This window comes from Phyllopteryx taeniolatus, chromosome 14 (genome assembly GCF_024500385.1).
Source record: "Phyllopteryx taeniolatus isolate TA_2022b chromosome 14, UOR_Ptae_1.2, whole genome shotgun sequence".
Lineage (NCBI taxonomy): Eukaryota > Metazoa > Chordata > Actinopteri > Syngnathiformes > Syngnathidae > Phyllopteryx > Phyllopteryx taeniolatus.
The window spans coordinates 26058966-26182031 of NC_084515.1; the positions used below are offsets into that span (position 1 = coordinate 26058966).

General features: G+C 45.0%; 1 protein-coding gene and 1 long non-coding RNA gene across 8 annotated transcripts in view; one reads left to right on the forward strand and one right to left on the reverse strand.

The window, feature by feature from the left end:
• Positions 1-9987, reverse strand: part of LOC133489070 (uncharacterized) — a 15818-nt gene extending 5831 nt beyond the window's left edge. The window contains exon 1 of the long non-coding RNA XR_009791809.1: positions 9853-9987. This is a non-coding gene — a long non-coding RNA (uncharacterized LOC133489070). The remainder of the gene's footprint in view (positions 1-9852) is intronic.
• A 25218-nt stretch (positions 9988-35205) lies between these two features.
• On the forward strand, positions 35206-119336 carry c14h5orf22 (chromosome 14 C5orf22 homolog). Of its 7 annotated transcripts, XM_061797771.1 has the most exons (14): positions 35207-35426; positions 67454-67568; positions 67750-67880; positions 67970-68061; positions 69061-69206; positions 71352-71522; positions 71632-71762; positions 76412-76477; positions 77731-78062; positions 79981-80043; positions 86152-86273; positions 106170-106236; positions 115493-115632; positions 118047-119336. In XM_061797771.1, the coding sequence occupies exons 5-14, from the start codon at positions 69106-69108 to the stop codon at positions 118213-118215; spliced, it is 1362 nt and encodes a 453-aa protein (XP_061653755.1). In that variant the 5' UTR covers positions 35207-35426; positions 67454-67568; positions 67750-67880; positions 67970-68061; positions 69061-69105; the 3' UTR covers positions 118216-119336. The 7 variants fall into 7 exon arrangements, with proteins under 7 accessions (XP_061653756.1, XP_061653755.1, XP_061653754.1 ...); XM_061797770.1 differs by having other exon boundaries at positions 67750-68061; XM_061797772.1 differs by lacking the exons at positions 67454-67568; positions 67750-67880; positions 67970-68061 and having other exon boundaries at positions 35206-35430.
• The last annotated feature ends 3730 nt before the right edge of the window (positions 119337-123066 follow it).

A 123066-nucleotide genomic window follows, 5' to 3' on the forward strand; every position in this document is an offset into this window, starting at 1 on the left:
AATACTAGTCACTGGCAAGTGGTCAGAAGGACGGCGGAGTCCGACAAATTCCGCGAGTACGGCGGGGTCCTGTACGTACTTAAATTCCGTGTTTCTGTGTTTCCGTGTTTCCGTGTTTTTGTGTGTTTATAAAAACGTTACTAATATCGTGTGAATGTGTAAAAGTATGAATGTATAAGACTGGATTGTAAGTGACAACTGGGTTTGGAAGCAGAGGCAAGAATTCTCCGCCCCGACTGGGGTAGAAGCTTGAGAATTACCAAAACTCAGATATTTATTGTCACCCTGTCATTTTTGAATAAAGTCAGTATTTAGGTCACTCTAGGTGCAAATAAACTGACTTCCAAATTCACAAAAATGGGAATAAATAACAGTAAACCGGATCCAAAAATAGACCTAACGTGTAAAGATTGGAAATATGTTCAACTACAAAACCATTCCAAAATAGAACATTTAAACACGTGGATAACCAAATACGGTTTCGCTGGCCAGCTAAATTGGCAAAAAAATAGTTCAACTTCAAAACGAAATAAAGTGTCGACACAAAAATAATATATCACAAATACAAAAAGATGGATTTGACGACTTATTCTTCTGGTTAAACATGGCGTCTAAAAGAGAAAAAGGAAGTAGTAAAATAAAAAACAGGAATACACTGCAGTGTAAAGGTTGGAGGTTCATTAAATTAAATTTAAAAGAAAAAAAAAAAACAGGATCCTGATAAAATTTAATATTTAGAGACACGGATAACCGAACACGGCTTTAATGGTTGGTTAAATACACAAAAAATAGCCGCGTTGCAGGAATCAAATTATATAAAAAATAAAAGACAAACCACCGTTAAACGTGGGAAAGGCCCTATTGTCTGCAGTCTTGCAGCTTATCACAAAAATATAAGATAAAAAAATAGCCCTAAAAAATAGCAGAAAGAAACACGTGGGTTCATTTAACACACTGTAAAAGAGTCATTTCAGCTGAGTACTCAAATAGGGAAGGTGAGCAAAAGTCTGATAACGGAGCGGGAGCAGATGTGTAGATTCTGAAAATGCTTGCTGGTCAGTGAAGAAAAAAGACACCAACCCTTTTAGTGAGAACTCAGCAGAAAGGCACACCCACGTTGGTTATGAGATTCGATAAGTTGTTACGTAGCAACTTTGACTACTATGGTGTTGGTTTTGTTTTTGTGGTACATGGGACGTCCCACCCTCAATGATAAAACCCATTTTTTAGATAGAAAATCACCTACCAACTGGACCAATATGACGAACCCAATAATAAAAAATTTTTGAATCATTAACTCGTATCAAAAGGAGTACAGCTGATGATCAAAATTGTGGGCATGGCCTCCAAATGCGGCAAAACGGTTTAATATTTTGTGCCCCCCAAAATCAAGCTGCTTTAATCATAATTCCATATGCGGCTCTCACCAATGATCCTCAAAAGAATGGGCAGAATTGGGGATTTGGATATGACTGGTATGCAACTATAGGCTTTGGATGGGAACACCTCATTGGTGAAACAGGTTATGATTGGTCCAGTTGGTCAAAAAGAACAGCAAAAGAACATAGAAAGAAGTTTAACCTAAGCAAAACGGCCCATAGTTTAATATTGAAATACAAATCAAGTCACCCAATGTGTTTGATAGTGATCTTGTGGGCCTATTCTGGTGGAAAAGATCCCCACTTCCAAGTAGTATTGTGTTATAGGAACCGTGTTAAACCAGAAATGCCATTGAAAACTTCAAAGAAAGGTGGACAAATTTTAATGATTAACAACATAACTACTGATGATTGGTTCCTTGTTGTCACAGGAGTTTCAGGACAAAATAACAATTGGTTACTATTGATGGAACAAGCAGCAAATGTAGCGAGAAAAGATTGTGTAGTTTGCATGGGTCCCAGGCCTTTGTTGCGCATAGTTCCGGCACAATTATCACAAGATTGTATTATTCCATTACAACAAGCTGGCAATTTTTTGACTTGAGTTCGTTGTCACATTTCTGTGGGGCCAATTATGTATTACTCGTGCACTCGCTGTAGTTGTCCCGCCATGCTGCACTATTTGCATATACTGGCCACTCATGCCAGATTAGCATCTGCTCCATTTGCACACTGATTGAGGAGCATCTGCAACATTTGCACAACCAACATTGTCCCAGATTATCGCACTACTCGTCACTTTAAACCGCATACACTCCTTGAAGTCTCAGCGCCCTTTGCACAACGGTCATTGCACCGGACTATTGCGATATTAGTCATTCAAACTGCTGCTAGAGGACTGCATCTTTTTGCACAATTGTTTTTTGTCAATGTCTTTATGTCTCCAAAGTGTTCTGTAAATTGACTGTCTGTTGTACTAGTGCGGCTCCAACTACCGGAGACAAATTCCTTGTGTGTTTTGGACATACTTGACAAAAAAGAGGCAGAGGCAAAATTATCCAACATAAAACATACATCGACGCCATAGGTGTTCCTCGTGGGGTTCCTAATCAATACAAATTAGCTGACCAAGTTGCAGGAGGATTTGAATACTTCATATGCTGTTGGTGTACGATTAATAAAAATGTTGATGGGATAAACTATATCCACTTCAATGTACAGAGATTAGGAAATTGGATTCAGAGTGGGTTGGAAGCTGTGCACGAGCAGCTCAAGGACGTTCCAAGGCCGCATAGCTGTCGACATGCTCATCGCAAGAGAGGGAGGTCTTTGCGGTATGTTATGAGAACAAACAATACTGCTTCAGATGGCAGCTTGACCAGAGCCATCGATGGTCTACGGACCCTCAATCAACACTCCTTGTGGGACAGCTGAATGGACGTTTTTGGTAAATATAAAACCCTAATTTCACCAATATTGATATCAATTGCTGTTTTTGCAGCCATTCTGACATTGTGTGGATGTTGTTGTATCCCATGCATTCGGGCATTAATCCGTAAATTAATCACCACAGCCATAACCCACATGAAGAACCGTATGGAGCTGATGTATCCATTACTGTATGATGATAATGATGATAATGATGATTTTGCTTCAACTGATTTGTTTCCTGATGCAGATGATTACGATGTTTAAACTACAACATTCATGTATGACAAGTTTACTCTGAGTGTAAATGTATTTGTTTCATAAAAATGATTCTACAGTTAAAAATCGAAATGAAGTGACTGTAAAATGATATGAGAATTTGTGCAAATACATGATAAACAGGAGGGAAATGTTAAATAAATTGTAGAAGTTATCATTTATTTGCTTAGCTTGCATTAGTATAATGGACGATTTTAGATGTCTCGCCTTCAAAAAGAAGACTCAGCATCATCCGATGGAAGGGCGCCTGGACCAAGGACGTGATCGGATGTGGTCGGGTCGTGACAGGTGTTGGTCCAATATTATGTGTTGTGTCTTATTGCTTAGAATACTATGTCTGGGAAAAACCCTCTTATTATCAAATATTTTGTGTTGTCTTATTGCTTAGAACATTCTGATTTGTAAATCCCTCCTATTTCAAATAAATGCAGGAGCGAGGGGGGAGATTGTTTAGAGCGTGTTGAGAGACTGTGATCTGAACAATCTCCCATACGCCCTCCTCATGAGAAAAAGAAACCAGTGTCTTCATTCCTTTTGTGTCTATTTTTTATAATGTTGGGTAAGATAAATCCAACAGTGAGAAAGGAAGCTTCTACCACAAGTGGCGCCTTTCTCCTTGGGGTGTCATGGGTGTGTGTTCCGGTTTTTGTCTTCCCCCTGTTTCACACACACCTGCACCTGAGAGCATCTTCACCACCTGTGCCTCGTTCACCCTAATTACCCCTTGTATTTAACCTCGTGTCTCATTCTCTCTCGTCGCCAGTTCGTTGTACCTTGTTTCCACGTCACAGACTCACAGTAAGACTTGACTCTGTTCCGATTATCGACCTCGCCTTTTTGCCCCATGTTTTTGGATACTGTTGCCTTTCTTGGATTGCCTGCCTGTGTACCGACCTATGCCCATATATTAAACCTCTCTTTTTGGAAACTGTCCATTTGTTTTGGAGTCGTGCATTTTTGGGTCCTATCCTCTGTTCCGTTCATAACATGGGGTTTCCCCACACTTAATACATCTTTTTAATTCACTTCAGAATTCTCCTAACAGTTCTTTCGGCGTGTACTAAAAATGCCTGAAATATTTTTCTTCACATAAATAACACTATATTAGTCTTGTCCTGCAAGACCTTCCCTGGTCTCTTTACCAGGGGGATTCTTCACTTCTACACATAAATAACACTGTGTAGTGGACATGCCACGCAAAAGATGCCAGCCTCGCACAGCCTCGCCGCTCCCCGCCGAGGTAGACTGTAACTCCAGAGTCACATGCAGACTCTAAACGGTTTAACACATTAAACTATCTTCAACAAGACACAGACATTTGCTTTGCCATGAATCACGTCTGCCTGAGACTTCAAAGGGGAGACCCACGAATGCTGGGTTCGCCCCTGAACGCTAAGTTAATTAACTCCACGCCAGTCAAAGGATTGCAGCGCCTCCACCCTCCTGAGAGCTGCCAGTTGTGATTTGGAACAGGCAACAGCGACACCCTCGGGCGACGGAATGACACTACAGACAGGGGTTCATAAGACAGTCAGTGACTCAACTGGGAGTCAATGTTTTAAGAACTTGACATGAACGCCACTAGTGACTGTATTGCTGCAAACTTCAATGTCTAAAGCCAAATATTTTCTTAACTGAACCAGATGGAATGTCTCACCCCACGCCGCAAATGTCACATGAAAATAGTGATGTTCTCCACACCACATAACATTTGAAACTTTCATTACAGGTATGAAAGAGGATGAGCGTGGACCAATGCAGGGTGAGGAAAATGGTATCGTTATCTTAAACCCAATAATTAATATTTTATTCCACTGGTTTTAAACCACAAAATAATCCTAGAATGGAAAAATAACGCCAAAAGGCAGTCCAGCCCCTCGGTGTTCGCGAAGGTGGTAGAAAAGGAGGGGGGAAGGGGGGTTACCCCCCCTCCTGTTTGACCTGCTCTAGGCCATAAAAGGGGCCGGAGCTGGGAGAAGTTTTTGGAGTCTTGGTGCACAAGTCTTTTTGGTCACTTGGACCAACTCGCCGACAACTGCGCCAGGCAGGACGCCCACCTCACCCGAGGTGACAAGGACACATCGGACGATCCCCGGCTGCCGCTTCCTGCAAGCGCTCCGAGCCACCCTGCTTGGGAGCCCAAACTCAGTCTGAGGGAACGGAGGTGGACGCAACGCGCCTGCTCCGAACATCACCCGAGAGACGTCCTGCTTGAGAATTTGTCTGTCTCCTGTTTTTCCTCCCTCCCTTCCGTCGAATCCACCTGCTCAAGGTGCGGACCGGGCCGGCCGAACACTCGGAAGCCTGACTCGCCGGCTTCAAGTATGTTCCAGACACGTAAATCCAACATTGCGCTCTACTAAAAGTATGGATTAGTGCATATTTGGGTTTATATTAACGAGACCAGGAGTCCTCAGCTATATGCATTCACTACATGCCCATTCTGCTCATCTCACGTCACAAATCCCTTCATTTGCCAATTTTCGTAGATACCTTTTTTGTTTTGTGTTTGTCTGTGTTTTATCCTGTAGAAACCATTTTTGATTATTAAAATTTCTTTAAAATTCACCACTTTCATTGATTATATGTGTGTTTGGGTTCGGAACGAAACCTTGAGAAAGTCTAGAACTCAAAGTTCCTAGAATGTAGCCACCTTCGATAAGAGACTGATTATAAAGGTTTGTCGTCATTTCGCCTCAAGTTAAACTTGTAAAAATATGACGTGGTGCCCCTCATATCTCTCAAATATCTTGATTTAGAATGCTGTAATTTAAAATTACGATAACCCGTAAGTGACAGGCGCCGCTTCCAACTCATCGTTTTCTTCTAAATTACGCAAAATTTGATGTCCCCCAATAAACCCTACAACTATATTAGTCTTGTCCTGCAAGACCTTCCCTGGTCTCTTAGCAGAGGGATTCTTCACTTTAAATAACCTTTCCCAACCTTTGTTGGAGGATTTCTCTATCTTGCGAGTCACACAAAATGTATTATTAGAAAAAATTACTTGTCTTGGATTCACAAATAATTTGGTAACTGTCAATGTGCAGAATTTTGTTAAAAGGCCTCTGCTTACCTTAGTTTGTGAGCGCTTTGTTTGTGAATCCAGGCCAATTAGTTGATGACCAAAATTAACGTCTCCTATCGGACAAATCACAACGCGGGGTCACCATCTGTTAGGGACGCAATAAAATTGTCAATGTTCAATAGATCATGGAACCTTCAATCGTCCCTGCGCGTTCGTTTTCTTTGTCCAAGAAGAGATGAAGAAATAAAACACCAGAGGGCTGAGTCTCAGGGTTCATTCAATCAACTGTATAGCAGAGTGCAAGTCCACTGAATGAGACACCTCGTTTATTGAGCTGACTACTTTTATACACATCAGAAGGTTTCGTTATGACTGTTTGGCAGAAGGTATCTCTGGCCTTGGGTGTTATCACAAAATGGGAGAGTCATATTAAAACCACCATTCCTCAGTAATCGATACTCCTACATAATTTCATGGATAACAAAACTTAATCATGTATCACCCTAGTGTTTTGGAAATGGAACTTAATTGTCAGATAATGGAACATAGCTGCATGAGTATGTCCTACCAAGGAAAATAACATTTTAGACCACTGCTATACTACGCTAAACAACCCATACCTCGTGCAGCTCTGGGCTCATCTGATCACTGCTAAATTCACTTCATACCAACATACAGGCAAGAACTTAAATGTGTGAAGCCTACAGTGAAAACAGTGAAAAAGTGGACCAATGAAGAAAAGATAAAACTTCAAAGCTGTTTAGACTGCACAGACTGGAGTGTCTTTGAAAATTCAGCTGGCAGCCTGGATTGCTACACGGACACTGCTACATCCTATATCAGTTTCTGTGAAGAGGTGTGTGTATCAACAAAGTCATTTCGCACATTCAATAACAACAAGCTGTGGTTCACTGCCAAACCTAAGCAACTTCGCCAGGCTAAAGAGGACGCATATCGAAGTGGGGACGGGACCCTGTATAATCGCTCTAGAAATCAGCTGACGAAAGAAATTAACATTGCAAAGAGAAACTATGCAATAAAGTTTGAAAAACAGTTCAGCGCTAACGACTCTACATATGTCTGGTATGCATTACAATCACTAACCAATTACAAGCGACAATCCCCCCAAGCTGAGAAGAATAGGAGACTAGCTGACAACTCGAACACCTTCTACCACAGATTTGAAAAGGACGCTTTCACAACCCACACAGCCGCACCACCGACCACAATCACACCTCTGACTGCTGCGATGACCTGTTTCAAATGCTCCACCATCATCCCAGTCCCCAAGAAACCTGCAATCTCGGGTCTGAATGACTACAGGCCTGTCGCCTTGACATCTGTGGTTATGAAGTCCTTTGAACGCCTCGTGCTGGAATACCCCAAGAGCGTCACAGGTCCCCTGCTGGACCCCCTGCAGTTTGTCTACAGAGCAAACAGGTCCATGGCTGATGCAGTCAACATGGGACTGCACATCCTCGTAGAACACCTCAACGGCACGGGGACCTATGCGAGGATCCTGTTTGTGGACTTTGCGTTCAACACCATCATCGTCTCCTCCAAGCTTCTCCAGCTCAGCGTCTCGCCTTCCATCTGCCAGTGGATTTACAGCTTCCTGATGGGCAGACACAGCAGGTGAGGGTGCGGGACACCACCTAATCTACACCCACCACCAGCACCGGGGCGCTCCAAGGTTGTGTCCTCTCTCTGCTGCTCTTCTCTCTCTACATGAACGACTGCACCTCAACGCAACCGGCTGTCAAACCCCTGAAGTTTGCAGATGACACCACAGTCATCGGTCTCATCAAAGACTGTGACGGGTCTGCGTATTGACAGGAAGTGGAGCGGCTGGAGCTGTGGTGTGGCCGACACAACCTGGATCTGAACACGCTCATGACTCTAGAGATTATTGTGGACTTCAGGAGGCATCCTTCGCCACAGCTGCCCCTCACGTTGTCCAGCTGCTTTGTGTCAACCGTCGAGACCTTCAAGTTCCTGGGAATTACAGTCTCTCAGGACCTGAAGTGGGCGACCAACATCAACTCCGTCCTCAAAAAGGCCCAGCAGAGGATGCACTGCCTGCGGCTTCTGAGAAAGCACGGCCTGCCACCGGAGCTGCTGAGACAGTTCTACACAGCGGTCTTCGAATCAGTCCTGTGTTCTTCCATCACCTTCTGGTTTGGTGCTGCTACAAAAAAGGACAAACTCCGACTGCAATGGACAATCAAAACTGCTGAAAGGATTGTCGGTACCCCCCTACCCACCATTGAGGACTTGCACGCTGCCAGAACTAAGACAAGGGCGTGCAAAATCCTCTCGGACCCTCCGCACCCCGGTCACCAGCTCTTCCAGCTCCTTCCCTCAGGTAGGCGCTACCGATCAATGCAAACTAGAACTAGTAGACATTCCAACAGCTTCTTCCCTCTTGCGATCAACTTCTTAAACACCTAACCTACAATTCCATTACAACATGCTGGCAATTTTTTGACTTGAGTTCGTTGTCACATTTCTGTGGGGCCACTTTTGCATTACTCGTGCACTCACTGTAGTTGTCTCGCCATGCTGCACTATTTGCATATACTGGCCACTCATGCCAGAGTAGCATCTGCTCCATTTGCACACTGATTGAGGAGTATCTGTAACATTTGCACAACCAACATTGTCCCAGATAATTGCACTACTCGTCACTTTAAACCGCATACACTCCTTGAAGTCTCAGCGCCCTTTGCACAATGTTCATTGCACCGGACTATTGCAATATTAGTCATTCGAACTGCTCTAAGTCCTTGAGGACTCTGCATCTTTTTGCACAATTGTCAACAAAAAATAAATAAAAAATGTACCGCCATTACCAGATAACTAGCAACCCTTTACTGCTCAGTGACTGTTTTTTTTTTGTCAATGTTTTTCTGTCTCCAAAGTGTTCTGTCAATTGACTGTCTGTTGCCATACTAGAGTGGCTCCAACTACCGGAGACAAATTCCTTGTGTGTTTTTGGACATACTTGGCAAATAAAGATGATTCTGATTCTGATGATGGTAGCAAGAAAATATGTTTTGCTAGATCGTTAGTTTAGGTGCTAGAAAATACACTGACAGCAGATCAAACTCAGCACACACAGGTCCGAGTGATCACACAGCCGTCGGATTCGCCGAAATTTGAGACTTCCGTTAAAGGCAAAATTGTGGTAAATGTACCGAACAGAGGACTGCCGTCCAATGTCATTTTTTGAGATACAGTATCCCAAATCTAACGAGCCAATGTTGTTGTTGTTGTTAGACGGTCATTACTACAAAATCAAATCAATTACGAGGTTCATTGATCACTACTTCTGTAGACAATATTAGGAGAAAGGACATAAGGACAGAAAAACCCATATCACCATCGTTGTGCATGGCATTGTTTTGTCTGTGCCCAACCTATCTGCATGCAGTAACAATTGACCCCTGTCTTTTGCAACGATTCAAATAAAACATGTCGCAACAAAACCTGTTTTGTCAGGCATAAAGAATGTGAAAACCAGAATTCTATCAGTAAGTGCGCTGTGTACAAAATATATCACGAGTGCGGTCTGACACATTACATCAGCATGAAGAGTCAAAATGACTCTTCTCCCCCCGATGTATACATTGCCTCGCACCAGTGTTACATTGAAAACTCTCAAAACAGAACAAACACGCGATCAAATATTCTACTATGACTTTGAAACATTCGTAGGCCCCGACGGTAAAGACGTACCCTTCCTTGTGTGTACAAAACCATCAAAGGGGGTTGAACAACGCTGGTATGGTCTCGATTGTGTTGAACAATGTCTGAAGAATTTCAGGAATCCTCGTTTCAAACACGCGACTTCATTAGCCCTCTCTTGTTGAGAGCACAGACGTCACTGAGACTGCGCAGCTCCCAATATATGTCTCTGGTGTTGATGATAATTTTGAAGTGCTGGAGGAGTTACTCACAGTAATTCCAATGGATGGCCAGACCATCAGTCAGGAGATATTCCGCCAGCTGTGTGATGATGGGGAAAAAAAATGGACTGGTGGCACTTGTTCAAAAATAACTTTAAGAGTTTGACATTGCTTTGCACTGCATTATCCATCAACAGGCCCTTTGCCGCAAATGCCTGAAGCTTGACAATGTGAAAGTCATCAACCATATCAGATCCAGGGGTTTAAAGCACCGGCAGTTCTGCGCTTTTTTAGAGAAAATAGATCAACATATGAGGATCTGCTCTACTTCACAGAGGTACGTTGGCTTAGCAAGGGGAAGGTTTTGAAGAGGTTTTTTTTGAGTTAAGGGCAGAAGTTAAAGCTTTCATGGAAAGGGATGGGGTGAATGTTCCTGTACTAAGTGATCCCAAATGGCTCATGGACTTAGCTTTTCTTTTTGACATCACACAGGAGCGAAATATAGTGAATAAGAACTCACAAGGCCAGGGCCAACTTGTCAGTGTTGCATATGACAGTGTTAGAGCATTCTCCACAAAACTTGTGTTATGGAAAGTCCAGCTTTCCCAGACAAACCTCTGCCATTTTCCTGCATGCAAGGCACTCATGGATTCTGGCACATTTCATGGTGAGAAGTATGCTGATACCATTGGAAAGCTACAGGAAGAATTTGATCACAGGTTTGCAGACTTCAAGACACACAGAGCCACTTTTCTCCGATGTGGAAGATGCCCCCCCTGTGCTTCAGATGGAGCTAATTTATCTGCAGTGCAATTCTGAACTCAAAGCAAAGTTGAGGGAGGTGTATGAACAACAGACAAGCTTGGACAATTTTTGAAAGCCCCCACCTTCCCTGAGCTTTCCAGGATGTTCAAGTGGATCACGTGCATTTTTGGCAGCACCTATTTGTGTGAAAAGCTCTTCTCCACAATGAACGTTAACAAGTCAAAGTTCAGGTCTAAACTTAAAGATGAGCATCTTAAAGCCATACTGAGGGTTTCAATTGCTTCCTCCCTCAAAGCCCACGTTCTGAAGAACATTTCATGTTCTGACGTATTTATTTTATTTATTATAATTAAAAAGATTTGATCAGTTGTACTTTTTTTTGGGTGGAATTCTTGATGCAGCCCAGCCTCACCCAGACACTAGCTCTAGCGGCCCTCATGTAAGTTGAGTTTGTGACCCCTGCTGTAGAAGGTTATGCCGTGAGAGACAGCAAAATTTGGTTTTGGGAGTACCTTGGTTTTTACCACGGAGGGACCAAATGCTCACTAAAGAGTGTTGTATGACTAGAAGCCCCTTTCAGGAGAAGTGTGATGATATCCAAAAGAACATCGAGGGATTAAAACAATACAGTGTACATCTTGTCCTGATGTGGGAACACGAATGGCATGAGATGAAGAAGTCACACCAGGGGGTAATTGATTTCATGCCACGCTGTTTTCGGAGGAGAATGAGTTAGTTCCCGTTACGATACACAGCCGCACCTGATGAGTGTGTATTGTATGTAGACGTCACCTCGTTGTATCAGGATCAGAATCAAAATCAGAATCCTCTATATTTGAATTTGTCTCCGGTAGTTGGAGCATCGCTGGTACGAAAACAAAATAAAAAATATACTTTTGAGACATAAAAACATAAAAACACACTACGGAGAGTCACTGAGCAATAAAAGGTTACCGGTAATGTGGTAATGCTGAGACAATTTTTTTGTTTGTTTGTTTGTTGTTTTTTTGAGAGTCCACCAGAAATTTTGAGCAGTTTGAAATGACTAACACCAATAATCTGGTACAGTGACAATTATGCATGGTGCAGAGTCTTCAAGAAATGTAAGCAGTTTAAAGGTCAAAGGACAAAGATGTTAAAAATTTTCATAGCTCTAGAACCCCTTCACAGACCACACCTGACATTTCGAAGTGATTATATAGCAGATATACAGCAGTTACAGCAATAAATATGATTCAGAATGCGCCTTCTACTTTTTGCATCCAGCGCCTTCCGGTCTTTGGGTCTATCGCTGTGATTTAACACAAGTCAAACAGCCTGTTCATTCGGTGTTGTGTGCTATTGTTCCATGCTGTTGTTACCGTCCTGCGGCGAAGCGTCGCGTTTCCTTGTATATACCTACGAATCTATTGTGGTTATTATGCACAGGGCAGTAGGAAAAAAAGACCCACGCAGTACTCTTCAGTACTGTCGTCTGTACTTTTGCCTATATGACAAGGCAACATACACGGCAAAGACTTTCTGTGTGGCGTGTTATAAAGCTACTTGAGCACACATCCAACCATCCATTTTCTGAGCCGCTTCTCCTCACTAGGGTTGCGGGCGTGCTGGAGCCTATCCCAGCTCTCATCGGGCAGGAGGCGGGGTACACCCTGAACTGGTTGCCAGCCAATCGCAGGGCACATACAAACAAACAGCCATTCGCACTCACAGTCACACCGACGGGCAATTTTAGAGTCTCCAATTAATGCATGTTTTTTGGATGTGGGAGGAAACCGGAGTGCCCAGAGAAAACCCAAGCAGGCACGGGGAGAACATGCAAACTCCACACAGGCGAACCCGGGTCCTCAGAACTGTGAGGCTGACGCTCTAACCAGTCGTCCACCGTGCCGCACTTGAGCACACAATATACAGGAATACTAAATACTATGTAAAAGCTTGTGCCATGTCACTGAAACATCCATTTCCATTTTTTCCATCCATCCATTTTCAACACCGCTTATCCTGGTTAGGGTCACGGGGCGCTGGAGCCTATCCCAGCTGACTTCGGGCGAAAGGCGGACTACACCCTGAACTGGTCGCCAGTCAGTCACAAGGCACATATAGACACGGACAACCATTCACACTCACATTCACACCGTCACTGAGTGGGTACTGATCCCACGCTGCCCCCACCAAAGTCAGGCGAGTGCACCACTACACCACCATCAGTGACTGTCACTGAAACATATGAACATATAATACATATATCCATCCATCCATTTTCTGAGCCGCTTCTCCTCACTAGGGTCGCGGGCGTGCTGGAGCCAGCTATCATCGGGCAGGAGGCGGGGTACACCCTGAACTGGTTGCCAGCCAATCGCAGGGCACATACAAACAAACAACCATTCGCACTCACATTCACACCTACGGGCAATTTAAAGTCTTCAATTCATGCATGTTTTTGGGATGTGGGAGGAAACCGGAGTGCCCGGAGAAAACCCACACAGGCACGGGGAGAACATGCAAACTCCACACAGGCGGAGCCGGGGATTGAACCCCGGTCCTCAGAACTGTGAGGCTGATGCTCTAACCACCGTGCCGCCATAATACATATAGTCGTGCTAAAAAATATTGGCACCCCTGGGGTGCCATTCTTTCTAGCCATGACTGTATAAAAAGAGCGGTATAAAAAAAGCTTTTTTTTTTTCCTCAACTGACTTCATGTGGCACGGTTGCCGACTGGTTAGCAGATCTGCCTCCCAGTTCTGAGGTCCTGGGTTCAAATCCGGCCTCGCCTGTGTGGCGTTTGCATGTTCTCCCCGTGCTTGCATGGGTTTTCTCCGGGTACTCTGGTTTCCTACCACATCCCAAAAAACATGGATATGGTAGGTTGCTTGAAGACTTTAAATTGCCCGAAGGGGTGAATGTTAGTGTGAATGGTTGTTCGTTTCTATGTGCCCTGCGATTGGCTGGCGAACAGTTAAGGGTGTACCCCACCTCTCACCCAGAGTCAGCTGGGATAGGCTCCAGCACGCCCGTGACCCTAGTGAGGATAAGTGGTACGGGAAATGGATGGATGGATGTCTGACCTCATGAGCATGCCTGTTATATTTTATTGTAACAAAAGAAGGACCTTTGTCACTGGTTTGACGTTTGGCATGTCACGAAAGGTAATCTTATTTCCACTTTTATGTCACTTTTATGATTCTCTATGCACTGCTACTTGGCTGCTCATCGTCATCGTCACTGTCAGGTTCCGACCTCCTGATTGGCTCAAACATGTATGGTTTGACGATGCCAAGTTCAGTTGGTTGCTCCTGTACGTCAAAATCCTCCTCCTCCTCATATTCCAACACATTGCTCGCCATTGCGTATAGAGTGTAGCGCGCTGTGTTTGACAATTGCAATGTCACTTCTGGTAGACCTTGCGTTGGAGAGAGTAACTACAGCCCGGCAAATGGTCCAGATAGTTCTCAAGCACATGAGTGATCAGTATGGGTCAACAATAGAAATAAAAATAGTGCAGAATGACAAGACAACTAGTCATACATGCAAATTTGTTGCCTTTTGGCGAAATTTGCCGTTTTGAACTCAAAATATGCCATTTACGTGAATCGTATGGATCCAGTGAGTTTTTCCTGGAGAGGGGGGTTGCCGTCGCTGTCATAGGCTGTTTGGTACTCCTTGAACGCTGGCAGGTAGATCCATTACACACATCCACCATCCACACACAGATGTAATTGTGAATATTACTCCGCGCCGGACTAATATGCGGCCTGAGGTCCCGCCTATGCGCGCGGGACCTGGTTTGGATAAGTCACAGGAGTTGACGAGACCAGAAAAAAACTGCTGTAAAGAAGTAACAGTACTTTTACTCCGTTACAATGATCTAAATGTCGTCCGCTAATTTTATTTATTAATTATTGAGTATTTATCAACTATTTTTTGCATGAGACTACGACTTCGACTTCTGCATTGGGCGCTGTTTGCGTCAATCCAATTTAAGCGCTAGTGACGTTTAAGTCTTGTTCACCAATCAAACGACACAACAAAGTCACATGACCGCACACAACGTCTTCATTGGGCTTCCCGGACATAGGTATTCACACTAGATAAGCCAGCCCGACTGATCGTCGTGCGTATGTGGCGGCCATATTGGGAAGGTCGTCGTTACCATGAAAGCAACGGCGCGCGACTCGTGTTTACATTTAGACGAACAAAAACAACCGCTTTCATGTATTGTAGTATTTGTCTGGCACTGTCTGCCCAAACGTGGATATTTCAGCCCACTTATAACTTCAGAAAACACCGTGCAGTAAATTGCAGATGTTTTTTTTTTGGGTAGTTTTGACTGTGCATACACATATACACACACACACACACACACACAGCGACATCAGAATGTGAACATTCACATTTAGTAATTTAAAATTTTTTTTTTTATTGATGTTCTTAATGTGGTAAAAAAAAAAAAAAAGAGAAGTTACTCACTATTTACTCAGTACTTGAGTAATAATTTCCCTGTGTACTTTTTACTCTTACTCAAGTAATTTGGAGGGGTACTTTTTACTTTCGCTTGAGTCACATTATTCTCAAGTAACATTACTCTTACTTGAGGACGATGTTTGGCTACTCTACCTACCTCTGGAGTGGACATCCTCTATTGCTACTCTTACATTGAAGCAACATTTTTGCTCATCAGATCAGCCAGTGTTGTATTTGTTGCACTGGTCTTTTGTATTTTCGCTTTGAGGTGCTGCGGGTTGTGGTCCCAGCAGAACCGCAAAGCACACGTAACATCGGCAACAAGAGTTGATCTGCTTGTACAGCTTGTATTAATTATGAAACACGGCTACAATTATCTAATTAGCTAACGGATGTTAATTTTAAATGTATTAAGTGCCAGAGCGATGTTAGGGATTATGTCACAATACAGAATGAACTAACTTCAAATTCAGAAATGGTCAATATAAACAGAAAAATATTGTACTTAATATTTTCCTGGAGGATGCATTTGGGATTCACCTTTGAAGTTGGTAATAGTGAAAAATGAAATGAGACAGACAATGATTTTAGTTAATTCTTTTCCAGAATGAGTGCTTAAAGAGGAAGATGCTATTCATGTAGCACAGCTTGAAGCAGGCATCAGGTGCAGGTGGAGATGGGCGTGGCTCAAGTTGGAGGCCAAAACAAAAAAGCAAAGAAATGAGGCAAATATAATTATAATCTTAAATTTGGACATCAACATTTACAACCCCAATTCCAATGAAGTTGGGACGTTGTGTTAAACATAAATAAAAACAGAATACAATGATTTGTAAATCATGTTCAACCTATATTTAATTGAATACACTACAAAGACAAGATATTTAATGTTCAAACTGATCAACTTTATTGTTTTTAGCAATTAATCATTAACTTAGAATTTTATCGCTGCAACATGTTCCAAAAAAGCTGGGACAGGTGGCAAAAAAGACTGAAAAAGTTGAGGAATGCTCATCAAACACCTGTTTGGAACATCCCACAGGTGAACAGGCTAATTGGGAACAGGTGGGTACCATGATTGGGTATAAAAGGAGCTTCCCTGAATTGCTCAGTCATTCACAAGCAAAGATGGGGCGAGGTTCACCTCTTTGTGAACAAGTGCGTGAGAAAATAGTCAGTTTAAGGACAATGTTCCTCAACGTACAACTGCAAGGAATTTAGTGATTCCATCATCTACGGTCCATAATATCATCAAAAGGTTCAGAGAATCTGGAGAAATCACTGCATGTAAGCGGCAAGGCCGAAAACCAACAATGAATGCCCGTGACCTTCGATCCCTCAGGCGGCACTGCATCAAAAACCAACATCAATGTGTAAAGGATATCACCACATGGGCTCAGGAACACTTGAGAAAACCAATTTCAGTAAATACAGTTTGGCGCTACATCCGTAAGCGCAACTTGAAACTCTACTATGCAAAGCAGAAAGCCATTTATCAACAACACCCAGAAATGGCGCTGGCTTCTCTGGGCCCGAGCTCATCTAAGATGGACTGATGCAAAGTGGAAAAGTGTTCTGTGGTCCGACGAGTCCACATTTCAAATTGTTTTTGGAAATTGTGGACGTCGTGTCAAAGAGGGAAAAGAACCATCCGGACTGTTATGGACGCAAAGTTCAAAAGCCAGCATCTGTGATGGTATGGGGCTGTGTTAGTGCCAATGGTATGGGTAACCAATAGGCACCAATAATGCTGAACGGTACATACAGGTTTTGGAGAAACATATGCTGCCATCCAAGCAACGTCTTTTTCATGGACGCCCCTGCTTATTTCAGCAGGACAATGCCAAACCACATTCTGCATGTGTTACAAAAGCGTGGCTTCATAGCAAAAGAGTGCGGGTATTCGACTGGCCTGCAGTCCAGACCTGTCTCCAATTGAAAATGTGTGGCGCATTATGAAGCGTAAAATACCACAACGGAGACCCCGGAGTGTTGAACAGCTGAAGCTGTACATCAAGCAAGAATGGGTAAGAATTCCACCTACAAAGCTTCAACAATTAGTATCCTCAGTTCCCAAACGTTGATTGAATGTTGTTAAAAGAAAAGGTGATGTAACACAGTAGTAAACATGACCCTGACCCAGCTTTTTTGGAATGTGTTGCAGCCATAAAAGTCAAAGTTAATGATTATTTGCTAAAAACAATAAAGTTTATCAGTTTGAACATTAAATATCTTGTCTTTGTAGTGTCCATCCATCCATTTTCTGAGCCGCTTCTCCTCACTAGGGTCGCGGGATTGCTGGAGCCTATCCCAGCTGTCATCGGGCAGGAGGCGGGGTACACCCTGAACTGGTTGCCAGCCAATCGCAGGGCACATACAAACAAACAACCATTCGCACTCACAGTCATGCCTACGGGCAATTTAGAGTCTCCAATTAACGCATGTTTTTGGGATGTGGGAGGAAACCGGAGTGCCTGGAGAAAACCCACGCAGGCACGGGGAGAACATGCAAACTCCACACAGGCGGGGCCAGGGATTGAACCCGGGTCCTCAGAACTGTGAGGCTGACGCTCTAACCAGTCGTCCACCGTGCCGCTGTCTTTGTAGTGTATTCAATTAAATATAGGTTGAACATGATCTGCAAATCATTGCATTCTGTTTTTATTTATGTTTTACAACGTCCTAACTTCATTGGAATTGGGGTTGTACTTGAGAAGTGTAAATAAATGTTTTTCTGCGTGAAGAAAATTTATTTTGGTTTATTGTACCCTTCAGAGTCTTCCAGATTGCTTAATTTATGTTAAAATCCAAAACATTATCTGTGGGGGACCAGGAGATCCCCCCAAAGCCCTCCTACAATGTTTTTTTTTGTCACCTTTTTCATGCCTTTGGTGTTTGCATGTTTGCTATTGAAAGACCCAGACTTCGATTCTTTTGTGAGGAAAGAATGGCACTATTTTTTTAAATTCAATGACTCCCCAACCATATCCCCATCTCTGCTGTGGAAAACCGGGAAATCTGTAATGAGAGGTTGAATCATATCATACTCTTCGGTAAAGAAAAAAACAAGAACTAAAATTAGAAAATGACATTGAGGAAAAAATTTAACATCTCACAGAAGAATATGCAATTAATCTTAGAGATATGATGAGAAACCAACTTCAAAAGGCAAAACATCAATTAGACGTCGTCTTATCAAAAAGAACAGATTTTCTACAACAACAGTTAAGATACACTAACTTTCAGTCCAATAATAAATCGGGCAAATTTCTTGCAAACCAACTTCAGTGCAATAAAGAAAAATCATTAATTACAGCCATTCAAGATTTAAACGGCAGCTGTACACAGTCACTGCTAGAAATACTTTAGAAATATTTTACAATTATTACAGCAGCTTATATGCATCTTCGGGCAATGAAGCCCTATGGGGGGCACAAGCCAGTGCAAACTGAAGGCCGGTCCCAAGCCCGGATAAATGCAGAGGGTTGCGTCAGGAAGGGCATCCGGCTTTAAACTTTGCCAAACAAATATGAGCGTTCATCCAAAGAATTCCATACCGGATCGGTCATGGCCTGGGTTAACAACGTCCGCCACCGGCGCCGTCAACCTGCAAGGCGCCGGTGGAAATTCAGCTACTGTGGGTCGAAGTCAAAGAGGAAGAAGAGGTGAAAGCGGGTTCTTTGGCAGAAAGAGAAGAGGAAAGCACAGAGCCTAGAACTGAATCTGGGGACTTTGAATGTTGGGACTATGACAGGAAAATCTCGGGAGTTGGTTGACATGATGATTAGGAGAAAGGTTGATATATTATGTGTCCAGGAGACCAGGTGGAAAGTCAGTAAGGCTAGAAGTTTAGGGGCAGGGTTTAAATTATTTCATCATGGTGTCGATGGGAAGAGAAATGGAGTCGGGGTTATTTTAAAAGAAGAGTTGGCTAAGAATGTCTTGGAGGTAAAAAGAGTATCATATCGAGTGATGAGGCTGAAACTTGAAATTGGGTGTTATGATAATGTGATCTGTGTCATGGTCTGTGTTTTGGTTTGGGTTGTGTTTAGTTTTGTTCCATGTTTTCCTGTGTTCCATGTTTGTCGTGCGCTCATTTGGTTGTTGTGTCCACCTGTTCTCATCAACCTTTGACCTTGTGCCGACCAATCAGCTCATCAGAGCGACAGCCAAGGTTCGATGTTTTGGAGACAAAGTTAGAGAGAGCAGACTTCGAGGTTTGCACACGTCCAGAGGAGAAATAGTGAGTATATTGGTAGAAGTATGATGATGATGGAGCTGCCAGGAAAAAGCACTAAAGGAAGACCAAAGAGAAGGTTGATGGATGACATGAGGGCAGTTGGTGTTCGAGAGGAGGATGCAGGAGATAGGCTTACATGGAAAAGGATGACGCGCTGTGGCGACCCCTAAAGGGACAAGCCGAAAGGAAAAGAAGATGCGCATCTTCGAGCAACCCAGACCCAAAAGAAATTTAAACTTTTATTAAAGATCTAACCATTCCTCAATTAAATACAGAAATTAAAGGCAGTCTTGATGCTCATTTTACCCTCACAGAATTACATAATGCATTAAAAAATGCACAATCGGGACGACCGCCTGGCCCGGACCGAATCTTGAATTTGTGAAATATTTCTGGTCAACACTTGCGCCTCTATTTTTCAAAACAGTCAAGGAGATAAACGATAATGGTCAAATAAGTAGCCATATGAACACAGCTTCAATTAAATTACTACTAAAGTCAGGCAAAGACCCCACTCTCCCGGCTAATTATCGGCCCTTATCACTGATTGATGGAGAGATCAAGATTATCTCGAAAGCCCTTGAGGTGAGACTTGAAAAGGTACTCCCCTTTATAATCCACTATGACCAGACAGGTTTCATTAAAGGTAGAAGTTCCACAGATAATGTCAGATGTCTATTAAATTTAATAAGCATGTCACAGCATAAAAATCTAAAAGCATCATGTCACTTGACGCAGACAAAGCTTTCGATAAAGTTAACTCGGCTTTCCTGTTTGCATTACTTTGCAGATTGGCCTTTGGAGACTCATTTATACATTGGATAGCAACTTTATACAACTCGCCGAAAACGACAGTCACCACGAATAAGAGCATATCACAAAGTTTTACTCTAAAAAGAGGAACCAGACAAGGGTGTCCACATTCACCAACGCGATAAAATTCATCAATCCTTTTGCTGCCCCTATACGTCAGAATGCTAATATTAAAGGAATCTTTTCGCCAGTGACAGAACACAAAACCAATTTGTATGCTGATGATATTCTTTATTTACAGGAACCCAAGTAATCTCTTCAGGCAGTCTTCAATCTCATTAAAACATTTTCCCTAATATCAGTTTATCAACTGGACAAAGCGCATATATGGACACCCTTGTGCTTGAAAATGGTGTTCGTTATGGAGAGTCCGTGACGAGCACAGACGGCCAATAACAGAACACCGCTCGGGTTCTGATCAAGGAGGCCGTTCCTATATATATATATATATATATATATATATATATATATATATATATATATATATATATATATATATATATATATATATATATTTCTATATATATATATATTTCTATATATATATATATATAGTAACACACAAATACAGGGTGGCATGGTGGACGACTGGTTAGCAATGGAAACAAAAGAAGGGGGAGGGGGTTGGCCGGAGGCCACCCCGGCCGGCGTGCTGCCAGCAAGACGAGGCAAGAGGTAAAAAAAAAATTCACAAGAGCAAGAGAGCAAGAAGGTGTGGGTTAAGCGTTAAATACCCCAGAGATGGGGCGTGGGCAAGAGAGATTGCTCACTTGGAGAAGACCACATCCATCACTTTGAATCTTGTCAACAAATTTGATAAATTGGTTTAAAATCATATATTAATATAAAATAACCTCAACTTGGTCCTCTCTTTACTCAGAGATCAAGCATATCAGACTGACTGTTTATACTTAAGTAACCAACTGCTTATGATTCAAATCACATTTCATGCTGTTTGGAGTCTAATCAAGACAAACAATTCTCAAAATCTTGCAGAGGACCTGTAAAACTGACAATAGTGACACAGACACCAAGGCATACATTTGGAATATTTCTACAGAGTTCGTAAGATATCAAAACTGACATTTTATCTTCAATTAACAAACATCAAAGGCGATGCCACGGGTTCAACCTTGCAGTTCCTCTCAACGCCATTTGGTGGGGCCTTAACGTGCATGTTTGAATAGTAACCAAATAGTCTTCTTGGAGGTAGGGTCCCTCAACCTTTTGGTCTGGGAAGGTGTCTTTTGAAGCCAGGAATCAAGATTTGATGGGAAGCTGCTAATTAGGTTAAGGTCCACTTGACGTACACCAGGCATTCTCCTAGTGGCTGTCTCACACCAGGGAAGCGTGGAGGAATGGGGTTATCAAGTGGTTGGGAGTCCCTGGGGCACCACCAATTGCGGGAGCATATCCACTACACCCGCCTCTTGCCCAAAGATAACTGGGATAGGCTCCAGCACGTATAGTAAACCTCTCTTTTTTTGAAACTGTCCATTTGTTTTGGAGTTGTGCATTTTTGGGTCCTATCCTCTGTTCTGTTCATGACAGAATGAACTGGCCATAACATGGACCCAGCAGACTCAGACCCGGTGCGCAAAGCCCTTCAAGCGCAGGGTCAACACCTCTCGAAGCAGGATGAGCAGCTTGCTGCCCTCCACCTTCATCCAGAGGGACTATCAGGACAATATGATGAGACAGGTGGCCTCACAGTTTGAAGTTCTTATGAAAATGATTCAGAAGAAGGAACCAGTTGACACAACATCGAATACCGCCACGTTACCAACGTTTTCATGTGAAGCAGTTACCATGCAACCACCTGCCACCTCCGCTGCTGTCTTCCCACAGCTCTCTCGACCAGAGAGGTTCTCTGGAGATTCTGGGAATATTAAGCCGTTCATCACTCAGTGCGAACTCCACTTTGAGCTGGAGGCACCTGCCTTCCCCACTGAGCGGGCAAAAATCGCTTTCATCATTTCCCACCTGACTGGTCGTGCGCAGGCGTGGGCTACTGCTGAATGGAGCCGCAATTCCGCCGCGTGTCATTCGTAGGCTTTTTTCGTAAAGACTATGGAGCAAATTTTTCAGTTTTCCACACCAGATTGTGAGGCAGCTCGCTCCCTTGTCACCTTACAACAAGGCAAGGGCAGGGTTTCAGATTACGAGAGCTTTGCATTCTAGCACCTGAGAGTCAGTGGAATAATAGGGCACTGCTCAATGCATTTTTTCAAGGACTATCCCCCGCCGTCAAGGATCATTTGGTCCCACTAGACCTGCCGACCGACTTGGACACTCTCATCGCTCTCGCCGTAAAGATTGACAAGAGGCTTTTGGATCGCGAGCTGGATGGAGTTCGGTGGAGGGCTGCGTCACCGCGCACTTGGAGGACGAGCCTCGGTGACCAGCCAAACCAAGGCAGATCCCCTGTTTCCGGTCTCAATCCACTGGCTAGCATCACCACGGATGAACCCATGCAACTGGGCAGGTCCTGTCTCTCCCCTGAGGAACGTCAACGCCGGCTGAGGGAAGGGCAGTGCTTCTACTGCGGGCAGTTGGGTCATTCTGTGAGCAACTGTTACGTAAAGGTTGCCGGTGCCAGTAGCAAGGGCACGGGAGCGGTGAGTCTCAATTTCATGAAGGAAGACCCTACCCGGGTTCTTCCTAAAGTGAAACTATGCTCTCCTGATCAAGAAATTCATACACGTGTATTAATTGACTCTGGTTCTGACGCAAACGTACTCAACTCCCTCCTCGTTAGACGGATGCACCTTAGAACCTTTCAAATAAAACACCATTGCAACACCTATGCTGCAGATGGCAATTTTATGGGCAAGATCACTCACCGCACCCAAGCGCTCACATTGACATTTCCTGATTCTCACTTGGAAGGCATTATTTTTCATGTTTTTGACGCCATGAATCATTACCTTATTTTAGGGAACCCATGGCTGAAATTACATAACCCCCACATTGACTAGTCCTCTGGGCAGGTTATGTCATGGTGCAGCAATTGCGCCCAGAACTGTTTCAATCCTCCATGTGATGTTCAGGGCTATGTTTCAAATGGCAAGCCACAGACCCCATCTGGGGATCCTGATTTATCTCAAGTGCCCACCTGTTACCAGGACATTAAAGACGTTTTTTCCAAGTCCAAGGCCAAATCCCTTCCATCCCATAGACCTTATGACTGTGCTGTGCATAACTGTGAAAAACAAGTACCCTCTTCCTCTCATCTCCACCGCCTTTGAGTTCCTGGAGGGAGCCAAGGTTTTCACCAAACTATACTTAAGAAATGCATGTCATCTAGTCAGGATAAGGGAGGCGGATGAATGGAAAACAGCATTCAACACACAACGGGACATTATGAGTATTTCTTAGTACCTTTTGGACTAACTAACGCTCTAGCTATTTTCCAGAACTTTGTCAATGATGTCTTGCGTGACATGTTGAATGTGTACGTTTTTGTATATTTGGACAATATTTTGATATTCTCCCTGGATGAGTAGACTCACATCATTCATGTCCACTCTATGTTGCAGCAGTTACTGCAAAATGAACTATATGTCAAGGCTGAGAAATGTGAGTTCCACAAGGCGTCCGTTTCTTTTCTGGGGTTTGTGTTGGCTCCAGGTGAAATCTAAATGGACCCTTGCAAAGTTGATGCCGTGACTAATTGGCCCACTCCCACGTCACGCAAAGACGTACAAAGGTTCTTAGGGTTTACTAATTTCTACAGTAAGTTCATTTGAAATTTCAGTTCTATAGCCACGCCTTTGCATGATCTTACCTCGCCACACAGACCTTTCGTATGGAACCCACTTCGTCAGGGAGCTTTTAGAAAACTTAAATCGAGCTTTACCTGCGCTCCCATCCTCATTTTGCCAGATCTCAAGCAGTTTGTTGTAGAGGTTGATGCGTATGATTCCGGTATAGGAGCAGTGCTCTCCCAGAAATGTCTGAAGGATGGTAAATTACATCCTTGTGCTTATCTCTCCAAAAAACTGACCCCAGCCGAGAGAAATTATGACATTGGTGACCGTGAACTGTTGGCAGTCAAGGTGGCTTTGGTGGAGTGGAGGCACTGGCTAAAGGGGGCACATACTTCGTTTTTAGTATGGACAAATCACAAGAACCTGGAATGTCTTAAAACTGCCAAGAGATTAAATGCGAGGCAGGCTAGATGGGCTCTGTTCTTCACTAGATTCAATTTCATGTTATCCTACCGACCTGGTTAAAAAAATGGCAAGTCAGATGCCTTATTGCGCATTTTCTGCGCAGATAATTCTTTGTCCAACCCTAAAACCATTTTGCCCAAGTCATGTTTCGTTTCTGCTTTTGTTTGAGACATTGAGATTGCGGTAAAGGAGGCTCTGAAGAACAATCTTAGCCCTGAAAATTGCCCCGAAAAAAAGGCTTTATGTGGTTCCGACCTTAAGGGGAAGAGTCATCTACTGGGCTCACACTAACCGGACTGTATGTCACCCAGGCATTGCCAAGACTCAATCTGTGGTTGAACAGCGCTTTTGGTGGCCCAATGTTAGAAGGGATGTTACCAATTATGCCAATGCTTGCCAGGAATGTGCTGCTAACAAGTCCTCTCGTAAACGTCCTTCTGGGGAGTTGCGACCCCTGCCAATACCACAACGTCCTTGGTCAGACATTTCCGTAGACTTTGTGACAGGATTACCGGCCTCTAAAGGCAATACCACCATTATCACAGTTGTGGACAGGTTCTCTAAGATGGGACACTTCATTGCACTCCCGAAACTCCCCTCAGCGAAAGACACTGCCGAGTTAATGATACACCAGGTATTCAAGTTCCATGGTTTCCCCAAGAATGTGGTATCTGATAGGGGTCCCCAATTCATTTCGCAATTTTGGAAGGAGTTTTGCAATCTCATAGGTGCTACCGTCAGTCTGTAATCTGGGTTTCACCTTGAAACCAACGGCCAAACCGAGAGGCTGAACCAGAACCTGGAGACTGGGCTCCGATGTCTCGCTTCACAGGAGCCGCGATCCTGGTCTCAGAAACTGGTTTGGGTCGAATTCTCTCACAATTCCCTCCCCTCTGCATCCACTGGTCAATCACCTTTTCACGTTGTGCGTGGTTACCAACCATCTCTATTTCCTCCCGTAGCCCCAGAGTCCACAGTTACAGCGGCATTGACCTTTGTGAGACGCTGCAGGAGGACCTGGGAGCGAGCGCGCCAGATGCTGCTGTGCTAGGGATGGTCCTACAAGACCGCAGCTGACCGTAGGAGGACACCAGCCCCGAACTAAAAAGTTGATCAGCGAGTTTGGCTCTCCACCAAGCATATTCTACTCCGGGTGGAGTCCCGGAAGCTCGCTCCCAGGTTCGTTGGGCCCTTCCCCATCACAAAGTTTATGAACCCTGTCACCATGAAGCTTAGGCTCCCAAGGTCGATACGGGTCCACCCAGCTTTTCACGTCAGCCTGCTCAAGCCCGCCCGGGATTCCCCTCTGGTCCCGCATTCCAGGCCCCCTCCTCCCCCCCGGTTTGTGGATGGGGGCCCTGTCTTCACTGTGAGGCGGCTGTTGTCGTCTCATCAGAGGGCGAAGGGGTTTCAATATCTGGTGGACTGGGAGGGCTGCGGGCCTGAGGAACGTTCATGGGTGCCGTCTGTGTTTATCGTGGATGACTCGCTCATTCGGGACTTCCACGTTGCGCACCCAGGGGCTCCGGAGCCGTCTGCGGCCGGCCGTTAAGAGGGGGGGGGGTGGTAGTACTGTAATGGGTGTGTGTTCCGGTTGTTGTCTTCCCCCTATCTCGTACACACCTGCTCCTGAGAGCATCTTCACCACATGTGCCTCGTTAACCCTAATTACCCCTTGCATTTAACCTCATGTCTTATTCTTTCTCGTCGCAAGTTCGTTGTACCTTCTCGTCATGTTCCAGCATTCCTTGTTTCCACGTCACAGACTCACAGTAAGACTAGACCCTGTTCCGATTATCGACCTCGCCTTTTTGCCTCCCGTTTTTGGATACTGTTGCCTTTTTTGAATTGCCTGCCTGTGTACAGACCTCTGCCCGTATATTAAACCTCTCTTTTTTGAAACTGTCCATTTGTTTTGGAGTCGTGCATTTTTGGGTCCTTTCCTCTGTTCCGTTCATGACAATTGCATGGGCATCAAACCAGGTTTTGGTGCTTCTGGCGGTATGGGCAGCGGCTAGGTCCCGCTGGAAGATGAAATCTGCGTCTCCATACAGCTCCTCAGCAGAAGGAATCATGAAGGTCTTCTGGCCAATGGTCAAGTCTGCAGTCTTCTCCATATTGAACCCAACTGAGATAATTGAACCATTCATCCATCCATTTTCTACCGCTTATCCGGGTCGGGTCGCGGGGGCAGTAGCTTTAGACTTCCAGACTTCCCTCTCCCCAGCCACGTCATCCCTCTCTTCCGGGGGGATCCTGAGGCGTTCCCAGGCCATCCGAAGGATGTAATCTCTCCAGCATGTCCTGGGTCGTCCCCTGGGTCTCCTCCCGGTGGGACGTCATGAACTCCTCACCAGGGAGGTGTTCGGGAGGCATCCGAATAAGATGCTCCAGCCACCTCATCTGGTTCCTCTCGATGTGAAGGAGCAGCGGCTCTACTCTGAGATCCTCCCGGATGACCGAGCTTCTCACCCGATCTCTAAGGGAGAGCCCGGACACCCTGCGGAGGAAACTCATTTCGGCCGCTTGTATCCAGGATCTTGTTCTTTCGACCCACAGCTCGTGACCATAGATGAGGGTAGGAACGTAGATCGACCGGTAAATCGAGAGTTTCGCCTTTCGGCTTAGCTCCTTCTTTACCACAACAGATCGATACAAAGTCCGCATCACTGTAGACGCTGCACCGATCCGCCTGTTGATCTCCCGTTCCATTCTTCCCTCACTCGTGAACAAGACCCCAAGATACTTAAACTCCTCCACTTGGGGCAGGATCTCATTCCCGACCTGGAGAGGGCACGCCGCCCTTTTCCGACTGAGGACCATGGTCTCAGATTTGGAGGTGCTGATTCTCATCCCAGCCGCTTCACACTCGGCTGCGAACTGCTCCAGTGAGAGTTGGAGGTCACGGCTTTATGAAGCCAACAGAACTACATCGTCTGCAAAAAGCAGAGATGCAATACTGAGGCCACCAAACCGGACCCCCTCTACGCCTCGGCTGTGCCTCGAAATTCTGTCCATAAAAGTTATGAACAGAATCGGTGACAAAGGGCAGCCTTGGCGGAGTCCAACCCTCACTGGAAACGAGTCCGACTTACTGCCGGATATGCGGACCAAACTCTGATTCCGGTCGTACAGGGACCGAACAGCCTGTATCAGGGGGTTCGGTACCTCATACTCCCGAAGCACCCCCCACAGGACACCCCGAGGGACACGGTCGAACGCCTTCTCCAAGTCCACAAAACACATGTAGACTGGTTGGGCGAACTCCCATGCACTCTCGAGGACCCTGCCAAGGATTTAGAGCTGGTCCACTGTTCCACGGCCAGGAAAAAAACCACACTGCTCCTCCTGAATCTGAGATTCAACTTCCCGACGGACCCTCCTCTCCAGCACCCCTGAATAGACATTACCATGGAGGCTGAGGAGTGTGATCCCCCTGTAGTTGGAACACACCGTCCGGTCCCCCTTCTTAAAAAGGGGGACCACCACCCCAGTCTGCCAATCCAGAGGCACTGTCCCTGATGTCCTAGCGATGTTGCAGAGGCGTGTCAACAAGGACAGCCCTACAACATCCAGAGCCTTGAGGAACTCCGGGCGAATCTCATCCACCCACGGGGCCTTGCCACCGAGGAGCTTTTTAACCACCTCGCTGACCTCAACCCCAGAGATAGGAGAGCCCGCCTCAGAGAACCCAGACTCTGCTCCCTTATGGGAAGGCGTGTCGGAGGAATTGAGGAGGTCTTCGAAGTATTCTCCCCACTTGGCTCACAACGTCGAGCCGAGTCGACGTCACCAGCGCCCCATCCCCACTATACATAGTGTTGATGGTGCACTGCTTCCCCTTCCTGAGACGCCGGAAGGTGGACCAGAATTTCCTCGAAGCCGTCCGGAAGTCTTTCTCCATGGCCTCACCGAACTCCTCCCATGCCAGAGTTTTTACTTCAGCGACCACTAAAGCTGAATTCAGCTTGGCCAGCCGGTACCCATCAGCTGCCTCAGGAGTCCCACAGGCCAAAAAGGCCCGATAGGACTCCTTCTTCAGCTTGACAGCATCCCTCACCGTTGGTGTCCACCAACGGGTTCAGGGATTGCCACCACGACAGGCACCAACCACCTTATGGCCACAGCTCCGGTCGGCCGCCTCAGCAATGGAGGCGCGGAACATGGTCCACTTGGACTCGATGTCCCCCGCCTCCCCCGGAACATGAGCAAAGTTCTGTCGGAGGTGGGAGTTGAAACTCCTTCTGACAAGGAATTCCGCCAGACGTTCCCAGCAGACCCTCACAATATGTTTGGGCCTACCACGTCGGACCGGCATCTTCCCCCACCATCGGAGCCAACTCACCACCAGGTGGTGATCAGTTGACAGCTCCACCACTCTCTTTACCCAAGTGTCCAAGACATGCGGCCGCATGTGCGATGACACGACCACAAAGTCGATCATTGAACTGCGACCAAGGGTGTCCTGGTGCCAAGTGCACGTGTGGCCGTTCCTACCAATCATGCCCTTCCAGGTCTCACTGTCATTGCCCACGTGAGCATTGAAGTCCCCCAGCAGAACAATGGAGTCCCCAGCTGGAGCGCTCTCCAGCACCCCCTCCAAGGACTCCAAAAAGGGTGGGTACTCTGAACTGCTGTTTGGTGCATAGTCACAAACAACAGTCAAGACCCGTCCCCCCCACCCGAAGGCGGAGGGAGGCTACCCTCTCGTCCACCGGGGTGAACCCCAACGTACAGGCGCCGAGCCGGTGAGCAATAAGTATACCCACACCTGCTCGGCGCCTCTCACCGTGGGCAACTCCAGAGTGGAAGAGAGTCCAACCCCTCTCGAGAGGACTGGTACCAGAGCCCAAGCTGTGTGTGGAGGCGAGTCCGACTATATCTAGTCGGAACTTCTCGACCTCACACACCAGCTCGGGCTCCTTCCCTTCGGCCACCGCCCAGCTCACACTGCACCCGACCCCTATGGCTCCTCTCACAGGTGGTGAGCCCATGGGAAGGGGACTCACGTTACCCTTTCAGGCTGTGCCCGGCCGGGCCCCATGGGTGCAGGCCCGGCCACCAGTGGCTTGCCTTCGAGCCCCACCTCCGGGCCTGACTCCAGAGGGGGGCCCAAGTGACCCACGTCCGGGCAAGGGAAACCTGAATCCATTAGTTGTATTCGACATAGGGTTTTTTGGAGCCGTGCTTTGTCTGGTCCCACACCTAGGACCTGTTTGCCATGGGTGACCCTGCCAGGGGCATAAAGCCCCAGACAACTTAGCTCCTAGGATCATTGGGACACACAAACCCCTCCACCACGATAAGGTGACGGCTCAAGGACGGTAGAAAATGGATGGATGGATGGAAGCAGTGATCAACGAGCCCAGAGCTGCACGAGGTATGGTACGGTATGCGTTATTTACCATAGTATAGCAGTGGTCTAAAATGTTATTTTCCTTTGTAGGACAGTCGATGTGCTGCTTGTATTTAGGGAGTTCATGGTTGAGTTTAGCTTTGTTAAAGTCCTCAAGAATAATGAGGGGTGAGTCTGTTTTTTTTTTTTTTTCAATTTTGTTTACTTGTTCAGTGAGCGTTAGTGGTGCAGCTTTCGTGTTAGCTTGAGGATGTAAACACCGGCGAGAATGAAAGATGCAAATTCATGAGGCGAGTAGAATGCCTAACAGTTCAAAAATAGCAACTCTAAATGCGGGCTGCAGTGTGTGCTGAGCTCCGTGACGTCAGTACACCATTTTGTCGTTGATATTGAAGCATATCCCGCCGCATTTTGTCTTCCCAGATAACTCCATGACGCGGTCTGCCCGATGAAGATCGAAGCCCGGAAGCATTATGGCGCCGTCGAAGACAGCCTCACAAAGCCAAGTCGACACAGGGCGGCAGAAAGTCCGAAGTCTTTACTGGTCTTTGTCAAAAGATGAAGCTCGTCTATTTTGTTGGGTAGTTGTGTATACACGATACCGCGATATCACAAAATTAAAAGTGCCTCGATGTCGTCGTGGTCTTGTCTCAGTATAAAATAATGGGATGTTGCGTGTAAAATTATGTTTTGAGCCGGCTATACGCACACCGCCAGTCTGCTACAGCCAGACTACAGCGCTCAACTTCCTCATTAAGAGTATAAATGCACCAAACTGGACACATAACCCAAGTGACTATGTTGGTACATCACAAAAAATACTCTGATTGGCTGACTGGCCCATGTGACCAAAAGGCTGCATTGGGAGGGATGCATAAACAACTCAGTGCCCCGAGTCCCTCCCAAGGCTACAGCGTAGTCGCAATGCCGCTCTGACCATCCCGTCGAAATTGATTGAGTGAGAGGCGCCTTGTTGTTCACGCCAGCCTCCGTCCCAGCATATGCTGACCCACGGGATGGCATCGGCTGCGAGTGGACCTCCACTTTGGGAAGCTTCACATTAGCCGGTCCTCCGCGGGCCGCCACCACCGCTCCCCCTCGAATAGATGATCTGCCAAATTATTTAAGCATATTGTAACATCAGCACTCTTTAGTGGTATACGAGTGAGCATTTATCTCAAGTCGAAGGTTGTGGGTGAAAGAACATCACTCACAGAGAGAATAATGATTCCGACTCCCCATTACATCATATCCCTCTGCCAATACATTACAGTTGTTCCAAAAATGAAATAATGAAATAGGTCCACTCCATACAAATACAGACATCAATGCAAAAATAAATCTGACTGACTTCCCTCTCTTGAAATTAAATGTCCCCATTTCATGATAGAGGCTGCTCAGAAAAATCATCCGACAATATCACAAAGCGAAGAAAAGAAACTAAGGATTCTTATGCCTTTAAGAGTCCTCCTGCGTTTTTGACTTGAATTTTTGGACTCAAGTAAAGAAATCACTGTTAGTAGGCAATATCCAATTTTTAATGTTCATTCATTCATATTTATTAATTTTGCGGGAATTTCTAATGTTATTAATAAAATAAATATGACAATACAGTAAATACTGTTAAATTATTGAACAGACAATTTTTCAATGGACGGTTTTGTTATTGTGACCATATATTGCTGCAGCAATAATACTGTTCTGGAAGTAAAGGATATGAATGTAAACATTCGATAAACGGGGATAGAGGTGCACGGTAATTTATGAATTGAAGCTGTCTTTTTCACAAAAACCTGTGGAAAAATGAAACAGAAACTATTAAAACCTATTGAGAAGGACTCAGCAAGAGTAAAGAAGAAGAGAGAAAAAGAGAGGTTTTTCGGTTCTCCTTCTTTCCCCGCTTTGCTCCACCTGTATCATGAACCTTTCTGCAATACCCTGAGTCTTCTTGCAATATTATCAATAATCAAGCAGCAATCCAGCCCCTTGTGCAAATGAATATCAGTTGGTTCAGTCCTAATTGATGGTGCTGAACAACGTTTGCAAAAGCCAGTTAAATTCTGGGAGATTATAGTCTGGTCGGATGAGAGCAAAATGTAACTGTTTGGATGCCATAATGCACACCATGTTTGGAGGAGAAATGGCACTGCACATCACCCTAAAAATACCATACCAACAGTTAAGTTCGGAGGTAGGAACATGATGGTGTGGGGCTGCTTTTCAGCAAATGGTACTGGCAAACTTCACATTATTGAAGGAAGGATGAATGGGCAAATGTACCGAGACATTCATACATACAAAAATATGCTGAAATCTACGAGGATGATGAAAACGAAACGAGGGTGGACATTTCAGCAAGATAAATATCCAAAAAATACTGCCAAGGAAACTCTCAAATGGTTTCAAAGAAAAAAATAGAGCTTCTAGAATGGTCCAGGCAATCACCTGGCTTGAATCCAATCGAAAATATATGAAAATAACTCAAAACTCAAGGTCCAGAACAGAAGCCCATGGAATCTTCAAGATTTGAAGACTGCTTGTGTGGAGGAATGAGCCAAAATCACACCAGAGCAATGCGACTAGTTTCTCCATACAGGAGGCGCCTTGAAGCTGTCATTTCAAACAAAGGCTTTTGTACAAAGTATTAAATAAATACCAGTTGGCGTGTTGAATACTTTTGCCTTGTGTCATTTCACATTATTACACACAACTTAATTTCCGAGTTTATTTGTTCTACTTTCTTTGTATGTTTGGATTTTTGGTTGTTCGAAATATCTGGTGAAATTTTCATGTCAATAGCACCTTTGGAAATACATTTAATGAGAAAAATTATGACGTGTTAAATATTTATTTCAGTCGCTGTAGATAGATAGATAGATAGATAGATAGATAGATAGATAGATAGATAGATAGATAGATAGATAGATAGATAGATAGATAGATAGATAGATAGATAGATAGATAGATAGATAGATTTTTTTGCATCGTAGCCACATATCTGACATTTCTAACAAAACAAACCACAAGAAAATCACTTAAAAATTTGGTGAGTTATTTTTTGGTGTGCTTATGCTCATAGTCTCAATAGAAATTAATGGAGTGGAGGGGAGCGTCATGGTGTGCGACTGGTTGGCGCATCTGCCTCACATTTCTGAGGACCCGGGTTCAAATCCGGCCTCGCCCTTGTGGAGTTTGTATGTTATCACCGTGCCTGTGTGGGTTTCCTCCGGGTACTCTGGTTTCCTCAAAAACGTGCATGGTACGTAGGTTAATTGAAGACTCTAAATTGTGAATGTGAGTGCAAATGGTTGTTTGTTTATACAGTATGTGCCCTGCGCGGTTGGCTAGTGACCAGTTCAGGGTGTACCCCGCCTCTCGCCCGAAGATAGCTGGGATCGGCTCCAGCACGCCCGTGACCCTGGTCAGGATAAGCGGTACAGAAAATCGATGGAGATATATACAAGTTGTGTATATATATATTCATTCATTCATTCATCTTCCGTTCAGCTTATCCTCACTAGGGTAGCGGGCGTGCTGGAGCCTATCCCAGCTATCTTCGGGCAAGAGGCGAGGTACACCCTGAACTGGTCGCCAGCCAATCGCAGGGCACATATAAACAAACAACCATTCACATTCACACCTACGGACAGTTTAACCTACCTCAATTAACCTACCATGCATGTTTTTGGGATGTGGGAGGAAACCGGAGTGCCGGAGAAAACCCACGCAAACACCAATCCTCAGAACTGTGAAGCAGATGTGCTGACCAGTCACCCACCGTGCCGCCTATATATATATATATATATATATATATATATATATATATATATATATATATATATATATATATATATATATATATATATATGTATATACACAGTGGGTACGTAAAGTTTTCAGATCCCCTTAAATTGTTCACTCTTTGTTATATTGCCGCCATTTGTTAAAATCATTTAAGTTCATTTTTTCCTCATTAATGTACACACAGCACCCCATATTGGCAGAAAAAAACGAAATTGTTGAAATTTTTGCCGATTTATTCAAAAACAAAAACTGAAATATCACACAGCCATAAGTATTCAGACCCTTCGCTGTGACACACATATATTTAACTCGGGTGCTGTCCATTTCTTCTGATCACCAACAAGACAATGACCCTAACCACACAGCTAAAATAACGAAGGAGTGGCTTCAGAACAATTCAGTGAATGTTTTTTAATGGTCCAGCCAGAGCCCTGACTTAAACCCAATTGAGCATCTCTGGAAAGACCTGAAAATGGCTGCCCACCAGCGTTCACCATCCAACCTGACAGAACTGGAGAGGATCTGCAAGGAATGGCAAATGATCCCCAAATCCAGGTGTGAAAAACTCATTCTCAAAAAGACTCATGGCTGTATTAGCTCAAAAGGGTGCTTCTACTAAATACTGAGCAAAGGCTCTGAATACTTATGGCTGTATGATATTTCAGTTTTGCTTTTTAAATAAATTTCAACAATTCCGTTTTTTTTCTGTCAATATGGGGTGCTTTGTGTACATTAATGTAGAACAAAAATGAACTTAAATGATTTTAGCAAATGGCTGCAATATAAAAAAAGAGTGGAACAATTTAAGGGGGCTGAATACTTTCAGTACCCACAGTATATATATATATATATATATATACGTGTGTGTGAGAGTGTGAGAGTGTGTATGTGTGTGTTTTCTAAATTATTAACATCGATAAACGACTTTGCCTGGAAACCGATGCAGTGATCATAAAAGATAAATGGGTGGCGGTAATGCGCTATTGGGGTTTTCACACCGCCGTTAAATAACTAAGGAGAAGAAGAAGAAGACGATGTAGAAGAAGAAGATGAAGAAGACGATGAAGAAGAGGAGAAAGAAGAAGAAGAGGAGAAAGAAGAAGAAGAAGAAGAAGAAGAAGAAGAGGAGGAGGAAGAAGAAGAAGAGGAGAAAGAAGAAGAAGTGGAAAAAGAAGAAGAAGAATGTACTTTCTTCAATATAGATATAAAGATTGATTAAATACGACACGCCCTTTTAAGCTGCGTGCCTACGCTGACTCTAACCTAGTAGGGTCAAAGTCTTCGGCTCATTCCGTGTGTGGACGGCTAGAAAACAGAAATAACAATGGTGCATTGTCCAGCATATGGTTGCAGACAACACCGTACAATCACAAAAGGGGCGAGCAATAACCTTTCACCTGAAAACTATTTGGATTTTTGTCCAAATGTTCTGTATTGACAGCACGCGCTTTGGCTTTGCCAAAAAAGTAAACCCCATGAAAATCGGTTGAGAAATGAGCAAGTTATGACTTGTTTTAAATGTACATGTATTGCCTTTGATATGAACGATGCCCCTCCAAACATGGCCGTTACGTAGGTTGGTTATCAGGGCTGTTCTTGCGTATCTGGACTTCACATCATATCTGTGTTTAACACTTGAACTCTTAATTTTGTGTCTTGCTGGTGCGTTTGATGAGAGTATATTTCCCGTTTATTTTGCATGGTTTAGTTTTATAATGAGTTCTGTTCAGCCACTGCGGGTCTATACATGCCTTCCCGTGTGCATCGTGGAGGACCACCACGATGTAAGTATGTGCTTTATAAATTTGTTGTGCTTTTCGAGACTGACCCGCAAGTCATTTATGTCCACAATTACAACATGAAAATAAAAATGTGCCTTCATATCGCAGACGTTTTTCCGCAGATCCTTTTAAACACATTACAGAACGCTCCTTAAGACCATGGCGAATTATTTTCTCTGTTGTCATTCAGTTCTGTGAAATTCTATAACTGTCCCAAGATTGCACCTAGGATGCTTTAAGAAGAACTTCTATATTTCAAAATAACCCTTTCACTACTGTCATTAGCCTTTGAGTTCAGAGGAATATAAAAAAATAATACCACTATTATTTGGGGGTGTGCAGACATCTTTGGAGATACAGTTGAACAATGTTAAAAGAGGGGCACATGGAACAAGAGTTTAAAACGCCGAACACAGTTGTTCACTGCCAGCCCTCCCAATTAACATGAATATTTGGATTCTAAGTCCATCAATGGATTGGACCTCCATAGAGTGACTTTCTAACATGGCGTTAGTATAAAAGCTTAAATTTCATAAAAAAACACTATGGTTTTGGCATATTAGTGTCCAGCTACTCCTGTTTGACCCAGTTTTGTATCCGCTTTGTTCATATTTGGCTAAGACCAGGGCCTGGCAGCCCTGCTCTCCCAACCCCCCATCCTCACGGTCACTCCAGGTTTGAATGTATCACACCACTCAGGGGCCACTTATACACAGGGTAGGGCCAATGGCTGCCAGTCAGGGACCTGGCAGTCATTGTAACGGGGGAGAGGTGGGTTCTCACTCTGGTCATGGCGGTGCTCCTGGGGCCAGACCCCTCTAGCTTGATGGCTGCTTGGTGTGGGGGGCTCTCCTCTCCTGCCCCGTGGCTGCTCTCCGGGTTGCCCTCCCCCCTTATCGGTCCCTCGTTGGGTCCCTGCGGCCTCCTGCGTGTGGCCAGTTTTCAGGGCGCCTCGGTGGAGCCGCTGGACCACCCTGGATCCCTCAGTGTGGGAGCTGTCCCCGTCCACCGGGCCGCTCTTGGGTGGACTCCTGGGCCCTATTCCGCCTCTCGATTGGGTGGGGTGGGGTCCTCAGACCCCGCGGTGCAGCACAGCAATTACAGGATACTTCTGACAGTTATTGTGCATGCAAAACAGTGTCACTTCAATTGCATGTGTCTGCAGACACACAACCCTGGGATTTATTCGCTAGGTGTGGGGCCACTCACTCATTGCGACAACTATCTTAAAACTATGCAAATTTATTGGGTATTCCCTCACTTACACTCTGGTCTTACAGATGTTTATAATTTATATAGCCATTCCCACCACACTTAACTTGTACAACGACCCCTGTCCTGCATGCTTCCCCTCCTGTCCCTGTCCAGTCCTGTACTATATTGTCCTGTCCTTCACTCACAGGGTGTAGCACTACTGACCCATACAACACTCAAATCCAATCTGTCATTGTACTAGTTATACAATGCTTTACTTTCCTCATCTTGTTTGCAGCTCGTGCTTTGTCTTTTATTGTCTTCCTTTCCTATATTATTTAGCTACCTTTTCACTCTCTTTTTTTTCTGTCACTCCCTTTAAAAACTTTGTTCTGACGGACGGAACGACTGTAATTCTCAATAAATATCCATCAGAATACAAAGAAAGCACAGTGGCAGCTTAAAAAGTCGACTGTGACAGTAAAACTGTTTCCATATAAAAGGGATACAGATCTTCCTTTCTTACAGATCAGCTGAACAGGACAAGAAAAATTAAATAAATGGCTGTCTGTTGTCGTACTACAAGCCGCTCCAACTCCCAGAGACAAATTCCTTGTGTGTTTTGACATACTTAGCAAATAAAAATGAACATTGGTTGGTAAAAGTCCCATTCACTTCCATATAATATTGGCTAAGAAACCAAATTTCTGTGGCTTTTTATTGCAGTATGCAAGTTTGGGCCTGCTGATGCCAAGCAAAGCTGTGCAGCAAAGCTTCTGTACAACACCGGCAACCAGAATTTGCCTTAAATACAAAGTTACGGAGAAATGTGTCCCAAATCTGTCCATAGGCCTGACCAGAGTGGATATTTTTGATTGACAACTTTTAATTTCGGCCTACACAAAAGGTTTAAAGTATACAAGTCTCTTGACGCATATAATTGTGTTAATCATTGAATTGTTGATAGCACAATGTTCAGACCGTGAAAAGTCTCCATACCTGTCGTATATTTGCATATTATAAGACTCATATCCATTTGTAATTTAATATCTAATGTCGTGTTAAGTGTCTTACCATTACTATGTATAGTGTATTACACTTGCGTCATGTAATGTGGCTGCACATAAGCTTTCAATGAGCTTTGTTTGTCTTTGAGATTCCGTAAAACCTCTAAGAATCCTTCGTTGACAATCTGTATGTACGGCCCATAATGCAACATGACACTACCATTTATTAATTAACGGAAATAAGCGTGAATAACCCGATAACACGTGCCTGATGCTATGATGACAAACAATTCAAGAAGACGTTTTCCTTTGCCCGGAGGCGTTTCACCGGGGCCCCCCTCTGGAGCCAGGCCTGGAGGTGGGGCTCGAAGGCGAGCGCCTGGTTGCCGGGCACAGCCAGAAAGGGTAACGTGGGTCCCCCTTCCTTTTGGCTCAGCACCTGTGGGAGGGGTCATCAGGGTCGGATGCAGTGTGAGTTGGGCGGTGGCCGAAGGCAGGGACCTTGGCGATCTGATCCCCGGCTACAGAAGCTGGTTGTAGGTGCGTGGAATGTCACCTCTCTGGCAGCGAAGGAGCCCGAGCTGGTGTGTGAGGTCGAGAAGTTCCGACTAGATATAGTCGGCCTCACCTCCACACACGGCTTGGGCTCTGGTACCAGTCCTCTCAAGAGGGGTTGGACTCTCTTCCACTCTGGAGTTGCCCACGGTGAGAGGCGCCGAGCAGGTGTGGGTATACTTATTGCCCTCCGGCTCGGCACCTGTACGTTGGGGTTCACCCCGGTGGATGAGAGGGTAGCCTCCCTCCACCTTCGGGTGGGGGGTTGGGTCCTGACTGTTGTTTGTGCCTATGCACCAAACAGCAGTTCAGAGTACCCACCCTTTTTGGAGTCCTTGGAAGGGGTGCTGGAGAGCGCTCCCGCTGGGGACTCCATCGTTCTGCTGGGGGACTTCAATGCTCACGTGGGCAATGACAGTGAGACCTGGAAGGGGGTGATTGGGAGGAACAGCCCCCACGATCAGAAACTGAGCGGTGTTCTGTTATTGGACTTCTGTGCCCATCACGGATTGTCCATAACGAACACCATGTTCAAACATAAGGGTGTCCACACGTGCACTTGGCACCAGGACACCCGAGGTCACAGTTCGATGATCGACTTTGTGGTCGTGTCATCGAACTTGCGGCCGCATGTCTTGGACATTCGGGTGAAGAGAGGGGTGGAGCTGTCAACTGATCACCACCTGGTGGTGAGTTGGCTCCGATGGTGGGGGAAGATGCTGGTCCGATGTGGCAGGTACAAACGTATTGTGAGGGTCTGCTGGGAACGTCTGGCGGAATCCCATGTCAGAAGGCGTTTCAACTCCCACCTTCGACAGAACTTTGGTCATTTTCCGGGGGAAGGGGGGGACATAGAGTCCGAGTGGACCATGTTCCGTGCCTCCATTGCTGAGGTGGCTGACCGCAGCTGTGGCCGTAAGGTGGTCAATGCCTGTTGTGGCGGAAATCCCTAAACCCGTTGGTGGACATGGGAGGAGTTTGGTGAGCCTATGGAGAAAGACTTCCGGACGGCTTCGGGGAAATTCTGGTCCACCATCCGGCGTCTCAGGAGGGGGAAGCAGTGCAGCATCAACACTGTGTATAGTGGGGATAGGGCACTGGTGACCTCAACTCGGGACGTTGTGAGTCGGTAGGGAGAATACTTAGACCTCCTCAACTCCACCAACACGCCTTTCCATGAGGAAGCAGACTCTGGGTTCTCTGATGCGAGCTCTCCTATCTCTGGGGTTGAGGTCATCAAGATGGTTAATAAGCTCCTTGGTGGCAAGGTCCCGGGGGTGGATGAGATTCGCCCGGACTTCCTAAAGCCTCTGGATGTTGTGGGGCTGTCCTGGTTGACATGCCTCTGCAACATCGCGTGGATTGACAGACTGGGATGGGTGTCCCCCTTTTTCAGAAAGGGGACCCGATGGTGTGTTCCAACTTAAGGGGGATCACACTCCTCAGCCTCCCTGGTAAGGTCTATTCAGGGGTGCTGGAGAGGAGGGTCCATCTGGAAGTCGACTCTCAGATTCCGGAGGAGCAGTGTGGTTTTCGTCCTGGTCGTGGAACAGTGGACCAGCTCTACACCCTCGGCAGGGTCCTCGAGGGTGCATGGGAGTTCGCCCAACCAGTCTACATGTGGTTTGTGGACTTGAAGAAGGCGTTTGAATGTGTCCCTCGGGGGAGTCCTGTGGGGGGGCTTCGGGAGTATGGGGTATCAAACCCCCTGATATGGGCTGTTCGGTCCCTGTACGACCGGTGTCAGAGTTTGGTCCGCATTGCCGGCAGTAAGTCGGACTCGTTTCCGGTGAGGGTTTGACCCCACCAAGACTGCCCTTTGTCACTGATTACTTTTATGGACAGAATTTCTAGATGCAGCCGAGGCGTAGAGGGGGTCTGGTTTGGTGGCCTCAGAATTGCTGCTTTTTGCAGATGTGGTTCTGTTGGCTTCATCAAGCCGTAATCTCCATTTCTCACTGGAGCGGTTCTCACTGGAGTGTGAAGCGGCTGGGATGAGAATCAGCACCTCCAAATCTGAGACCATGGTCCTCAGTCGGAAAAGAGTGGCGTGCCCAGTTCGGGGATGAGATCCTATCCCAAGTGGAGGAGTTCAAGTATCTTCGGGTCTTGTTCACGAGTGAGGGAAGAATGGAACGGGAGATCGACAGATCGGTGCAGCGTCTGTAGTGATGCAGACTTTGTATCGTCCATTGTGGTAAAGAAGGAGCTAAGCCGAAAGGCTAAGCTCTCAATTTACCGGTCGATCTATGTTCCTACCCTCACCTATGGTCACGAGCTGTGGGTCGTGACGGAAAGAACGCGATCTCGAAAACAAGCAGCCGAAATGAGTTTCTTCCGCAGGGTATCTGGGCTCTCCCTTAGAAATAGGGTGAGAAGCTCGGTCATCCGGGAGGGGCTCAGAGTAGAGCCGCTGCTCCTCCACATTGAGAGGGGCCAAATGAGGTGGCTGGGGCATCTGATTCGGATGCCTCCCGGACGCCTCCTTGGTGAGGTGTTCCGGGCATGTCCCACCGGAAGGAGACCCCGGGGACAACTTAGGACACGCTGGAGAGTATACGTCTCTCGACTGGCCTGGTAACGCCTCTGGATCACACCGGAAGAGCTGAAGTGGCGGGGGAGAGGGAAGTCTGGGCGTCCCTTCTACAGCGACTGCCCCCGCGACCTGACCTCGGATAAGCGGTATAAAATGGATGGATGGACGTGCTTGGCTATTGACTTCCATAGGATTTCTGCCAACGGAGATACCACGTGACCATTTGGTGACAATACAGCAAATGTCCCATATGGCGACGGTAAGCTTGTCGGGGCAAAGTCCCAGCACATTCCAAGTTTGCGGATGGCACGAAAACCAAAATAACAAGATGCCTGCACAGTTTGATACATATGATTACTCACAATGCCATACAATTACAAGTAAACCAGGAATAACCTTTAATTGGTAAGAATATATTTTTTCTTATTTTAAATAAAATGTTCTGTATGAATGTACGGTGGCCGACTGGTTAGCACATCTGCCTCACAGTTCTGAGGACAGGGGTTCAAATCCCGGCCCCGCCTGTGTGGAGTTTGCATGTTTTCAACGTGCCTGCGTGGGTTTTCTCCCGGTAATCCGTTTTCCTCCCACATCCCAAAAACATCCGTGGTAGGTTGATTGAAGACTCTTAAGTGCCCGTAGGTCTGAATGTCAGTGCCTGTAGGTCTGAATTTTTTTTGTGCCCTGCGATTGGCTGGCGACCAGTTTAGGTTGTACCCTGCCTCTCGCCCGAAGATAGCTGGGATAGGCTCCAGCACGCCCGTGACCCTCGTGAGGGTAAGCGGTACAGAAAATGGATGGATGTTATGTATTAATACAGGGCTCGAAGTGAACGAAGGGCAAGTGCCCTAAAATCTTTGCTTGCCCGTGGCAAACTTGAGCTTGCTCTGTTCAAATGTTTGCTATATGTTACGGTTCGGTTTTATTACGGTATTAATCTCATGGTACGGTAATTATTGTGGTAAAGCTCTCGTTATTGCAGGAAGGTTGAAGTACAGGTGGGGCGAAGAGAGGAAAGCAAGAATCCTGTCCTATCAACGCTGTGGTCACGCGGGCCAGTCACTCAATCAGTGTATTTGTTTAGATTTACACACATGATCACATGGATTACACGTCCAATCGGGTGCGTTTACACTCAAATAAGGTAGTGAAGCGCTCTACAGCCTGGCTAAGTGGCTTGGCTTCATATAGACGGCACAAAACTACATTTTAACCACAACGGTTCTTTATTTGTATTTAAAGTCATGGCTACAACATTAATGAATTACAAAATGGCAATGTAATCAACACTAGTCATACATGATGAAACTTGTCTGGAATGCTAATTACCTCATGCCAATTGCAAAATATGTTTTATTTTGACATTTGTGTATGAACTGTAGTTTAATAAACAACATATATATTATGTAAACTGTACATGAAATTCACATTTTAAATAATATACATAGTGATATTAAGATTTCCATAGTGCATGCAGCATAAAGTTTTTACATCTGAAAAAACGCTGTAATAATTTTTTTCCCCCTGAACAATACAACAGGCACAGCTAACTACATATCTTTAAGAACCTTAGCCACTAGCCGCACGCTGTAAAAATGTAGGTGTTGGTTCAAAGTTTCACAAGATGTAACTACTTCCACTGATATTTGGAAGGTATTCCAATTCAGCTAGTGTTGAATACATGCCACAAGACTTATCTAGCTAAGTAGAGTAATGTTAGAAATATCTGAGTGCAGTGTAAATTGTTACTTTGTTTTAAGTTGAGCAAACACCATGTTTTACAGTGTGCGTAGTGAGACATGACGTGATGCGCTGATGGTGTGTCCAATTTCCACTGTGAATTGGAATTTATAAAGCTCGTAACACATAAGGCCAGAGTTGTGTGCTCTCAGCGCTTCTCAGCCTTACAAACGTACAACAAAACATGGAATTATACAGGTAGTGTTTTATGTGACAAGCAGATAGCATGAGTTCCATGTAAGATTCGTGATAAAAAAGTAGAGGGGACGGATATATGTCATTATGAATCTGAGTGGGTACCAATACTATCTGCGCCCTTGTCGGCGGCACCTCCTCACCAGACAATGGAGGGGACCGCTCCGCGAGCACTAACTTTCTCCATCTTGCGACCACTCCGACACGCGAGGGTCACTCTCGCCGTGGCAAGGGGGCCGAATGCACACGTGTGTGCGCGCCCGTAGGCCGTTCATAATAACAAGATGGCACTCTATTTTCGGAAAGGAGACCATGCATGAGGAGGAGATTGACTAAAAGAGTGAAAAAGTAAGTGAAAAGACTTTCAACCACCATGTCTTATGTAGTGAGCGGGAGCATTAAAATATCCACTCGCGAAAGTGCGACCAAATTAATTTTTTATTCATGCACACTGAAAAAAAGCGTCACATATGCAACCATTTTGGTTGCAATCTCGAGCCCTGACATGGATTTGACTCACCATAACATAAAAACAACGTGTGCACAAAGGGCAATATTCTCCCGTGTGTATGGGTCTGAAAAGTCATCCAGCTGCGCGCTTTTCCGCCTGTGTTTGCTCTCCCATGCACTGAAAGCTATCATTTACGCACCCCCAAGCCAGGTACGCACCCTGGGTGGCCCAACCCTAAAGTGTGGGTATTCCCTGTCAAATCTCCCTCCATGCGCCTTCTGCTGTGGACTGAAGCACTATTCCCGTTCTGCTCTCCAGAGGCTTTAGTACAAAGTATTGCGCCCCATGAAGAAAAAACATCATATTGCACATTTTGATTCAGTTAACTGCTCACCGACGGCCTGGCCAATGGTTGGCTCGTGCTGACGGTGTGGGACACATCTGGCCCATAACGCTCATCTACGCTTACAGATTGCCCGACGGCGGTAATCTTTTCCTAGAGCTGTGCGATATAATAAATATAGTGCGATATATGAACGTCCATCGTAAGTTATAATCATCTATCATTTATATCAGGGGTGTCAAACTCATTTTTGTCATGGGCCACATCTTAGTTATGATTTCCCTCGGAGGGCCGCTGCGACTTAACCCATATAAATGAAAGATTACCTCATATGCTGTTATACAGTATACACAACACATTGATGAATAACCAGTTTTGAAATCAGAAGCCGACAAAAATATGTTTTTCAACTATTACATTTATTTTCAAAGGGGGTAATTGCAAATATCTCAATGGTATTACACCAGAACAGAATGAGCAATTTTGATTTGCTTTCGCGGGCCACATAAAATTATGTGGCGGGCCGGATTTGGCCCCCAGGCCACCAGTTTGACACCTGTGATTTATATCGTGACAAATCCCTCGCAGCTACTGAGGGAAACCTGTAATTTATTTTCCTCCCCTTAGTCATATGTTTGCGCCGAGTGGGGCCCTCAGTGCCGGAGGTGCCTCCAAAGTGTCAATGATAAATGTGACCTGCAATGGACCACTGTACATGGAACACAACAATGTACAGTCCACTCCAAAAGTATTGGAACGGAAAGGTCAATTCCTTTGTTTTTGTTGTACACTGCAGACATTTGGGTTTGAGATCAAAAGATGAATATGAGACAAAAGTTCAGAATTCCAGCTTTTATTTTATGGTATTTACATCTAGCGGTGTTAAACAACTCAGGACAGAGCACCTTTTGTTTGAAGCCACCCACTTTTCAAGTGAGCATAAGTATTGGAACATCCATCCATCCATCCATTTTCTTTACCGCTTATCCTCACGAGGGTCGCGGGCGTGCTGGAGCCTATCCCAGCTATCTTTGGGCGAGAGGCGGGTCACACCCTGAACTGGTCGCCAGCCAATCGCAGGGCACATATAAACAAACAACCATTCGCACTCACATTCACACCTACGGACAGTTTAGATTCTTCAATCAACCTACCACGCATGTTTTTGGGATGTGGGAGGAAACCGGACTGCCCGGAGAAAACCCGCGCAGGCACAGGGAGAACATGCAAACGCCACGCAGGCGGGGCCAGGGATTGAACCAGAACTGTGAGGCAGATGTGCTAACCAGTCGCCCACCGTGCCTCAGGATTGGAACAGACACTATTAAATTAACTTAGTCCATCGACTGCGATCTATGGCGCATGGAGACGCAGGTGACGCCACAGAGGGAAGCGAGCCGGCATCCAAGTGAAGCTCTGCAAGAGAGGATACAGATTGGCGTTTCTATCGATTCAGCTCGCGAATCTACGCTCCCTACCCAACAAAATGGACAAGCTTCACCTTCTGACAAAGACTTCGGACGTTCCGCCGGCCTGTGCTTTACGGAGACTTGGCTTTGTGAGGCTGTCCCGGATGGCGGCGTTATGCTTCCGGGCTTCCAACTTCACCGGGCAGACCGCTTCATGGAGTTATCGGGGAAAACAAAAGGCGGCGGGATATGCTTCTATATCAACGATAAATGGTGTACGGATGTTACGGAGCTCAGCACAAACTGCAGCCCGCATTTAGAGTCGCTGTTTTTGAAATGTAAGCCATTCTACTCTCCTCGTGATTTTGCATCTTTAATTCTCGCCGGTGTTTACATTCTGCCTCAAGCTAACACGAATGCCGCACTGCTAATGCTCGCTGAACAAGTAAACGAAATTGAAAAAAAACCCCACCCAGACTCACCCCTCATTATTCTTGGGGACTTTAACAAAGCTAAACTCAACCACGAACTCCCTAAATATAAGCAGCACATCGACTGTCCTACCAGGGAAAATAAGATTTTAGACCACTACCATACTACGCTAAATAACACATACCGTGCTATCCCCCGTGCAGCCCTGGGCTCGTCTGATCACTGCTTAATTCACTTAATACCAACATACAGGCAAGAACTTAAATGCGCGAAGCCCAAAGTGAAAAAGTGGACCAACGAAGCAAAGATAGAACTTCAAACTGTCTAGACTGCACAGACTGGAGTGTCTTTAAAAATTCTGCTGGCAGCCTGGATGAATATAAGGACACTGTCACATCCTATATCAGTTTCTGTGAAGAGGTGTGTGTGTGTGTACCAACAAAGTCATTTTGCACATTCAATAACAACAAACCGCGGTTCACTGCCAAACTTGAGCAACTTCGCCAAGCTAAAGAGGATGCATATCGAAGTGGGGACAGGGCCCTTTATCATCGCGTGAGAAATCAGCTAACTAAAGAAATTAACATTACAAAGAGAAACGATGCAGTAAAGTTCGAAAACAGTTTAGCGCTAACGACTCTAAATCAGTCTGGCATGCATTACAATCGCTAACCAATTACAAGCGACCAACCCCCCAAGCTAAGAACAACAGACGACTAGCCGACGACTTGAACACCTTCTACTGCAGATTTGAAAAGGACACTTACACACCCCACACCCACCCAGCCACACCACCGACCACCATCACACCATTTCTGCGTTGACCATCCACCAACAGGATGTGAGACGCATCTTCGATCAACAAAGCGGCAGGCCCAGACCTTGTGTCCCCATCCTGCCTCAAAGTCTGCGCGGACCAGCTCGCTCCAGTCTTCACACAGATCTTCAATAGATCTCTGGAACTCTGCGAAGTACCATCCTGTTTCAAACGGTCCACCATCATCGTAGTCCCCAAGAAACCTGAAATCTCGGGTCTTAATTACTACAGCCCTGTCGCCTTGACATCTGTGGTCATGAAGTCCTTTGAACACCTCGTGCTTGACCACTTCAAGAGCGCCCCTGCAGTTTGCCTACCGAGCAAACAGGTCGGCGGATGATGCAGTCAACATGGGACCGTAATTCTTCCTAGAACACCTTGACGGCGCGGGGACCTACGCGAGGATCACTGCTCCAGTGAGAGTTGGAGGTCACGGCTTGATAAAGCCAACAGAACCACATCATCTGCAAAAAGCAGAGATGCAATACTGAGCCCACCAAACCGGACCCCCTCTACGCCTCGGCTGCGCCTTGAAATTCTGTCCATAAAAGTTATGAACAGAATCGGTGACAAAGGAGTCCAACCCTCACCGGGAACGAGTCCGACTTTCTGCCGGATATGCGGACCAAACTCTTGACTCCAGCCCGTATCAGGGGGTTCGGTACCTCCTGAATCTGTGATTCGACTTCGCAACGGACCCTCCTCTCCAGCACCCCTGAATAGACCTTACCAGGGAGGCTGAGGAGTGTGATCCCCCTGTAGTTGGAACACACCCTCCGGTCCCCCTTCTTAAAAAGGGGGACACCACCCTAGTCTGCCAATCCAGAGGCACTGTTCCCGATGTCCATGCGATGTTGCAGAGGTGTGTCAACCAGGACAGCCCCACAACATCCAGAGCCTTTAGGAACTCCGGGCGAATCTCATCCACCCCTTGGGCTTGGCCACAAGGAGCTTTTTAACTACCTCGGTGACCTCAAACCCAGAGATAGGAGAGCCCGCCTCAGAGAACACACACTCTGCTTCCTCATGGTAAGGTGTGTCGGTGGAATTGAGGAGGTCTTTGAACTATTCTCCCCACCGACTCACAACATCCCGAGTTGAGGTCAGCAGCGCCCCACCCCCACTATACACAGTTTTGGTGGTGCACTGCTTTCCTCTCCTGAGACGAAGGATGGTGGACCAGAATTTACTCGAAGCCGTCTGGAAGTCTTTCTCCGTGGCCTCCCCCGAACTCCTTTTTGCTTCAGCGACCACCAACGCTGCATTCCGCTTGGCCAGCCGGTACTCATCAGCTGCCTCAGGAGTCCCACCGGCCAAAAAAGCCCGATAGGACTTCAGCTTGACGGCATCCCTCACCGTTGGTGTCCACCAACGGGTTCGGGGATTGCCGCCACGACAGGCACCGACCACCTTACGTCCACAGCTCCGGTCGGCCGCCTCAGCAATGGAGGGGCGGAACATGGCCCACTCGGACTCTATGTCCCCCGCCTCCCCCGGAACATGATCAAAGTTCTGTCGGAGGTGGGAGTTGAAACTCCTTCTGACAGGGGATTCCGACAGACGTTCCCAGCAGACCCTCACAATACGTTTGGGCTTGCCACGTCGGACCGGCATCTTCCCCCACCATCGGAGCCAACTCCCCACCAGGTGGTGATCAGTTGACAGCTCCGCCCCTCTCTTCAGCCGAGTGTCCAAGACATGCGGCCGCAAGTCCGATGACATGACCACACAGTCGATCATCGAACTGCGACCTAGGGTGTCCTGGTGCGAAGTGCACGTGTGGACACCCTTATGCTTGAACATGGTGTTCGTTATGGACAATCCGTGATGAGCACAGAAGTCCAATAACAGAACACCGCTCGGGTTCTGATCGGGGAGGCCGTTGCTCCCAATCACGCCCTTCCAGGTCTCACTGCCATTGCCCACGTGAGCATTGAAGTCCCCCAGCAGAACGATGGAGTCCCTAGCGGGAGCGCTCTCCAGCACCCCCTCCAAGGACTCCAAAAAGGGTGGGTACTCCGAACTGCTGTTTGGTGCATAGACACAAATAACAGTCAGGACCCGTCCCCCCACCCGAAGGCAGAGGGAGGCTACCCTCTCGTGCACCAGGGTGAACCCCAACGTGCAGGCGCCGAGGCGGGGGAGCAATAAGTATACCCACACCTGCTCTGCGCCTCTCACCGTGGGCAACTCCAGAGTGGAAGAGAGTCCAACCCCTCTCGAGAGGACTGATACCAGAGCCCAAGCTGTGTGTGGAGGCGAGTCCGACTATATCTTGTCGGAACTTCTCGACCTCACACACCAACTCGGGCTCCTTCCCTGCCAGAGAGGTAACATTCCACGTCTCTAGAGCCAGCTTCTGTAGCCGGGGTTCGGATCGCCAAGGTCCCCGCCTTCGGCCACCGCCCAGCTCACACTGCACCCGACCTCTATGGCCCCTCCCACAGGTGGTGAGCCCATGGGAAGCGGGACCCACGTTACCCTTTCGGGCTGTGCCCGGCCCGAGCCCCATGGGTGCAGGCCCGGCCACCAGGCGCTCGCCTTCAAGCCCCACCACCAGGCCTGGCTCCAGAGGGTGGCCCCGGTGACCCGCGTCCAGGCAAGGAAAAACCAAGTCCATTGTTTGTCATCGTCATAAGGGTTCTTTGAGCCGTGCTTTGTCTGGTCCCTCACCTAGGACCTGTTTGTCATGGGTGATCCTGCCAGGGGCATAAAGCCCCAGACAACTTAGCTCTTAGGATCATTGGGACACACAAACCCCTCCACCACGATAAGGTGACGGCTCAAGGAGCAGACATTTGAAACCCAAATGTCTTCACTATACAACAAAAACTAATTGACCTTGCATTTCCAATACCTTTGGAGGGGACTGTAAATGGTATTGTTCGTGTTGCTTTTGGAAAAATTATGTTTTTTCATTTTCATACTCTGCTGTTTTTTTTCTGCGTGGCTACGAATACACAACTGTCATATTTGTTAGGCCCTTATGGCATTACATGCAAAGAACTGACTGTCGCTGTCTGGGCCACCTGTTTCGGATGCTCTGCTTTGGTTGGTGTGTATTCCAAAGAAGCTTTCCTGTATTTCTTTTTTATTCACTTACTTAATTTAAAGCTCAGCACACATCCATCTATCCACTTGTTAACAGTATCCATCCACCACTATATTTTTCCTTGTCTCTTTCTACATCTATTACCGGTATCTACATACTTCTTTTACATGCTGCGCCTAATGTTCAGACTGGGACATTGCAGCCAGGCCTTCAGAAGAAGCTGAAACACCAGTGTTCCTCAAACATAACCTTTGAAACAGTTCATATAAGAAGCTTAACTTTTTCCAACTCATTTTTGGACTAGCAGTACATGGTGTTTCAGTATGGGATATTTAATTGTTGCGTTTATTTTATTTTCTATTCTTTACTTGTGTCCTGCATGTTTGAAATAAACTACAATCAATCAATCAATTTATTAGCAGTTTTACTGTATAAACATCGGCATACTTGAATGTTATTTGAAGCTGATGATGTTGTAGGGCTGCACAATATATCGTTTGAGCAGCGTCATTACAATGTACGTGTCCACAATAGTCAATCTTTGTGTATTGATATGCAGTCAATCAACTATAAAGCTAATTAGTGACCAGCAGAGGGAACAAGTTGAACATGCTAATAAGATTAGCACCGATGTTACGGTAAATTATAACCCATCTAACAACACATACAGAGCAGCCCAAAGTGTTATCCACTTTTTTTGTACGATAACTAGTAACTCATTTAGTGCCAAAGCTGTATTAATACATTTTCATAAACCCATATGTTTTGTGCCAAAGACATAGTAATCCGTTTTCAGTTTTTTCAGGAGATTGACAGGGCTAAAGGCATTGGACAGGGAAACAGTAGGAAGATTGAATTCCATCTCTAGGCTGGAGTTAAGCTACAAAGACATTCTTAAAAACTTGGCATTGCAGGCTAATGATGAGAACACAATAAAAGGCATTTGCTTCTTGGACATGGACTTCATATAAGTGTCAATTTCATTTCAAAAAACACCTTGGTCTTGTTATACAAATGTCCAGAAAAGGCCAGTCTCACAGCTACTATAATTGGCTACTATATATAATTAAAACTCAGTTTGTATTTGTATATTGTATTTGACCACTGTAAATGTGTAATGGGAGAAGGAAGTGAAACCTAATCCTAAATGCAGAGGATTGGGAGCACAAGTGGGATACAATGGAAAACTTCAAAGACTTTGGGGAGCATTCTGCTAGAAAAGCCTTCTCACATTCTTTGACGCCAGCTCAAAAAAGACACTTACTCGTCTGTATTTTGGAGACCAGCGGCGATACCTGATACCTGACCGAATACTGTGAGTGTTTTTTTAAAAACTAAAAATACACTGCAAAAACTCAAAATCTTAAAAAAAAGATTACCTTGGCTTTAGTCACTTGTTTCAAGCTCTTTTTGATTGAAATAAGTAGATAAAAAGTTTTCCAGGGGAGTAAGTTTTTCTTTTTTTTAATACTCTCCTGGGAATTAATTAATTAATTAATAAAAAAAAATTTTTTACATGATGCATGTAATTTTAATGTTTCGACTAGAAATACAATATTCTTGGTAAGATTGAGTTATTGCAGGCCATATAAAAAATTTTCTGGCCCATACTCTTAAAAAAACACAAAACAAAATGGAACACGTATGAACAGGCCCTATCTTGGGATAACATACTTCGCAGAGACATTTCATATTGTATCAGATACACTGGGCAAAAACTATTTGCTATTCAATTAGCTAGCGATAGCGCTAATTGTCTAATTAGCTTATTAGCTAATAGCTACGCAGTACGCACATTACAAGCACCTGCCGAGCCAGTGCCGACACATAACATACAGCAATTCAAGAGGCGGCACTGAAGCATCTCCGTGTGGTCAGCTGCCATTTCGTTGATTGTGTCAGGGTTGTAAATCAAGCATTATTTGGTGATTAGCGTTAACACAGCTAGAAATGTGTGTAGCGGTTCTGACAATAGCTATGAAGACTATACGCCAGCATGCTGTAGCAGCCCGGCTAGCCGAGGTGTCTAGTTGGCGGCCACGTTGGGAAGGTCGATATGCCCTTCAAATGCATGGACATTGAAATTAAGTCATTACTTGCTCATTTCTCAACCGATTTGAACGAGGGTTAGTTTTTTTGTCATTGCCAAGGGATGTGCTGTGTTATCACCACAGAACATTTTTTTCTTAAAAAAACAAACAAACAAAAAACATATATATATATATATATATATATATATATATATATATATATATATATATATATATATATATATATATATATATATCTGTTATAACTGTGGGTGGCATATAATTTGGTTTAATGGTTAAGATCATCGCCTGCCACCGTGGGGGACCTAGGTTCAAAACCCCGACTGGACCATCCGCCAACATCCCCCGGACTCACGGCTGTGGTGTCCTTGAGCAAGACACTGATACCCCAAAATGCTCCCCGGGCACTTCAGCTGCCCCCTGCTCCAGTGTGTTCCACTAACATGTGTATGTGTTCACTGTGATGGGTTAAATGCATAGAACAAATTTCATGTGCATGCATGCATGTTCATGACAATTAAAGATGATTCTTCTTAAGACATTTATGCAAAATTTGGGCTGATTTCTTCACAGTATTCTAATTTTTTTAGTTCCTGATTATGTGGGTTTTATGAGCTGGAAGCCCAAATTATGTAAAAATAAACAAATAGATACTTTAAATTGTTTAAATTGTGGGCCCTGAATCTATAATCTATGAACGTTTAACTTTTTGAATGGAATTTTGGAAATAAATAAACTTTTCCATCATATTCAAATTTTTTGGAAAGAGTCTATATGTACAGTTGTGCTCATAAGTTTATATACCCAGGCAGAATTTGTGAAATTTTATATATATATATATATATATATATATATATATATATTTCAAATACGAATGATTATTGAACAACAACCATCATTAATTTCTTTATGGTTATGGTTTATTTTTTTATGATAATGCTTTTCTGAAATGCTTGGCAGTTTAATTTGACTTCTATTAAAATAAAATGAAAGCTTTCGCCTGGCCCTTCATTTTCTTTAAAGAATTGTACCCATTTTACAAATTCTGCCTGAGTAATCAAACATGAGCAAAACTGTGTTTTCTCATTTACTCAATAAAAGTAGGGCTGTGAATGTCAAAATAAGAGCAAGTAAGTAAAAAAGATAGTATTACGTGTTCAAATAAAGTGCTTCAGAATAATTATTTTGAAAAAAATAAAAACAAAATACAGAATCATATTTTGATCATATGGGTATAAGCAAAAGCATGCATTAAAAAAATGCAAACATAGGTAGAAGGGTTTTCCAGAATTTTGAGGTCAACTTTGGGGGTGCGTATTATACATGGGTGCACATTTTACACGAGAAATTACGGTAATAGATTATCTTAAGTAATTAGCCAAGTAATACAAAACCCCATTTCCAATGAAGTTGGGACGTTGTGTGAAAAGTCAGTAAAAACCAAATACAATGATTTTTATGGGGGATTTCCGGGTGTCTGTATTTCGCAGTTCTTCCAGATGATCGGTGCTCCTGTTGAGCAGGAACAAATGAATACCGTATGTTCACGACCATAAGGCGCACTTAAAAGTCTTACATTTTCTCCAAAATGGACGTGGCGCCTTATAAAGCGGCGCGCCTTGTGTGTTCCAAAATCTGTAAATGTTGTTGTGTGACTTTAATGAGCGCTCCGCTTGACTGACTGGGAGCATTTCCTGCCTACACGCTGCTTATATAGAGGAAGGCGGACGTGACTGAGGACAGCATGCGGGCATAAAGGGGGAAGGGTGCGCGTGACAGAGGACGCTAAAGACACGCACCCAGTAGGTATATAGTTCCTGTAGTGCATCGGTTTGGCTAAGGACCCCCGAAATGGCACCTACGAAGAGACACGCTTACGAAGCACAGTTTAAAGTGCAAGCTATTAGTTACGCGGAGGAACATGGGAATCGAGCAGCCGCGAGAGAATTCAAGATCAACGAATCCATGGTTTGCAAATGGAGTAAGCAGGAAAATGAGCTTCGCAAAGTCAAGAAGACGAAGCTGAGTTTCCGCGGAAACAAGGCGAGGTGGCCCGAGTTGGAAGACCAACTCGAGCAATGGATTAATGACCAAAGAACAGCCAGGAGAAGTGTCTTTACAGCTTTTGTCTTATGAAACGGCACCATCTATCCATCCGTGCAAGTACTACCTTGGTGCAGCAATTTACGCCGGATTACAAGGAAAAGCTGGCCATCTTCCGCTCCTACTGCAGTAAAAAGATTGCTGACAAACACATCCAGCCCAACCACATCACCAACATGGACATATCTGCAACATTAGCACAATCAACATTGTCCCAGATTATCGCACTACTCGCTTGAAGTCTCGGCGCCCTTTGCACAATGGTCATTGCACCGGACTATTGCAATATTAGTCTTTCGATCTGCTCTAAGTGCTCGAGGACTCTTTTTTTTTTTTTTATTAATTGTACCGGCATTACCAGATAACTAGCAACCCTTTATTGCTCAGTGACTGTTTTTTGTCAATGTCTTTATGTCTCAAAAGTGTTTTCTGTCAATTGACTGTTGTCGTACTTGAGCGGCTCCAACTACCGGAGACAAATTCCTTGTGTTTTTTGTACATACTTGGCAAATAATGATGATTATGATTCTGACGAGGTGCCGCTCACTTTCGACATCCCGGTGAACCACACTGTAGAGAAGAAGGGAACCACCACGGTAGCGATACGCACAACGGGGCACAAGGGGTTGGCTTTTACTGTTGTGCTTGGTTGCCATGGTAATGGACAGAAACTGCCACCTATGGTGATTTTTAAGAGGAAGACGCTGCCGAAAGAAATGTTTCCAGCCGAAGTCATCGTTAAGGCCAATCAAAAGGGCTGGATGGAAGAGGAGAAAATGAGAGAGTGGCTGAGTGAGGTGTACGTAAAGAGACCGGATGTTTTTTTTCCCATGCGTCACCGTCCCTGTTGATCTGTGACTCCTTGTGCGCCCATCTCACAGCCGTTGTGAAAAACCAAGTGCAACTAAGACTGGGAGGCAACGCCGGGCAAGTTACGCCACCATATGTGAATGGATTGTGGATGCTTGGGCTAAGGTATCTGCTTTGACTGTTGTCCGAGCTTACGCGAAAGCCTGCATCATTGCTGAACAGCCCCCCGGCAACGAGACTGACTCTGACAATGACGAGAGGTAACCTGGCGTGTTTGATTGAGAACTTGTCCAGCTGTTCATTTCGGATACAGAAGATGAGGACTTTGATGGATTTGTGGAGGAGGATTGATTAAAAAAAAATAACATGAGTACATTGTTAAATACTTCAATAAAGTACAATCGAACTCAGTTTTGCTCCCGCTGCCTTTTTAAAATCATTGTTTTAGCGTGCATGCATGCTACCGTATGTTTTAAGCTAGCGTATGTTTTACCATGCCTGCGCCCAATAATGTGGTGTGCCTTATGTATGTGTTAAATACAGAAATAGACCCCGTAACTGAGACTGCACATTTTAATACGCTGCGCCCTATGGTCATGAAAATACGGTAGTCACAATAAATTCATGATTTAACAAGGGGGGGAGTTACTTTTTCACACAGGGCCAGGTAACTTTGAATAGTTTTTTTTTTTCAACATAAATGAAAATCACCATTTAAAAACAGCATTTTAAACACTTGCATTACGCTCGATCACAATGCTAATCCATCATCCGCACCCATTACTCAGTTGTTCCAAGCCCAGGCCAACCTTCGGTCACTGTCCACGCTTGGACAGTACGTGCTGAGTCCATTATTCACACACAAGGGTTCCAGACAGCTCCCTACACCATCCTGTAAGAATGAGAACTTATGCTAGTGTTTTGCAAAAACAACAGATATAATGCAAACCAACACTCAACCACGTCATAACACAATGCATGATGAGGACAGTCATAAAAAGTCTGGTATCAAAATCAAAAGCAACGTAGTTCACCAAATGTTCATGTACCACATATGGTTCCCAACAGTCAATTAACAACTTACTGTAGCATTCCAATTGTCTCTATTTTAATGCTATTCCTTTTCTTTTATCCCTAAGTTATCCTTTAATTGAAACCATTAAAATACTCATCTTTCCCCTCCCTTTAATCCAGTTTGACTTCTGGATTTGGACATGACTGCACCATCTGTGTAATGAAACCCCAGACTAAGATAACACATCAAACCATAATCACTTATTTTTTTTTAAATTGTCCCCACCAACATTTTTATCTCTTGAATAAGTCACTGAGGAATGTTAATAAATTCTGTAACTGCGTTAAATAGATGTTTTTGGTTATTACCCCTTAATTATAGTGTTCCCATAGTTGTTGAGCCTCCTTCCCACCATATTGTTTTAAATTCCAAGGAGTTATTGAGTTTTAAAGTATTACCATACTTGTCGTGAATTGTCGTGAATTGCACCCCACTTAACATAACCTAGTTGTTGTCCATCCACTGTCCACTCGAAGAGACTGCTTCTGTCCTTCTTCATCCAATTACCTGTGTTGATCCTGCTTGGATGAGGAAAAACTCCAACAAATTATGTAAATATGAAATTGAAAATACCGATACCCCCACCCCCACACCCCCCTTTGACACATAATCCTGCAATTTGGCATTTTCACACGTGGTGGACTTCAACAAGTTGTCCCTGTTCCAACCAATGAATGTTTTACACTTTTGGGAGTAGGTATGCTAAAATCCCTGCAGACTAATGATGCATAGAATACACAACACCAGGAATACAAAACACAAACAATCATTCACACTGGTCATAGTGGAAGGAGCAGCAGGACTGACAAGTGTTGCAAATAGCCACAGTGATACTGTATGTCCATTACACACCGACAAATGACACTCATACCAGGGGAGTAGACAAATCGTTCCATTACATTCCAAGATATCCAAGATGGCGCCTACCAGTGTGGTCGCCTCGGTAACGCGCTCTAGTATTGTCTTTGTTTTTGTGTTTTTTGTGTTTTTCGTCCGTCTTTGGAGACCTTACACGACTCACTTACACAAGGGGAGACCTGCTAACCATCAAGGAGTCTACTCCGGACTTTCTGTCACCAACTTTCGAATATCCGCTCAGTTTTTTCCCCGAGTTACTCACCGGAGCGGCGTCCGCGGTTTTCGGCGCATGGAGACGGAAGCGGCGCCACAGAGGGAAGCGAGCCGGCATTCAGGTGAAACTCCGCAAGAGAGGACACAGATTGGCGTTCCCGTCGATCCACCTCGCGAATGTACGCTCCCTACCCAACAAAATGGACGAGCTTCATCTTCTGTTAAAGACCAGTAAAGACTTCGGACGTTCCGCGGCCATGTGCTTCACGGAGACCTGGCTTTGCGACGCTGTACCCGATGGCGCTGTTATGCTTCCCGGTTTCCACATTCATCGAGCGGACCGCGACATGGAATCATCGGGGAAAACAAAGGGTGGCGGGATATGCCTCTATATCAACGAAAAATGGTGTACGGACGTCACGGTGCTCAGCACACACTGCAGCCCGCATTTGGAGTCGCTATTCTTAAACTGTAAACCATTCTACTCCCCACGTGAGTTCGCATCATTCATTCTCGCAGGCGTCTATATTCCGCCTCAAGCTAACACGAACGCCGCATTGCTAACGCTCGCCGATCAAGTCAACGAAATTGAAAAAAAAACCACCCCGACTCACCCCTCATTATTCTCGGGGACTTTAACAAAGCTAAACTCAACCACGAACTCCCTAAATACAAGCAGCACATCGACTGTCCTACCAGGGAAAATAATACTTTAGACCACTGCTACACCACGGTAAAAAACGCATACCGTGCTATACCTCGTGCAGCCTTGGGCTCGTCTGATCACTGCTTAATTCACTTAATACCGACGTACAGGCAAGAACTTAAATGTGCGAAGCCTACAGTGAAAACAGTCAAAAAGTGGACAAATGAAGCCAAGATGGAACTTCAAAGCTGCTTAGACTGCACAGACTGGAGTGTCTTTGAAAATTCAGCTGGCAGCCTGGATGAATATACGGACACCGTCACATCCTATATCAGTTTCTGTGAAGAGGTCTGTGTACCAACAAAATCATTTCGCACATTCAACAACAATAAGCCGTGGTTCACTGCTAAACTTAAGCAGCTTCGCCAAGCTAAGGAGGACGCATATCAGAGCGGGGACAGGGCCCTGTATAATCGAGCTAGAAACCAGCTGACCAAAGAAATTAACATTGCAAAGAGGATCTATACAGCAAAGTTGGAAAAACAGTTTAGCGCAAACGACTCTAAATCAGTCTGGCATGCATTCCAGTCGCTGACTAATTACAAGCGACGATCCCCCCAAGCTGAGAACAATAGCACACTAGCCAACGACTTGAATACCTTCTACTGCAGATTTGAAAAGGACAGTTTCACGCCACACACCAACCCGGCCGCACCCGCGACCACAATCACACCTCTGACCTCTGCGTTAACCATCCATGAACAGGATGTGAGACGCATCTTCAAACAACAAAAGATTAACAAAGCGGCAGGCCCGGACCACGTGTCCCCATCCTGCCTCAAAGTCTGCGCGGACCAGCTCGCGCCAGTCTTCACTCAGATCTTCAACAGATCACTGGAAACGTGCGAAGTTCCATCCTGTTTCAAACGCTCCACCATCATCCCAGTCCCCAAGAAACCTGCAATCTCGGGTCTGAATGACTACAGGCCTGTCGCTTTGACATCTGTGGTCATGAAGTCCTTTGAACGTCTTGTGCTGGACCACCTCAAGAGTGTCACAGGTCCCCTGCTGGGCCCCCTGCAGTTTGCCTACCAAGCGAACAGATCTGCGGATGATGCAGTCAACATGGGACTGCACTTCATCCTAGAACACCTCGACAGTGCAGGGACCTACGCGAGGATCCTGTTCGTGGACTTCAGCTCAGCGTTCAACACCATCATCCCTGAACTCCTTTCATCCAAGCTTCTCCAGCTCAGCGTCTCACCTGCCATCTGCCAGTGGATTTACAGCTTTCTGACGGGCAGGACACAGCAGGTCAGGCTGGGGGAGGCCACCTCATCCACACGCAGCATCAGCACTGGGGCGCCCCAAGGTTGTGTCCTCTCTCCGCTGCTCTTCTCTCTCTACACGAACGACTGCACCTCAGCGAACCCGACTGTCAAACTCCTGAAGTTTGCAGATGACACCACTGTCATCGGCCTCATCAAGGACGGTGATGAGTCTGCATATCGACAGGAAGCGGAGCGGCTGGAGCTGTGGTGCGGCCGACACAACCTGGAGCTGAACACGCTCAAGACTGTAGAGATGATCGTGGACTTCAGGAGGCATCCTTCGCCACAGCTGCCCCTCACGTTGTCCAGCTGCCTTGTGTCAACCGTCGAGACCTTCAAGTTCCTGGGAATTACAATCTCCCAGGACCTGAAGTGGGCAACCAACATCAACTCCGTCCTCAAAAAGGCCCAGCAGAGGATGTACTTCCTGCGGCTTCTGAGAAAGCATGGCCTGCCACCGGAGCTGCTGAGACAGTTCTACACAGCGGTCATCGAATCAGTCCTGTGTTCTTCCATCACAGTCTGGTTTGGTGCTGCTACAAAAAAGGACAAACTCCGACTGCAACGGACAATCAAAACTGCTGAAAGGATTGTCGGTACCCCCCTACCCACCCTTGAGAACTTGCACGGTGCCAGAACTAAGACAAGGGCGTGCAAAATCCTCTCGGACCCTCCCCACCCCAGTCACCAGCTCTTCCAGCTCCTTCCCTCAGGTAGGCGCTACCGATCAATGCAAACTAGAACTAGTAGACATTCCAACAGCTTCTTCCCTCTTGCAATCAACTTCTTAAACAGCTAACTTACAATTATGTATTACTCGTGCACTCACTGTAGTTGTCTCGCCATGCTGCACTATTTGCATATAGTGGCCACTCATGCCAGAGTAGCATCTGCTCCATTTGCACACTGATTGAGGAGTATCTGTAACATTTGCACAACCATTGTCCCAGATTATCGCACTGCTCGTCACTTTAAACCGCATACACTCCTTGAAGTCTCAGTGCCCTTTGCACAATGGTCATTGCACCGGACTATTGCGATATTAGCCATTCGAAATGAGGACTCTGCATCTTTTTGCACAATTGTTGTTTGTTGTTGTTTTTTGTCAATGTCTTTATGTCTCCAAAGTGTTCTGTAAATTGACTGTCTGTTGTACTAGAGCGGCTCCAACTACCGGAGACAAATTCCTTGTGTGTTTTGGACATACTTGGCAAATAAAGATGATTCTGATTCTGATTCTGATTCATTCCAAATGAGGGAACAACAATCAACCCACGCATACCAATACACAAGATACCACAGACAGAGTACAGAAGTGTTAAACATTGTCAATGAAACGAAAATCGCATTGATCAAAATACTAAAAAAATAAGTACTTAATGTAATTTTTCACTGCACAAAGTGCAAATTGGCGCCGTGGTGTCATACGATCCCCATAATCACACTCTTCTTACCTCTTACCTCTCTTTCCTTTGCCTCGTCCTGTCATTCTGCCATTGGCCACTATAGAAAGAAAGTTTCTGTTAACTGACAAGGTTTTCTGATGTATTATACTTTGAAATGTGGGCGAAACAGGAAACAGTATTAGCTCAACACTCCAACTTAATAAAATTGCCCAAGTCTCGCTTTCCGTTTGACTAAACTTATCTAATAACCTGTTTCGACTTATGTCATCTAGTTGTTTTTTAAAAAAAACATTTTGCCGCAATCAGGAAATAGACACAAGATAATGATTGAATCGCTCCATATCCCAAATTTTGGTATAACACGGACAGATATTCATCCAAATTAGTCTGCTCCTTTACATTTTGTATACACTTCTTCAAATCATTACTCAACATAATACACTTTATAAAAATTCTTCCAATACTCACTCATGTGCTGCTTCGTGAACACAAACAAAACATCAGACGCACAAGTTAGTACTTACTACACTATTTTACAATGCAGGTCAGAGCCCTTCTCCTGGGGAAAAAGCAGAAACACAGCAACACATTATCACTTACCGTAATTTCACGTCTATAATGGGCAGCCATGTATAATACGCACCCCCAAAGTTGACCTAAAAATTCTGGAAAACCCTTCTACCTATGCTTAATGCATTTTTACAACGCATTATTTTGCTTCTACCCATATAGTCACAACGTGAAGTATTATCTGTATTTTGTTCGTTTTTTTCCCAAAGAATTATTCTGAAGTTAAGCACTTGGTTTGAACACGTAATCCTTTTTTTTTTTTTTTTATTTACTTCCTCTTATTTAGAAATTCACAGCTCTACTTTTATTTAGTAAATGAGAAAGCATACAGTTGTGCTCATATGTTTGATTACCCAGGCAGAAGTTGTAAGATGGGTACAATTCTTTAAAGGAAACATGAAGGACCAGGCAAAACACATTGAATTTTATTTTAATGTGTTTCAAATTAAAAGGTCAAGCATTTCAGAAAAGCATTATCATTAAACAAAACATAACCAAAAAGAAATTAATGATGGTTGTTCTTCAGTCATCAGTCATATTATTGTTATTATTTTTATTAATATAACACAATGTTTCACAAATTCTGCCAGGGTATGTAAACTTATGAGCACAACAGTACATATATGCAGTCATACGTATCCCTGTCATATTGGAATGAAAGTGTAGGCTACACCTTTTTTATAACCACCAGGTGGCGGTGGCATTTTGGAATGAAAGAATACGGCTTTTTCATAGCCAGTAGAATGGCGGCATACATTTATAAAATGTGAAAGTTTTTTCCATTTGCCCCTATACCTATGTATAATGCGAACTATTGACTTTTGACAAAAAAAAAATGCGCATTACACACGAGAAATTACTGTAATTTATTCCTCAGTCATCTGGCTCGACTATTCTGTTATCAATTAATTTCAAAACCAAATCAAATCACATTAGGGCTCTTTAAACAAGAGGTAAAATATCCTCATGTTTCTCTCTATTTTCTTTTCCTTTTTCTCCATATGCCTCACTATTTCTAACTATTAATCCTCCTTAAACACCTGAAATGTTTTCACCTTTCAAAATGTTGAGGTGTATGTTAAATAATATCCATTTGGCCCCCTGCAGGATGACCCTCTGCCATCAAATTGTGATTATCACCCAACAAGGGAGGGCATCAATAAATACATCTGTCCTTTGTTTCACCCGGGGGGCATGGGCTCCTGTTAGTGTGAGATAGCACAAAAAGAAAAATGTTTAAATTGGACATTTTTTTCAACATGCACGACAATTTTAAGTAGGAAATCATACTATTTATCACATACTGACTTTTTCCTAAGCTTACACATCGTTAATATTTTCCATCTGATCAAAACAATTCTCCATTTATTATTTCTACTTTTATTCATTTTTTCCTCAGTTTTCCACTTCATCCTGTGGGCTAAATAATAATAATAACTAGAGCTGCGCGCAGCTATAATCGGGCCCTCGCACCCCGGCCCCGTTGGGGTACTTGCAGTTTGAAGTCCTGGCAGGTTGGGGAATTGGCACGATGAAGGGCCGCAAATTGCCCCTGGGCGGTACGTTGGACACCACGCTTTAGGACATATGCAAATTTATGGCCCATATTGAGTAAATGTGGGCCACACAAAAACTGTACGACATATGCAAAGTTATGGCCCATATTGAGTAAATGTGGGCCACACAAATATGGAGGCTGACCCGCAAATGGCCCCTAGGCCATAGGTTGAACACCACTGCTGTCAGAAGCGCAAAGCTGTGTAACAAGTTATAATGTGAAAATGCGGGCCATACAAAAATGGGGGATGGCCCCCTGGCCATAGGTAGGACACCACTGCTGTTGGATGAGTGCAAAGAAAGCCTTCTCAAAGGTTACATTGAGATAATGCAGGTCACACAATAATGGGGGATGGACCCCAAATGGCCCCCAGGCCACAGGTTGATACCACTGCTGCAGGGCAAGTGCAAAGCCTTTTCAAAAGTTACGAATTCTAGGTCACATTAATGGTGGAAAATGTTTTAAAATGATTTATATTGGTCAAAAATCACAAAAACTTGGCATTTGAACAGGGGTGTGTATACTTTTTATATCCACAGCAGCCTTGTTCCTCTTTTTGTAATCTGCCTGATGAACCTACAGTCTTGTGCTGCTTAACAGGTGGAAACATATATTTCTTGTAGCTGAATTTTGTTATTTTACAAATATTTTATTTATGATGTTTGACGAAGTGATATTGACGGCACGGTGGGCGACTGGTTAGAGCGTCTGGCTCACAGTTCTGAGGTCTAGGGTTCAATCGCCGACCCCGCCTGTGTGGAGTTTGCATGTTCTCCCCGTGCCTGCGTTTTTTTTCTCCGGGCACTCCGGTTTCCTCCGACATCCCAAAAACATGCATGGTAGGTTAATTGAAGACTCTAAATTGCCCGTAGGTGTGAAGGGGAGTGCGAATGGTTGTCTGTTTATATGTGCCCTGCGATTGGCTGGCAACCAGTTCAGGGTGTACCCTGCCTCCTGCCCGATGATAGCTGGGATTGGCTCCAGCACTCCCGCGACCCTTGTGAGGAGAAGCGGCTCAGGAAATGCATGGATGACTGGATGGACTAAGTGATATTGTTCACTTGAACTTGCACATATTTTATTGAGTTTTTTTTAATTTTAGTTGACGTTCATGCTCAGATTTAAATAAATCAGAAGTTAGCAAAGAAATTACTCAGTACTTGAGTAGTTATTTCACTGAATACATTGTTACTTTTACTCACATAATTGTTAGGAGGACTACTTTTTACTTTAATTTGAGTCAAATTACCTCCAAAGGTCTTGCACAAATATTTCCAACCAAGTCATGTATGTTGAGTAAAACTATTAAACTTTAATAATGCATCATTGCCCAACAACCCTTTGAGATTTTCGGAAATATAGGTCACAGTCTTAGATGTTTAAATTGTTAAATTGAATCTAACATCACACAGTGCCTGTAAATTAACACAGTAATACTGTTCAAAATGGAGATTATTTCCGAAACAATTTAGAGAGAAGTGAACCAACCAGCCCTGGGTAGCATGATGAGAGGCTGTAAAATGAAAACAGCACACAGTTCTTGCTTCCCATGGGCTCACCACCTGTGAGAGGGGCCATAGGGGTCGGGTGCAGTGCGAGCTGGGCGGTGGCCGAAGGCGGGGACCTTGGCGATCCGATCCCCGGCTACAGAAGCTGGCTCTAGGGACGTGGAATGTCACCACTCTGGCAGGGAAGGAGCCCGAGCTGGTGTGTGAGGTCAAGAAGTTCCGACTAGATATAGTCGGACTCTCCTCCACGCACAGCTTGGGCTCTGGTACCAGTCCTCTCGAGAGGGGTTGGACTCTCTTCCACTCTGGAGTTGTCCACGGTGAGAGGCGCCGAGCAGGTGTGGGTAAACTTATTGCTCCCCGGCTCGGCGCCTGTACGTTGGGGTTCATCCCGGTGGACGAGAGGGTAGCCTCCCTCCGCCTTTGGGTGGGGGGACGGGTCCTGACTGTTGTTTGTGCCTATGCACCAAACACCAGTTCAGAGTACCCACCCTTTTTGGAGTCCTTGGAGGGGGTGCTGGAGAGCGCTCCTGGTGGGGACTCCATCGTTCTGCTGGGGAACTTCAATGCTCACGTGGGCAATGGCAGTGAGACCTGGAAGGGCGTGATTGGGAGGAACGGCCCCCCCGATCAGAACCCGAGCGGTGTTCTGTTATTGGACTTCTGTGCTCGTCACGGATTGTCCATAACGAACACCATGTTCAAGCATAAGGGTGTCCACACGTGCACTTGGCACCAGGACACACTCGGTCGCAGTTCGATGATTGACTTTGTGGTCGTGTCATCGGACTTGCGGCCGCATGTCTTGGACACTCGGGTAAAGAGAGGGGTGGAGCTGTCAACTGATCACCACCTGGTGGTGAGTTGGCTCCGATGGTGGGGGAAGATGCCGGTCCGACGTGGCAGGCCCAAACGTATTGTGAGGGTCTGCTGGGAACGTCTGGCGGAATCCCCTGTCAGAAGGAGTTTCAACTCCCACCTCCGACAGAACTTTGCTCATGCTCCGGGGGAGGCGGGGGACATTGAGTCCGAGTGGACCATGTTCCCCGCCTCCATTGCTGAGGCGGCCGACCGGAGCTGTGGCCGTAAGGTGGTCGGTGCCTGTCGTGGTGGCAATCCCCGAACCTGTTAATGGACACCAATGGTGAGGGATGCCGTTAAGCTGAAGAAGGAGTCCTATCGGGTCTTTTTGGCCTGTGGTACTCCTGAGGCAGCTGATGGGTACCGGCTGGCCAAGCGGAATGCAGCTTTGGTGGTCGCTGAAGCAAAAACTCGGACATGGGAGGAGTTCGGTGAGGCCATGGAGAAAGACTTCCGGACGGCTTCGAGGAAATTATGGTCCACCATCCGACGTCTCAGGAGGGGAAAGCAGTGCACCAACAACACTGTGTATAGTGGGGATGGGGCACTGCTGACCTCGACTCGGGACGTTGTGAGCCGGTGGGGAGAATACTTCGAAAACCTCCTCAATTCCACCGACACGCCTTCCCATGAGGGAGCAGAGTCTGGGTTCGCTGAGGCGGGCTCTCCTATGTCTGGGGTTGAGGTCACCGAGGTGGTTAAAAAGCTCCTCGGTGGCAAGGCCCCAGGGGTGGATGAGATTTGCCCGGAGTTCCTCAAGGCTCTGCATGTTGTAGGGCTGTCCTGGTTGACGCGCCTCTGCAACATCACGTGGACATCGGGGACAGTGCCTCTGGATTGGCAGACTGGGGTGGTGGTCCCTCTTTTTAAGAAGGGGGACCGGAGGGTGTGTTCCAACTACAGGGGGATCACACTCCTCAGCCTCCCTGGTAAGGTCTATTCAGGGGTGCTGGAGAGGAGGGTCAGTCGGGAAGTTGAATCCCAGATTCAGGAGGAGCAGTGTGGTTTCCGTCCTGGCCGTGGAACAGTGGACCAGCTCTACACCCTTGGCAGGGTCCTCGAGGCTGCATGGTAGTTCGCCCAACCAGTCTACATGTGTTTTGTGGACTTGGAGAAGGCGTTCGACCGTGTCCCTCGGGTGGTCCTGTGGGGGGTGCTTCGTGAGTATGGGGTACCGAACCCCCTGATACGGGCTATTCAGTCCCTGTACGACCAGAGTCAGAGTTTGGTCCGCATATCCGGCAGTAAGTCGGACTTTTTTTCCGGTGAGGTTGGACTCCGCCAAGGCTGCCCTTTGTCACCGATTCTGTTCATAACTTTTATGGACAGAATTTCTAGGCGTAGCCGAGGCGTAGAGGGGGTCCGGTTTGGTGGCCTCAAAATTGCATCTCTGCTTTTTGCAGATGATGTGGTTCTGTTGGCTTCATCAAACTGTGACCTCCAACTCTCATTGGAGCAGTTCGCAGCCGAGTGTGAAGCGGCTGGGATGAGAATCAGCACCTCCAAATCTGAGACCATGGTCCTCAGTCAGAAAAGGGTGGCGTGCCCTCTCCAGCTCGGGGATTAGATCCTGCCCCAAGTGGAGGAGTTCAAGTATATTGGGGTCTTGTTCACGAGTGAGGGAAGAATGGAAAGAGAGATCGACAGGCGGATCGGTGTAGCGTCTGTAGTGATGCGGACTTTGTATCGATCCGTTGTGGTAAAGAAGGAGCTAAGCCGAAAGGCGAAGCTCTCGATTTACCGGTCGATCTACGTTCCTACCCTCACCTATGGTCACGAGCTGTGGGTCGTGACCGAAAGAACGAGATCCCGGATACAAGCGGCCGAAATGAGTTTCCTCCGCAGGGTGTCCGGGCTCTCCCTTAGAGATAGGGTGAGAATCTCGGTCATCCGGGAGGATCTCAGAGTAGAGCCATTGCTCCTTCACATCGAGAGGAACCAGATAAGGTGGCTGGGGCATCTGATTCGGATGCCTCCCGGACGGCTCCCTGGTGAGGTGTTCCGGGCACGTCCCACCGGGAGGAGACCCCGGGGACGACCTAGGACACGCTGGAGAGATTACATCCTTCGGCTGGCCTGGGAACGCCTCGGGATCCCCCCCGGAAGAGATGGATGAAGTGGCTGGGGATAGGGAAGTTTGGGCGTCCCTGCTGAAGCTACTGCCCCCGCGACCCAACCTCGGATAAGCGGTTGATCACTGCTTAATTCACTTAATACCAACATACAGGCAAGAACTTAAATGTGCGAACCCTACAGTGAACACAGTGAAAAAGTGGACCAACGCGGCAAAGACTGCACAGACTGTAGTGTCTTTGATAATTCAGCTGGCAGCCTGGATGAATACACGGACACTGCTACATCCTATATCAGTTTCTGTGAAGAGTTGTGTGTACCAACAAAGTAAAGCTACTACCCCGCGACCCGACCTTCGATAAGCGGTAGAAGATGGATGGATGGATGGATGGACACAGTTCTTGACGTTGTGGCTTGTTCTCCTCTTTTTGTCCACAAAGTTCGTCTTTGTACTCTGCTACCCTTTTCACAACACTTTCCACGGAAACAGAATACACATTCATTCAAGAGCTGCTATCGACTACAACTCACGGCCAGGCACTCCACACACAGACTTCCTGATTTGAGCTTACATTCAAGCTTAAATGTTCCTTTGCACTGTCGTCTGAAATGCTCCTTTGTCCTCTCCTCTCATATCACCAGGCAAGAGCAACTCAACATCAAAGGACATCCAAAATCTCAACGCTGCAATAATGGTTGGGCAACGACCTTTAAAAGGTCGTAGGTCAGTTTCTGTTTAGTTTAGTGTATCGGTTGTAATTACTATTTTGTAATACACATACCTGCCAAGTTTGGTAGGTGTAGGTATGACGTACTATGAACAGCTCTTTGAACTGCATCAGCTTCTTCTTTTCCTTTCGGTTTGTCCTTTTAGGGGTCGCCACAGCACGTCATCCTTTTCCATGTAAGCCTATCTTCCTCTCGCTCTCTTGCCTGGCAGCTCCATCCTCCTCATCCTTCTACCAATATACTCACTATTTCTCTTCTGGACGTGTCCAAACCATCAAAGTCTGCTCTCTCTTACTTTGTCTCCAAAACATTGAACCTTGGCTGACCCTCTGATGAGCTCATTTCTAATTTTGTCCAACCTGATCACTCCAAGATCGAACCTCAACATCTTAATTTCCGCCACCTCCAGCTCTGCTTCCTGTTGTCTCTTCAGTGCCACTGTTTCTAATCCGCACATCATGGCTGGCCTCACCACTGTTTTATAAACTTTGTCCTTCATCCCAGCAGAGACTCTTCTGTCACATAAGACACCTGACACCTTCCTCCACCCGTTCCAACCTGGCTGGACCCGTTTCTTCACCTCCTGACCACACTCACCATTGCTCTGGACGGTTGACCCCAAGTATTTAAAGTCCTCCACCCTTGCTATCTCTTCTCCCTGTAGCCTTACTCCTACCCCACCACCCCTCTCATTCATGCACATATATTCTGTTTTACTTCAGCTAATCTTCATTCCTCTGCTTTCCAGTGCATGCCTCAGTCTTTCTAACCGTTCCTCCACCCGCTCCCTGCTTTCACTGCAGATCACAATGTCATCTGCAAACATCATGGTCCACGGGGATTCCAGTCTTACCTCATCTGTCAGCCTATCCATCACCACAGCAAACAGGAAGGGGCTCAGGACTGATCCCTGACACAGTCCCACCTTAAATTTGTCTGTCACACCTACAGCACACCTCACCACTGTTCTGCTGCCCTCGTACATGTCCTGTATTATTCTAACTTACTTCTCTGCCACTCCAGACCTCCGCATGCAGTACCACAGTTCTCATCAAAGTCCTCATCTTCTGTATCCGAAATGAACAGCTGGGCAAGTTCTCAATCAAACACGCCAGGTTCGAGTCAGTCTCCTTGCCGTGGGGCTCCTCAGAGATGATGGCGGCTTTTACGAAAGCTTGAACAACAGTGCCAGCAGACACTTAGCCCAAGCATCCACAATCCATTCACAAATTGTGGCGTAACTCGCCCCCGCCGCTGCCTCCTAGTCTTAGTAAAGCAGTGTTCGCAGTCTGTCATCCATGGCTCCCACGCCGCTCACTTCACTTTGAATGCCGTTTACACGATGTCCAGCAGTTCGTCAAGCCTCCCGGAATGACGGCAAGCCCAGAGTTATTGTACTCAGCCGAATGGTGACTTGAGACGCTTCTCCCGGTTGTTCTTTGCTCATTAATCCATTGCTCGAGTTGGTCTTCCAACTTGGGCCACCTCGCCTTGTTTCTGCGTTTTGTTTTTCTTTGTTTTCCGCGGAAACTCAGCTTCTTGACTTGGCGAAGCTCGTTTTTCTGCTTCCTCCACTTGCGAACCATGGATTCGTTGATCTTGAATTCTCTCGCGGCTGCTCGATTCCCCTGTTCCTCCGCGTAACTGATGGCTTGCAGTTTAAACTGTGCTTCGTAAGCGTGTCTCTTCGTAGGTGACATTTTCCGGGGTCCATAGCCAAACCAACGTTTTTTGCACAATGCACACCCCAGAAATGCTCCCAGTCAGAATAGCGGTTAAAAAAAAATTTTTAAATTAAAAAAACATCCGGCGCTATATACCTACTGGGGGCGTGGCTTTAGCATCCTACTTCACGCACCCTTACCCTGTCCTCAGCCACGTCCGCTTTTCCTCTGTGTAAGCAGCGTGTCTGCAGGAAATGCTAATAAAAAAAAAAAAAAAAACTCAATCGGAGCGCTTATCAATAGACAACATTTATAGATGTTGGAACTCGGTGCACACATAAGGCGCGCCACATTATAAGGCGCACCGTCCGTTTTGGAGAAAATTTAAGACTTTTTAGTGCACCTTATGGTTGTGAAAATACGCTAAGCTGTATCCTTTGTTTCCACTAGGTGGTGTGCCATATATATCGTGCCATTGCATCAAGACATCTACCCATGAAGAACATCAAGCTTGTTCATTTAGACTCCCATCCAGACCTGCTAATTCCTGTCAACTTGTGTGCTGACACAGTTTTTGAAAAGGAAAAGTTGTTTAGGTATGTTTTACCAAGAATTATTATTATTATTATTTTTAAATTTAGTATGATCCAAGATCATATGGGAATGTTTGGCTATTGTTCCAGGAGCATATTTGTGAGGTCACATACTGATGATGTTAGACGTGTATGCCTGGCATTTTAATTCATCCCAAAGGTGTTCTATCAGGTTGGTTCCAGGAATCCGTGCATGCCAGTCCAGTTCACCCACACCAAACTCTCTCATCCATGTTTTTATGGACCTTGCTTTATGCATTGGTGCATAGTCATGTTGGAACAGGAATGGCCCTCCCTAAATTGATCCCACAAAGTTGGGAGCAATGAATTGTCCAAAAGCTCTTAGTATGCTTAATCTGTCAGCGTTCCTTTCACTGGAACTAAGAAACCAATATTTTGGACAAATACATGCTCCCAACTCTGTGGGAACACTATTTCTAACATGGCTATACATCAGTGCAGAAAGCAAGGTCCACAAAGACATGGATGAATTTGGTGTGGATGAACTTGACTGATCATCCTTGAGATGCTTCTACAACTTGAATGTAGTCCACCTGTGGTAAATTCAGTTGATTGAACATCATTTGGAATGGCACACACTTGTCTTATATAAGGTCTCATAGTTGGCAGTGCATGTCAGAGCAGAAACCAAGCAATGAAGTCTAAGGAATTGTCTGCAGACCTCTGAAACCGGATTGTGTCAGGATACAAAAAATTTCAGCAGCATTGAAGGTCCCGAAAAGCTCTCTGCTCTTGATTATTCGGAAATGGAAGAGGTTTGGAACCACCAAGAGCGTTCCTAGATCTGGGCGTCCGACCAAGCAGCGTAACCAGGGAAGAAGAGCCTTGGTCAGAGAGGTGAACAAGAAACCTATGGTGACTAAAGCGGAGCTTCAGTGTTTCCCTTGCAGAGATGGGAGAACCATCCAGAACGTTAAACATTCCTAAAGAAACTTCACCAATCAGGCCTTTATGGTAAAGTGGCCAGACGGAAGCCACTTCTCACTAAAAGGCACATAGCAGCCCGCTTGCAGTTACCCAAAAGGCACCTTAAGGATTCTCAGACCTGCAGAAACAAAATTCTCTGGTCTGATGAAACCAAAATAGAACTTTTTCACCTGCATTGCAAGCGTCATATCTGGATAAGAAGTGGCACGGCTCATCATCTGGCTAACACCATCCCTACTGTTAAGCATTGTGGTGGCAGCGTCATGATGTGGGGCTGTTTTTCTGCTGCAGGAACTGGGCGACTAGTCCACATAGAGGGTAAGATGACAGCTACCAAAACAGAGAAATTCTTCAAGAGAACTTACTCCTAAGTGCTCTGGAACTCAGACTAGGGCGTAGATTCACCTTCCAACACGACAATAACCCAAAGCACACAGCCAAGATAACAAAGGAATGGATTCAGGAGCAGCCTGTGAATGTCCTTGAGTGGCCCAGCTAGAGCCCGGACTTGAATCCAATCGAACATCTCTGGAAAGACCTAAAGATGGCTGTCCACCGAGCAAAGTTTGGGCTTTCTTTGCCAACAATGACAATACTTATCTACCTATTATGTTTAAATGTTTACATTTTTAATACATTTGCACAACTATCTGAAATTGTTTTACTTTGTCATTATGGGATATTTTATGTAGATTTTTTTTTTATTTATTTTTTATTTTTATTTTTTGTCCTGTTCGGCTGTTAGGTTTAGTAGAATGGAAAATCTGTATCCCTTTCATGCCAGAACAGTTTTACTGTGTCACAGTGGAGTTTTTAAGCTTCTGCTGTGGTTTCTTAGTATTATAATTGAGGTTTATTGAGACTCAGACTTGATCAGTCAAACAGAACAAAGTTTCTAGAAGGGAGAGAGAAACAAAGACTAAAGACAAAGCACAAATTGTAAACAGGATGAGAGAAGTAAATCATTACATTATACAATGAAACATTAAATATGAGTGTTGCATGGGGCTGTAGTGCTACAACCTGTGAGGGAAGGACAGGACAGGCCAAGCCATTTTTTTTTTCAAAACTATACTCAAATCAGCTTTAAAATAAGTCTGTAACATAGCAAAATGTGGAAAAGTGAAGGGGTGTGAATACCTTCTAGTGGCATTGTAGATAGTTAGACTGACATATTGTGCTTTACCCCATTAATGACAGACTGCAGTCATCTTTTTACAGTGAGTTGAGTATAGAAAACTGGATCATGCCCATGGTTTATGCTGGCCACGTCTCTTGTGTGGCATGGTTGCATCCCTACTGGGCGCAGCAAATCATAGAAGGGGAGCACAGGATGACTGTAGGCAAAGACTCATCCACCACCACCATCAGGTATTATGTACACGATAGTTCAGTCAAAATAGATGTTGCTTAACATAATTTGTTTGTCTTGGTTTGTCATCAACTTTGTCTTTCAATCTTTCATTTCCTTTTTTGGCAGGGTGACAAGTAAAGATCATTATTTCCTCAGTGATGGCTTGTATGTTTCAGAGGAACATCTTGAAAACCCAAAACCTCTTATATTAAATGTGATCAAAGTCAACCCTGTCAATCGTCAGCAGTCTTTTACAGGTATGTATTTAGTAGAGGTGGTTCGTAACATGCTACGTTTCCTCTATTCCATTGACTTGAGTAACTTTTCAGAAATATTTTACTTGTCAGAGTAGTTTTAATGCAATATATGGTACTTTTTAAGTATAGCTACTCCGTGACATAGAGCTAGATTGCACTTGCTACTTCTGATTGCATCGTGGCAATGTTGACTCGCACAAGGTTTGGGAAGCAAAGCAAACCAAAGCAAATTTATTTATATAGCGCATTTCATACACAAGGTAACTCAATGTGAATGAGACTCAATGAAAGTACCATATTTTGATTGATTTAATGTGACCCTAATTTCTTTCTTTTTTATTTATTTATTTATTTTTTACAAAAACTGAGAAGTAAATGGTGATTTCTTCACGGTATTAAAATTTTTTGAATTCCTGATTTTGTGGATTTTATGAGCTGGAAGCCCAAATTATGTAAAAAATGAACAAACAAATGCTTGAAATTGGTTAAATTCTGGGCTCTGCATCAATAATCTATGAAAGTTTTACTTTTTGAATGGAATTATGGAAAAAAATAAACTTTTCCATTATATTCTAATTTTATGGAAAGAGTCTGTACGCTCTGACTTCTTTGTTCTGGGTAGAACCCGAGGTGCAGCATTCTGAATGAGCTGCAGCTGTTTAATGCTCTTTTGGGGGAGTCCAGTCAGAAGAGCATTACAGTAGTCAAGTCTACTTGAGGGCGGCACAATGACCGACTGGTTAGGACATCTGGTTTTCTGTTCTTAAGACCGGGCTCCAAATCCCGGCCCCGCCTGTGTGGAGATTTCATGTTCTCCCTGTGCCTGCGTGGGTTTTCTCCGGGCACTCCTGTTTCCTCCCACATACCAAAAACATGCATGGTAGGTTGATTGAAGACTCTACATTGCCCTTAGGTGTGCGCGAATGTTGTTTGTTTATATGTGCCCTGCGATTGGCTGGTGACCAGTTCAGGGCGTACCTCGCCTCTCGCCCGAAGATGGCTGGGATAGGCTGCAGCACGCCCCTAGTGAGGATAAAGCGGTATGGAAAATCGATGGATGTAAGTCTACTTGAGATAAAAGTATGGATGAGCTTCTCCTGGTCTGCTTGGCACATGCCAGCCTTCACTCTTGATCTGTTCTTCAGATGATAGAAGGTAGTTTTAGTAATTGATTTGATATGATATGATATGTTGAAAGTCAGGTCGCAATCTATCAGTACACCAAGGTTTCGGACTTGGTCTTTGGTTTTTAAAGAGACTGACTCAAGGTGTTTACTAACAGCAATCCTCTTTTCTTTATTGCCAAAAACAATTATCTCAGTTTTGTTGTGGTTTAATTGAAGAAAATATTGGCTCATTCAGTTATTTATCTGTTTTAGACAGTGACAGACCACCTCAATTGGACTTTCATCATCTGTAGACACTGCTAGATATAACTGTGTGTCATCTGCATAGCCATGATCGTCAAAATTAAAGTTCTGAAGAATTTGACCCAAGGGTAGCATATACAGGCTGAACAGGAGGGGTCCAAGAACTGACCCTGTAGGGACCCCATAGGTCATTGCCATTTGATGAGATTGAAAACTTCCAATGGTTACAAAATAACTCCTTTCCTCCAGGTAGGACCTGAACCATTTAAGGACTGTTCCATTTAGTCCTACCCACGTTTCCAACCTGTTCAGCAGTATATTATGATCTACCGTAACAAAAGCCGCACTGAGATCCAACAAGACCAGAATTAACACCTTTCCCGAGTCAGTATTCAAACTTATATTATTTAGCACGTTGATAAGATTCTTTACTGTGATGAGTTCGGAAACCTGATTGAACTTTGTCAAAAAGTCAATTTAAGTTCAAGAAATTGCTGAGTTGATTAAAAATGACTGTCTCAGCAACCTTTGCTATGAAAGGGAGATTTGAGATGGGTCTATAGTTTGCTAACATGGAAGCGTCCAGTGTTCTATTTTTTAGAAGAGGCTTAATGGCAGCTACTTTAAGAGCTTTAGGAAACTCGCCTGACTGAAGTGAGCAATTGATTATTTGCTGCAAATCAGCTGGCACAGACTTCGCAATAGCTTTGAAAAAAAATCAGGTGGTAATGAGTCAAGACAGTTCAGTGATGGATTTAGCTGCTGAACCGTTTTCTCAAGTTTTTTGGTCAACTGTATCAAATTCTGACATGGTAATAGAGTTTTTCCTGAGTGGCTTCAGATGTAGTATCATCATATCGGGAGGTCCTCTGGGGGGTGCTTCGGGAGTACGGGGTACCGAACCCCCTGATACGGGCTGTTCGGTCCCTGTACGACCGGAGTCAAGAGTTTGGTCCGCATATCCGGCAGTAAGTCGGACTCTTTTTCCGGTGAGGTTGGACTCCGCCAAGGCTGCCCTTTGTCACCGATTCTGTTCATAACTTTTATGGACAGAATTTCTAGGCGCAGCCGAGGCGTAGAGGGGGTCTGGTTTGGTGGCCTCAGTATTGCATCTCTCCTTTTTGCAGCTTATGTGGTTCTGTTGGCTTTGTCAAGCCGTGACCTCCACCTCTCACTGGAGCAGTTCGCAGTTGATTGTGAAGCGGCTGGGATGAGAATCCGCACCTCCAAATCTGAGACTATGGTCCTCAGTCGGAAAAGGGTGGCGTGCCCTGTCCAGGTCGGGGATGAGATCCTGCCCCAAGTGGTGGAGTTCAAGTATCTTGGGGTCTTGTTCACGGGTGAGGGAAGAAAGGAACGGGAGATCGACAAGCGGATCGGTGCAGCATCTGCAGTGATGCGGACTTTGTATCGATCCGTTGTGGTAAAGAAGGAGCTAAGCCGAAAGGCGAAGCTCTCGATTTACCAGTCGATCTACATTCCTACCCTCACCTATGGTCACGAGCTGTGGGTCGTGACCGAAAGAACAAGATCCCGGATACAAGCGGCCGAAATGAGTTTCCTCCGCAGGCTGTCCGGGCTCTCCCTTAGAGATCGGGTGAGAAGCTCGGTCATCCGGGAGGATCTCAGAGTAGAGCTGCTGCTCCTTCACATCGAGAGGAGCCAGATGAGATGGCCGGGGCATCTGATTCAGATGCCTCCCGGACGCCTCCCTGGTGAGGTGTTCCGGGCACGAAACACCAAGAGGAGACCCCGGGGACGACCCAGGACACGCTGGAGAGACTATATCCTTCGGCTGGCCTGGGAACGCCTCGGGATCCCCCCCGGAACAACTGGATGAAGTGGCTGGGGAGAGGGAAGTCTGGGCATCCCTGCTAAAGCTACTGCCCCCGCGACCCGACCTCAGATATGCGGTGGAAAATGGATGGATGGATGGATGGACTGTCTGCCCAAACGTAGATATTTCAGCCCACTTAAAACTGCTGAACAGGTTGGAAACGTGGGTAGGACTAAGTGGAACAGTCCTGAAATTGTTCAGGTCCTACCTGGGGGAAAGGAGTTATTTTGTAACCATTGGAAGTGTTTAATCTCATTAGATGGCAATGACCTATGGGGTCCCTCAAGGGTTAGTTCTTGGACCCCGCCTGTTCAGCCTGTATATGCTACCCTTGGGTCAAATTCTTCAGAACTTTAATTTTGAATATCATAGCTATGCAGATGACACACAATTATATCTAGCGGTGTCTCCAGATGACTACAGTTCAGTTGAGAAGTTGTGTCTAAAACAGATAAATAACTGGGTGAGGCAACATTTTAGTCAATTAAACCACAACAAAACTGAGATAATTGTTTTCGGCAATAAAGAAAAGAGGATTGCTGTGAGTAAATACCTGGAGATACTCTCTTTAAAAACCAAAGACCAAGTCCGAAACCTTGGTTTACTGATAGATTCTGACGTGACTTTCAACAGTCATATCAAATCAATTACTAAAACGGCCTTCTACCATCTGAAGAACATATCCAGATTGAAGGCTTGCATTTGCCAAGCAGACCAGGAGAAGCTCATCCATGATTTTATCTCAAGTAGACTTGACGATTGTAATGGTCTTCTGACTTGACTCCCAAATTATATACTCCCTATAATTATATATATTTTTGGTCACCTTTTTAATGATGATGAGATAAACAACTTGCTCATAAGGAATGGGGCCAAAATACCTGCGGAGAGGTGCAGAAGTCTCATTGAAAGTTACAAACGTCATTTGATTGTCTCAAAAGGTTGTGGAACAAAATATTAAGTTCAGGGTACCATCATTTTTGTCCCGGCCTGTTTCGTGAGTTTGTTTTTTAAAATAATTCTCTTGAACCACAAGTAAAAAGCAGTGTCTGATTTTTAATGGTTAAATTTCATTACATTTTAATTTATTGTTACTCAGGGATCTCGTTTGATATGCGTCCCCCATCTGAGATGTGCCAAAATTACCAAGAGCACATAAAGTATAATCATTCTGTGTCCATGGTCGCACAGCATGGCTTAAAGTATCCCAGCATGTTGCTGGAAATCTGAATGCATTTTTTTTTTTTTTTTGAGACAAGACCTGCCCTGCTATGTGTGTGTTGGTGAGCGAATCAAAGGAGTAATTCACCAAAGTCCAACCAACAGGTGCTAGCCAATTAGAGGCAGAGAAGTGCGGGTTATCATTCAATCAATAAAATGGACAAAACCTTTTTTTCCGGACTCAATACATTTTCATTCTTGTGGTAACACCCGACGCGCAGCTTACGATGCAGCGAGGAACGGCGTTGGCTCCGTAGATGGACACAACAGGGACACTTTCGGGAAAGGTAATTGTGTTTGCTAGCCCGCGAGCTAAGGAGCTAAACAGCTCAGTATGGCTCGCTCTACTGCAGTGATATTGTTTACACATGCAGGGAAAAGTTAACTACAGGAAGTCCTCGATTTACGAACGAGTTCCGTTCCTACACTGGCGACAATTTTCCGCATAAGTCGGATTTCACCGTTAAAGTCGAAATTTACGGCGAAATACTTCTGATACGGGTATTGTCCCATGTGATTGTGACAGCAAGCTCAGTGTGTGTGGGCGTGTGCGTCGATGTGTGAGTGAGACGGGACTGCGAAGGAGGAAGGAGTGCGCGCAGGTGCGAGTGTGTATAGTGGTAAGTGTAGTGACGGTGACCGGGGAAGAGTAGCGATTAGCGGAGGACCCGTTGACGTTGAATGTGCAGAGGAGCTAATAAAGCCATTAAGGCAGCAAATCGGTACTTCGTGCCTTTATTGTTGCCGCCACCCAGCTCAGCTGTGCAACGAGAGAAGGGAGTTAACCCCGAGGAGGACAACCTCGGCCCTGGAGAAGGCATCTCCCCTGCGTCTCCCGACCACGGTCAGGTGACCGTAGCAGGAAAGGTTAACACGTCGTATAAAGAAACTAAAATAGATTAAAATAAAAAAATAAGATGCTGTACTTACCATTACTGCTGAGAGTGTGAAAAAAGGAGGGCGAAAAAGGCAAAGATACTCCCGCCGCACAAACACAGACAAGCACTATGCACTAGCTAAGCAGAAACACTATGGTGCTGGGACAAAATGGCGGAGGAGGCACGGGCGTCGTAAAGTCGAAACGTCGTAGGTCGAGTGCGTCGTAACTCGAGGACTTCCTGTATTACATAAACATAAAAGCCAGTGGCACACGTTATCAATATTCAGCCAATAGCGAGCGAGCGAACGTATTTGATTGACAAAGTCTCACAGTCCTGTAGCCCAGGGGCGGACCTTATTTTACATACGTTTTTTTTAAATTTTTTAATATAAATCATTCAACATTTCTCTGTAGTGTGTCAAATTTACAAGACAATTTTTTGGGCCTCTTTAGCGGGTTAATGACTTTATACTTCTGTGCCAAATGTATAATATTTGCTCAAATTTCGGCCGCCAAAATGTTTCCAAATTCTTGGAATAAGCTTTCACATGACGTGAATGCATTATTTTTGAATAATTGATGTAGGTAATGGTATTATACGTACAGGGATTGCCAAAATGCTTTTCTTTGTTTTTTCCCCCCCAAAATAAAATATTACAGAAATGAAAACTGGGGAGGACTCTGAGACATGGCTTGCCAAGAAACCCAGAAGAGAATGTTCACAAGCTGGGGAGCCCAGTTGCTCTCAGCCTCTTTCAAGAACAACTGATGTGCTACAGCTGGCAGAGGCCAGATCTGTTATTAAAGATTCCAGACAAGATGAACAGAGCTCCAGTGTAAAACGGGATTACAGTGGTGAAGATGAAGAAGGATCCACAAGTTATGTTGTTCAGAGGATATCAACTTTTCTGAGTCAGACAGAGCCATACATCCTGGATATTGATTTGGATTTCTTTTCCTGTAAGAATCCGTTCAAGGAGTTATATACTGAGGTAATTTGGGCTTTTTTAAATTTTTATTTTGTATTTGTGGTTGTGTGGTTAGAAACAGTTTCGTTATCATAATATACTGTATTGTAGGGTGTGATTGTATTCTGAGAGTTTTGATGATAACCATTTTTCTACACTTAAATATGTAGACCAAAATATTTTGTGGGCTTGTTTTAAATTGCATTTTAAATCAGTCAGATCTGTAAGATAAACTAAACTGTCACAAATAAAAATGGCACTGTATAATAATTCAAACTTGCCTTCCAGGATGCAGTAGCATTTTAGTTGGGTTTATGCTGAAAGACATTGAAATCTAATACAAAATTTAGGAGTGGGGGCAATGTAGGACAACTGTAATTCATGTTACTCCTGTTTAGCTAAATTCTGCTTCACCATGTTTCCTTTAGGCTCTGTGCTTAACTATTTGACCTGAGTCTGTCGATCTGAGAGCCCTTCTGGGTTTATATTCTATTAGCATTTCTTTCATGTATTCAGGACCTAAACCATTTTGTGATTTATAGACCAATAGCAGAACTTTAAAATATATTCTAAAGCTGACTGGAAGCCAGTGTAAAGACTTTAGAATTGGAGTAATATACTCTTGACTTCTTTGTTCTGGTCAGAACACGAGCTGCAGCATTCTGAATGAGGTGCAGCTGTTTAATGCTCTTTTGGGGGAGTCCAGTCAGAAGAGCATTCAAATAGTCAAGTCTACTTGAGATAAAAGCATGGATGAGCTTCTCCTGGTCTGCTTGGCACATGCAAGCCTTCACTCTGGATATGTTCTTCAGATGGTACAAGGCCGTTTTAGTAATTGATTTGATATGACTGTTGAAAGTACACCAAGGTTTCGGACTTGGTCTTTGGTTTTTAAAGAGAGTGACTCCAGGTATTTACTAACAGCAATCCTCTTTTCTTTGTTGCCAAAAACAATTATCTCTGTTTTGTTGTGGTTTAATTGAAGAAGATTTTGGCTCATCCAGTTATTTATGTTTTAGACAGTGAACACAACACCTCAATTGGACGAAAGTCATCTGGAGACACTGCTAGATATAACTGTGTGTCATCTGCATAGCCATGATCGTCAAAATTAAAGTTCTGAAGAATTTGACCCAAGGGTAGCATATACAGGCTGAACAGGAGGGGTCCAAGAACTGAAGAACTAATGAAATCCAGCATCTGGTGATGTCTGTGCGTTCTAGGCTTCTGGCTGTAATTGACTACAAAGAATCTGCAACCAAGTATTAAAGTAAAAGTAAAGCGGGAATTTAATATATGATTATGTCCCATTACCTTTGGTCCCTTAATATGTGGAAGGCATCTGTACAAACTGATAATTTTTATACCAGTCACCTGATTTGCATGTAAGTACCCTCAAATTAAATCTTAAAGTCTGCAGTTAAAGCACATATTGTTTGTTTCATTTTAAATCCATTGTGTTGGTGTTTAGAGCCAATAGCCAAAGCAAATCAAAATTACTCGTTGTGTTCTGGTGTAATACCATTGAGATATTTGCAAGCATTTTTTTGTTACCAATCCCCCTATGAAAGGAAATGTAATAGTTGAAAAACAGGTTTTTATAGGCTTCTGATTTCAAAACTGGTTATTCATCAATGTGTTCCGTATACTCTCTATGTAATTACAGTGTATGAGGTAATAGTTCATTTATATGGGTTGTGTTGGAAAATTTATGTCAGAAAAAGATTTGCCACAACAGGTTCACAGTCGTAGCGGCCCTCCAAGGGAAGTCATAACTACGATGTGGCCCGTGACAAAAATGAGTTTAACACCCCTGGCCTAATGGAACTGGGATTTACTTGTAAATTATTATTAGAACTTGTGTTATTGTACATCATAATCGTGTAAACTTTCATTTTTATTTACCATGCAAGATAATTCAGATTTATGTCTCTCTGTCAAGGAGGAATATGCCATCCTTCAGGAACTCTACTGCTTCAGAGGACCTGTTCCTAATGCTAACGAGGTAAGACGTGTGTATATAAAATGCCCTTTAATACAAGTATTGTGGAGATGATGTTGACGAGCCAAGACGAGTTGAATTGGTCACCAGATCCGCCAAAATGGCTCCGCTTCACCGTAGGGACGTCCAGGGTGGAGGCAGAGTCCGGGAAAACCACTGGGGTCGGGGTCTGAGGCTGAGCTAGGAGGACTGATGCTCAGGGGGTTAGGCCAGCTGAGCTGGTACCCAAATAGCCACATGAGCAGGCTCCAGGTTGCCCCCGACAACCACAACAAATTCTGAGACCCAGCCTCCAACGCACAAACGCGCCCATCGTAGCAGTGGGGTTAGAAGCCTATTGTGAAAACGTACTTGCTGATGTCAGATCCTTTGGAATGTCAGACTTGGGAAAGTAGTGTTGTGATGTCTAAATGGGAACGAAATTGCCCACGATGTCCCAGAACACAGTTCATTGAGAGACTGCTGACCCGGGAGCTCCAGTGGTTGGAATAAACTCCCCATGGACACGTAGAGGCTGGCCGTACACAAGCTCAGCAAACAAGGCCAGGAGATTCTCTTTGTGTGCAGAAACAAGGCCGAGCATCACCCATAATAAGCGGTCAGCTCAGTCGCTGCCAGTGAGCCTTGCCCTCATGTCCTGATGAAACCACTCACTGTCCGATGAGAGGTCAGAGGGTGTGCAGAAACGAGCTGCCGAGGCAAGGCAAATGTATTTATATAGCGCAGTTCGTACACAATGTGTGTGTATGAACCCAGTGTGTTTTACCTGACTAAAAGCATTTTAAAAACAAGAGCAAAAAACAAAGTAAAAGAGAGCTTATAAGGAAACAGACTAAAATTACAAAAATATTACAGTGCAAGAAAGGTCATTTAAAAATGGGAAATGCTCAATCTTAAGCATGAGAAAAAAATAATAGTTTTCAAACTGGGCTTAAAAACATTGACACGTGGAGCTGACTTGACTTCTATTGGCAACTTATTCCATTTGAGTGCAGTATAACAGCTAAATGCTACCTCACCATGTTGGCTTTGGACTCTGCTCCAATATTTTGACCTGAGTCTGTAGATCTCCATGAGGATTTCTTTCATGTATTCAGGACCTACACCATTTAGTGATTTATTGACCAGTAGTATTTAGTAATTTATAGACCAGTAGCAGAACTTTCAAGTCAGTTCTATAGCTGACTGGGAGCCAGTGTAGAGACTTTAAAATTTCAGTAATTTGCTCTGATCCCTTTGTTCTGGTCAGACCCCGAGCTGCAGCGTACTGAATGAGCTACAGCTGTTTAATGCTCTTTTGGGGGAGTCCAGCCAGAAGAGCATTAAAATAGTCAAGTCTACTTGAGATAAAAGCATGGATGAGCTTCTACTGGTCTGCTTGGAACATGCAACCTTTCACTCTGTATGTTCTTCAGCTCCTAGATGGCTGTTTTAGTGATTGATTTGATATGACATCTGAAAGTCAGATTGTAATCTATCAGCACACCAAGGTTTCAGACTTGGTCTTTGGTTTTTAAAGAAAGTGACTCTTCCTTTCCTTTCGGCTTGTCCCGATAGGGGTCGCCACAGCGTGTCATCCTTTTCCATGTAAGCCTATCTCTACATCCTCCTCTCTCACACCAACTGCCCCCATGTCTTCTCTCACGACATCCATCAACCTTCTCTTTGTTCTTCCTCAAGCTCTCTTGCCTGGCAGCTCAATCCTCGTCATCCTTCTACCAATATACTCACTCTCTCTCCTCTGGACGTGTCCAAACCATCAAAGTCTGCTCTCTAACTTTGTTTCCAAAACATCTAACCTTGGATGTTCCTCTGATGAGCTCATTTCTAATCCTATCCAACCTATTCACTCCTAGAGAGAACTGCAACATCTTCATTTCCGCCACCTCCAGCTCTGCTTCCTGTTGTCTCTTCAGTGCCACTGTCTCTAATCCGTACATCATGGCTGGCCTCACCTCTGTCTAATAAACCTTGCCGTTCATCCTAGCAGAGACTCTTCTGTCACATAACACACCCGAGGTAACTTCCTCCACCCGTTCCAACCTGCTTGGACCCGTTTCTTCACTTACTTACCACACTCCTCACCATTGCTCTGGGCTGTTGACCCAAAGTATTTGAAGTCCTCCACCCGAGCTATTTCTTCTTCCTGTAGCCTCACTCTTCCCCCTCCACCCCTCTCATTCATGCACATATATTCTGTCTTACCTTGACTAATCTTCATTCCTCTCATTTCCAGTGCATGCCTCCACCTTTCTAACTGTTCCTCCACCTGCTCACTGCTTTCACTGCAGATCACAATGTCATTTGCAGACATCATGGTCCACGGGGATTCCTGTTCTGCTGACCTCATACATGTCCTGTACTATTCTAACATACTTCTCTGCCACTCCAGACATCCGCATGCAGTACCAAAGTTCCTCTCTGGGTCCTCTGTCATAGGCTTTCTCTAGATCCACAAAGACACAATGTAGCTCCTTCTGACCTTCTCTGTACTTTTCCATCAACATCCTCGAGGCAAATAATGTGTGTGGTACTCTTTCTAGGCATGAAACCATACTGTTGCTTGCAAATGCATCTGTCCTGAGTCTAGCTTCCACTACTCTTTCCCATCACGTCATTGTGTGGCTCATCAACTTTATTCCTCTATAGTTCCGACAGCTCCACATATCACCCTTGTTCTGAAAAATGGGCACCAGCAACATTTCCTCCATTCCTCAGGCATCTCACCCGCTATAAGTCTGTTGAACAAGCTGGTCTAAAACTCCACAGCACCCTCTCCTAGATGGTTCAATACCGCCACAGGTATGTCATTATGACCAACTGCCTTTCCATTTATCATCCTCTTTGATGACTTTCTAACTTCCCCCTTACTAATCATTGCCACTTCCTGGTCCACCACACCTCTTCTACTCTTCCTTCTCTCTCATTTTCATCTTTCATCAACTCCTCAAAGTATTTTTTCACTATCCAGCACACTACAGGCACCAATCAACACATTTCCATCTGTATCCTGAATCACCCTAACCTGCTGCACATCCTTCCCATCTCTATCCCTCTGTCTGGCCAGCCTGAAGAGATCCTTTTCTCCTTCTTTAGTGTCCAACCTGGCGTACATGGCTCTTGTGTGGTCTTTGCCACCTCTACCTTTGCCCTACGTCGCATGTCAATGTATTCCTTGTCCCACTTCTTAGCTAACCTCTTTCCTTGTATGATTTCCTGTACTTTGAGGTTCCACCACCAAGTCTCCTTCTCCCCTTTCCTGCCTGAAGATACACGAAGTACTCTCCTGCCTGTCTCTGTGATCACCTTGGCTGTAGTGGTCCAGTCTTCTGGAAGGTCCTCCTGTCCACCGAGAGCCTGTCTCACCTCTTCCCGAAAAGCTGCACAACACTCTTCCTTTCTCAGCTTCCAGCACATGGTTCTCTGCTCTGCCTTTGTCTTCTTAATCTTCCTCCCCACCACCATAGTCATCTTACACACCACCATCCTATGCTTACTAGCCACACTCTCCCCTACCACTACCTTACAGTCAGTAACCTTCACATTACATTGTCTGTACAAGATGTAATCCACCTATGTGCTTGTACCTCCACTCTTGTAGGTTAGTTTATGTTCCTGCCTCTTCTGGGGGGAAAAAAAAGTGTTCACTACAGCCATTTCCATCCTTTTTGCTTCCCACCAAATTTCTTTCCTGGATGCTGTACTTACCCATTACTTCTTCATCTCCCCTGTTTCCTTCACCAACATGTCCTTTACAATCTGCACCAATCACACCTCACTCTCTGTCTGGGATGCTCAGAACCGCTTCATCGAGCTCCTTCCACAATTCCAGGTCTGCACTGTAGGCAGGTCAGTCTAGTACCCGTACTTATTTACTACGAAGCCATGCTCTTGTAACATGTGCAGAATGTGGTTTGGCATTGTCTTTCTGAAATAAGCAGGGGCGTCCATGAAAAAGACATTGCTTCGATGGCAGTATATGTTTCTCCAAAACCTGTATGTACCTTTCAGCATGAATGGTGCCTTCACAGATGTGTGTGTTACCCATGCCATTGGCACTAACAAAGCCCCATACCATCACAGATCCTGGCTTGTAAACTTTGCGTCCATAACAGTCCGGATGGTTCTTTTCCTCGTTGGCCCGGACACGACTTCCACAATTTCCAAAAACAATTTAAAATGTGGACTCGTCGGACCACAGAACACTTTTCCACTTTGCATCAGTTCATCTTAGATGAGCTCGGGCCCAGAGAAGCCGCCGGCATTTCTGGGTGTTTTTGATAAATGGCTTTTGTTTTGCATAGTAGAGTTTCAAGTTGCATTTATGGATGTAGCGCTGAACTGTTTTTACTGACATTGGTTTTCTGGAGTGTTCCTGAGCTCATGTGGTGAGATCATTTACCCATTGATGTTGGTTTTTGATGCAGTGCTGCCTGAGGGATCGAAGGTCACGGGCATTCAATGTTGGTTTTCGGCCTTGCCGATTACATGGAGTGATTTCTCCAGTTTCTGTGAACCTTTTGATGATGATATAGACCGTAGATGATGAAATCCCTAAATTCCTTCAATTGTATGTTGAGGAACATTGTTCTTAAACTGTTCGACTATTTTCTCACGCAGTTGTTCACGAAGAGGTGAACCTCGACCCATTTTTGCTTGTGAATGACTGAGCAATTCACGGAAGCTCCTTTTACACCCAATCATGGCACCCACCTGTTCCCAATTAGCCTGTTCACCTGTGGTATGTTCCAAAAAGGTGTTTGATGAGCATTTCTCAACTTTTTTTCTTTTGAGCATTTCTCAACTTTCTTTTTTTTTTTTCACCTGTCCCAGCTTTTTTGGAATGTTTTGGAGCCATCAAATTTTAAGTTAATGATTATTTGCTAAAAACAATAAAGTTTAACAGTTTTAACATTAAATATCTTGTCTTGGTAGTGTATTCAATTAAATATAGGTTGAACATGATTTGCAAATCATTGTATTCTGTTTTAATTTGTTTAACACAACGTCCCAACTTCATTGGAATTGGGGTTGTACATAACACCCTGAATTTCAAGTTTCAGCCTCATCACTCGGTCTGATACTCTTTTTACTCAAAGACATTCTTCGCTAACTCTTCCTTTAGAATAACCACTCCTCCATTTCTCTTCCCAGCTACACCATGGTAAAGTAATTTAAACCCTGCCCCTAAACTTCTAGCCTTACTGCCTTTCCACCTGCTCGCCTGTACTCACAATATATCAACTTTTCTCCTAAACATCATGTCAACCAACTCCCAAGATTTTCCTGATATAGTCCCAACATTCAAAGTCCCCAAATTCAATTCTAGGGTCTGTGCTTGCCTCTTCTCTTTCTGTCTAAGAACCCGGTTTCCACCTCCGTCTTCAACCCACAGTAGCTGAATTTCCACGGGCGCCCTGTAGGTTAACGGCGCTGGGGACGGACATTGTTAACACGGGCCACGACCGATCCGGTATGGAATTCTTTAGATGAACACTCATACAGTATTTGTTTGGCAAAGTTTTTAGCTGGATGCCCTTCCTGACGCAACCCTCTGCATTTATCTGGGTTTGGGACCGGCCTACAGTTTGCACTGGCTTGTGCCCCCCATAGGGCTGCATTTTTAAAGAAAGTGACTCCAGGTATTTATTAAGGACTGTTCCATATCATCCTACCCAAGTTTCCAACATCAGGACATAATGAATGCCTGTGCCACCTCTGTTGAGGTAGGAGAGGGCAAGGGAATAGAATGCACATCGTTGTGAGGAATGAAAGGAAGGAAACCGGAGTACCCTGAGAAAACCCACGCAGACACGGGGAGAACAGGCAAACTACACACAGGCAAGGCCGGATTCGAACCCAGGTCCTCAGAACTGTGATAACCAGTCATCCACCTTGCCGCCCGAAGCCCATATCCTCTTTTCTCATTTTGATCCCCACATTTTATAGAAGCAAGCTAGAATTGTTCCAATGAATAGGACGTGTGAATTATTATACCATTTGTGGCTGATACCCAAAGCTCAATCATTACGCTGCTAAAAGATTAAATGCATTTAAATGTTCTTACTGTTAAAATTGTTAACACGATTATGTTTGTGTCCACATGTCCAGGACGAGCTTGATGAGTGTGTGGATCGTCGTATACGTCAGTTAGAGGACTTAGAAGCAGCATTCGCTGATCTGCTAGAAGATGATCGAGAAGAGATTGTTACACATTGGGTCAGGAAACTTGGGTGAGCTTACTGTTTTTCTCAACATTTCCAACATGTTATCTCTTTCTTGAGTTTTGATAATTTCGACATTTTCCTCAGATTTAGTGGCAGTCAAAAGTCAGTTAAGTTGTTAAGCTCAGGAGTGTCGTACATGTTTTCATTGTGGACCACATGGCAGTTTCAACATTGTTAATTATGCTATAAAAACACTAATACAGGGATCAAGCCTGACAGTGAATGGCGAAAAGCCACAGATAATTGTAGCCCATTATAACTGCATTGGGGGAAAAAAAAGCAGTTTAAAACCAAAACATTTTTGAATAAGCGGGAATATACCGCCAATAAGCCTTTCCGGGGTTGGTTCCCCCCAAAATGAAAAAAAAAGTAGTTATTTATTTATTTTTATTTTTTTAAATCCACAAATAAGTGAATCCGCCGGTGCCAAACTGCGAGTATCTAAATTGTATCGGCATTACCACATTACCGGTAACTAGGCTTTACACAATCTGGATTTTTGGGGCCGATCAGCAAGTTTTAAAAAACAATCACCGATCCGACCACAAGATTGAGCAATGTGTCTATTTACATCACTTGTTCATTTATTGTATATACTTGTGTACTGTATACTGAGTACTGTATCTTCAAATGTATTCTCTAGCATTTTAGATAAAAGCTAAAACATCAATGACCTCTGGGGGGTATTCAAGGATTTGCCACTGACATAACTTTAGTTCAAATCAACATTACAACATGACAGAAATAATGGGTGCTAACTTACTGTAATTAAATTACTTTGTTGCAATTAAATTAATAAATACTGTTAATGACATGATTACTCTAACTTTCTCACTGTTTGGACAGGTGTTGTTCAGAGAATGCTTAAGTTTTTGTTTTTTTTTGTTTTTTTTTCACACTGCATTGCTTGAACCCGGCATCCTCCTCCTCGTGTATATTCTTCAGGTGCCTGATCAAATTTGTGTTGAAGCATTTAGATGACGTTCCCCACAACATACTTCAGTTGTGCACAGACTGCAAATAACTTACGTGTTGTTTGTCTGAGACACTGCAAAATTGTCCCACACCGATGTTTTTAACACTGTGTTTTTAACGGACAAGATTGAAAAACACTTTATTGGCCATCGGATAGTTACAGTACTACGCCACAAGACACGTGACAAGGCTAAAAATAAACTAGCTTTTGGATTCATATGCGACGCGGAGTTAAATGTCTTGTCCGGAGCCGATCAATGACGTCATGGAGCAATGTGTACCATTTACATGACTTGTTCATTTATTGTATATACTTGTGTACTGTATACTGAGTACTGTATCCATCCTTCCATCCATCCATCCATTTTCTGTACTGCTTATCCTCACTCGGGTCGCGAGCGTGCTGGAGCCCATCCCAGCTCAAAATTATTCTCTAGCATTTTAGACAAAAGTTAAAACATCAATGACCTCAAGGAGGCATTCAAGGATTGGCCACTGACATATGTTTAGGTCAGGTCAACATTACAACATGACAGAAATAATGGGTGCTAACTTACTGTAATTAAATTACTTTGTTGCAATTAAATTACTTTAATAAATACTGTTATTGACACGCTTACTCTAACTTTCTCACTGTCCCGGGCTATATGGACGGGGGTTCTCCAGATTTTGCGTCGGTTTGGCTTTTCCTTTTTTATTTCCACCACGCTGCGTTGCTTGAACGCGGCATGCTCCTCCTTGTGTACATTCTTCAGGTGCCCGATCAAATTTGTTGTGTTGAAGCATTTAGATGACGTTCCCCACAACGTACTTCAGTTGTGCACAGACTGCAAATAACTTACGTGTGGTTTGTCTGAGACACCGCAAGTCCCACACCGATGACGTGTTTTTTCACCAACAAGATTGAAAAAACTTTATTGGGCATCACATAGTTACAGTACTGCGCCACAAGACACGTGACGAGGCTAAAAAGAAATTAGCTTTTGGATTCATACGCGACAAAGACGTGGAGTTAAATGTCTTGTGCGGAGCCGATCAATGACGTAATTGATCGGATCGGCGAATTATGACATGAAAGCTGATCAGCATAAAATGCTAATTATCGGCCGATACTGATCAGATCGGCGTAAAGTCTACCGGTAACCTTTCATTGACCAGTGACTCTCCGTGCTGTGTTTTTGTTTTTATGTCTCAAAATTATTTTCTGTCAAATGGCTATCTGTTGTCGTACTAGAGTGGACCAACTACCGGAGATAAATTCCATGTGCGTTGATGACATACTGTACTTGGCAAATAAAGATGATTCTGATTCTGATGCGGGGGTCCACTGTAATGTTGACTAAAAAAGGAATTTCTTACCAGCACCGACTCCTCTTTACCTCAATTTAGGAAGGTCCTTACAGATTTGCAGGAGCATTTTGGGGGTCGTCAAATGCCGTCAGGGGCCCCTCGCTGTCGGGTCGCAATCAGCCTCAAACCAGGCAGGAGGATGTCCGAGAAAGCAGATTCACGGTCAACTTTAATGTCTGAAATTGGTGATAACCTTAAACCTGCAGAGCCTTCTCTGAGAGGAATTCTTGACACCCTACAGAATTTCAGAAGAAGAAAGAAAACCTACTTGGAGCAGTGGATAGTCTGATCACAATTAGTTTATTAATAAAAAGCAAAGAGGTTACAAAAGTGCAGCAAGTCTGTATCCCTGGGGGACGGATAGAACAAAACTGACAGGAACAGGAAAGAGAAGACACCCTTGAGCTTAATCTTTTAGTATTTCCAAAACTCCTCCTCCTCATGTAAAAGTGTGGCATTTCTCTTCACAATATTCAGTAACAGTTTGGCCTTCCTATACACAAAATCCCGTAAACATCCAAGTATTTCTAGAGGAAAATGTTTCCAAAATAAATACGAAATTCTGCACATTGGGGGTCATTGTATCAAATAATGTGACAGACATTCCCTGACTTTCCCCAGCAGTGTCTCAGAATAACAGCAAACATTCACAAATTGTGATAGTAAAGGCAATTTTTATTGTATGTTTTCAAGCCGTAAGGAGAAGAAGAGGGATAAAAAGTAAAAAACAACAGCAACTTTAGTCACAGGAACCTTGAGCTGCTTCGGGATGGTCTTATAGCCTTTACCTTTAACATGGTTCTCTAATTTTCTTTCTAATCTAAACTCTCCGCTTCCTCAGGTCATTGTTGAGTATGGTACACACCATGTCACCAAACTGCACAGTGATTATGTGTCACCCTTTAAATAGGCAGACTGACTGATTATAAGTTGGAAGACACCTGTGATACTAATTAGAGGACACATGTCCCTATGCTCAAAATATTTTCAATCTTTTCTATGGGGTACCATCATTTTTGTCCAAGCTTGTTTCATGCGTTGATTTTTGTAAAAATAATTCTGCTGAACCACAGTTCAAAAGCAATGTCTGATTTTCAGTGGTTAATTTTCATTAATTTTTTATTCATTATTACTTTTGTCAGATTCAAGTATTTTCTGTAACCACTGTGGGTTTTTCTTTCATTAACAAAGGGGTACCAATAATTTTGTCCACGTGTGTATGTTATTTATTGACATTTACATTAGCAGCCATTTACATTAACTCAGTTGAATTTTTCTCCTTTATTTATACTTTTCACCCTTATTTGCCATTTAGTTTTCTTTTTGCATCATACTAAACCATTTGCACTATTGCAGCATTTTGACAGAGGTTTTTATAGGAGATAATTGATTATTTTGCTGTTTGTTCACGATGCTGGCTACGGTATGCATGATGTTTGCCTACACATGCGATGAGCTAATAGGCTTCCAATACGGGGTTGGCGTCTCTACGGTATGCATCCAGGACGAAATATGGAAAAAGTTTTTATTGAGGAAAGCGATCTGGCAAAGTTACAGAGAGAATTGAGAGGGCCAGGAGATTTTACCCATTCTTTCCAACTGCCAACAGAACGACAAGCTATTGGCTTAGCTAACAGCCAGCAGGCTAACACGGAGTGCAGCGTCTTGTTTTCTAAAACCGAAACATTCCTGAGAGGGAATACAGTATTTCACCTCATCATGCCCTAGCCATTCCTAAATCTCATCAAAGCCTGCCCGGTACCAGTTACCAGATCGTCTGAGTAACTTCAGCCCCGCTGCAACTAACCTCCTCAGGTTTGTCAGGCCAAGGCGAATCTACAGCTGTTGAGAAAAATACCTCTCACCCAGGCGTGGCCCAGCTGACAGGACACCCACCAATAGGGATGCATGAGAACTATTTTTTTCACCAAGACTATCGTTTTTTTCATGGTTTATATCAGGAGTCTTGAACAATTTCCAGGCCAAGGCCCCCCAACTGATGGAAAGCTGGAGCAAGGATGCCCTACCTATGTATATTGTATATAAATGTGTTTGTATCAAACTGGATTTATAACAAAATGCCATTTATTCATATAAAATATAATTAAAATAGTATTATACGAACATATCATTTATTATATATCACGTCTTCAACATGTAATGTAATATAAGAATAAAAGAATGCCTTTTTATTGTCACTATACACAACTACAATATGATTGAGATTAGATACAATGTATAAATGTAATTTGTTATTGTGGAATCCATCCAAGAAATCACATTTCATAAGGTTGTGTTTGCCAATAAAAATGTTGCTTTTGTAGTGCAAACTGTTAAAACGTACATCCATCCATTTTCTGTTCTGCTTTATCCTCACAAGGGTCGCGGGCGTGCTGGAGCCTATCCTAGCTATCTTCGGGCGAGAGGCGGGGTACACCCTGAACTGGTCGCCAGGCAATCGCAGGGCACATATAAATAAACAACCGTTCGCGCACACATTCACACCTAAGGGCAATTTAGAGTTTCCAATCAACCTACCATGCATGTTTTTGGGATGTGGGAGGAAACAGGAGTGCCCGGAGAAAACCCACACAGGCACGGGGAGAACATGCAAACTCCACACAGGCGGGGCCGGGATTTGAACCCCGGTCCTCAGAAACGTTAGGCAGATGTCCTAACCAGTTGTCCACTGTGCAGCCCTGTTAAAAAAAAAATTGTCAGTGTGAAACATCTTCTCTTTCAGGATCGTTTGGTATGCCAATGTAAAGGCCTCTTTGTACTCCCGCGGTCGTGCGGCCGCAGACGCCTGCATTGCGTCACGTGACCGACGAATTGCCCCGCGCGGCCCCTCTGCGTAGCTTGCCGCGCACACGGCAAAAATAGTTGCTGCGCGTCGAACGCCGCGGAGATCATCTCTCGTAATTGGTCCGTTTTAGTCACATGCTGTGATGACGTACTCAGCGTGCCGCTTGGTTCTACATACCATCTACGCCGCTGCCTTCTCGATCGCTTTTGCAGCATAATTACACGTATCATCTGGTCATCTAGGTCAATTTGTTCTAGCAGACACTTCCACGGTTGCCATTGTTGTTGCTTTGTTCGTTGTTACTGAAAGGAAAGTAAAAACGGCTACCAGAAATGGCCAAAAAAATGCAGAGGAAATGCCCCCCTGTAGTGTCCTAGCTAATACCAGCCGTAGCAACACCCCCGACTTGGAGGTGAACTGCAGTACATTTTCAAAACTGGATAGCCGCAGTGACATCAGCGCCGTCCGCGCGAGTATGAAGAAGCCTTAAGAGCCTCTTCCCACTCATAGGCGATCTTTGACGTATTCTCTCGGTAGAAGTCAAGCTAGTCATCATCTCGTCACAATAAAAGTGAATTCTGAAAACGGCTTATACCACGTTGAATTGTGCTGTAACCGTTTACATATTTTACTAGATCTATCTGATATTTGTATCAACACCAGAGACCTCCATAAAAGCAAGAACGAACCCCACGTGTATGGCGATTTCTTTATTAGTTTGCCGGCTGTCTCTCGTCACATACTTAGGTGAATGAACTTCTCTCATTTGTTTCTGCTCAAAACTTGAATAATACACAATTTGTTTTTAAACAGTATAAGAACGGGTGATTGTTAATGTTTATTTTGAAACATTTGAATTTGTGGCTGAGCGAAGAGTGCCGGGGACTGGGCGGTATTGCTCCTGAGCAAGTCGGCAGAAGCGCGTCATTTGTAGATACGGACGCGCGCTGGCCCCGTCAAATGAATGACGGCCATTGTGTGTTTTGATGTGAATTCCATTTGTAGGTGAACCAATTTATTATCCAGTGAGCGAACGTTGCAAAGGAAAATGTCTAGGAGCGGTGTTCTGCAGGGGTTAGCGTTTACCTTAGCTGTTAGTCCACCGTGACAACTGTGCTTCTGCATGCAGCCAAACCTCCCGCGCTTGCTCCTGTGTTGGCTTGGGCTGCTATGCGAGTCCACTACTTCGGGTCTTGCGGAGAGCTGCTCTCCAAAGGACGCGAGCGTCGTAGTTACGAGCTCAAAGTCACTGGATGCTCGTAATTTCAGCAAGTGCTGGCGATTATATGCTAATTTACTGCGGATATTGACTGTTTTTGGTGTTGTAGGTGAATGTTGGGACTATGACAGGAAAATCCCGGGAGTTGGTTGACATGATGATTAGGAGAAAGGTTGATATATTGTGTGTCCAGGAGACCAGGTGGAAAGGCAGTAAGGCTAGAGGTTTAGGGGCAGGGTTTAAATTATTTTACCATGGTGTAGATGGGAAGAGAAATGGAGTCGGGGTTATTTTAAAAGAAGAGTTGGCTAAGAATGTCTTGGAGGTGAAAAGAGTATCAGATCGAGTGATGAGGCTGAAATTTGAAATTGAGGGTGTTATGTGTAATGTGATTAGTGGCTATGCCCCACAGGTAGGATGTGACCTAGAGGTGAAAGCGAAATTCTGGAAGGACCTAGATGATGTAGTTCTGAGCATCCCAGACAGAGAGAGAGTCGTAATTGGTGCAGATTGTAATGGACATGTTGGTGAAGGTAATAAGGGTGATGAAGAAGTGATGGGTAAGTACGGTATCCAGGAAAGGAACTTGGAGGGACAGATGGTGGTAGACTTTGCAACAAGGATGCAAATGGCTGTAGTGAACACTTTTTTCCAGAAGAGGCACGAACATAGGGTGACCTACAAGAGCGGAGGTAGAAGCACACAGGTGGATTACATCTTGTGCAGACGATGTAATCTGAATTAGGTTACCAACTGTAAGGTAGTGGTAGGGGAGAGTGTGGCTAGACAGCATAGGATGGTGGTGTGTAAGATGACTCTGGTGGTGGGGAGGAAAATTAGGAAGACAAAGGCAGAGAAGAGAACCATGTGGTGGAAGCTGAGACAGGACGAGTGTTGTGCAGCTTTTCGGGAAGAGGTGATACAGGCTCTCGGTGGACGGGAAGAGCTTCCAGAAGACTGGACCACTGCAGCCAAGGTGATCAGAGAAGCAGGCAGGAGAGTACTTGGTGTATCTTCTGGCAGGAAAGGAGAGAAGGAGACTTGGTGGTGGAACCTCACAGTACAGGAAATCATACAAGGAAAACGGTTAGCTAAGAAGAAGTGGGACACTGAGAGGACCGAGGAGAGGCGAAAGGAATACATTGAGATGCGACACAGGGCAAAGGTAGAGGTGGCAAAGGCAAAACAAGAGGCATATGATGACATGTATGGCAGGTTGGACACTAAAGAAGGAGAAAAGGATCTATACAGGCTGGCCAGACAGAGGGATAGAGATGGGAAGGATGTGCAGCAGGTTAGGGTGATTAAGGATAGAGATGGAAATATGTTGACTGGTGCCAGCAGTGTGCTAGGTAGATGGAAAGAATACTTCGAGGAGTTGATGAATGAGGAAAATGATAGAGAAGGGAGAGTAGAAGAGGCAAGTGTGGTGGACCAGGAAGTGGCAATGATTAGTAAGGGGGAAGTTAGAAAGGCATTAAAGAGAATGAAAAATGGAAAGGCAGTTGGTCCTGATGACATTCCTGTGGAGGTATGGAAGCATCTAGGAGAGGTGGCTGTGGAGTTTTTGACCAGCTTGTTCAATAGAATTCTAGTGCGTGAGAAGATGCCTGAGGAATGGAGGAAAAGTGTACTGGTGCCCATTTTTAAGAACAAAGGTGATGTGCAGAGCTGTGGCAACTATAGAGGAATAAAGTTGATGAGCCACACAATGAAGTTATGGGAAAGAGTAGTGGAGGCTAGACTCAGGACAGAAGTGAGTATTTGCGAGCAACAGTATGGTTTCATGCCTAGAAAGAGTACCACAGATGCATTATTTGCCTTGAGGATGTTGATGGAAAAGTACAGAGAAGGTCAGAAGGAGCTACATTGTGTCTTTGTAGATCTAGAGAAAGCCTATGACAGAGTACCCAGAGAGGAACTGTGGTACTGCATGCGGAAGTCTGGAGTGGCAGAGAAGTATGTTAGAATAATACAGGACATGTACGAGGGCAGCAGAACAGCGGTGAGGTGTGCTGTCGGTGTGACAGAAGAATTTAAGGTGGACGTGGGACTGCATCAGGGATCAGCCCTGAGCCCCTTCCTTTTTGCAGTGGTGATGGATAGGCTGACAGATGAGGTTAGACTGGAATCCCCGTGGACCATGATGTTTGCAGATGACATTGTGATCTGCAGTGAATCAGGGAGCAGCTGGAGGAACAGTTAGAAAGATGGAGGCATGCACTGGAAAGAAGAGGAATGAAGATTAGCCGAAGTAAAACAGAATATATGTGCATGAATGAGAGGGGTGGTGGGGGAAGAATGAGGCTACAGGGAGAAGAGATGGCAAAGGTAGAGGACTTTAAATACTTGGGGTCAACCGTCCAGAGCAATGGTGAGTGTGGTCAGGAAGTGAAGAAACGGGTCCAAGCAGGTTGGAACGGGTGGAGGAAGGTGTCAGGTGTGTTATGTGACAGAAGAGTCTCTGCTAGGATGAAGGGCAAAGTTTATAAAACAGTGGTGAGGCCAGCCATGATGTATGGATTAGAGACAGTGGCACTGAAGAGAAAACAGGAAGCAGAGCTGGAGGTGGCGTAAATGAAGATGTTGAGGTTCGCTCTCGGAGTGACCAGGTTGGATAAAATTAGAAATGAGCTCATCAGAGGGACAGCCAAGGTTCGATGTTTTGGAGACAAAGTTAGAGAGAGCAGACTTCAATGGTTTGGACACGTCCAGAGGAGAGAGAGTGAGTATATTGGTAGAAGGATGATGAGGATGGAGCTGCCAGGCAAGAGAGCTAGAGGAAGACCAAAGAGAAGGTTGATGGATGTCGTGAGGGAAGACATGATGGCAGTTGGTGTTCGAGAGGAGGATGCAGGAGATAGGCTCTCATGGGAAAGGATGACGCGCTGTGGCGACCCCTAACGGGACAAGCCGAAAGGAAAAGAAGAAGAGGTGAGGTGGATTTTTTTTTGCCTCTGGTTCTGTGCCGCTGGTCCCCCGGGAGAACACCAGCTTCCATTGGGCTGGAATGAATGAAGACTTTTGGGCTAATTAAATTTATTGAACAAGCCTTAGTGTCATAGCAGCTCCTTACAAAGCCAGAACAAGGAAAAAAGCCCCTGAAACTCTTGGACGCCAGTTTATAAAGGTTTAATTATCTGGGCATGGAATTAACCCAGCCCCTGTGTTTAACCGGACTGATGGTCCCTGTGACCATATTTGGAGGGTTCTGCTGGCCACAAGGTGGCACTCTGTGTCCATGAAATACCCACCCGCCTGCTGGCATCCAAAAGACGGACCAGCGGAACAGATGGTACACTTATCACGTAAGATGCAAAACAGACCTCTTTGAAGACTCGAACCCCTGTTGTAAACCAAAGACAGGTTATTGTTTGAAAAGAGAAGGATAGCCCTAATAAACGCACAAATGGCCGTAGGAATTCCTTTGAAGTAGAAAACAAAGAAAATATGGTTGGCTTGATTACTGTGCTCAAAATACTTGGTCCTCTCAAAACAATTCTGACTTCAGTATACAACAAATATACAACATATTCCTCCCTTTAATGAGATCCCCGAACTCATTACAAAACATAGAAGCAGCAACTGACACCTGGCAAGAAACAACAAACCAGCGTTAGCCCAAAAAAGTTAAACTATTACCATAATTTCTCGTGTATAATGCGCAAAATTCTGGAAAACCCTTCTACCTATGTATAATGCATTTTTACAATGCATGATTTTGCTTCTACCCATATGATCAAAACATGAAGTACTATCTGTATTTTGTTAGTTTTTTTCAAATAATTTTTCTGGTTAAGCACTTTATTTGAACACAATCTTTTTTTTAATTTAGTTGCTCTTATTTTGAAATTCACAGCCCTACTTTTATTTAGTAAATAAAACACACAATTGTGCTCCTATGTTTGATTTGCCAGGCTGAATTTGTAAGACGGGTACAATTCTTTAAAGAAAACATGAACCAGGCCAAACATTTAATTTTATTTTAATGGGATTAAAATTAAACGGTTAAGGATTCCAAAAAAGCATGATCATTGAACAAAACATAACCATAAAGAAATTAATGATGGTTGTTGTTCAGTCATCAGTCATATTAAAAAATAAATAAATAAATAAATTTAAAAAAATTTAATTCACAAATTCTGCCAGGGTATGTAAACTTATGGGCACAACTGTACATATATTCGTACCCCTGCCATATTGGAATGAAAGTGTAGGCTACACTTTTTTTTATAACAACTCGGTGGTGGTGGAATTTTGGAATGAAAGTGTACAGCTTTTTCATAACCACTCGGTGGCGGCATACATTTATAAAATGTTTTTTTTTAAAAAATATTATTATTTTTTTTTAATTTTCTCCTATACCTATGTATAATGCGCACTATTGACTTTTGACAATTTTTTTGGGGAAAAAAATGCACATTATACACGAGAAATTACGGTATCTACAATTTGGAAGAATCTACTTGATCAAGAAAGCCTATACTGCTCCAGGGCATCTACTTAAGGTTAACTATTAAATAGGAAAAGCAACTACCATATTAAGGTCGAATTGCTCCCTGCGCCCCCTCGTCATCCCGAGGCCTCACGTGAGTGAGTACCAAACAGCCAAATGAACCAAATTTCCTACACGCGAACAATAACAACATGAAGCTAGGCAACCCTAAATTTATGCATTTGTATGTGCAGCCTCGTGGGCGCGGTTTCGCGGCTTCCTGTCGAAAAACTCTTAAGAGAAGAGTAAAAGAGAGAGTGCCATGATAAGTCTCCTTCAGAGCCGCCGTCCAGCCAAATGCCCAAGGGGACCCTTACACGGACGACAAAGCATAAATAAAAGAATAATAAAAACATCGAAATGAAGGAAATAAAAACAGTTGATACACCAAAAATACAACTGTGGAAGCCAACATATCAAAATACACAAACATAAATCAGAATCAAAATTCCTAATGGTGGTCTCCCTCCATATAGTGTACAGTTTGTGACATTGATGGAGAATGTCTCATCCAAATTCTGGACCGTCCTGTCCAGGGACCGCTGTCCGTAATCACAGTCCATGAACAAGTCCCAGAGTCCAGGTTTGTACAAGCGGGACCCCGAACAGCTCCAGAACACTTCTGTAAAAACAAAAACATCTGCCAGTATTTTACGACAAAATCAAACATAATGCAACAAATTGTCAAATGGATATCCAACAATACATCATATGGAGGGAAGTCACGTCCACAGGGCTCATGGGGAGTCATTTGGTCCTTCTCATCAAGTTGCCAACCCCCAGCTATCAATACAATTACCCATTTGTAGGTCGGAGGAGCTTGTAATTTTATACACATTATCAATCATAACCCACATAAAACACCGAGGTATTACCAATGTCAAAGCATTTTTCCACATGGATATGCCGAATTGGGCGGCACGGTGGCCGACTGGTTAGAGCGTCAGCCTCACAGTTCTGAGGACCCGGGTTCAATCCCCGGCCCCGCCTGTGTGGAGTTTGCATGTTCTCCCCGTGCCTGCGTGGGTTTTCTCCGGGTACTCCGGTTTCCTCCCACATCCCAAAAACATGCATGAATTGGAGACTCTAAATTGCCCGTAGGCATGACTGTGAGTGCGAATGGTTGTTTGTTCCTATGTGCCCTGCGATTGGCTGGCAACCAGTTCAGGGTGTACCCCGCCTCCTGCCCGATGACAGCTGGGATAGGCTCCAGCACGCCCGCGACCCTAGTGAGGAGAAGCGGCTCAGAAAATGGATGGATGGATGGAGGGAAGTCACGTCCACAGGGCTCATGGGGAGTCATTTGGTCCTTCTCATCAAGTTGCCAACCCCCAGCTATCAATACAATTACCCATTTGTAGGTCGGAGGAGCTTGTAATTTTATACACATTATCAATCATAACCCACATAAAACACCGAGGTATTACCAATATCAAAGCATTTTTCCACAAGGATATGCCGAATTGCTCAATACCGCCCTTGCATTGTCCTCAGCCTCCAAACCAATGTGGACATGACTCCTTTGTGTACCACCGCTGAACATTACTCTTATGAAAACAAACTAGTAAAAAGGCATGGTTGTACAAAAGGACTCGACTTCCAATCTAAACAATTCACAATAGTTACCACTGGATAGGCATCTTGTACAGTGGACCCCACCTCTACCGGTTCACCATGAGATTCAATCTCTTTTAATAACGGCAATTGTGCTTTGTCTCCCGGCATTAGAACGCCAACCGACCTAAGGATCATAGCCTTCACAAACGTGAGTAGCAATGTGCAGAAGCAAAACATCACACACAAAGCCAAAACGAGCGCTGCTAAAATTTGAACACTGCACCCATAGGCCCAAACCTGTCCTATAACCAGAATTGGCTGACCAGCCTGCTTCAGCCGAAGGGCCAAAAGCATCTCTAATAACCTTTAACGCTTCACTATACTGGTCATATTATCTGTGTTATCTGGTATCAAAGTGTAACATAACAAGCATCTCCTGTCAAATTCAGAAAAACACACAAACCTCCCTGCTTAGCCAAAATGTAGTTGTGCCATATCATGTTTAAGCAAAGTTAGTCTATGGCTAGTCAAATTTCTTAATCCTTTCATTAGCAAATCCCTGCTAAGTGTACGTTATATTATCAATATGATCAGCCAAAAATGTAACTCCATACCATGGAAAAAATCCAATGCCCCATTTCTCTCCTAGACTAATTCCAATGATATGCCTCTAATTTATGGAACTGCGCCAATTCTCTCTTAGTCCTGGTACCTTTAACTCCAACAACTTTAACTCAAACGTTAAATATGAGTGTTGCATGGGGCTGTAGTGCTACACCCTGTGAGGGAAGGACAGGACAAGATAGAACAGGACAAGGACAGGAAAAGAAGCATGCAGGACAAGGGTCGTGAAACCTTGGTGGCATTAATTATGTGAATTATAAAAGTCTACAGGATGAGAGTATAAGTGAGGGGATACACACGCGATTTGCATATTCATGAGTTATTTGTCGCAGTAAGTGCGTGACACCGCACCCAGTGAAAGAGTTCAAGGTTCTGGCCACGAACCTTGAAGTTTGGACGCGCACACCGCAATGTACACCTCAGGAGGAAACAGTCTTGTCCTGATGTCCTTCAGGAAGCATAACTGATCACTCTCGATTTTCCTTCAAGGACTTTCAGCCAAGAAAGGAGCAATATAAGTTAGAACAAAGGACAATTTAAACCTACATAAAGTAAGTACAGTAAACTAAACCCCTAAACTGAAAATAAATTGCGAGTATATTTAATTCAATTTCTTTCCCATAGATAACAGAAATTGTAAGGTATATTCAAGTATATACACTATACCTATTCAATACTCTTACAGAATTTCCGTTCCAAGTTCTCAAATTATCCACTTGGGAAAGCAGTAGAGCAGTAAACAATCTTACAGTTGTTCCCCCTCTTGCTGCGCACACTTTGACCCCCACCTTTCACTTCCACCAGCGGTCGTGAAAGGTGACAGCACTAATAGACACACATTTACAGCCACGTAGATGTCGTTCTCACATAATGACACAAACAACACATCTCCATGACCATGATCAAACTACTCTGCACTTACCCTCAGACCACTGTTTATACTTAGGGCCGAGGTAAGCCAGCTCCCCCGTACCCAAACCCAGGCATGCAAGCTATCGCGGAGCGATGACCCCCTCGAGACACTGTTCTCCTCAGGGAGAGGCGGATACCAAAAGGCATAGCAAGTTGGCCACTCTGACATGCACAATTGTCTCCTGCCCGTTTATCCCTACCGGGTAACAGCCATGGCCACATCACGGAGTCAACCGCCCTCACACGGACAGCACGCATGACTCTGAGGCAACCAACGGTCACACTGGACTCAGCCCCCGCCTCACCTGTCACATCTTGCAGCCAACATCCTAAACTTTCAATGCCGTAGCAATCCCTGGCACAACTGTATCACATACATTGAACAAGTCAGTCCATCCCGCTCAGTTATTCTTTATTCATCACTAAGGCTGTTTTCAAGGGATAAGCCAGCTTTTGTACCCCATTATACTTAAGCTCGGCCCTTCTCTGCTCATGGTGTCACGCTAGGGGCTTGAGATAAGTTTCCTCAAACCCCCGCAGCACCCCTTTAATTGTACTCCGCAAGCAGTCTTTGTTTGTTTTCTTACCAATTTAAGCCTGCATTACCACATTGAAATCCCTGCATTCCGAGTAAGTCAAAATGCATAACCCAATGCATCCACAATCTCCTCTGCGCGCACACAAAGTCGCGCACACACCTCACGCGATTTACTCATACCAGGTAAAGGATAGTTGTTCCCTTATTATAAACTTCCCATCACTCTTACGCTGTGCAAACAATGCATCGTTCAGACATTAACTTTCACTCCACTCACTCAACTTAGTGTGCGCAGCCGCGCGTGGAACCCAAGTTACGTTGCCGCTCCCTTCCGACCGGGCTCTAGTTGTGTCATAGCCCCTGCGCAGGTCTGCTAAAATACCCTAGCAATGTCAACAGCCTCCTAATGCAATCCCGAGGCCATTTCCAATGTACATCCCCAATTCCAATGAAGTTGGGACGTTGTGTTAAACATAAATAAAAACAGAATACAATGATTTGCAAATCATGTTCAACCTATATTTAATTGAATACACTACAAATACAAGCTATTTAATGTTCAAACTGATAAACTATTGTTTTTAGCTAATAATCATTAACTTAGAATTTGATGGCCCGCTCCGTTGACCCGGAAGGAGAAACTGCGATGCAACCCCGGCGTTGCCACCTCCGCCTGGCACACATTAATCGTCGAGTATATTGTGTGCATACCTATGTATACACACAATATATATGCATTATTCATTTATATAATAAATATAATGGGTACACTTTAAAGTGCTTTATAGATATTTACATATATATTAATTTATATTTATTGTAGTTCTAGGTTTTTCTTTATATTGTGTACACAGTTAAGTCGTATCACACAGAATACTCGTATCTTTCACACTTAGTCCATGTTTTTTTTTTTCCACATCTCCTGCAAGCCCTTTTTCCCCCCCCTTTTAGAGCTCCCATGATTTGTAACTTAATTTCCTCACAACTTTGACGCTCTGCTTCGCATTAGTGCAAATTAATAAGCGACTGGGAGTTGAACACTCGTTCATAAACGCAACAACGATTGCACCTCGGCCCCGCCTTAAATATGTATGCCGCTGTCTCTACCCTCTCACAAAGCATCGTTGTGATTACGTAATCCCAATAACCGTGCGAGCTAGCTCCTGAGGCCTCACATGGACCTCTGACGTCACTTCTCTCACAGACCACGCTTTCACACTCATTCTGCTATTTTGCAATCCGGCCGGGTTGTTGGAGGGCCAATCGGTAACTAATGACTATGGGCTATCTACTCACAGAGTGGCGCCGCCTCGCTAATGTATGGTCTGACTAACATCAAGCAAGAATGTGAGCTCAAATCATCTGAATGAATGCATCCGTTCTGAAGCCAAGTGTACGCCCCCTGTCGAGCATTCTAGCAATAACACTTTGTTTCCTTCCTCGGAAACTCTCATTTCACTTCATTGCGTGTCTTCACATGCATCCAAGAGGGCCATCCCCTCCTTATATTCTTAAACTAAGGGGCCATCCCCCCTTTTATTCGTAAAACCAAAATAACAAAGTTAGACGAAGCATTCAAACACCCCCACCAACAAAGAAACACAGGCACCCCAGCAACAGCCGTTTCAGTGCCACACGCAAGTCACTCACACTGAGAGGGCAGCGGGATGGGGAGGACGCTAGGCTAGGTGTTCCGCCACTCCAGCTTGTTCCCTGGTCCTCCATGCCTTTCCCTGGCTGATTTTTAATGCACCACATACATTCACACATCCTTGATGATTTAGTTGGTGTGGGTGGGGGTGACTGGATGCGGCTCATAACTGCACCGTGTCCGTCTTGCCTCATCCCCACTAGTCTCCCCAGTTTTAATGAACGACACCCCACCACACATGATCACGGTTCAGGGACAATGGTTGCCTGATAACCATAGTAATAGGGTGGGTGGTGGGTATTCACATGTCCTGTCTGGACTCCATCAAACCAAATGAAATGGATAACTTGCGGGTGGTGGAGGCCAGGCCCACCCCTCCTCGATGTGCCGGCACAGCAACTCCGTACACCAGTTAAATAAAATGCATGTGTCACTAATAAGTTCGATAGACACGCTTAAAGGCATTAATGGCTTGTGCTGGGACCACGAACAATAAGATATCAACTCACAGGTTCTTACAGGTGTTTAGACATTTTAAAAACATCCCACTGCACCACTCGTTAGTAGAATTGCCTTGTTCATTTCCCACATCCTGTCCTGCCCTTTTCTGTTCTCTTTCATCTTATCCTATTGGTTAGTTGTTACTGTAAACTTCTTTAAGGCCATACCTATGAATGCACACTTATTTTGTGTGCTCTGCGATGAGATGGGCAGTGACCATGTCCTACTCTTGCTTAATACTGAATTAAGGTGGTTTACAAAATGAAAGGTACTTTCAAGGCTTTTCGAATTACACAAAGAGGTCCAGATGTTCTTGCAGGACACAGATTTCCCCTTGTCAGAGATTTTCGAGGGTGCTGTGTGGCTCAGTCAGCTTGCATACCTGTCTGACCTTTTTTCACGTTTAAATGAACATAATTGAGGACTGCAGGAACTCTCCAATATTTTTGACGTGCAGGACAAAATCAATGCACTACTGAAAAAATTGGAGTTGTGTGAAATAAAAGTCACGACAGGTGATGTTTCAGTTTTCCTTGCTTTGAATAGTTTTCTGACGCTTGATGAATGGAGTCAGGGAAAAGCTACTGTTTTAATGTTGGTCATGATGGTGGTACTTGGGGATAAAAAAATGTTTGGGGTGGTAATTGGTTTAAAAAGTTGGAGAACCACTGGTTTAGGGTTTAGATCTTATTTACCAGACAGAACTATGTGTTTAAGCCTTGGTAGTTCTAAGTCCCTTTTTCCCTTTTGGGGTTCCACAAGGTTCAATTTTTTATAGCTTTCTCTTTGTATTTGCTGCCCCAAGGTTCCATTTTAAGAAAGCACGGTGTAGCAGACATGCACTCCGCAAATTGAGGTGCCACAGAGACTCGGAATCACTTGAGAACCCCACTCGTCCACGCTGCCCTGCTGTTAGACTGCGACTAGGACAATGCCTTGTCAAGTGGACCTTAACGTAATTAGCAGCTTCCTGTCAAATCTTGATTCCTGTCTTCAAAAGACGCCTTCCTGGACCAAATGGTTGGGGGAGACTATGTGGTTAACATTCAAGCCTGCACGTGAGGTGCCACCAACTGCCGTTGAGAGGAACTGCAAGCGCCAGAACTTGTGGACGTGCCTTTGATGTTTGCTAACGGAAGATAAAATTTCCTTTTTTATATCTTGCAATCGCTGTAGAAATATTCCAAATGTATGCCTTGGTGTCTGTGTCCCCATTCTCACTTTGACAGGTCCTCTGCGAGATTTTGAAACCTGTTCATGATTTGAAATCAAACAGTACGAAATGTTGTATTGAACAATAAGCAACCGATCTGCCACGACCAAAGTTTAAACAATTATCCTATGCGTGAGAGTACAATGTTGGGAGTCTTTTAGATTAATGTGATTTTAAACCCATTTACTCAAATTTGTAGACAAGATTCAGGCTGATGTGTGTGGTCTCTTCCAAGTCGGCACTCCCTCTTCCTACGCCCCACCCCTGGGGTATTTAACTCTAAACTCACACCTTCCCCTGTGAGTTGAGGCTAGTCTTGTTTTACTTCTCCTCGTACCTTGCTGGCAGCTCGCCAGCTGGGTGGCCTCCTGTTATTCCTATACTGATGACGGTCAGATTTATATGCCAAAAAGACGCCTTCTCCTTTCAACGATTTTGTTATGTCTTGAAGACATTAAAGCTTGAATGGCCTTGAATTTCTTAAACTTTGATGAGAAATCCCGCGTTGTTGAGTTGAGCGCTTTGGCACACTTTGTGAAGCTAACGGTCTCAAACTTGGGTTTTAAGTTAGTGATTTTAAATTGGATTGGATAATCATCGTTGTAGTTAAGTGTAGCTTTTTTCACCTCTGGATTTTCTCCAAATATGATATACCAATGCATTTCAAACCCGCCAACACCCTTACATTAAAGCTTGTTTACCCCAAGGACAAAATCCTGGTGGCAAACTCAGGAATGTTGTTTACGTTGTTCAATGCAGTGTGGAGTACAACGACCTCTACATGGGCGAGACGAAACAACTGCTTCACAAACGCATGGCACAATATCGAAAGCCAGTTTCTTTGGGTCCAGAATCAGTGGTTCATTAGCATCTCAAGAAGAATGGACATTACTTCGAGGACAAAGTCTAAATTCTGGATAGGGAGGACCGCTGGTTTGAAAGAGGTGTAAGAGAAGCCATCTATGTCAAACTAGAAAAGCCATCTCAAAATAGAGGTTTGAGACCATCTATCTTTTGCAAATAATGTCCTGACATGTCCAAAGGTCACCTCATTCACACGGGTAGAGTGATCCCAACGAGCTGTTTTGCAACGTGTGAGCGATGGGTTATTTTGCAGGACGGTCAGTTTACCAACCACCCGGGGCAACAATAACAATCTATTGTTGACCACACCTAAGGAACACACCCACGAGGCATAAATACGGAGACTCAACACCTAAAACGTTTGAACTGAAGAAGTCTTTCGGACTAAAGGCGAAGCATCTTCAACAAACGAACAGTTGTCTTGAATCAATCTTTCTGGACTGGTAAAGGTGAGGCCTTTTCTTATACAGCAGCAATTTGAAATAGTAACACATGCCTTCATCATATCTCAGCTGAATTACTGTAATGCATTTCACTTGGAGTCAGCCAGTCCTCCCTCTCCAGTTTGTCCAAAATGCTGCTACTCGCCTCTTAACTGAAACACATAAGAGGGAGTACATAACCCCTGTCATGGCCCCCTCCATTGGCTGCCTGTGCACTTAAGAGTCCATTTTAAGATTTTGCTATTTGTCTTCAAATCTTGAAATGGTCTCGCCCCACCTTATCTCGCTGAGCGACTCCATGCCTAACCTTCCCGGTAACTCAGGTCAGCTGACTAACTGCTTCTGGAGGTATCAAAGTCTAAGCGGAAGCTTAGAGGGGATAGAGCCTGTTCCATTGCTGGTCCGAAACTGGGTTAGGACAACAGACAAGCACCCTAACTGCCTATTTTTAAAACCTGCCAAAAAAAACATTTCCTTCCGTTTTTACCCTGCCCTTGTTTTGGTGTTTAATTTTTATTCATTTTTATTGTTTTAACTTTGTTTTGTTGTCACTAAATTTTGTATTGATGTACAGCACTTTGTTTCAGCTGTGGTTGTTCTTAAAGTGCTATATACGTAAATAAAATTGAGTTGAGAATTTTATTATGAAGTCCAAGCTTTCACTGGTCACATAAAAGGATGTGGATGCCTTGACTTTGACTTTATTTGAAACTTATTTCCAGAGTGCATAATTTTCCTTTTTGTCTATCTTCAGAAAGGCGTGTTTTGTTCACCTGGTTTCCAGTTTGAAGTCAAGAAATCCTCACCCAGATTATGAAATGGTAAGAATGATCAATGTTTGTACACAATGTACACAATAATAATTTAACTGCTACAGAAGCATATAATAATGACTATTTTTGTAAATTCATTGAAATTCTGTGCCCATAATGTACAATCACAAGGATGATTTCCTCCTCCAAACACGGCGGGTTGATGCCAAATAGCTCAACTTTGGTTGCATCTGACGACAGCAATTTCTACCAAGCCTTCCTTGAGTTTTAGTATATATAGTAGGTGTTCACTGGCAAATGTGAAGTGGGCCTGTACATATTTTAGGTTGACCTTGCGGTCAACCCCAAGATAGTGGTCAAGATTTCTTGCAGTGTGTTAACTCTTTTCCTGGTGACTGAGGTCAATTGCCCTCAGATCATCCTACTGTGTACTTTGACGCTGCTCCCTTATATTTCTCATCATCATTCTCACTCCACAAGGCAAGATCTTGCATGGAGCTTCTAACTGACAGCAATTGATTGATTCATATTTCATGCCTTCCACTTTTGAATAATGCCACCAAGAGTTGTCACTTTCTTACCAAGCCTTTTGGTGATGGTTTTGTAACCCATTTCAGCCTTTTGCAAGTCTGCAATCGTGTTCTTTACATTTTTGACAGCTCTTCGGTCTTGTCTGTTGTGGTACTGAGCAGTGGTTCTCAAACTTTTGACTACTACAATACACATGCTGTGCACTGACTACTACATTGTAGTAAAGTGTGATTTCTAGAGTTGCCCCGATCCGAACACGCCAGATTGTTGTTGCTGCACTTATTTCTGGGAACCTCAACTGTCTACCAAGGTCAACTGGTAACTGCCAGCCCCTTTCTGGAGGAAGCAGCCCCCCTGGGTCTTCTTTGGGGGCTGGGGCTCCTCGCCTCCTCCAACAAAGGAGATTGTACACTTGCTGTTGTTCATGCCAGTTCAGATGGAGTCTGCTAATGCCTCTTCAAGTCAACTTTAATGTCCCTTGAAGGAAATTTGTTTTGCAGGCAAGTAGAAAAACATAAAGACACAAGAAATAAGATTACATACAATCAACAAAACCCTGGAGAGGGATGAATACACGATAAAACCATAAAACCGTAAGGGACAACTGGTGGCAGGAACATCATTATATTTCTGTATTGTCAAAAAGTGTCACTTTTTAAAATTAAAAATTAACTTTCTGATGGTTGAGTTACAAAAATGTTTTTTCACCATGTTTGATTTTGCCTTTGGCACTCTGAATCTCCTGCCTTGAGAATAGGAGCTGGAACTCGGCATGTAGAGGATGATCAAGACACGGTATAATGCCCTGAACCTTACCTATGAACTAAAAGGCATTATGTGTGCAACTAACCCAACTGACTTAATATTCATTCATTAATGTTTCAACGAAAAGTTAAATATAGCATTGTTAAAATAATTACTCGGGACTGTTTATCACGCCCCTCCTGGAACCGTCACCTTATCGTGGTGGAGGGATTTGTGTGTCCCAATGATCCCAGGAGTTGTCTGAGGGATTCACGCCCCTGGTAGGGTCACCCATGAACGGGTCCAAGGTGAGGGACCAGACAAAGCACCCTCAAAGACCCCTTATAATGATTACAAATATTGGACCTCGATTTCCCTCACCCGGATGCGGGTCACCGGGGCCCCCCTCTGGAGCCACGCCTGGAGGTGGGGCTCGAAGGTGAGCGCCTTGTGGCCGGGCCTGCACCCACGGGGCCCCGGCGGGGACAGCCCGAAAGGGTAACATGGGTGTATTTAACGTGGAATAACTTATATGAAGATCCATCCAGCCATCCATTTTCTTCCATTTATCTGGGGACAGGCTGTGGGGGCAGCAGCTTAAGCAGAGAAGCCGAGAGTTCCCTTTCCACAGCTACTTCGTCCAGCTCTTCCGTAGGGATCCCAAGAAATTCCTAGGCCAGCTGGGCGGGGGCCGAAGGCGGGTACAGTCTCTCCAGTGTGTGCCACAGCCCGAAAGGGTAACATGGGTCCCCCTACACCGCCTATGGTAGGGGCCATAGGGGTCAGGTGCAGTGTGAGCTGGGCGGTGGCTGAAGGAAGGAACCTTGGCGATCCGATTCCTGGTTACAGAAGCTGTCTCTAGCGACGTGGAATGTCACCTCTCTGGTAGAGAAGGAGCTCGAGCTGGTATGTGAGGTCGACAAGTTCCGACTAGATATAGTCGGGCTCGCCTCCACACACGGCTTGGGCTCTGGTACCAGTCCTCCTGAGAGAAGTTGGACTCTCTTCCACTCTGGAGTTGCCCACGGTGAGAGGCGCCGAGCAGGTGTGGGTATACCTATTGCCCCCCGGCTCGGCGCCTGTACATTGGGGTTCACTCCGGTGGGCGAGAGGGTAGCCTCCCTCCACCTTCGGGTGGGGGGACGGGTCCTGACTGTTGTTTGTGCCTATGCACCAAACAGCAGTTCAGAGTACCCACCCTTTTTGGAGTCCTTAGAGGGGAGCTGGAGAGCACTCCCACTGGGGACTCCATCGTTCTGCTGGGGGACTTCAATGCTCACGTGGGAAATGACAGTGAGACCTGGAAGGGCGTGATTGGGAGGAATGGCCACCCGATCAGAACCCGAGCGGTGTTCTGTTATTGGACTTCTGTGCTCATCACGGATTGTCCATAACGAACACCATGTTCAAGCATAAGGGTGTCCACACGTGCACTTGCATTCAGGTGGGGGGATGGGTCTTGACTGTTGTTTGTGCCTATGCACCAAGTAGCAGTTCAGCGTACCCCCCTTCCCCTTTTTGGAGTCCTTGGAGGGGGTGCTGGAGAGCGCTCCGGCTGGGGACTCCATCGTTCTGCTGGGGGACGTCAATGCTCACGTGGGCAATGACAGTAAGACCTGGAAGGGCGTGATTGGGAAGAACGCCACCCCCCACCCCCACCCCCCAATCGGAACCCGAGTGGTGTCCTGTTATTGGACTTCAGTGCTCATCACGGATTGTCCATAACAAACACCATCCATCCATCCATCCATCCATCCATTTTCTACCGCTTATCCGGGTCAGGTCGCGGGGGCAGTAGCTTTAGCAGGGACGCCCTGACTTCCCTCTCCTTAGCCACTTCATCCAGCTCTTCCGGGGGGATCCCGAGGCGTTCCCAGGCCAGCCGAAGGACGTAGTCTCTCCAGCGTGTCCTGGGTCGTCCCCGGGGTCTCCTCCCGGTGGGACGTGCCCGGAACACCTCACCAGGGAGGCGTCACCATGTTCAAGCGTAAGGGTGTCCGCATGTGCACTTGGCACCAGAACACCCTAGGTCGCAGTCCGATGATCGACTTTGTGGTCGTGTCATCGGACTTGCGGCCGCATGTCTTGGACACTCGGGTGAAGAGAGGGGCGGAGCTGTCAACTGATCACCACCTGGTGGTGAGTTGGCTCCGATGGTGGGGGAAGATGCCGGTAGGCCCAAAGGTATCGTGAGGGTCTGCTGGGAACGTCTGGCAGAATCCCCTGTCAGAAGGAGTTGCACCTCCCACCTCCGATAGAACTTCACCCACGTCCCGGGGGAGGCGGGGGACATTGAGTCCGAGTGGACCATGTTCCGCGCCTCCATTGCTGAGGCGGCCAACCGGAGCTGTGGGCGTAAGGTAGGCGATGCCTGTCATTGCGGCAATCCCCGAACCCGTTGGTGGAGACCAGCGGTGAGGGATGCTGTCAAGCTGAAGAAGGAGTCCTTTCGGGCCATTTGGCCTGTGGAACTCTTGAGGAAGCTGATGTGTACCGGCTGGCCAAGCGCAATGCAGCTTTGGTGGTCGCTGTAGCAAAAACTCAGGTGTGGGAGGAGATCGGAGAGGCCAGGAGTGGGGTTGGGGCGCTGCTGACCTCAACTCTGGACGTTGTGAATCGGTGGGGAAAATACTTCGAAGAACTCCTCAATTTCACCGACACGCCTTCCCATGAGGAAGCAGAGTCTGGCTTCTCTGAGGTGGGCTCTCCTATCTCTGGGATTGAGGTCACCGAGGTGGTTAAAAAGCTCCTCGGTGGCAAGTCCCCGGAGGTGGATGAGATTTGCCTGGAGTTCCTAAAGGCTCTGGATGTTGTGGGGCTGTCCTGTTTGACACGCCTCTGCAACATCGCATGGACATCGGGGACAGACTGGGGTGGTGGTCCCACTTCTTAAGAAGGGGGACCGGAGGATGTGTTCCAACTACAGATGGATCACACTCCTCAGACTCCCTTTTAAGGTCTATTCAGGGGTGCTGGAGAGAAGGGTCCGTCGGGAAGTCGAATCTCAGATTCAGGAGGAGCAGTGTGGTTTTCGTCTTAGCCGTGGAACAGTGGACCAGCTCTACACCTTCGGCAGGGTCCTCGAGTGTGCATGGGAGTTCGCCCAACCAGTGTACATGTGTTTTGTGGACTTGGAGAAGGCATTCGACCATGTCCCCCTTTTTAAGAAGGGGAACCGGAGGATGTGTTCCAACTACAGAGGGATCACACTCCTCAGCCTCCCTGTTAAGGTCTATTCAGGGGTGCTTTAGAGAAGGGTCCGTCGGGAAGTCGAATCTCAGATTTAGGAGGGCCAGTGTGGTTTTCGTCCTGGCCGTGGAACAGTGGACCAGCTCTACACCCTCGGCAGGGTCCTTGAGTCTGATCGGCAGGGTCCTCGAGTCTGATCGACCGGTAAATTGAGAGCTTCGCCTTTCGGCCGAGCTCCTTCTTTACCACAACGGACCGATACAATGTCCGCATCACTGCAGACACTGCACCGATCCGCCTGTCGATCTCCCATTCCATTCTTCCCTCACTCGTGAACAAGACCCCAAGATACTTGAACTCCTCCACTTGGGGCAGGATCACATCCCTGACCTGGAGAGGGCATGCCCCCCTTTTCCAACTGAGGACCATGGTCCCAGATTTGAAGTTGCTGATTCTCATCCCAGCCGCTTCACACTCTGCTGCGAACTGCTCCAGTGAGAGTTGGAGGTCACTGCTTGATGAAGCCAACAGAACCACATCATCTGCAAAAAGCAGAGATGCAATACTGAGGCCACCAAACCGGACCCCCTCTATGCCTCGGCTGCGCCTAGAAATTCTGTCCATAAAAGTTAGGAACAGAATCGGTGACAAAGGGCAGCCTTGGCGGAGTCCAACCTTCACCGGGAACGAGTCCGACTTACTGCCGGATATGCGGACCAAACTCTGACTCCGGTCGTACAGGGAACGAACAGCCCATATCAGGGGGTTTGGTACCCCAAACTCCCGAAGCACCCTCCACAAGACTCCCCGAGGGACACAGTCGAACGCCTTCTCCAAGTCCACAAAACACATGTAGACTGGTTGTGCGAACTCCCATGCACCCTCGAGGACCCTGCCAAGGGTGTAGAGCTGGTCCACGGCCAGGACGAAAAGCACAGTGGTCCTCCTGAATCTGAGATTCGACTTCCCGACAGACCCTCATCTCCAGCACCCCTGAATAAACCTTACCAGGGAGGCTGAGCAGTGTGATCCCCCTGTAGTTGGAACACACCCTCCGGCGCCCCTTCTTAAAAAGGGGGACCACTACCCCAGTCTGCCAATCCAGAGGCACTGTGCCCGATATCCACACGATGTTGCAGAGGCGTGTCAACCAGGACAGCCCTACAACATCCAGAGCCTTTAGGAACTCCGGGCGAATCTCATCTACCCCCGCGGCCCTGCCACCGAGGAGCTTTTTAACTACCTCGGTGACCTCAAACCCAGAGATGGGAGAGCCCCCCTCAGAGAACCCACACTTTGCTTCCTCATGGGAAGGCGTGTCGGTGGAATTGAGGAGGTCTTCGAAGTATTCTCCCCACCGACTCACAACGTCCCGAGTCGAGGTCAGCAGCGCCCCATCCCCACTATACACAGTGTTGGTGGTGCACTGCTTTCCTCTCCTGAGACGCCGGATGGTGGACCAGAATTTCCTCGAAGCCGTCCGGAAGTCTTTCTCCATGGCCTCATCGAACTCCTAACATACCCGAGTTTATGCTTCATCAACCACCAGAGCTGCATTCCGCTTGGCCAGCCGGTACCCATCAGCTGCCTCAGGAGTCCCACCGGCCAAAAAAGCCCGATAGGACTCCTTCTTCAGCTTGACCGCATCCTGGTTCGGAGATTGCCGCCACGACAGGCACCAACCACCTTATGGCCACAGCTCCGGTGGGCCGCCACAGCAATGGAGGCGCGGGACATGGTCCACTCGGACTCGATGTCCCCCGCCTCCCCCGGAACAAGTTCTGTCGGAGGTGGGAGTTGAAACTCGTTCTGACAGGGGATTCTGCCAGACGTTCCCAGCAGACCCTCACAATACGTTTGGGCCTGCCACGTCGGACCGGTATCTTCCCCCACCATCAGAGCCAACTCACCACCAGGTGGTGATCAGTTGACAGCTCCGCCCCTCTCTTCACCCGAGTGTCCAAGGCATGCGGCCGCAAGTCCGATGACACGACCACAAAGTCGATCATCGAACTGCGACCTAGGGTGTCCTGATGCCAAGTGCACGTGTGGACACCCTTATGCTTGAACATGGTGTTCGTTATGGACAATCCGTGACGAGTACAGAACTCCAATAACAGAACACCGCTCGCGTTCTGATCGGGGGGGCAATAAGTATACCCACACCTACTCGGCGCCTCTCACCGTGGGCAACTCCAGAGTGGAAGAGAGTCCAACCCCTCTCGAGAGGACTGGTACCAGAGCCCAAGCCGTGTGTGGAGGCGAGTCCGATTATATCTAGTCGGAACATCTCGACCTCACACACCAGCTCAGGCTCCTTCCCTGCCAGAGAGGTGACATTCCACGTCCCTAGAGCCAGCTTCTGTAGCCGGGGATCGGATCGCCAAGGTACCCGCCTTCGGCCCCCGCCCAGCTCACACTGCACCCGACCCCTATGGCCCCTCCCACAGGTAGTGAGCCCATGGAAAGGGGGACCCACGTTACCCTTTCGGACTGTGTCCGGCCGGCCCCCATGGGTGCAGGCCTGGCCACCAGGTGCTCACCTTCGAGCCCCACCACCAGGCCTGGCTCCATTGGGGGGCCCCGGTGACCCACGTCCGGGCAAGGCAAAACGAAGTCCATTGTTTGTCATCATCATTCGGGGTCTTTGAGCCGTGCTTTGTCTGGTCCCTCACCTAGGACCTGTTTGTCATGGGTGACCCTGCCAGGGGCATAAAGCCCCAGACAACTTAGCTCCTAGGATCAGTGGGACACACAAACCCCTCCACCACGACAAGGTGACGACCCAAAAGGGAGGTCAGACCTGTTGTCAGAGCAGAACAAAATTTGCATCAGCCTCAAACAATAGCCTGACCTGAAGGTATCCTATGATCAGGTAGCATAATGAAAGGTGGGCCTGACTCAGAGGAATGATCACAGAAACCCAGGTATGGTGCGAGGTCCAATGAAAAGCATAATGTTAAATTTATTTTCTTGTCTCTCTCAAGCATCCCCCTATACTCCACATTAATGGAAAGTCTGAAAGTAAAGGTAAATCTTTGACGAGCGTATTGGTGGAGACCCCTGCAGGGGCTGGAGATTCTGACTGCATCTTGGCTATCGTGCCAGTCAAGGTCAAAATGAAGAAAGGCAATCACACTATGATGACGCATGCTTTTCTCAACTCAGGAAGCAATGGGACGTTTTGCACAGAGGCGCTGCTCACAGATCTCAAGGTTTCAGGAAGAAGAAAAGAGATTCTTCTCAAAACAATGAATAAAGATGATGATGTCAATTCATTTATGATATCTGGCATTGAGGTATGTGGTGTGGATGACAACACACTGGTAGACCTTCCAGTTGTGCTCACACAGAAGAAGATCCCTGTGACCAAGGAAAATATCACCACTTAAGAATATGTGGACCAATGGCCATATATGCACCAAGTACGATTACATCACATTGATGCAGACGTAGGTCTGTTAAGAGAATCAAATGTTCCAAAGGCCATGGAACCATGGATGATTATTAACAGGCAAGGAGACGGCCCATATGCTGTGAGAACAACATTTGGTTGGACCATTAATGGGCCTCTACAAAAGGAGTCGGCTCCACAGTATGGTCAGCCAATTTTCATGTCACACGGAATCTCCATTGGTCAACTCAATGACCTTCTGCAGCAACAATTCTGGTTCGACTTTGCTGAAAGCCAGCATGATGAGCAGCTGCAGATGTCTGTGGAGGATGAGATTTTCTCAAAATCAGCCAGAATGTTCGAGGGTCATTTCAACAACCTCACTCCTGTAGTCTGTCTCGTCCCCGTTGCTGATGAGACCCACCACAGTTGTCGTCTGCAAACTTGATGACGACGTTGGAGCTGTGTATCGGTGTGCAGTCACAGGTCAGCTGGGTGAAGAGGAGGGGGTTCAATACACATCCTTGAGGAGCCCCCGTGTTCAGGGTGCTGGTGCTGAATGTTTTGCTGCCGACTCGTACTGCCTGCGGCCGTCCTGTCAGAAAGTCCAGCAGCCAGTTGCACATTGAAGTGTTGAGCCCCAGCTGGTCCAGTTTGTAGATCAGTTGTTGAGCAATGATGGGGTTAAATGCTATGAAGTCTATGAACAGTATATATATGTATATGTGTATATATATATACACACATATATATATATATATATATAGGTATATATATATATATATATATATATATATATATACACATATACACATGTATACATATATATACACGTATACACACATACACATGTATACATATATATACACATATATATATATATATATATATGTATATGTTATATACATATATGTATATATATATATATATATATATATGTGTGTGTATATATGTATATATATATATATGTGTGTGTATATATGTATATATATATGTATATATATATATATATATATATATATATATATATATACACGTATATACGTGTGTGTGTGTATTCACCCTGGACTGATCAGCCAGTCAGTCACAGGGCACGCATGTATATATATATATACATATATACGTGTATATACACACATATATATATATATATATATATATATATATATATATATATATATATATATATATATATACATACACATGCGTGCCCTGTGACTGACTGGCTGATCAGTCCAGGGTGAATACTCCCTCTTGCCAAAGTCAGTTAGTTTCCAGCTTCCCCTTGACCCTTGTACGAGATAAGCTGTAAAGAAAATGATTGAAAAGATTGATTTCTTTACTCAACTAGTGTAGCCTTTTTTTCCATTTGATTCTTGTTCATATTGACTTTGATCACTCATACTCTGTTGTCCTTAATACGTATTAATCTTTTCTCATCCCCAGGTACATCAGGCAGGTTTAACCTGTGACTCAATCGAGTTGCCTCATCATATTAGCTCTGATGAAGAGATTGACAGATTTATGTCAGCTGTACAACGGCTTCTGGAGCACCTGCCCAAACCTACTCTGGTGACGATGTCCAGGTGAACTGTTATCAATTAGCTTCAAGCCTGATGAGTCTAGGGCAGGGGTCGGCAAACCTTTTGGCTCAGGGGCCACATTGACTTTTTAAATTTGACAAGCGGGCCAAGCCAGGACCAGATGCTTACATATCAAAAAAAAAAAAAAAGGCAATGTAGTGTTAATACTTAGATTTACTTTTAATTAGAGGTTACGCCGATCTGATCGGTGTTATCGGTATCGGCCAATAATTAGTATTTTATGCTTATCGGCTTTCATGTCATAATTCGCCGATCCGATCAATGGCGTCGTCGATCGGCTCCGCAGAAGACATTTAACTCCGCGTCGCCGTTGCAAATGAATCCAAAAGCTAGTTTATTTTTAGCCTTGTCACGTGTCTTGTGGCGCAGTACTGTAACTATCTGACGGCCAATAAAGTTTTTTTCAATCTTTTCGGTTAAAAACACGTCATCGGTGTGGGACTATTTTGCGATATCTCAGACAAACAACACGTAAGTTATTTGCAGTCTGTGCACAACTGAAGTACATTGTGGGGAACGTCATCTAAATGCTTCAACACAAATTTGATCGGGCACCTGAAGAATGTACACGAGGAGGTGCATGCCGCGTTCAAGCAACGCAGCGTGAAAAAAAGGAAAAGCCAAACGTACGCAAACTCTGGACAACACCCGTCCATATAGCTGGGACAGTGAGAAAGTTAGAGTAAGCATGTCATGAACAGTATTTATTAAAGTAATTTAATTACAGTATATCTCTTATCCAAAGTACCAAAAAAAAAAAAAAAAAAGCATTAGCTTAACTGTACCCATTACTTGGTAATGTACGCCACACGTTACAGTTAGGTCAACATGAACCGATGACTTAAATAATAGTGTTAAATCAGCAACTTAGTGCAGAATTGACAAGACAACATCGTACAGAAAGTATCTAAACATAAACAGGCACACTATTCTCGATACACTTCTCTAAAGACTCTTAACTGACAGATAGATGGATGCCGATTGTGGTCCATGAAGGCGTGTGTGCGTGCGTGCGTGCAAACGTGAAAGTGAGTGGCGGTTTGATATACATACAAACACACACACACACCATTGATCCCACCATCGTAATTTTGATGCGAAGAGCGACAAAAGGTGACAAGATTACGCAACTGTTTAACGAGCAAAGCTGTGGGTGATTGATGGCGGGAGAAGCACTCAGCTCAGGCAGCGCGTCAAACTAGCTCTATGTCCAGACTACAATGGAGTTGAAAGTTCTCACTTTTCATTGTAAATATTATTTAAGATAAGTATTATAAGTCCTTCAGTGAGACAGGCATTGCACATTTGAGACAGCAGTAAAACTGTATTATTTATGTGTAAATAAAAAAGTACAAACAATCATAAACTTTTTACAAAGGAAAATAACAAAAATAGTGTGGGGATAGTGAAATTGTGCATTTCTTTGCACTTTTATGGTATTGCACCGTCACTGTGCATTGTAGACTCAACAATCACCTCCTAATCCCTCTCTTCCCCTTATTTAGAAATCAGCAGTCTTTGTGAACGGTCAAATGCTATTGAATGGCTGGAGTGTGAGCTTTCGAGTCACCAGTAACAAATCACGACTTGCTGAGAAACAATGATTCAAAAGTAACTGCAGTTTGGTTACTCTCCTGGGGAAACTAATGCATTACTTTACTCCTTACCCAAAATAGCAGAATCTGGGAGTAACGTGTTTCCGGAATCACTGCTCAGCACTCACTGTCGAGGAATCACTGCTCAGCACTCACTGTCGAGGAATCACTGCTCAGCACTCACTGTCGACTTTTCTTTTCTTTGGCCCTCTCCTGGTTGAAGAAGGGTTCAGAGCCGTAGCAGAGTAAAAACAGAACAGCCAAAGTCAAGTCAGCGTATCTCTGTACCTACTTCGATACCTGGTGGAACCACTGGGCATTACAGCACAACCTGGTGGAACCAGTCGGCATTACAGGACAAGGTCAAATGAATGTAGTCATGATTTTGATATGATTTGGGCGATTCTGTACCAATCTTTGGCGGGCCGGATTAAAATGGTCCACAGGCCGGATGTGGGCCGCTGGCCATAGTTTGCCCACCCCTGGTCTAGGGCATTACAGTGAATCCCTGCATATTCACAGTTTGTCATTCGCAAATTCCGATTTTTTAAAGGAACCAATCCTCATTTATTTCTAGAAAAAATCTCTTATTTGATTTTTTGATAAAGTGAGTTGAGGAGCTTCTTGTAGACATTTAGAAATATATAAACCTCGTTAAGGGGTGTCAGTTACTCGTTGTTCGCGGCAGGGCTTGGTCCCTATCCCCCGCAAATAGCGAGGGTTTACTGTAGGTAAGACTCTACTGATTGTAAACTAATAATGATTCTTATTCTGCCTTGTGTATTTGTGCATGTGTTTTAGATCCAGTCTAGATGAATACTGCCCTGTAGAGCAAGTGGATTCAGTCCAACACAGAGTACTGGCTGTACTAGAAAAGCAGTATGGACCATTGGACATACAAAAGGACTATGAAAATACTAACACGGAGGTTCAGGCCCACCAACATACATCCAGGACTCCCTTTAAGTGATCTAAATGTTGTGACAAGCGCTCTCTGCATGTAAATGTCTATTTTTTTTTTTTTTTTTTTTTTTTTTTTTTTTGTCTGCATGTTTATATAGTATTCATGCCAAAACTGGTAAAAATAACATGCATTTTTTTTCTTGTAGCATACAAGTTTTATTACTGTATGTGAGTGGCCTCGCTGACGCTCAAAAACAAAAGAAAAATAAAACAGAGCACTTATATTATTTGAAGTTAATCTCATCTATAAGAGCAATATCAACCATATGTGAAGTAAGCTAAGATGGACAAAGTCTGGCAGAAACAAACAGAAGAATTTGACCAGTTGATTTGTTGTAGTACATGCATCTCCTTCTACCCCAAAACAAAGGAGTCCTAATATCCATACATAGAGCAGTTGTGGCCGCAAGCACTTATGCAGCACCAATCCTTGGCCGAACCAGAACTGGAGATTGGTTTCCCTGGTTACTGATGTGTTGGGCTAAAATGATACAGACAACTGCACCAAGCTCAGGCCGAGTAATTTAACTCAATGCCAAAGTGTGAAAATAAGTCTTAATTCGGGATTTAAACTTTTCTACTGAGGTAGCACCTCTAATATCCACGAGTTTTATAATATCCACATTCAGTTTTGTAATATCCACATTCCAGAGTACTGGAGCCTGAAAAAAAATGCTCTGCAGACTTCTTACTGGCTCTTGGAGTCACCAAAAGACCAGCGTGTTGCGAGCATAGTGTAGTGACTCTGATTAAGGTATGATTTTTACACCACTTTTATGGCAAAATTTGTAGACTAAATCCAAGTCGATGGGCGTAGTCTTGTCCGGTCGTACCGTCTTCTTGGACAACCTTTGACTCCCACCTCTTCTGCTCTCCTTCGTGTCTGGCTCTCGTTTTAACCTCGGCACGGCTCGACCGTGCCTACGCCCCTCCCCTTTCTTTTGTTCAAACACGCGGCTTGCAAGACCCAGTGACTGTTTTGTTTTTTTGTCAATGTCTTTATGTCTCAAAAGTGTTCTGTCAATTGCTTTTCTGTTGTCGTACTAGAGCGGCTCCAATTACCGGAGACAAATTCCTTGTGGGTTTTTGGACATACTTGGCAAATAAAGATGATTCTGATTCTCCCAACGAGGCGTGACAAACAACAATATTTCTTCTTCCAGCTCTTTTGTTTTTGTTTTATTTTTCTGCATCTTTTATCTTATTCAACCAAACCTGTCTCTGTGCTTCCCAAGACGACTGAGACAGACGACTCCACAGAATAATGAACCTACGGTCGTGAGTACCACAAGTGTTGCTAGAATGTACAATATTATTGCCTATTAATTTTTGGGGAAATTAGTAGCGTCACACAAAATCCCAACTTTGCCCTCACATTGACTTAACGCATTAAACACTCACATTTTCAACTTTAGCCCCACAACACACGATGTTCTAGTTCCCTTTTCGTACGCCTATTTTTCTTTCTTCCACCATTATTCGTGTTTCCTTTTTGTAGTTCGACCCCTTTGTGTGTTTCCCGATAGATCCCTTAAAGATTTCATTAAATATTCTATAAAATTCCCCTCCTTGTTGTGTTTAGTAAGGAAACCTCTGTCATCTAGACATCGATATCGTAAAATGTAGCAACCTTTAGATTATGAGACTGATAAAAGGTTTCTCGTCGCTTTCCCTAAGTTTTATACATATAAAAAGTGATGTGGTGCCCTCTACGAGACAGAATAGCTTGATTTATAACGTTAAGCGTCAAATCTCGCAAAACCGGAAGCAACGCAGGCGTCCCTTCGACGAATTTATTTCTTAAATAAATGACGTTTTATCCAAAAATCAATATACCCTACAATCGGTTTCGGGATGGCACATACAGTGCCACTAAGTCAGCGAGATTCGAGGGTGGTAAGCCATGTAATATTTTATGAGAAAGTAACAGGACCTTAAAATTGCATCTCAAGTGGACCTGGACTTAATGCAAGTTGGCCAGCATCGGAGTAATATGATTGAACTTTGTCGTCCCCGTTAAAAGTCTTGCAGCAGCGTTTTGTACTAACTGCAGGATTTTAATACTACACATGGGAAGACCAGAAAGCAGCACGTTACAATCGTTGAGGCGACATGTAATAAATGCATGGACTATGATCTCCGCAACACTAGCGGATAGGATGGGCCATATCTAAGCGATATCGCGAAGATGAAAAGAAAACGTAGTTCTGGTAATATTCTTAATGTGTAATTGAATATAGCAAAGTGTCTGCAGTGATGCAGACTCTGTATTGGTTTGCCGTGGTAAAGGAGCTGAGCCGAAAGGCAAAGCTCTCGATTTACCGGTCAAGCCACTGCTCTGCTGTATTGAGAGGATACAGATGAGGTGCCTTGGGCATCTGGTTAGGATGCCCCCTAGACGCCTGCCTGGTGTGGTGTTCAGGGCACCTTCCACTGGGAGGAGGCCCCAGGGACTACCCTGGACACACTGGAGAGACTGTCTCCCAGCTGGCCTAGGAATTTCTTGGGATCCCTACGGAAGAGCTGGACGAAGTAGCTGTGGAAAGGGTACTCTCGGCTTCCCTGCTTAAGATGCTGCCCCCACAGCCTGTCCCCAGATAAATGGAAAAATGTGGATGGCTGGATGGATCTTCATATAAGTTATTCCACGTTAAATACACCCATGTTACCCTTTCGGGCTGTGCCCGGCCGGGCCCCATGGGTGCAGGCCCGGCCACCAGGCGCTCTCCTTCGGGCCCCACCACCAGGCCTGGCTCCAGAGGGGGGCCCCGGTGACCCGCGTCCGGGCAAGGAAAAACCAAGTCCATCGTTTGTCATCATCATAAGGGTATTTGAGCCGTGCTTTGTCTGGTCCCTCACCTAGGACCTGTTTGTCATGGGTGACCCTGCCAGGGGCATAAAGCCCCAGACAACTTAGCTCCTAGAATCATTGGGACACACAAACCCCTCCACCACGATAAGGTGACGGCTCAAGGAGGGGGGGCCTATAGAAGTAATAAACAAAAACAATCATCACATCAGTGCAATTTGTTTTTAACTTGTTAATCTCCATAAACACTGAAACTTGTTTTCACTTCAGTGAGAATAATCCAGTCTGTTTTGGGCTTGAACAAGGGCGTTGAAATCTGGCTTAATGTCTGAGGTGGCTATGCGAAGGACAGCTGAGAGGTGGTCATCAGTGATTAGAGGATCTGTGTTTGGATTTATTGAACTTCATCACTGAGAATGTCTGTTCACATATGTAAGTTGATCCAAAGAGGGCTATAATCTTCTGAGCATGCCTTCTCAGGTGTGGAATGCTCTCCTCTTTGAGGGGTGAGACTGACCTGACGCGCTCTGCCAGAAGTGTGTCATACTGCAGGTCGATGAGTTCCATCTGAACATCACTTGGTGCATTATCCACACTGCAGTTGAAGGGAGAAGAAACCATGTGTATTTCACTCTCAACTGTTTTGAAATCTTGAAATCGCCTTGAAAACTCTCCATGCAGTGCTTCTAACACTGCATGGATGAGTACTTGTGGAGGTGATCAGCTGATCTTGTTGCTTCCTTTAGTGTTGGCAAGTGGGTGAGAATGTTGTTCTCCACAACCTTCTCATGAAAGCCTTCACTGCACTGTACATTTCATGTACAAAAAGGCCCTTGCATTGCAGTTTGACATTTAGTTAATTCAACAGTGCACTCACATCCACAAGAAATCCAAGGTCTGCCACCCAGTCTTCATCTGAAAGCTGTGGGATGTCATGTCCTTTCTTCACACAGAAATCCTGAATCTGGTGTCTCAGATCCCAGACACTTTCAGTACTTTGCCTTGGCTGAGCCACCTGACAGCACAGTGATAGCTTATGTCACCATGTTCTGGCTCATTTTCCTCCAAAAGTGCAACAAACTGTCTCTGATTTAATGCTCTCGGATGAAATTAACTATTCTAGTTACAGCATCAACAAAATGCAGCCCTATGGGGCGCACAAGTCAAAGTGCAAACTGTAGGCCGGTCCCAAGCCCGGATAAATGCAGAGGGTTGCGTCAGGAAGGGCATCCGGCTTAAAACCTTGCCAAACAAATATGAGCGTTCATCCAAAGAATTCCATACCGGATCGGTCGTGGCCCGGGTTAACAACGGCCGCCACCGGCGCTGTCAACCTACAGGGCGCTGTTGGAAATTCAGCTACTGTGGGTCGAAGTCAAAGAAGAAGAAGAAGAAGAGGTGGAAAGCGGGTTCTTCGGCAGAAAGAGAAGAGGAAAACACAGAGCCTAGAACTGAATGTGGGGACTTTGAATGTTGGGACTATGACAGGAAAATCTCGGGAGTTGGTTGACATGATGATTAGGAGAAAGGTTGATATATTGTGTGTCCAGGAGACCAGGTGGAAAGGCAGTAAGGCTAGAAGTTTAGGGGCAGGGTTTAAATTATTTTACCATGGTGTAGATGGGAAGAGAAATGGAGTCGGGGTTATTTTAAAAGAAGAGTTGGCTAAGAATGTCTTGGAGGTGAAAAGAGTATCAGATCGAGTGATGGGGCTGAAATTTGAAATTGAGGGTGTTATGTGTAATGTGATTAGTGGCTATGCCCCACAGGTAGGATGTGACCTAGAGGTGAAAGAGAAATTCTGGAAGGAGCTAGATGATGTAGTTCTGAGCATCCCAGACAGAGAGAGAGTCGTAATTGGTGCAGATTGTAATGGACATGTTGGTGAAGGTAATAAGGGTGATGAAGAAGTGATGGGTAAGTACGGTATCCAGGAAAGGAACTTGGAGGGACAGATGGTGGTAGACTTTGCAACAAGGATGCAAATGGCTGTAGTGAACACTTTTTTCCAGAAGAGGCACGAACATAGGGTGACCTACAAGAGCAGAG

Bases quoted from the DNA above. Each gene is read 5' to 3' on its own strand.
- c14h5orf22 (XM_061797766.1), top strand. From the start codon at position 35,358: ATGAGTTCTGTTCAGCCACTGCGGGTCTATACATGCCTTCCCGTGTGC. The intron at 86,274-106,169 runs GTGAGCTTACTG...GTCTATCTTCAG, and splicing joins CATTGGGTCAGGAAACTTGG to AAAGGCGTGTTTTGTTCACC. The intron at 115,633-118,046 runs GTGAACTGTTAT...CATGTGTTTTAG, and splicing joins ACTCTGGTGACGATGTCCAG to ATCCAGTCTAGATGAATACT.